At 33.3% G+C, this 144,179-nt stretch overlaps 2 protein-coding genes and 3 long non-coding RNA genes across 5 annotated transcripts; 3 read left to right on the plus strand and 2 right to left on the minus strand.

Moving 5' to 3' along the window:
• Nucleotides 1-19,661: 19,661 nt before the first annotated feature.
• On the plus strand, nucleotides 19,662-25,402 carry LOC138307856 (zinc finger protein ZIC 4-like). Its single transcript, XM_069248766.1, has 2 exons — nucleotides 19,662-20,807; nucleotides 24,187-25,402. The coding sequence occupies exons 1-2, from the start codon at nucleotides 19,964-19,966 to the stop codon at nucleotides 24,750-24,752; spliced, it is 1,410 nt and encodes a 469-aa protein (XP_069104867.1). The 5' UTR covers nucleotides 19,662-19,963; the 3' UTR covers nucleotides 24,753-25,402.
• An 8,185-nt stretch (nucleotides 25,403-33,587) lies between these two features.
• LOC138308298 (uncharacterized) lies at nucleotides 33,588-45,371 on the minus strand. The gene is made up of 3 exons (XR_011206109.1): nucleotides 45,255-45,371; nucleotides 34,387-34,532; nucleotides 33,588-33,869 (listed from the first exon to the last, which is right to left on the minus strand). It is a non-coding gene; the product is annotated as an uncharacterized lncRNA (long non-coding RNA).
• Nucleotides 45,372-58,930: 13,559 nt separating this feature from the next.
• Nucleotides 58,931-62,807, plus strand: LOC138308309 (uncharacterized). Its single transcript, XR_011206110.1, has 2 exons — nucleotides 58,931-58,996; nucleotides 62,037-62,807. It is a non-coding gene; the product is annotated as an uncharacterized lncRNA (long non-coding RNA).
• Nucleotides 62,808-80,755: 17,948 nt separating this feature from the next.
• On the plus strand, nucleotides 80,756-81,706 carry LOC138308355 (uncharacterized). Its single transcript, XR_011206120.1, has 2 exons — nucleotides 80,756-80,904; nucleotides 81,364-81,706. It is a non-coding gene; the product is annotated as an uncharacterized lncRNA (long non-coding RNA).
• Nucleotides 81,707-86,153: 4,447 nt separating this feature from the next.
• On the minus strand, nucleotides 86,154-99,708 carry LOC138307771 (zinc finger protein ZIC 4-like). Its single transcript, XM_069248648.1, has 2 exons — nucleotides 98,601-99,708; nucleotides 86,154-88,204 (listed from the first exon to the last, which is right to left on the minus strand). Exons 1-2 carry the CDS (start codon nucleotides 99,472-99,474, stop codon nucleotides 87,675-87,677), a joined length of 1,404 nt encoding a protein of 467 aa, XP_069104749.1. The 5' UTR covers nucleotides 99,475-99,708; the 3' UTR covers nucleotides 86,154-87,674.
• Nucleotides 99,709-144,179: the final 44,471 nt, after the last annotated feature.

A 144,179-nucleotide genomic window follows, 5' to 3' on the forward strand; every position in this document is an offset into this window, starting at 1 on the left:
GTAACATTTTGAATTCTCGTATTACTCTTGTACCACCACCAATTACTTTAGATATTGTAAACCATCTCTGTATAATCTTGTATATACAAATAAATTGTGTTTTGAATTTAGCTGCTGGTTTCTCATTTTCTGTTATTCTTGCTTGTAACAGCATAAGTAAAAAATTCCACTTTCAGATAATATGGTGTGTCTCAAGGGGACAGAATCTAAAGCCTTCCTGGTACGTGGGACGATCGCTTAACAGAGTCACACACGACTACACCGAAGTCTCCCGACACATGTAACACACAGCATACATGGGAGGTCGATCTTACATGACCCTGTTAATAGGACGTTAAAATAATCAAACAAACAAAATCAATCGCAACACATTGCATACATGGTTAAAGCGTTCTGTCTCCTGGCCGAGACACACCAAATTATATAAAAGTGATCGTTTCTGTTCTTGCGTAGCGCCCAGCATACAAGGAGCAGGCCTAGGACGGCAGGTTGGCCACTTGTCAGTATAATGTGACCGGGTGGGTGTGCTGCTTGGTGTCTTCGGCAGCAAATGGTTCCACTATACAAGAAGACACCATACGAATACAATGCAGTCTCAAAACATACACTACGCATTTCATACACGCAACACACCGTATACATGGGAGGCCGTCCTTACATAACCCTGACTGTTAACAGGACGTTAATAAAACCAAACAAAAACATACTGGGTATACCGTTCTTAAATGACCGTAAAATGACTGCACCTGATTCTAGCATACATCAATGAACTACTATATTGCACAAATACGGATACAAGGTTGTTTGCTGATGGTCGTATTGTATACAGACAATCCGAAAGTTGAAGAATACGGCAACACTCTGACCTTCGCAATTTCACTCTTTCTTGCGTTTAAAACGATGCGATTGTGATCAATATCTTAATACGAGTTTTCATCCAGAGAAGTATCGGGCAATCAGGATCACAAATAAACCTCAACCTCTACAAACTGCATGCGCCATGCAGAGTGGCAAGTGTCTTTGGAGATAAACATTCGGCAAAACCTACGTTGGGCGAGTACCAAACGCTATTTTTTGTTACGCTTGACTTTTACCGCGTTATCAACTTTCAAACTGGCATAGCGTAAGGAACTCGTACGGAAAAGTGATATGACATTGTTTAAACTGTAAAAGATTTTATCAAAACTGAATATTACCAGGTAATATACTTGGTTGAAGGGAATGGGTTTTGATTTCGAAGCAACATGCGAGAGTCCTCGCAAGCAACTATACATCGCAAGCTTCAAAACAATGCAAGTGACTATACAATTTTAACTGATCATCCTACAACTTCAAAATACGATTAAGTAAAATATATTGTGTCCATTAATATGTATTTATGTATTTCATATTGTTGGATTCATTTATAAACCTGTGATGGTGCTTAAAATGATGAAAGCCAGGCAGAACTCCTTAAAATATTGCAAAATATTAGGCGGGTGTCTCAATTCTTCGATAATGAACAGCAGATCAACTCACGAAAAGTGTCTGAAATATTAATGCTGATTAACCCTCAACATTTCATTAGTCAATGGTACTTCAAATTGCTATCCATTACGCCGTTTATATCTGAACATTACAACAAAAACGTATAGAATAACTAAAAATGGCAAAAATGATCCTCTATCCATTGTTTCATTTGTTTTTTTAGCAAGTGATCGAGTACCGCTATACAGACTCGCAAATACGAAATTCAAAAAATACTATACACTTCCATACACTATGCTATTGCATGATCGTAAAAGGTGATTAAAATTAGGATCTTATATTTTCTTTCTTCCTAACTTTCTTTATTCTTCCTACCATATCCCTTGATCCCACCTCACTTTTGGTCTTCGTTTGTTGAGTTTAATTTTAGGTCACCTGAGAGGAAGTCTCAAGTGACCTATTCTTATCGCCTTTTGTCCGTCGTCGTGCGTCGTGTGTCCGAAAAACAATTTACATTTTCGACTTCTTCTCCAAAACTGCTAAAGCCATTTCAATGAAATTTTCCTCAAACCTTCTGTGGCTTAAGGCCAATAAAAATTGTGAATTATATGGTCCCCTAGGGTGATGTGGGAGGGGCCAAAGGGGGTAAAATTGACTAAAAATTCCAAAATATTCTTCTCTACTCCTAGATGTGGTAGAATCAAATACTCTTCATAGATAGAAAGGTCTTAAGGTCATATACAAAATAATTGAATTATATGACTCTGGAGTCTCCCGTTTCCCCCTGGGGAGGGGGTTAAGTTTTCTATAGGTTATATACGGAAAACACATTTTTGGGCATTATTTGGTTATTTATAATCGGAAATAAGGCAAATGTTGTCAGAAATAACGGTATGAGATGGCCATAGAATCCAAGGGGCGGGGTCAAATATGCTAAAACTTCAAAATTCTTCTTCTGAAATTACGGAAATGATAGAATAAAATACTTTCATAGATGGAAAGGTGTTAAAGGTGTTAAGGTCCTTTACAAAAATTGTGAATATTATGACCCTGTGGTCTCACGTTTCCCCCTGAGGAGGGAGCCAAATTTACTAAAGTTTATATAGGGAAAACACATTTATGAGCATGTTATGGGTCAAACTTGGTTAGAATTAATAGCCCCCCCCCGGGGGGGGGGGGGCGGACCAGAGGGGCGGACCAAACATGGTCAAATAATTTTCTTCTGAGTTCACAGGTTTGATGGAAGCAAATGCTCTTCATAGATTAACTAACCGACTTCAAGGGCCAGTATAAAGTGTATATATGTCTTTGTTCCATTTTATATCCGAACCCAGGTTACCGTTAAGCCTATGGGCCTCTTGTTCATGATGTATAAGACTGACTACACGAAGGCACTAACTGAAATCCTCTTGTTACCTATTTACGTATGGAGAGATTCTTCAATGATTGCAAGTTAAATTATTACACAATTAAATATTTATAATCGAATTTGATCAAAATGAATAAACATTCATTCGGTGAGTGAATTCACGAACATATGAAACATAGAGATATTACCGTGCACCACGCTATCAATATATCAAATCTAAAATACAGCAAAGAATTCAGATTTTTATCGGTTGTGTTGGTATTGATAGAAAGTTTGCATGATCCAAACTAAAATCAAGAGAATTTCTATGATGTCGGAAAATTAAGTCTTAATTAGGCGTTAGCTTTTCTCTCTTTGTTTGACTTATCGGTATTTAGCGTGCGAGGTGACTTTTCCACATGGGTGGCAACCCGAGCAGGTAAGTCTATCTACGGTTGAGATCATTTTAATTCTAACCAAACAATACAATCAAATGATTTGGTCGGCGTAATGGTGGAGAACAACAATGGCGGACGGAATTAAGCCATCAGCGCCCTCTATAGGGGGCGCTTTTGTTTGTCATTTTTGCGATCGGGTTTGGATTTGAAGAATTAAATGTGACTTCTGCAGGTGGATGTTTGGCTGTTTAATAATATACCCGGAATTAATAATCTGTTTTGACAGCTTGTTTTAATTCTATATCCACCTTTCATTATTTGGTTCAACTCTCTAATTACTAAATGTACGTGATAATATTAATGAAATTGTAGAAACGAAACTGCACGTACAGAAACGGCATGAAAATTTAATCTCTAAAACGAAAAGATATTTGTCGTTTTGATATATTATTGTGTCCATGAGATATTAATTAAGGCAAACATTCGTATTGATCAACATTTGTAGGTGATATTGCTTGGTTTTACTATCTACGCTTAGTTTAAAGTGTATTTCATTTCAATTTATCACTTATAAAGCAAAAAAGTGCCACGGAATGATTCAGGAAAAAAATACAATGTGTATCTGTCTCCTTAGTATACAGAGGTTCTGAGCATAACTAACTAACGATGATAAATAATTGATAGGTATTTTTATTTTCGGGAAAACCGAACGGGGAGAAGATGGATGGTGGGGATAGACGAGAATGAAAAAGATGGAATATTGGCGATGACAAAAAGAAAGAAAAAAACAATGAAATAAAGACGAATGGGGAGAAGAGTACAAAGACAGAGAGAGAAATACTAAAAGGAAGAAAAGGACGAGAAGGAAACGAGAATATTTACAAAGAGAGAGAAAATCGTTTACGAGAAGGAGAATGACGATGAAAGGAGGACTTAGCTAAAGGTCGATAAGAGGAGAACGAAAGAAAGACACGGCAGGAAAACGACGGAGGAAGAGAAGGGCGAGGACATAACGGAAAGGAACGATGACATGGGAGAGGATTAGACGAAAACAAGGAAGATGAGGACTAAGGAAAGGATGACATGGGAGAGGAGTTAGACGAAAACAAGGAAGATGAGGACTAAGGAAAACGATAGAGACATGAGGGAGAGAGAGGAGTTAGACGAAAACAAGGAAATGAGGACTAAGGAAAGGAACGATGACATAGGGAGAGAAGTTAGACGAAAACAAGGAAGATGAGGACTAAGGAAAGGGGCGATGAATGGAGAAGGATCGGTAAGATGAGACGAACAATGACTAAAATGGGGAAAAGGCGAGGAGAGATATGTCGAGAAAAATGATGAAGAGAGGAAGAGAGATAAGATCGAGGACAACGAGGGAGATATGTGAAGGACGATGAAAGCACGATGACGAGGAAAAGGGCGGAGGATGGAGTAAATTGTTAGGAGGGGGATGGATAAAAAGGACGACAGCACGATTGGAAATAGGTGAATGAAGAGGGGAAAATAGCTCAAATTAATATGAACTTTGGGTTTGCAATACATATATTGACTGTATATCTTTACCGAGACTTGTGATCTCTTGCCAGCTTATGTTGTCGAAGTCCTTCGTTGATTATCAAAAGTGAGACAACTGGAGATAAAATATGTGCAATATTTTAAATTTTTGAAAATAAGAGTTAATTTCATATATTTCTCTCGTGTAGTATTACATTTAATTTTTAGAACCTCATAATCGCACTTTGTACTTAATACACTTGTCGTCTTCCACAGTTTTAGTCACTTGATGGAAAACATTACACTGTTGTTTCTGAAACGATCAATATCTTAAATAGTCTCACGTACTGAAGTATAAACTGATTTCCTTGGTCTTTGAATATATTGACAGCAAAATATGATACCATGACCGTGTTTTATCAATATTCTTTAAAGATGCTTCGCCGCTGATGATTTTTTTTCATCAAAAACAGGAGCAGACGAAATGGTATTTTTCTTCGGTTACAAAAGTCATTTACAATATTAAAAATAATTACGTTCCGAAAAAAAAATCCGTGGTATTATGTTCTATATGGAATAAAGTACTGATCGTGCATGCATCAGAAGCAAAATAAATTTTATAGACAGATATATACGAGATTAAACACCAATCATTTTGCAAATGATGGGTTTAGTTTATGCTCTGTTGGCGGTGGAGCATCTTTACTTTAGGAAAAAACGAACTTGAGTGAAATTAAAGATCCTTATCATTTGTAATGGAGAATTTTTAGTTGAGGAATTTCTTAAAGTTAATGAATGTTGGTGAAACTGTTCCCAAATTCATTGATATGCGTGTAATCTTTTCTTTAACGAACTCCAATGCCAAGCCGACATGCGATATCCGCGTTTCATAAAATAAAGGAGTTTCATTATTGTAAGAGTTATCGCTCTTTGCTCCCAGTTACGGTACCTGTGTTTGACTTGTCGACCTTGTCACATTACATTCAGTTATATATATTCTGCTGTAAACGGTAAGAAGAGAAAGTAAAATTAAAGCGAAGGCCGGAGCCGTATCGAATACTAGTATCATACAAAAGGCATAAAAGTGCAAACGAAAACCCCTTATCCGATTCTTTCTAACATTACTTTAAAGATGCTCCACTGCTGACAAATGGTATTTTTCCACTATCAAAAACAGGAGCAGACGATTAAGTATTTTCTTCGGTTACACAAATTACTACTTTACACCATTACTACCGTTGAAAAGTTTGAGCTTCTAATTTTACTTCAAGTTAAAAATATGAAAAATAATTAATTGCATCCCGAAAAAATCCGTGGCACTATATCCTATATGGAATGATGTACTGATTGCGCATGCACCAAAGGAAAATAAATTATTTTTTTGTGTTAATTAGACATATATATACACGATTAAACACCAATTATTGTTCAAATGATGAATATCATTTATGCTCTGTCGGCGGTGGAGCATCTTTAAATTATTTTTTGGGCCACAATAAGTGAATAAATAAAAAAAATCTTGTTTCAGTGTCAAGCTAGAAAGGAAAATATTATCCAAGTATCCAAGTACGCAGTTTTGGACAATCACGGAAAACAGCTCACTTAGGATTCTTTCAAACGACGCAAAAGTATTGGTATATAATACAGGAAATATAGCGAGTACAGAAAAGAACAGTGAAATCATCGAAAAAAATAATTGCTTATGAAAAACGTCAACATTCTATAGAAGCTGTTTGATGTTGTTTTGCCAGAAGTAATTAGAATCGACATAGCTCAGTATTGCCAGATGACACGACAGACCTACCGGACACACCCGACGTAATTCGTCGGCTTCCTTCACGGCATTCATTAACATATTTACATACTGACATATTTTAATTAAACTTTTTTTCATAATTCATATTTTCATTTTTTATTAATGTTTGTGCACTATGCTGGGTGTCGGTATCCAACGGACCGGCGTGCCTCCACAAGGGAGTCCCGCACGGTTTAAACGGCACCTGTGTCGGTTAAACTGGGACTCCTGCTGTCCTCAACCCCATTCAACTCACCAGACGATCCCCATTCTTTCCCCTCCCGGAGAGGAAGAGAAATAGATACATCAAATATGATAAAAACCTACCCTGTATGATAACAGAAAGGATTCATGTTATCAGCGGGCGTATGGCGATTATCTCCCTTGTCCATCATCTCGCACCGCTGGAGGAAGAAAAATACCGACACAGCCGACTCCTACCTGACAGAGACGAGAAGCATGAGCATAAATTTTCATTTTGGGCTTTACTCCTGGAAGATAATTAATATACGCCAATCTTTATCCTTGTACTAAAACATCTGTAAAATTTGTGGTAGACTTCCGGTACTTAGCCGGAAAACGGGTACTCGGTATCGTTTCAGGAAATATTTAATACAGTCTAATAAAGCGAGTAAATTTTTCAAATTTTAATATCGGATAAAACCATCAACATATCCTTAAGACGAAAGCTGTAAAATGATTATTTGATAGATTGGTATTTAACCCATACGCTATGATAATATTTGATTGACATGTCTAGAAAAACAATGTTTATTTCGTACGCGTTCGGAAGGATACAAAAAAGTCGTTAGCAGAAACTTAATACCAGCTACCAGTCATGAATAGGTTGTTAAGCCCACAGTTTTCAAATATTAGTTGTTGTTATATGACAACTGTAATATATTAGCTATGCACTCCCATTTCAATTATTTAAACAGAATCTCATTCTTAATATTTGAAGCTAATTCAAAATTCACTCTGTGCATTAGTTATGAAGACAATTTGTTATTTGAAAATCATGTTTTGAAGTTAATTTTTAGCTGATGTAGGGAACAAAAAAATGAGGCTGTACCCATTTTCATTGTTTGTTTGTTGTTTTTATTTTACGATGAAATTAGTTATATTTCCATTGCTTCGATTTCTTTTCTATATAAATACATTTTCCCATTAATAATGTAAAATATGCCTCTTTTTTTCTTTTTTTTTTTTAATTTATTGCTATCTATTTAAATCCAAAAACACTACTTCGTATTTCTCAACTACTGTACATATTATTATCGTTATTTCCTCCAAAAATGTAAGATTTCATAAACAGAATGAATTACTTCAACAATTAAATCAAACATGCAAGCATACTTTACAAAGATAAATATATTGTAACAAGACAATTCACAATTATTTACACAACTGTATAAAACAATAGCAAATTTAGACGCTATCGAGGCTTGGTGTGTGTGGTAGGTGTTGATTGACAATATACAAAAACATTTAACGAAAGTTAACAAACTACTAATTTATATAAGGAGGCCGACAGTTGCCGTTCACACCATATTACGTAGTACATGGGTGGGACACATCGCGATATCTCAGCTTTGGTTCACAGCCACTTTGTTATTGTATTATTCTAACCCTGCTACGTATTTACGGGGATTGCGAAACTTTTCACGGCTTTATTCTTCAACATATTATACAATATTAGTCAAAACATTGAACGACCCCTTCTGTTTTTCACGCCATATTTGTACCATGGCGTTAATTTAAAAGGGAGCACCTCTTTATGACCAATGATTTATATGTGAGAATACAACATGAAAAAATGTATTCTGTGTAGTCCTTATAATGACTAATTATCGATTATCGCTGTAAATAGAATAGAAATTGATTGCTTTTAGCTATAGTATGTATCGGAATATTACATAAGAAAATTAACGGCAATACAATTTGTGACTTTGATCTTATACTTTTAAACAAAACTGTTATAAAGGACGTTTAGTTACAATTATTAGCGACACTTCAGATTTTACTGTAACGAATTGGTGGTGGTACCGGAAAAGAATCATCGATCGCGAAACTACCACCCGGAAATAGAGTTGTGGATAAAATGTCAATGATATCAGGAAAATACAACTAATTATCTGATTACATTGATCATTGTTTCCATGCTAGATTCCCTGTTGTGTTTTATCTCAGAAATATGTTTCTGATTATTTATACAAATACTTTGTGCAAATATATGTATGCATATATATTGAAAATCGATAAAATATTTCAATCATTTAAAATTTGAACAGACAAAAATAAAGTGGTATAATAGTAATAATTGCTTTGTGCTCATTGAATACTGTCGAAATAAATACCATAATTCTTCAATAAGAAAATAGCATGACTGATGTTCTAGGAATACCAAGACACATTGCTGTAGATCTGCTTTACGTATCACAGATAACTACTCATTTCTAAACACGATTTTCGCAATAAGTTACTAAAATGACATTGTTGGCATTCGACCGGTTATAGGGTCAGAGAAGAACCGGATCACAGAAATGACTCGGTTATTAATAACATTGTCTGTTACGCTAGGTACACTTTATATATTTGAGTTTTTGTTAGTATTCTAAGTACACTTTCACATGTGGAACCTTGTGGAAATTTTCAGCTTGTTGAATAATTTTTATTGGTAGCCGATGATAATTCGTCCGGTGTTTTAACACATTTAGATACATATTTGGATATAAACAAAAAGATAAGCGTATTTTGTTTTAATTGCAATTATTATTTTAAGACAATTTTCAAATAAATCTATATGCGGGATACACGCGGTCACGCTCAGTATCTGGGATGAGGCAAGGGGCGCGCTTGACACCCCTTTCATAGCCTTTAAGACGGAAGAATTTCATTCTTGTTAGTTATGGTTTTTGGTGTTACGTAATCCTATAAATGTCACAGAAATTCTCGGATATGTTTATATTGAAACCATTACAATGTGCATTGCCAGAAATTATTAATTGATTTCTTTACGGCTAACATTCATTTTTACACACACTGACTCTGTGTATGCATTGAAAACACATGAAATTAATTAACCAAAAGAGGATACATGTACCATACATTGTACATGTAAATAGACATTTTAATGTTATATGAAGCCACTAATTATCCAATTAAGTTATGTCTGCTTTGGAATAAGATTATAAGACACCTACCTAACAGTAGAAATATATATACATATGTATGTATTACAAAATGTAGATCTCTGCATGTACATGTATCTATGATAAGCTGGAGATGGGCTGAGATCAGATGTCAGAAGAAAGTTAGAGGAATTATTGTAAATTGATCACATGCCTTGCGTCAGAGACAGTCTTTACTTAATATTTGATATTTGTATGTCAATGTTCTTTGTGATATTGATATAAAGTGTGTAAATTATACATTTGCTCCATTAATACCAAGAGCATAGATGAAGTTAATCATGAATGATTAATACTAATTATAATTACTAGTTTTCACTGTATCTCCCGCCTTCTTGTTTTTAATGTAATGCAATATACATTTATTTTTAATGTAGTTCTGATATGTAGTATTACATTTTGAAAGAAATCGAAATCGATTAACACTACAAAGAAATCAATTGATTGGCTTATATACTTGGAGCTTGGAATTAGGAGCCCGGGAATTAGTCATGGTAACTATGCAATGTAAACGTTTTAACTTCTCGTCTATAGCCCATAATAACATATAAAATGTTTCGGAATCAATTGAACAATATCAGAGAAAAAATTCGACTATAAACATTTCATCATGGATTGAATAGTTTATAGGTTAAAGTCAGACGTTTTTAATTAATTTGAAACCAAAATCATTATGCAGCCCCCCCCCCCCCCCCCCCCCCCCCCTCTCTCTCCTCTCGTTTTTGTTCAAACAAAACACTATCACTACGACCAAGGATTTATAAGTGATTTCTCACTTATAAATCCTTGATCACTTATATGAGTTTCCGAATAGGACATTCGTTTTTAAGTTATATATATAGGTAGCTGGCATAGAATTTTAGTAAAATTAAAAAAAAAAAAAAAAAAACACACACACAATAAGTGTTATATTTTTATTTGTTCTATCGAAGATTAGCAAACAGTTTGAGGTTGTATTTAAATTATTTGTTTTAAGACAACATGTAGGTATAACCCCGTGATTAAATCTATCGCTCTCCCGGAAACTGCTTTCCCGATCACGGAGACATCTTATCCATACTTTCTTTAGGTGTGAATAGTTAATCCGTCATTCTAAACATCACACCTGTAAATTTACCTGTTTGTTTAGCCCAAATGTTTACCTAGACGTCCACAAGGTAAACAACAGCTACCGTTACCTGTCACATCTCTGATTAGGGTATGGGGCTTAGGAAAGGGAGGGGCGAAATATATATACACACATTTAGGCAGTATAGGGGTTGGGACAGCGTGCAAATAGGAGGGGCGAATGCGCCTGATTATTCGTGTGTACTCAGGGTTGGGAGAATGAACCGGGGACGTTTTTCTCAACAAATACTATGGGGGGGGCACATTTGTACATGTAAGCTTGCTTTAAGACGGAAGATTAGAAAAAGTCTTAAAAGCTACACCCAAACCGCCATGAAAAGTAGCCCATTTTATGTAATAGTTATGACCCCCTATGTAAGACAAAGATACGTTAATCAAGGAAATATGTATAGTCAAAACACATCAATTTAACTTATTTGTTGTTTGAATCCAGAAAGAACACCCAAAGAATGATGACAGTTATCGTAAGTAAATATCGGTTAATTATGTTCCGGTCGCAAAGTTGAATCCACGTGAAGACACTCGGTAAAAATCGGCAATTCCCGTAACCCGAACGGTTACAGCGACAATAACTTTCTATCTATATACCTAGTGTACACCAAAGAAAGGTGTGTACAGGTAAATCATATACACACACTTTGACACTGATTAATCTGGTATTTAGGTAGCGATACAAGGCATGACTTCGATTAATTAACTTCCGATATACAGGTATGTTCTTTACCGGTGTAACTGATTTGACACTTAGATAAATAAACAGTAATCTCATCCCAGTCAACGACACCTGTGTATTAATTACCGTGATATTTCGGGATGGCAGGGATGGGAGGGAGGGGGAGTAGCCGGTTTCCATTTTGATATCAATTCAATTTCAATTCTTTTATATCAGATATCAGAATAGTGTTTGTGTGTAAACTGTTTCAGAAATTATGATACAGATTTGGCTTATATTTTACCGTTCTTTTGTTTGATCAAACAATACAAGTTTTTTTCTTAAACCAGAAATCAAATTGAAGTGAGAGAAAATCTGTTTTCAATTTTGCATTATTTTTAAAAGCATCATCCATCATCCTAAAGTATACAGATGTTTTGATTGTCTTTGTTCCAGGACTTTTTATCACTTTTACAAACACTTTCTAAAATAAATCAAAATTGATTTACACATTGCTGAAAGATATTTAAAGATGCTCCATCGCTGACAAATGCAATTTTTATCTTAGTAAAAACCAGGAACAGACGAATAAGTATTTTTCTTTAGTTACAAAAGTTACTTAATTTACACCATTACCACCATTGAAAAGTTTGAGCTTTTTTATTTTACTTCAAGATATAAATATTAAATATAATTTATTGCATCCGGAAAAAATTCCCTTGCACTATGTCATATATGGAATGAGGTATTGATTGCGCATGCACCAAAGCAAAATAAATTATTTTATATGAATTTTTGTGTTAATTAGATATATATATATACACCATTAAACACCAATTATTGTTTAAATGATGAATATCATTTATGCTCTTTCGGCGGTGGAGCATCTTTACCTGAATTTTTGAAAACTACTTCATTGTTTTAACAAGGATTTTATAAGTGAGATACGTCCTGTGTTTTAATTATAATCAGAAATCTGATAAATTGAGGCATTTTTGAAATCAATAGAAAACGAAAGAATTAAATTTTACTCTTCAAAATATAATTACGATCATGAACAAGTCACTTATGTTTGATAGATATATATTGAGAATACAGTGATTACAGAGAAAATGTTTGAGAGTATGAAATTACGAAATCAGCCAATTTTTATCCCGACTTTTGTTTTATAGATTATATAGGGCCACAATCGGGACAAGGTGATCAGTTCGACGAATGGGGGTATTGAGGAAGGGAAGCTATTATTGCCAAATATTTATTGTAATTTCCATACAAACATGGGTCACTAATTCCACTTAAAACGTATCAAATACCATTAAATATTTAAATTTAAACTCAAGATTATTTTGGTTTTAAAGATTTTATGTAATCAATATATCACCCTCAGAATTGAAAATTGATCAAACTGAAAGCGACCCGAAAAACTTATATTTATAACATTTATTTGTACAAAGGAAACTTGTAGAAAATAAATAATTCTTACGAGAGCGTAAACCTACATTATAAAGAAGTTTGATTGAATCAGATATTTAGACTAGTTATATGATAATTTCTAATTAGTTTAAAGATGCTCCACCGTCGACAGAGCATAAATGGTATTCATCGTTTGAACAAAAATTGGTGTTTAATAGTGTATACATATGTCTAATTAACACAAAAAAATAATATAAAATCATTTATTTCGCCATTGATTCATGCGCAATGAGTACTTAATTCCGTATAGGATATAGTGACACGGAATTTTTTCGGGATGCAATTAATTATTTTTCATATTTTTTAACTTAAAGTAAAATTAGAAGCACGAACATTTTCAATGGTTGTAATGGTGTAAAGTAAGTAACTTTCGCAACTGAAGAAAAATACTAAATCGTCCGCTTCTGTTTTTGATAGTGAAAAATACCATTTGTCGGCAGTGGAGCATCTTTAATCAAAGTTCGATATTTGATTATATTAAGACATCCTTTGTTGTTTATATGTTTTATTTATAAAATCAACAGTTCAGAACATGGGAATGTTTTATTTATTCATTTTTCAAGCAGGTATGTGATTTTTATTATATTATAAACTTCATTACTTATACAGTTGTAATATCCATGCTTTTTGAATATTTTGGTTTATCTTTTCGAATCTTAGATTAAGTTGAATTTTCAATTAGGATTTTTATATATTCCTCAATGTACATATATACTTTCTACTTGATTAATACACGTTTCACATAAAGTGATAATCTAGGTTACGTATCCCTATAATAACCATGTACCTGGATACGTAAAGCACAGGTGTGTTAGTTTTTCACCTGTAATACACATATTCAGTGACACCTATATGTATTAATTAATGTCAGGTAGCTAAAAGAAATCATCTTGATTAATTTATGGCTATGTATACTGTAAGGTTTCAATTATAACACATATCCGGACAGTGTCTGTGACATTTATTGGATTACGTAACAACAAAAACCATAACTAACAAGAATTTTGACCTTCCGCTTTAACGGAATTTGTCAGGTGTCAAGTGGACCCCCTGCCTCCCGCCAGCTACCTGAGACTGAGAACGGGAGAAGGGAGGATGGTCGTATATTTTTCCCGCCTTTTAGACATGACACATGCGACAGTTTCATTTTTGCTTTTATAGATTGATTAAAATATGCATGAAAATTATTTATGTAAATCATTGTCACGGCAAAAACATTTTGTCACAGACTATACACTTTATGACATACACACAAACATATTAATAGTTATGAAAATAATTGATAAAATTTTCTATTTCGTAATCTTTGTTTGTATGTAAAAGTCCTGCAACTGTTAAATGTAATGAGACGTTACTTCAATTAACAACATCATTAGTCCTCTTAATTAAACAATTAAGTATAATTCATTTTAAATATACAGTCAATTAAAAAACTGCATGTTGTACCAAATCAATTTCAACAGGATAGAACAGTAGGCCATGTCTATGTAAGTTCTCTCCTAGGAGAAAATAGTTAATGATTATGTGAATGAAGTATTAAAACAATTTGCACAAACAGTATTGTAATCTTGTATATTTTTATTTCTATTAGTGTATTTTCTTCTTACATTTCCGAGTATCGTTGTAATATACACATGTATATATATTCTATGAAAATATACACATGTATATTATATACTATGAAAACAGACTGATTCTTCTGAATCCTTACTTGAAATATATTATTATTACATACTCAATTTACTCAAAAAGTAACGTTTAAGCATTTTAGTGTTGTACTTTGCATCTAGAAACTTAAAGGAGGTTTAAAAACCAGAGTACGGAGTTCCAAGAGAAATACCATCGCTTCACACGTGGATCAGAATATCGCTTAATCATCCCTATAACGACAGAACATAAATCTCGTTCATATTTGTACAAATTAATAAAATATTTTCGTGACCCTTTTTAAAATCAGGATGATTTGTTAATGAACAGATCTATAAACCTTCTAATAACATATTTTTCTAACCTTACCATGTTTTCTTCATTTTTTTTTATTTCGTCATAGATCTAAATGTTGTGGCCGTGTATTCATTATCAGTACAAAGTGTGATAGAAACGGGGATAATACTATTAGCACCTTTCGAGTGTTATGGAAATGAAAGAATTAACCCCCCCCCACACACACACACACACACTCTCTCTCTCTCTCTTTATTTCACACTCTTTATTTCATTACTTTTTCTTGCAATATCTATTTTGTGTCTATCTCTCTTACTGTTTCTGTAACTCCTTGCCTTCATTTCTTTTTACTTTTTCTTTCTTTCCGTGAATGTTTTTCTCATATACAAATTTTGTATATAAATGTTTGTTACAACTTGAAACTGACATAATTTAGACATATGATTTATATTCAATACATGTATAAGTAAACTTTGACATTTTGATCAAAGAGAGTGATGTTCGAGTTGTCAACGACGAGATTTCGATAGGACTCAGGTCGACACTGAACATTACACGCGTGGATTGTATTTTGAATCGTTTACGGTCATAGTCCAGCAAATACAATTCTGATGTGATGATATCATTTTTATTTTTGTTTTGATAATGACTGTCATACAATTGTCTCTTCAATGTTTTTTCTAGTAAAGCTTGTATTTATGACATAAAGAATAAACATTAATTAAGGTTATTATAAAATACATTGTAAATATTTGATGTTTCAGGAGGACTTAATGAAGATAAATTAATAAAGCTACAGATAGAAACTAATTAAGAGAAAAATACATCGTCTTTTTTACATGTATATATATTTTCAAAAATTGAAACGAAAAAATATTGTAAGTCATTTCAAGGATTTATAAGTGAGATACGTCCTTGGTCATTCCAATGGATGAAAAATGATTCAAACATCACTTAAGCTTTATATGATAATATAAGAACCAAGGATTTAAAATGAAACATTTAAATAAGAGACATTTTGAGATTTTACATGATGAAATAACAGACTGTCAATCATTATTTCAAATATGGAATCCCATGGCTATGATTAAGATGTAATTATATAGTTTACAATTTTAGTCAAAAAGGAAAAGAATGTCATCTATTTGTTAACATTACTTAGCTATTTAAATCTGATTTTTTAAGTGTGACACTGACAAAATGCTTCAGAATTTCTTAGTACTGTTAATGCCTGACTATCAAATTTAGACAGAAGAGTTATCATAATCTGACGAGGAGTGAAATGATTTTAGATAAATATTTAAGATTATGACATGAATTGTGTTATGTAGATGAACGCCCAATCGATACTAATTCCTTCTTATGTACATATGTCATTTCTTAATGACGCAACAGGTCCGTGATATTTTCATAGGGAGAGATTAAAATATTTCTTAAGATAGATAAATGTCGTTATGAACTGCCATACGAAAACCCTTAACGATCACTGTTCTTCCTAAAGAGCTGACACGAGTCTCTTTTCACTATTCTCTACAGGGACACAAGAGCCCCCGCCCCGTCCTGGGCATATCCCTAATGCGGATTATGATTCCGATAATAATCCTGCGCCAGTCATTTTGTAAACAAACCGCATGATCACTGAAGTGTATACAGTGAAAGGAATCTTCAGTGTTTAACAATAGATAACTTTAACACATTTCGCGAAATATATCATTTCTAAATAGATAAGAAGGATCTTGTGATAATACGCGCGAGCATATGAAATTAGTGTTTACATAACGTTTAAGCCTGGTGCTAGATTATCGCTGGGAAGGGACGACACGGGGGGAGGGCAGGGATAGGGAGGGATGGGGGCAGGATATGTCACCTACTTAAAGCTGTTCACGAGCGCACGCGACTGGCATTGATTAACGTTAAGATTGTCACTAAGTCGCATCCTATGATAAGTCTAATTAAATGCAACTGTGGAAAAATCTGGGGCATGTTTGTCAAATTATCGCTCAGCCTTAATCACATATATTTTTTAAATTCTTGACACACATAAAAAAATGAGATTTCTTTACTATACACTTGAATTGATTGAAACATATTATTACTGATAATGATAAATGGGTTGGACACGCATTAAATATCAACTCATTCAATACTTTTCTTAATGATGTAAATTAATATATGATATACAAACATCACATGATGCCCACAGAATACGACAAAAATGAAATGCACGTACACATGTATATAGTTTTAAAGAAAGTGAAAACAAGGACGTATATGAGAAAACTTTAGTCACTTATAAATCCTTACAATACAAAAAATGAGAAAGGGATAAAGAAGAATTTTTGGAGAAAAAATATAGAAAATGTATAAAACTGAAATACGTTTTACCATATAACGATTTAACATATTTGAAAAATTTAATCTTCTTTATCCAATGAAGATCTCATGTCAAGTTTTAAATAGATATAATAACAGAGAGTTGGTCTTAATCTCTGATAATAGCAAAATAGATTGAACTTGAATTTTGGTTTTTGCTTATAAACTTTAACGTCATATATGTTTACAAATTGGATAATTTCTCCTCTGTGAACAAAACGTTGGGGGAGGGGGGTGAATGTCTGTATGTTTTGTGAGGCTGTGGTATATTCGTGCATTTCTCCGATGCTTTAAATGTCATATAAGATGATACGTGTATGATATATATATCGTAATTGTTTAATGATAAGAAACCTAATCAGACATCAAGTAGCGAGTTTATTCAGTATTGTGTAACACATGATTTTCAAGTTGAAAGTGGTGCCCACATTACAGGTGATATTCTAGTAATAAAATTTGAAAGGGTTCAACATTAATAGAACGAATATTCGTGCACGACCAACTATACCTTTGTTTTTACGACACCAATATTTGTCTAAAAGGCTTTTTGGCTACAATATTGCATCTATACAAGTAATAGCAAATAAAGAAGTTAAAGATTTTAAAAGTTCCCAAAGATATAGATCATCCAGCAAGTAGGTATATACCAAAATCTATTCAATTTAGATATTGAGACATTTATTTGACATTTTTGCGTCTGTGGTAATATTTGTTGATTTTGTGCTTAATTGGTGTATTTGATTAATTTGTAATAAATCAAATGAACGATCTGTTACTTTTAGATGAAATGAATATTTATATTTGAGTTTAATGATACTTATTATAATTAACAGTATTTAAGATAATTTCAATTTAAGTAGGCTTGCCTGTTATTCAATCATTTTGACAATAACATATTGTCAATAAATTAGAAAAAAAAAGATGTTGATATGAAAATGAATTCATACTATTGAACTATTTTCACTATAAATACATTTACATGTGTAAATGACCTTTTCACTGACGTAAATATAAATCCTTGGACCTTTTATAGATAAACTTTTGTGAAAAATATTTTTCTGACGGTTTCGACCTATTAACCTTAAACGTACAATGTAATAGGAATGTTAGTCAAAAAACATCGTGGATACATATTTGTTCCCGGCAAACTGGAGGTGCTTACAACATTAACAACATTAAGTGAGAGAAACATTTGAGATGATAATTCTCAGAACAGAAATTAGCCTGCTGATTCGATATCATACAGCGAAACATATTGTTGATGTTCTATGAATTACAGCATCAGGTATGATAGCAGAGACTTCACAGTTTTTCTCAACTCGTCGTTTTCCATTGAATAATATTTTCATCCGCTTGTCTGAACATCACTTAGGCTAGCTCTATGGCTCAGTTCTTGTTATTTCAATTGACCTCCCGTCAGACACTTTTCCAAAATATTGTTACTGCTGCGATTTAAAAAATAACAGTTAAGTGACAAAAACAACAACATGTTTATGAAGCAATGAATAACAAAAACGTTTATTGTAAAATGAATTTAAAAAATACACTTATTGAGAAGAACACTTAATCGCCATGACCAATGCTTACCCGATAGCAGTATCAGAGATTTCGTGTAATTTATAGATATCGTCAAGCATATTGATTTTAGTTTTAGCAACATTTTATTGAATAAGAATACAGTACTACATACATATCATAAGAGGTTAAATTAGGAAACAAGTACAATGCAATTCTTATATACATTGGTTTTAACATAAACATATATAAAATGCATTGAATGTATATATCGTTCTCAAATGTGTGTCGTTTCTTCAATATATTCATAGTCTTATACATGTATATTTGTTTATTATATACCATACCAGGTCCATGAGAGCAATTATTTCTAGGATTAAAAATTTTTTGTTAGAGAAGGACAAATTCGCTCTATTTCTTATTGGGTACAGCAAAGATTTATAAGTGATAGATCCTTGGGTACATTATTTGTAATTTTGCTAATTAAAAATAATGAATCGGATTTAATTTATTACAAACATTTTTTTTATATGAAACAAAGCTAATAATATAGATATCGACACACAATCGTTTGTTTTAGTCGAGTCGAATTGTCAAATCATTCAGAGAGCTCCAGCTAACCCGCTATGCAAACATACGGCTGTCAATTAAGTTACCACTAGGTCTGGCACCGCCCACTTTTAAGCTCCGCCCACGAATTTAAAGCCGCGCCCACCCTTTTTTCGCCGCGGCCAATGAATCCGGTGATATCACGAGGGGTGCGGTTTAGTCGAAAGATCTGGCCAATCGCTGGCATGCGACGAAGCAGAATCGTAAATTGTTGTAGTAAACAGAGATTTGGGCGACACACTGAGTAATAAATAGCAGTGTAGGCATTCATATAAACCATCGTTCAGCAGCCAACCTTCATGCTATTCAACGATATATGAAAACCAGCTGGGTTCACATTTAAGCGGAGCGGCTTTATCTTGGGAAGTTTAAAGATTCGTGCTGCTTAAAACAGCATGTTCACAGCGTTGGAATAGTGTTGTAGTATTCCCCACTACTGACGATACAACAACAAAAAAAAACTCGATGTGCATCATTGTGAAGTCAGAAAACTCTTTGACAAACTAAGTTGGAATACGGATTTTATTCGGTGTTGACATTTTGCTTTGGTGTCTGTGTTTTTATTTGGACATCATGTTGACCCCTTACGTCGACAATTCTCCTCCACACCACCTACCCCCGGGGGCCTTAAAGCTCAGCCCCTCTCATCACGAGAACAGCTTACAGCACCAGGTACCCCAGACCCCCGGGTACGGACTGCCACAGTCGCACGTTAGTAGCTACGCTGCACGCGATTTCCTTCTGCGGAGACCAGACATTGGATTGTCCGAATCCGGTACCACTGGACATACGGGTATGTTTGTTCCGTCCTCAGGAAGTTTCCATTCCACTCATCATCCGGACTCTAGTGCAAACCATGTCCTGTTTGCAGGCCTGCATGACCCTGCGGCTCATCACAACTCTAGTCACCATATCAACAGTGGCATGCGTTTTGGAGCTACAGACATGTATTCACGTGCGGACCAGTTCAATCATATGACAGGACCACGCGCGGACCATTTTGGGACCACACAGCCCTTCAACGTGAATCCTATGGGAGCCATGAACCACATGGGGCCCCACGGGCCGGGAGCGTTCTTTAGGTACATGAGACCCCAGATCAAACAAGAACATACTTGTATGTGGATAGATCCCGAGGGACCGGACCCTAAAAAACCCTGTAACAAAGTTTTCTGTACCATGCACGAGATTGTCACTCACATAACCATCGACCACGTTGGAGGACCCGAGCAGACCAACCATAGTTGTTTTTGGCAAGAATGTTCACGCGAGGGAAAGCCCTTCAAGGCCAAGTACAAACTAGTAAACCACATCCGTGTCCATACCGGAGAGAAACCCTTTCCCTGTCCGTTTCCGGGATGTGGAAAAGTGTTCGCCCGAAGTGAAAACCTCAAGATCCACAAGAGAACTCATACAGGTAAGTTTGATCTATTTTCTACAAAACAAAAACCAGTTTCACAACAAAAAATTATTTTCTATTTTAATTGATGTAAATAACGTCGAATTAATGTCCCTATCATGAACAACCATCCATCAATTAGATCGAGACTTTTTCATTCTTCTGATATTGCAGTGACGTTTCGATTCTTTTGATATTGTGAAACTGGTTTAAATTCAATTATGTTTTGAATTTAAAAACTTTTCATATAGTATTTCATACATGTAATAAACGTGTAAGAAATAAACAAATAATTGGTAACTGAAACCAGTGTAAATATTTAAAAATCAGGATGTTGTCACCTAAAAAATCAGGATGTTGTCACCTAACACGCGTAAGGAAATATTAAATAAATGATATCGTTATAATATTCATATATTTGATATGCTATTTATCTTTCTTTATTCGGGTATATGTAATAATTATAAATTGTCCTTTAGTCTATTTTTTGTCTGACTTTGTTTACAATGTACTTTAATAACATAACATACGGTTTAAGTACTCAATTGAGGATATCGGAAAATAAGTTTTGTAAAATTGCTAAACATACAAGAAATATTTGTTTTTATCACATTTTAAACTGAAAAGATATTGATAAGATAACATGTTAGCATTTAACATTTATTAAAATACCCATGACAAGATGTTAAATGGAAATAAACATTGTATTATATATTTCAAGTTTGCTAACTTCATTTTTTATTTCATCTATTTGTTTATCACTGATAATGTTTGTAAGAAATTCTTTTTCCCTACCTTGAAAAATTACACGTTTGTCCACAAATTTATATCTTACATTTTATACCATTAAATGTTTACGGTTTTCCTATTGAAGCTACAGAACTATATTTGTAATAAAAGTAAGAATTTTAGTAGAATAATTTATCAATTAAATTAAATCATTTTTTCTGAAATCTTTTTTAAAGTTAATTCCAAGTTTTTGATCTAGTAATATAACGGAAAATACACATGTTATAAGGGAATGTAGTGTTTAAAATCCAGTTCTAATTATGTAGTCCTTTGGTGAGAAATGTGTCAGATGTTATTTTTCATACATTTTATTTAAATGTTTTGCATGCATTCCTTGTAACAAAAACGCCGGGGATATTAAAAGGTATTTAGCAACGGCAGGTATGAAAACCACAAAACAACTTATTTATATACTGGTGGAGTTGTAAATAAAACGTTCAATTCACACCCATTCAAATAATTTCAAAACCGCTAGAAGCTGAAATAGAATTATGATCTTTTAAAGAATCCTTTGAATGCGACTTTCTTGATACAGTTTGACAATGAAGAGTTCGACCGAAAAAAATAAATGATTTTTGTATCATGAACTAAGGGTCTAGAGTGATTTTAGATTTAACTGGGGGTCACATGAAATATACGTACAATGATATGTATTTTATGCTAAATGTTTCACACATTTACACACATAAAAATGTAGATATTCCAATTTAGTTGTGGGATAAACAAAATTGAAAACATTTTATATTAAAGCAATTTTCAGGCATGAAACTAGATAAAAGTAAAAAAACATAGAGTTTAATCTGTAATCTGTAACTTATCTGTATAAGTTGAAATATTTACAGATAAGGGAAGAATTTGAGAATTTAAAGAAAATTAATTGATTGTTGAACACACAAGTAAATTGATAGGTCAGTTGTCATATTCAGTCCTATATTAATATGGTTTGGAAAGGTGAATTTAACCCTGGATTAAGTTGTAACTAAATTTAAACATTATTAAACGAGTACATGCAATATAACCTAACTAAGTAATTGTATCAATCAGAAGTTACATTATTTAGGCAATATATACCATATGTTTAAGGAAATTAAAGTTAATTTCTGGAGAAAATTTTACTACAACAAGTGCATTCTAAATGTATACATAGAGTGTAATGAGTTTAATATTTGTGTTTGTATAAACTGTGAAAACTATCGTTTGTAATTTACTTGTTTAGGCTAACATGACTTGCATATTATTGATGTTTATTAAAAATGTTTTGAAAAGAAAGCGATTTTTATGTTGCAATTAAAATGTAGCATAACTACATAGTTTCCTCTTAACTGGTTTTGTGTCGGTTTAAATGTTGATATTTATTTACTGAATTATCAAAATCGAATAGACGTACATCTACATTTTACATTTTATACACATTATTTAGATTGTTTGTTTGGGTTCACTGAATTTCGCTGAACTTTAGTTGATATGATTTAAGTGTACAAATTCTTGTGTAACATAATTTAAAATATTGTTTTTCATATTTTGTGAAAAAAAACATCATTTTACAAAATCATAAAACGTCAATCAAACAGCAATAAAACAAATTAATAATTAATGATGAACGGAATTTGAATGAATATTACAAATTTATTGTTATAATATTGTTGGTATGCTTGCTAATAAATAAAACAATTCTACCAAACTCGGTTGATAAATGAATAATTGAAATCACTTTTATCTACTTACAAACTACTCCAACATGTATTCATGAAGGCACTTTGGTGGTGATGATATGCTATCTGGTTTCGATTAGGCTTGGAATCGTGTAAGGTTAGGTAATACAGAGAATGAGAGGCATGTCTAATTGACAACAAGGATCCGGCCAAGGATCCGGATTCTGTTATCAGTCATAACATTAACTGACCGGAAAGGCGATAAGTTGTAAATCATTTAGATAGACTATTCACTTAGATTACAAATCCATAAAGCTCGCCGGTAATTGTAGAGATGGGATGGAGGAAAGGGTTAATCAATTGATAAATCCAAAGAATTAAACGGAATAAAATATAAAATTGATGAAAAAGATAATTGAATTTAACTAATATTTATTTTTGTATAAAAAAATCATATATGAGTTTCTTTGAAATTGTGATGAGAAATATGCCACTCTGAGTTTACTTTAATATGATAATCAAGTGTGTTTGCTAGATACATTATTGATTTCTAGTAACCTACTTATAAAACAGATCGTCTTTGTTTTCTCAGATTTGATCTGGCACAGTTACTTCCCTTGTTTTCACTCTAACATGTGTATATAGTAGAACATGGACTGATGAATGGCTAAATGGCTATTATACAGATTTTCAGAATCTTAGAATAACAATTACAAACATTATAATCAGTTCAAATACGAATATATAGCTATAGTATTTCAAACAGAAAAATAATTATTTAAAATTAAAACACTGTTAAAGACTAAAGTTTTCGCTTATTCTTTTAGCCCATTTCAAAACCAATATTAAAAAAACTTTACTGCACTGTGTCATGAGTATTGTTTAATAACGCATTTTACTTTTATTGATCAATCTTAATACTCATAATTTAAGTTCTGAATTATTATATTTTTCAGGTGAGAAGCCGTTCAAGTGCGAATTCGTGGGATGCGACCGGAGATTCGCGAACAGTTCCGACAGGAAGAAGCACAGTCACGTGCACACGAGCGACAAACCGTACTACTGCCGAGTGAGAGGATGCGACAAAAGCTACACTCACCCTAGCTCTCTTCGTAAACACCTGAAAGTCCACGGGAAGTCGTCCCCGATTCCGGAAGGATTCGACAGTGAACTGGAAGACACTAGCATGGACAGCGCCGGAAGTGAATTAGAAAATGCCGTCCCGACACCTCAACAGAAAGACATCAAGTCCGAACAACGATCGCCAGTTACCTCCCCAGACCTTTCTGAACCTCGTTCAAACGGAAGCGTTCATCAGCATCATCAAACGTCACCGGTGGTATCGAGTCCGTCACTTCCGGTTTATCCGAACGCAAGCCTACCTCATTCTCATCACACATCTAGTTTTAGTGACTGGTATATTTGTCAGAACAGTGCAGCACCAAGTACAGATCATCTGAACATGAATTCATTCGGACATCTGCAATCTCTTCATCCGCAGCCCCTACTGCAGTACACGTGACATGTTACATCATTTCCGGTTTGACTGATATTGGGAGTAATTGTGTGCAAGTTGCATTATTAATATATTGTTGTTACGTTATGACGTCAGATTTAACTTCAGTGATTTGAATGGAACAATGTAGTCGTGAAGTCAAGATCAACGTCTCTTTGAAGGACTTTGTGCAAAGTTATATTTTGCTCTTTTATACTTATTATTTGAGAACATTTCCCAGAACTTGATATATATAAAGGTATAAATGATACAAAGTCATAAAAGTTCGAAATTGCCAGTAAATGTTAAGACTGACTGTAATTCCATTTTAATGTTATGACTTGATCCAATTAGTGCAATGTTTGTTTTATATTTGTATGATGGTTTTTGCTCAATTATTGTATTTTGTTTTTAAAAATGTTATGGAAATGTTTTCCCATTTATTTGTTGTCTATATGATGTTAATGGCAATCTCACACTAGCTACATTTTTATATATGCCCAAATGTGGATATTGATTATAAGTTATGCCCATATATGGGTCGTAACACTTGGACATGCCCTAATAAGGGTTTTGTAGTGACGGACGCCCATATTTGGGCTTTTATTATGACTAACCATTTAAGGGTTCTTGCCTTTTAAAATGACTTTGATGGAAATAGATATAATTTAAACTGATTTCATTTGTTTGTTGTTTATTTCATTATGATATCATAACTTGAAAAATGATATCTGAAAATCGTCAAAAAATTATTAAAAAGGGATACTTCGCACAAATAAAAAAAAAATCATTGATACATTTCTTTGAAATTGGGTAGAATGTATATATTATGCATGTACATTATTATGATATGACTTATAAATATCTTGCCAATCTCAAGATATCTGACTGTGTTTTGAATTCTTTGCTTCTTTTACTATCATGTTTTGGTAATTTCGTTAATTATATACCGTTACTAACTCTAGTATTCTCTTAAAGAAATGAAATTTTATTTGTGCGGTACATCCCTTGACATAATTTCTCATTGACAAGAACCATTTATAATCTGTGTATGTACTTAGACGTACTGATCCATGGACACAAGAATATCCCCGAAAACGAAATGAAACTTACGGTCGTCGGCATAATAGATTAAAATTTTTAGAATATATTACGGTTCTTTTGATTACAATTTTCGTTTATGTGTAGGTTTTAACATGATCGGAAAACTATATGAATGAGGACATATAAGAAAACGATATCATGTACGCTTTATTAAAGAAAGTGCATAATTACTTACACTCGGATGTCATAAGAACAGGAAACATTAAGTCGATATCATGCATATTAAATACAATATAAGATATGTTCAGTTGAAACTATATATTCACGATATCCTGAATAAACGTTATGATATAAATATGACGCCAATAAGATATCTACACATGCGATATTGTAGAACATACATAATAAATGCACATATACATTAACTTCATGTAAATGATAAATCATACAAATAGATATGAAAAATACATAATACTGTTAGACTTTAATTCCAGACAAGAAAGCATATACCTATGCATTGTAATGCATGTGCAATATCATTCATGCTCGATACTATACATACACAATGTGATACATTCATGTCATATATACAAGGCCTCAAAAATACATTATATAATATGTACATGTACACGTTATCATTTACTCACAGTATCATATATGCACGAAATCATTATAATGATATTGTGTACATATATCATATTGTGTATATATGATATCGTGTATGCATGATATAGTGTTTTTATGATATATGATACCGTGTATTTGTAATATCGTGTATGTATTATATCGCGTATGTATTATATGGTGTATTCATATGATATCGTGTATTGATATAATATAGTGTATGTATGATATCGTGTATGCATGATATCGTGCATGTATGATATCGTGTATGCATGATATCGTGTATTCATGATGGCTGGTATGTATGATATCTTGTATGCATGATATCGTGTATGTATGATATCGTGTATGCATGATATCGTGTATGTATGATATCGTGTATGCATGATATCGTGTATGTATGATATCGTGTATGCATGATATCGTGTATGAATGATATCCTGTTTACATAATATCGTGTATGCATGATATCTTGTATTCATGATGGCTGGTATGTATGATATCTTGTATGCATGATATCGTGTATGTATGATATCGTGCATGTATGATATCGTGTTTGCATGATATCGTGTATGAATGAGATCGTGTATGTATGATATCGTGTTTCCATGATATTTTGTATGCATTATATCGTGTTTGCATGATATCTTGTATGCATGATATCGTGTATGCATGATATCGTGCATGTATGATATCGTGTTTGCATGATATCGTGTATGAATGAGATCGTGTATGCATGATATCGTGTATGAATGATATCGTGTATGCATGATATCGTGTATGCATGATATCTTGTATTCATGATGGCTGGTATTTTTTCTCTTCTTCCTAACTGACTTTATCTTTCCTAATGCCTCCCTTGGCACCGCCTCACTTTTGGCCTTGAGTTGAGCGTTCGCCCCTGTGAGGAAGGCTCTGGGTTCTGTCCCCTGGCCGAGACACACCAAAGTCTATAAAAGTGGTAGTTTCTGCTTCTGCTTAGCGTTCAGCATACAGGGAGTGGGACGACTGGTTCGCCCGTTGTCAGTATAATGTGACCGGGTGGGGTGTGTTGCTTGGTGTCTTCGGCGGCATGCTTCAGTGATATAGCACTATAAAAAGGGCAACAGTTCCACTATACAAGAAGACACAACACTAACATACCACAGTCTCCCAAAACACGCACATCACACAACATACACGCAACACACCGCATACATGGGAGGCCGTCCTTACATGACCATAGCTGTTAATAGGACGTTAATAAATCAAACAAACAAAATATGATATCGCGTGTATATGATATCGTGGTTGTATGATACAGTATTGTGTATATATGATATCGTGTATGTGTGATATCGCGTGAATATGATATCGTGTATGTGTGATATCGCGTGTATATGATATCGTGTATGTGTGATATCGCGTGTATATGATATCGTGGTTGTATGATACAGTATTGTGTACATATGATATCGTGTATGTGTGATATCGCGTGTACATGATATCGTGTATGTGTGATATCGCATGTATATGATATCGTGGTTGTATGATACAGTATTGTGTATATATGATATCGTGTATGTGTGATATCGCGTGTATATGATATCGCGCGTATATGATATCGTGGTTGTATGATACAGTATTGTGTATATATGATATCGTGTATGTATGATACCGTGTATACATACACTGATCATATCAATGCCTTACCGTAAGAACGCCATCATTAGTACTTGTTGTCATTATATTAACGTGATCTTGTATGCATAAAATATGAGCGTTATAAACTTTTGTTTATTACAATTTTATTTTACGATCCTCATACATCTATTAGAGTTATTTCCCTTTGTTTCAATCACGAAACGAAGGGAAGTAATCTAATTAATTAAAAAGAACATCGTATGACCTTGGCAACTATCGTTCCTTTGATTCCCATTTTGACCTTGACCTATAGCGTTACATTGAAAATCGTTCTCATATGCATACCCTTGACATTAATCCTTATATACTGTTGGAAAACCTGACTGTTGGCGTTTATTTGGTACTTGCCATTAAAATGATCTGAATAGAAATAAAACAAAGTCAAAACTAGTACTTCAAAAAGTCAATGTTGCGTGTACCGTATTCAATTATATTTCATGACATAAAATATCTTTAGACGATTCAATAGTGATTGAAAACTTCGTACTCAACACGACATTTTTATTGACTTTAAACCCCTACATTCAGATCTGAGACATTATCGAGTATAAAGAAAACTTGTCAAGAATTAAATACAAAATACCTCCTTATTACTAAAACCTCTGTTGACTTTCTATTAGTCCACCATTTGCAATTCACGGCCAAGTTAAATAGAACTTGTTATTAAATTTCATTTTTTATTTTATTTATCGAACGTAAAACTCACTCATAGACAGACGACATGTTTACATACGGAAAATACAATATTGAGTAGAATTCTGGGGTTCTAAAGGGGGGAATACTGACACATTATCAATTGAATCAAAGAGACAGAATTCAATGAATATCATTCTAGTTGAATCAATGCGGTATATCTCAATCGGTTTGGACATAAGCCTCCTTAACTTCAAGCGAAGATATGCGATAAGTGGGTCCAGCTTTCCAAGTGTTTTTTTCGTGATACTGAGCGAAATAACTGGTCTTTGCTGATGTTATAGTGTCGTACTGAAAGAATCCTCAAATATTACTTGAAAATAGATTTCTTCAGTGCTAGTATCATTATGTGTAAAAATATAGTAAAGCGATTAAAATGAAAATTGAAACTAATTTTAGCAAATAAATGGGAAAAAGACTATGCTAGACTTTATGTATGTAGCATGCTGGAAAGGACCGAAGACGGCCGATTTTAAACGCTCTGCGATATTTATTTCTTGCTTTGGATATAAACTTGCGCTTGCTTCGGGTTTTTTTCGGGGTTGAAAACTCCGTCTCCGTTTCAGGCATAAGGATATATATATCATGATAAACGAGTTAAAAAGTAGAAACTCCATAGTTCCACAATCTTAAATAATGCATGTTTTTGGTGATCTTAATCTTAAAATAAAATGCGAACAACCTTTTGAAGATAGTTTTAATTATTTTGAATTTTGATAATTTATCTGAAATGACATAAAGTATATCTATCAATATTGTTTTCTTTTTAACGATCCACAATCTGACGATGTTTTACCTTCGCGATGCATCGAGAGACTTAGTGGGGGAGGAGAAATAGGTTCCCATGACGTACCCCTCTTTTTTCAAAAAAATGAGCAGACGTAACGTCATTGTTATAATTTAATTTTCAGCATTTTTCTATCATATAAAAATGTGTTTATTTGCCTCTGATTGTTGTCTGGTTCTCTATCTATGCTTTGCCTCTGATTGTTGTCTGGTTCTCTATCTATGCTTTGCCTCTGATTGTTGTCTGGTTCTATATCTATGCGAATGTGTCATTTTGGCCATTTTTGATACCTGATATCCAAGATGGCCGCCATATGACCCGCATGGGACATTAGTTGTCAATGGCAACAAACATAAAATGAAACTAGACATCATATCGGTCCTAGAAAAACATGTTTCGAAAAACTGCCAGAGGGGTACATGGGAACCTATTTCTCCTTCCCCACTAACTGGGTGGTAGCCGAGATTTATCTCTGGGAGGAGACGGAATTAATACCAACTATACCCGACATCCATTCCTAACAGTAATAGCAATCTAAATGATATTAGCCCGTATTCACTGAAACCATTAAACTCACTACAAACCAATTTAAGTGCATACAAAAAACGAAATGCAGTAAAAAACAAACGAAACAGAAAAAAAACCCTCACAAACATCACTACCTGAGGTTGCTTAATATAATCGTCCATTTATTCTTTAGGAATAGTCTATTCACAGCTATAGGTACGCGTGATAAAAATCTTCGACACAATTGGCCCTTCATGCATACCTAAATCTCAATAATTCAAACACAATAACCAGAGGCTGACAGTTTCACAGTGACGTGGATATTGCGAGATAAATGCTTAGAGCTTAAATTTCACACAGGAGCTTATTAGCCGATCACAGTTTCTTTGTGAGACGTATAAGGGGCTATATAACAAAGTGTTATCTTTTGTCACAAATTATTCGCTGTGTCGTTTAAGTAATGGGATCCGCTAGTGTGGTTCTATCATTAGAGTAGAGTAGTCCGGATATAGTTGTCCTGTCCGCCTCGGTATGTTAGAACCACCCGTAAGTTTTTTTGTAATAATGTGTTTATGTTACGTGTACACGTAAACTTTGACCTAATCGTTTGTGCCGTGAAGTCATTACATGGATTAGTACTTGAATATAATGCATTGGATGGTTTTAAATTATTGGAGGAATTTGGTCTAACTATTTTGCTGAAAAAAACACGCAACACCTCTCTCGCAGAATAAGGTCGTAGAATGTCATCGAAACTTTAAAAGCAATAGCAGAAAACCATTTTTTATAAAAGAGATAGACAATCTAATAGCAATATTAACCAATAGTCGGTTGGTCGAGTTATTTTGTCAATATATTAACTCATTCACTCCCGAAATTTATTGATGGACTGATCTAGTCTTTGATTTTGAAGAGTTTAAATGTGTCATAAGGGGCGAATGAGTTAAGTAAATGGTTGAAGAGGATTCATCATATACATGTAATATTCAAACCATGACTATATCAAATAATTTCATTATTCGTTTTACATATTTACTAAGGTAGTGTTCTGTTTTGACAAATTCATTTATGCATCAATTAGCAATGCCAGTCAGTTTATATCGATGACGAATTTTCCATGTTGGTAAGATAGTTGCTTTGTCCCTATGCACATATATCTGTCAAAATGTCGAAGTCTGGTATCAAGGTCAAAGAAAACTCGGCATAAATCAAGCCAGTATCGGGTCAAGACTGAAGAAACTCTGAATACCCCTCCGAATGATCTGAACTGTTAACATCCACAATTATATCCTACAGGAATTTTAACATAACATGCTGACTAGTATGTCGTGGATGCTCGGTTATCTAGACGCTTTGTTATTAGGAGACACTGTTACAAACTCTTGACCTGATGGAATATCGTCGATGGTCTGTCCCCAATTCATTTTGTTTGCTCAATCAAAACATTCACAATTGGGAGTCGAAAAAACTCTTGCCGATACAGCCGATCTTTCCCGAACATTGCCGAAGTTTTGAGTGTGTCACAAACAATATTTAATGATCTGCTTCAAATACATGGGTGAAGTTCATTTTGTTGAACAATCCACAGAGGTGAAAAGACACCTAGAGAGTTCCACAAAGGCCCTTAACTCTATCTAATACCCATCGCCCGACAGTGATCGTACTCCCAGCGAAATTCATTGACAAACGCTACAGGATCCGCGACGGGCGACCTCTTTATCCATTGAAAGCATTCATCGCTGAAGAATCTCGATCCTAACTAAAGTTTTGACTGTGAAGCTGTATCAGTCGCTAATTGCCGACAGAATAAAGGCTTTTACATTCATTGTATTCTATTGATAGTTATGTTACATAATAAACGTTTATTCTTTATTTCTTAGGACTGTTATTGTTACCCTATTGTGATTCGTGTACGATGCCTGCTGTGAAATTTGGAGTAGTTAACAAGACTCTGCTCTCTGATTGCAAGTCAAGTCGGAGTTTGAGCACAGGAAAAGTAAATAATTGTTTGCTTAAACAAAGTGGGATTCGAGATTTTTTACGAATTACATATAGCTTCGGTTAGATCATATGGAAATATATATGAATGTATATTTACAGCTTTTACTTCTATGCATAATCAAATTATTAATGAAGCGAAAAACGATCTTTAGCGAAACGAATTCGAATTTCTTTCTTTTCAACTTTGGATTTAATTTTAGTTAGAAAGAAATAATGTTTTGGCTTCTCTTGCGAAATCACAAAATGCAAAACTACTAAATGTAATTCACCAAAAACACACTCGTGCATAAGACATAGAATAAAGAATGATCATTTGTTTGTAAAGATGACTAAATTTGGAATCAATTTTGCTGTTTAAGTTGCTCTTTTTTTCCCTCCAAAATGTCGTCCTTGTCCGCACCGTCTTAGATTTACATTCAGTTGGGAATCATCATGGTGGGTAAGACTCTCAACAGTATGGAACAATTGCAGTTACTTTTTCTAGAGTAGAACGATGCTATTTAAAATTTCCTGCTTGATGTCTGTCACATATTGTTTTAGCGGAACCAAGCAGACTCGTGACTCAGAGCTTAACATCTTCATATATCAAATCCTACATAAATCAAAATCGGTTGAGGACAGAAACGGCACGAGACGAGTCAACAGTGACCAAGTTAGCAAACTATTTTTTGAATTTATTTGGAGGGTTATACTTTTCCATATAACGGCTAAAGTTAGTTAATGACTCTAGGTGTTAATGTGACATTAACCCTGCTATCACACTGACACATACCACGAAAGACAACGAACAGCGCACCCCATCGGTCACATTTTACAGAAACATTCGTTCCACGCCGTACGTATGTTGTATGTTAAGTAGGATACTAACACTTCTATAAACTATGGCCATGTCCACATCTACACGAAGCCTTGCTCTAACCACCCACGTATGTTGTGCCAAATTTACGTCAAACATTTGTGTAAACATTGACAAGTTTGCCGTCGGAATCTGCTATTATCGCAAAGTTTGGACCAAACTTCGGTGTTGGGGTCCGCATTAATTTTTGAACTTTGCCATTTTCAGATATCATATGGTCCTGGTGATATGTACAAGCAAAATTCATTTTGTGTTTTGAATATGTGTATTTTTGTCTTGTGAAATTATCTGTAAACTGTATATACCTGCTAAATAAAATAGACAGGATTGGCGTTTGGTTATTATAAGCTGGGATAAGAAAAATGTTGTGTCACCCTTGAAACTAATAATAACATAAAGATATTATTGATAATTAATAAATGAATTATACTTTCTTCGTTTTCCATGAAGCATAATCCATATATTAAGATTATTCGTACAAACCATATAGTACTTATGTTTCATATAAAATCATTTTGAGGTACAAAATGTTTCTCAACTCCGTCTGAACCACAATAATCGTAAAACAAAACAAAACGTAAAATTGAGATTTTGTTTATCTTTATTTATTCTTATAAGTACTCTTCACTATACTGAAATACATTTATTTCTAAGGAAGATTACTAGTATAACATCATTCAGAAAGCAAATAAGGACATGCCAAGGCATTGCACGACATGATGCCAGCCTTAAGGAAGAAGATAGCTGTCATTTATACTTATCACATTAAAGAGAAAAAAAGAGAAAGACACAAATGCTATGTCTTTATCTGAACACGTAGTGCGAAAATCAGCACCCGGCACGTTACTGTTTGTCTTAGGGGCCAATAAACAGGCCATTTCTAACAGCACGGATCCCTAAGGTGTCAAGTGGCCACAGGTGTGTTACCCGAAACAGGATAAAACAATACCTGGAGAAAATAAAAATGCTAAAATGATGTACCTAAAATGAATTTACGTTGTAAATTGTCCGCTTCGAGCAGATCTATTATAAATATATCATTGAAAAGTCATGGCCGTTACGAGAGAAGCTTTCACAAGCTATAGCACGTGACTGTAGATGGATTTAGTTGAGTTTAAGTTGTTTTTGATAAATTTAAGTGAAGTGGAGATTTGTCATTATCCGACACGACCTTAGTTGTGAGGTAAAGCTCGCGGACCTGTTAACACACGTACAGTATGATGTCATCGTGTGCTGAGGACACAAGGCGGATACCTCGATATGGTGGACAAAGAAAATGTACATTTTGTTGTCTACAGCTTATTTTTTTTTTTTTTAGCTTAGTTGGGTAAGATATGAAATTTTTCGTTGTGTACATAGACTTGAAGTGTAAATAATTGACTATTAATTCATCACTTTGTCTATAATATGCTGATGAAAATGCCAATTAATTATGAAAAAGAAAGCCGTAATCTGCAGAGATATACCATTTCTATCGGAACTATTTGCAGCAATTTGAAATATACTATTGAGAATTCGTGCCATTTGATTCTCTCAAGCAGTGTCCGTCTCTCGCCACCGAAATTCAGCAATCATTATCCTTTTGGAGCACGTCTTTCTGAAGCACGTCTTTCTGAAGCAAAAAGAGGATATTTCAAGAAAAAAGCATGAAATCAACGCACACTTGATAACATAATACAAATATTGGTCTTCTTTGAGAAAGAAGAATGAACAAACCTCAAAGATAGTCTTTTATATTATACATGTAAATCAAATTAACTAGGGCAAAATGATGAAAACAATTATTTTTTATTAAGGTCTTTTGGTCAACGAAATGGCACAAATCAACTTCCTTTACCATAAGCATGGATACCCATATCTAAATTAAGTTGATAGTTGTAACATTATCCTAGTATTTCGTTAGATTATTGATGTTTTTTATCACCAGCAATGAATTTAACATCCCTTGATTTTAACTGTAATAAATACACGCCTTTACCACTGCACGTGGACATTCATACCGCACAAACATCTTGAACTGTTCTCCCTTTTTCTATCTTAACTTTCCACATAGGTGGTATATCGCTGAGAAACTGTGCTTGTTTGTTTCCATTTGAGTCTTATTTATGGTGGAAATTAATTTGTTTAGTATGGTTTGTTTGTAACAACAACGTCACATTGCAAAATATAAATGTATATATTTTTTAAAACATTGTGGGAGTCTCAGACTTCCTGACACAGGCATTGGAAGTCTCATTAAAGTCCTTTACGTATGCCAAGAATGTCATTGTACTACTTTCGTGACAAAAATAGGTATGTATGAACCTTAATTGGTAATTGAAACAACGTTTATATTTAAATTGCATATTTATAACAATCATCATTTAATTATAAAAATAAGCACATTTTAAAAAACATCATATAGTCAGAAATTAAAGTATTATCCCAATGTTAAACATACAATCGAAGACATTCACTTTCAGGAAGAATATAATACATAGCCCATAATTGTTCCGAATAGGAACGATCCTCGAAATCACGAAACCGTTTCACGGTAATGAATGGATATTTAGCAACACTCGATGTTTTAACTGAGATAAAGTCATAAATACCCAATAATTTTCTAGTGTTTATTAAAATAAATTCGCAGTAAAATATAAGGTTTTATGATGAAAATGTATGTGGAAATGTTAACCCAAGTATCATTTAGTAACAGTTTAACTCACTATTGACCAATCAGAACACAAACTTTATAGTACAAATATTGTCTTAGAGGGACAACATTTGTTTTAAACCACAAAATATAACACTAAGTACATTATTCGACGTTTTTACGTGCATTTGGTTATTGCATATTTTTTTTTTTAGAATTTAACCCCCTTTTTTGTTGAAATGAATAAGTAAGCGGGAAATAAGTGGGTTAAATAAGTATCACGATAGATTGAAATATATGTGCTGGTACCAGTAGGCCTAGTCTAGGCCCAAAGAAGAGACGTAAAATGTAACGAATAGACTATACCTTATTCTTTGATGATTAACAGTTATATTTCCTAAGGTGAGGTGGATGCTTCAATATTTTACACTCGTACTTCCTGTGTGAACCATGTCAAACATACCACCTCACTCGATGAAGTATAACTGTTAGTCACCAGGAGACAAGGGATATCATCTCTGTTTATCGTAATAAACTCGTCTCGGCAGCCCCTACTTACAGTATTCATTGAAGTGGGATTTTCATATATAGAATTTCTCAAGTTTATTCAACCTGTGATTGTTTGTTTCACTAATTATTATTTATTTCATGTCTGGAAAACAACATCGGAGACCCCACACAGGCTCCGGGTTCTTTCCCCTGTACGAAACACATCATAGTTTATTAAAAAAAGTAGTTTCTACTCCTGCTTAGCGCTCAGCATAAAGGGAGTGGGACGACTGGTTAGGACATTGTCGGTATAATGTGTCCAGGTGGGTGTATTTTTCTGTGTATTTGGTGGTAAAAGGCAACAGTTTCAAAATTACAAGGAAACTCAACATGAATTTACCGCAGCCTCCCAAAACACACACCACGCACTTCATATATGTAACACACCACATACACGGGAGCCGTCATTAAAGGACCCAGGAAGTTCATAAGACTTTAATAGTATTAGCCAACGAACCCAACTGAGTATAGATTATACAATATTCTTAATGCATTAATCACCGTAACCATTACTGAGATATATATCATTCTATTGTTTCGAAAATGCTGTAAAGTTTAGAGAAAAACAATCCATCATAATCAGAATGGTTACTTAATCTATGACAAACATAGAATGTTTTTTACGCTTGAAATGAATAACACTAGAAATGAAACACAAGTTAAAAGTAATTACAAGTTTAAAAGAAATAGGTACATTCTTATACTCCAAATTTCCTTACGTAAACATTTTTTTAATTTTATCGCACAGATTTATACCGATATTACAATTGTGTTTTGTGGTTTTTAAGCTATAATATTCTTATATAACCTTTCTAGTATAAGACATTTTAGTGCAATATCACTGAACCCTACGTGCATAAACATCTAACAGATCTTTATTTATTTAACAGGACACAAGATATATAAAACTCCCTCAATTTGTTTATGAGAAAATTATATAAAATCTCCTTCATTTCTGAAGTTCCATGTACATAGATAGATTCAATGTACAAATCCGAAGGTAAAAAAATCCCAAAGTAGTTTTCTGATGTAATAAACACAACTAGATGTTTTTCCCCAGAATTCAGGGAGGCCCGTGAAACACAAACAGACGAACTACCTTGTGGTAAGTTATCAAGGGAGAGGGGGGTCAAAGACAGGTCATTAGGGTGTTTGTATCTAACGTGTCAACTAGTGTTGTCTACCCCTTGTTACTGCTATCAACAAACAAAGAATTGATAATCAGAATCAATTGAATTGTTTGGATTCATTTATAGTTTACATCAAGTGAGGTTTTCAATATATAGAAATGTATTATATATGTCTAGTATGTTGTAAATAATAGTTTATATGCAGGAAAGCATATGTGGGACGCCAACATATTTCAGCAGTTATTATTTCTTCCATGTGTGAAACCCAGCACAGTATCTGGATTCTGCTCCCTGGTCGAGACAAATCAGCTATTTAGGTTGGTGTGACGTTACGATCATAAAAGCATGACATGCCAATAGATAACTATTACTGAGCACTGTCTCATTGCTGTAGTATTGTTTCGAAAATGTTGTAAAGTTAAGCAATAAATAACAATAATGAAAAGAAAACACCAGATAATTATAATGGTTACTATGGCAAACATATATTTTTCTCTGCTTTAGATAAATTATACTAGAAATGAGACACTGCAGAAGAGTGATCACAATTACAATAGAAAAAAGATACCTTGTTATACATCAAAATGTTCTTGCGTAACCAATTTGTATCTAAATTATTTTCTTCATTTTTATACTACATTTTGTGATTTTAATGTTTTGTTTGTTTGACTTAGCCAGGGTCATGTAAAGACGGTCTCCCGTGTATAGGGTGTGATGCGTGCATGAAATGCGTGGTGCGTGTTTTGGGAGACTGTGGTATATATATGTTGTGTCATCTTGTTTGGTGGAAATCTGGACCTTTGTATAGTGCTATGTCACTGGAGCATGCAGCCGAAGACACCAAGCAACACACCCAACCCGGTCACATTATACTGCCAACGGGCTTACCAGTCCTCCCACTCCCGGTATGCTGAGTTCTAAGCTGATAGACTATGATGAGTTCTAAGCTGATAGACTATGATGTGTCCCGGCCAGGAGAATTGTGCTTTTGAAGATATATTATTGATATGTTTTTTTCTTATGCTGACATGTGAGAGTAGTAAAGTAATTTATGGCACTATAGTACAATCTTACTTGAACCTATTTCCATAAATACCCACTAGATCTGTATTTTTTAACATGATACAATACAACTAGAACCTCCTAAGTTTATCTATGAAAAAAATCATATTAAATCTCATTCATTGTTTAACTTACATAGATAAACACATTATAAAAGTAGTTTTTAATGTTATAAACACACGTAGGTGTCCTAATCAGAATTCAGGGAGGCCCGTGAAACACAATCAGACGAAATGCCTAGTGGTAAGAAAACATGAAGTTGTTATTCTCTTAGTTGAGTCCTCAAAGACAGGTCATTAGGGTGTTTGTATCTAACGTGTCAACTAGTGTTGTTTACAGGTTGTCATTGCAACAAACAAAGAATTGATAATCAGAATCAACTAAATTGTTTGAATTAATTTATAGCTTACATCGAGGGAGGGTTTCCATATATAGAAATGCACGGTTATATACATATCTTCTATCCTTATAACAGGGACGCTTTCCAGGAAACAATATGTGGGATTCCAACATAATTCTTCAGTTATTTCTTGCATGCCTTGACAATGAATATTGGTGGAAATTTAAGAGAAAAATCTGGATTCAAGAATGCGGTAGAAGTTTTTTCACAATTATCTTCATAAAGTGTTCCAATATTGGTAGCGTAAGAACAATTATTATTTAAACCCCAGGCCTATGGAATGTAGTATGATAACATTTTTTGCTACATTTTTAGAATTGGTCGTAGAAGATCTCCTTGTATCGAAATACAATTCTATATTTGATATTTAAAATTTTGTGTCGGCTTATTACACAAAATATGAAAGATAACATGCAAAATGTGAAGCACGCGTGAATTCTACGAGTTGGAACTGCGCAAAAATATAGCAGCGCTAATAGTGATTAACAGCTTTTAATAGAACAATAATTGTGAATGCGCGAATTCATCATTGGGTTACTTTTTTAAAACCAAGTTTGCCCTAAATAGTAAAGTTTACAATATGTGTTCATTGTATAAATAGAAATTTGAATAATGACAAGAATTTGGTAAAAATTCCAGAATCATTTAATATGATCAATACCAAGTGATTTTCTTCATTTTAATATGTTGCATAATTTATTGTACTTTGCAATCTGACGATTTATATTAGCCATAGTGGGATAGAAAACCTAGTGTGACTAAAAGATATAATGGTGTTGTGATTTAAGGATTTGAGGCCTGTTACAAAATGGCTGCCTCCGTTGCAACATATTTGCGTCATATCAATATAGTAATGTAATAAAAGAATCTTGTATGATTTTTGCCCTTTTTGGATATCAAATCTGTCAAATTTTCACACTTGATATTTAGTGATTAAATTGATGAAATTCAAGTATCCCGTAACTACTTAATACAATGCGATATAATGGTTGCTTGTCATTGCAGCTACAGTTGCTATGGTAACTTTGTCTATGGCCTTAGAAAATATCACTTTTCGCAAGTGTAGTAATTCTGTAGTATTCAAAACAATATTGGTTGTATATTTTTGGAAACTTCTTGACATTATAGTGCTTTATCACCGGAATATACAAACCTTCTGTCTGCCATATTAGTCCCCATACATACGGTCGTAAAATAATTCAAAACTTAATATAAGTAATGTTTATAGCTATAAAACTTTGCGTTTTTTATCATTTCCCACCAGCAGTTTTGTTGATGTTATAAACATGTCACAGCATTGGCAAAAAAATCTTCAAGAAGAACTGTAAGAAACTTTGGGAAGTGCTTCCCGATAAATAATTTATTTGTGATAATTTGAAATCAATATTTGTATCCCCAACCCACTTGGAAGGATGAAGATAAATACGCCACTGGGGCATAACATACATGGAAACCCACCAAGATACATTCATTCAATAAACACATTACATATGAACCATTCTGACCCCTCGATCTTTTAGGATACATGTTTGCTTTTAAATCACCACGTGTTGAAACCAAATTGAGATATATTTATAATAATGATAATATGTTTGTGTATTCTTCAAAAAGTGTTATCAAACACTGCTGGAAGCATACAAACAACAAACTCTTCAGTCATTGGAACACTGGCTAAGACTGTTAGAGAAAGTGATAATTGCTCTTCGTTTTATTATTTCCCATATAAAGAGAAAATGAAAATTAAAATTAAAGAGATGTGTTTTATTTTAAATAGTATTGGTATGTTATAGAACAACATGTATTTTTTATTTTCATTATAGTGTATTTCGCTTTAGACTGGCCACCGATCTCTATAATATTGAAAACAAATCACTAACATATGGCTTGATTATTTTTATCCCTACTATATGTCTTCACTTTCAAACTAAGGGGAAACGATCTTGTGAAGAACCATGCTGAGAAAGTCTTATAAGAATAGGGTCTGGTTGCTAGTCTAATATTGCACATGTATGTTCGAATAAAGTTTCTATAATAGTTATGCACCAGGTCTAAGTTTTGTGTGGTTGGTTAAACAACGTCATATTAACAGTTTCAGTCATTTAAGTTTTAATACATTTAGGAGATGCAGGAAGTCCGATGATCACATTCGACCATTGCCAAGATGTGTTTATTGCAACATAAATAGGGAAGGTTACACAGGAAACTATATGGTAAGACTTAAAGCAAATTTATATATAAATGTTATTAGTTACACAGTTTGTTAGTGACCTAATACTGAAAAATATTGGGTCTGAAATAAAATTGTATTTGGCGAGGCAAAGCCGAGCCTGATACATGTTTATTTTAGTCCCAATATTTTCCGTATTAGGTCACTAACAAACTGTGTAACGAATTTATCCCGTCGAAGACTCTTTCAATGAAGTAACTGCGAAATGCATTATGTACGGAAACCAAAACAACTCAAACTTAAACAATTTTCTACTCATTGAAGACTCGAATGCGTTGTCATGGTCCATTTCTTTAAAATAATCCTAAATAAGTGTTGCCGATTTCGGTTTGCTTTTAAAGTGGTCATCAGCGCTATCATTCAAACATTTTGTCTCCATATCTTTTGATTGCAGTCGTCGCGAAGCGTTTCTTGACCGCCATCTTGTTGCTAATGACGTTAGGGGTAAAGAACGATAACTTATTGTCCAAACCTGATACGAATTCTACTAACCTAATACGACTATATATTGGATATCACGTGACGTCATTTTAACCAATAGGAATACAAGATTCTTGTCTGAGGCGGGATATGTATATATATATATATACGGTTGTATTTTTTAAACTGTACATGGAGCATATCGTTTTAATCGGATGTCAGATTGAAGTAGTACCTTGCACGACTATAACTTTTACTACAAGCATCATAAACATCCTATCTTATACTTCTTATAATATCCTGTATGCTCTATGATCAAAGATGTGATAAAGATCCAATCTCTTATAATAGGAACATGTATAATAATGTAGCTATAAATCAGCTCCTATTCTCATTCCTGGGTGTTATCGACAGTATGCTTCAGTGAGCCATCACTACAACATACCAAACGCTTTGGCGCTATCACAAGGAGACAATCAAATACAACATTTGATGTTAATCGCTCAATCTTTCTAAAAGGGGTGGTTGTAAATAACCAGCGACTCAAATTATTATAAAAGCATTGTTATATTTATTCTAAAAATAATTGTTCGGATATTCTAAACAAAATTGTGCAGTATTCTTGAAAACGTGTATTGTATTGTAATACCATTCTTTTCTCATTTATGCCTCGTTGATAACAATATTTAAAAAGACAAGATTATTTTTCAGGAATTTTCTCTTATGACAAAATCTAAAATCATTCAATCTCAGAAATCATTTCTGCAACAAGTTATATTAAGCTTTTAAGAAATAATTTCCAGCATTTCATATTTTTTTCACCTCACGTATAAAAGGATATCTCCAGCGACGCGTTCTATAAATAGTCATATCCCTATTCTGATTACCCATTCTAAGATTTGTCACAACAACATCAGTCATGTAAACAAAACAAATTAACAGGTAAAATGAAAACACTTCCTTTGATAATTGTCTCTGTCTTGGTTCTTCTTTTTCTCAGTTCTCCTAAGAGATGGCCAAATATCGGGTTTGTTGATTGCATCAACAAACCTGCTGGGAGACATATTACAGAAAAGCATGTTTGATATGCAATGTAACTTTATGTGGTTCTTTTTAAAAAATGCACTGTTCTCCCCAGCGATTTGATGACCTATTCGATTGTAAGAGAAATATAATAGATAAACACTTTTTCATTTAGTGTTTTAACTTACAAATACATCTAAGACAAGGAAAAAAAGGTAATTCCAAAGATACTACACCGCCGACATAGCATAAATGATACTCATCATTTGAAAATTAACTGATGTTTGATCATGTATGTAGGTGTCTAATTAAAAAAATTAAATAAGCAATAATTCATTTTGCTTGTGGTGTATGTGCAATTAGTACTTCATTCCATATAGAACATGAAGTAAAATAAGAAGCTCAAACTTTTAATGGTGTAAATTAAGTAACTTTTGTAACAGAAGAAAAATACTAATTCAATCTGATTAAAATACAGATCCTTGTTACCACTAAGTTTGATGTTTGATAAGAGGATCTGAGAAAATTCCATAAGGGGTCATGTCCAGGTGACCTTTGGTAATGGCCAATCAAATTGCTACTTGCAAAATTTTGACAGTGAATTTTAGGGACGAAATAGTTTGAAAAAACTGTCAGAATTATTTTGATTTACGTAGTCATCTCGCCTTATGAGCACAATAAAGCTAATTGTATATGTATACTGGGACGAAATGTCGTTTTCAATGGATGTGACAAGGTGTAGAAAATGTATCCGATATGAAGACCACGTGGTATAAAGGTCATCTGGACGTGACCCCCTATGGGATATTGTCAGATCCTCTATATAACGGAGTGGTTATAAGGATCTGTATTTAAATCAGATTGATACTAATTCGTCTTTTTATATAGGAAAAAAATGTCGGCTGTGGAAAATATTTAAACAGAGTGATAATCACCTAAGCGACTATTGTTTTCACGAGTGTCTTTGGTGTTGACGTCTGTTAAAATAAAATATAATTGTTTCTGTTTACGGATTGAGTCAAAACAAGCAGGCAGGGAATGAAGATTTCCAGGAACTTCCCTTTGGACAAAAGGTTACCACAAACAAATAGGCAGGGGTAAAAGATTTCCATGAGCTTCTATTTGGACAAAGCGTTACCACAAACAAATAGATAGGGGTTAAAGCTTTCCAGAAACTTCCTTTTGGACAAAGGGTTACCAACTTACGAATAGTCGGGAGGGTTACCATAAACAAATAGGGAGCCTACACATCAGGTTAGATAATTAAGCCACCGTGGGCGTTGAAGATTTTGCCCAGTGTCATTTTTTGGAGAGCATTAGAGTGAGAGAATGCGAAGTCTTTTCCTAACGTTCTCATCCGTGACAGCATTTTGGGATCCGATTATTATTTTTTGATATCAATAAACTTTTTTTCCTGCTTAATTTTACCCTATCCTCCAATAACCTCAGCTGATCCTGAACTCAGCCAAAAATTACTAAAGGGATATAGAGTATAGAGATATTTCTACACCATCGTTTGAACGCGTCTATGGGATGTTTATCTTGGTGTGGGATATATATAAATATCCCTCGAACTTTGTGATGTGTTATACAGGAAATGTCTATTATTATAATTTTGTGACATTTTGGCATAATTTTTGTTAGGCTTATAACACATACAACGTATAGTCTCAAACGAAGACACTTTACTTACGTATTCATTTCGCACTTTATAACGTCTTTAATTGAACATACCATTTGATAAAATGTTAAACAGCTATATCATCCAAAATGTGTATGTTTTATTGATAAATATCAAATCAGCTAAGTTATGTGATCTCTGTTTTACTTCGATGCGATTTTAGTGGTCTGGTCTAGTACCTTTGATACCCACAGTAATGTACTAATGTACAGAAGATACACAGAATACTGAACAATTTAATTTTAGAAAACTGTTTTGGCCTATTAAGGGCCAAAAGCACTTGCAATACGGGACGACTAACATGAAACTGGCCATAATGCTACATGGAATTGTAAATGAAACACGAATATAAAGAAAAATGAAATTATGTTATAATATCTGATTTTTCAGGAACACATTTTGAAAGATCCCTCCGTATATCCTGAACTGTAAAAGGGCTAAATACGTGATATAGCTTATATATCCCCTCAAAACAATTACAATAAAGTTATATGCTCAACTTAATCTACAACATATACTTCGATGTAAGTAAGAATATTGTATGCTTGTCCATCGGAAATTTAATAATTCCTGTTAAACAAACAATCGGGATAGGGGATAGAAAGAAACAAAAGGGGATGGAGTAGGGGGAGAATACATTGGACAAGGGGAAGCATGTGGGAGGGAAATAAAATCAAAGCGAAACAGACATAGTTGTAATTGCTGGAGGTGGGGCTTACGTGTAATTAGCTCCGGGGGAATTAAAACATCACCATAAGGTTTTATCATAAACATCATTTATTATACATTAATATTTATACAAATGGAATACCAAAGGGTATAGTACAAACGGCATATCATAAAAATCACATGACTCAACGTTTGAAATTTTGACAGATCCGAAATGATTTATCCGGCAGTCCAAGGAACATAAAGTTACATTAAATATTGCATTTAGCATATGCAACAGGGGATAAGATTCAGAAGATAGTGTTTTATGTTTCATGATAGCCGATCGTGTATCTTTGTTGGCGAAACATATGCATAACACATTTCTTTAATTATCACGAGAACAAACATCACCTAACGTGGCTTGGTAATTTTTGTGTAGTTAACTCCCACTGTGTTCACAGCTTTTTTCATATCTCAAACAACACCCTTAAGAAATCATATTTATCAATTTACATATGTTTAACCAAATCTGATCGCAGAGAAATACACACATACCCACCTGTTTATCAGGGTTCTGTCGATGTTTGACCGTCTAAAAGAATGCGTTCTTGTCAAGAGCTGAGCGTTTGATCTGCCTTAGATGAAAGCTATTACTAAACCGCTCGGTCGCTTATCGATCCGAAGGGTTGTGCATAGATGCCCCACACAACTTTACCATACACCTGTTCTATGGAAAAACACACCTTTACAGGAAAAAATATGGAGGCCCGACAAACGGACCCATTCATACCGCGATTTCCTGGATGCATTTTATAACAAAGTGAATAAAAGTATCTCATTATCGGTATTAACTGATTTTGTTCTGTCTTTAAAAGTAGAAAAATAAATAATACTACAGTTGGGAATTAGTTGATTGATTTGACTTAACGTCTTATTAATAGCTAAGGGGCAGTTGTATGTATATATAGGGCGGCTGTGGTATATGTTGTGTCTCCTTGTGATAGTGTGTTTAGGGCGGCTTTGGTATATGTTGTGTCTCCTTGTGATGGTGTGTTGTGGGATGCTGTGGTATATGTTGTGATTCCGTGTTATAATGTGTTTAGGGATGCTGTGGTATATGTTGTGTCTCCTTGTGATAGTGTGTTTAAGGATCCTGTGGTATATGTTGTGTCTCCTTGTGATAGTGTGTTTAGGGAGGCTGTGGTATATGTTATGTCTCCTTGTGATAGTGTGTTAAGGGAGGCTGTGGTATATGGTGTGTCTACTTGTGATGGCGTGTAAAGGGAGGCTGTGGTATATGTTGTGTCTCTTTGTGATAGTGTGTTTTGGAGGCTGAGATATGTAAGCGTTGTGTCTCCTTGTGATAGTGTTTTTAGGGAGGTTGTGGTATATGTTGTGTCTCCTTGTGATGGTATGTTTAGTGGGGCTGTGGTATATGTTGTGTCTCCTTGTGATAGTGTGTTTTGGAGGCTGAGGTATGTTAGCGTTGTTTCTCCTTGTGATAGTGTGTTTAGGGAGGATATGGTATATGTTGTGTCTCCTTGTGATAGTGTGGTTAGGGAGGCTGTAGTATATGTTGTGTCTCCTTGTAATAGTGTGTTTAGGAGGCTGAGTAATTTAGCGTTGTGTCTCCTTGTGATAGTGTGTTTAGGGAGGCTGTGGTATATGTTGTGTCTACTTGTGATGGTGTGTTTAGGGAGGCTGTGGTATATGTTGTGTCTCCTTGTGATAGTGTGATAAGGAGGCTGTGGTATATGTTGTGTCTCCTTGTGATGGTGTGCTTAGGGAGGCTGTGGTATATGTTGTGTCTCCTTGTGATGGTGTGTTTAGAGAGGCTGAGGTATATGTTGTGTCTCCTTGTGATAGTGTGTTTAGGGAGGCTGTGGTATATGTTGTGTCTCCTTGTGATAGTGTGTTTAGGAGGCTTAGGTATATGTTGTGTATCCTTGTGATAGTGCGTTTAGGAAGGCTGTGGTATATGTTGTCTCCATGTGATAGTGGACCTGTTGCAAGATTTTTACTGATATCTCTTTGACGGATGCTGACAAAGAATCAAACATTTCACCCGCTCTATAAAAGCTGTCCTATTGTACAAGTCATCTTATGACATTGATAATTAAAATTCGCCTGCTTATAGTTTTGTTGTTTACATTTCCCTTTGGCGTGTTAGAACGTTGTTCTCAGGAAGAAACGTTGACGTGTTGTTTTTTTATTTCATGCAAATTGACCCGTTTTAAGATATGTATGAATGTTCTCCCAAAGTTATAAGTCCTCAAACTGCAGTAACATCATTTCGGATCTTAATTGCAATTTGTCCGTATGTGATTCCTATTGATAATGCCTTACTATTGACGCCCCTTTCCTAACATCGACATAATGAAGAACATTCGGATTGTGTCCTAAGGTAGTTCATCATGGTGGTTAGCGTTCAGCAATTACGGAGTGAGACGACTGATTTTGCCCGTTGTCGGAATAATATTACCGGGTGAAGTGTATTTGTTCGATATGTGCATACTTCAGAGATGTAAAAAGGGCACGAGTTCCACCATGACCTGGTGACACAACACGAACATACCGCAGACTCCCAAAACATACAGACATTCACACACCGCAACACATTGAACACATTGCAGGCCGTCTTTAAATGGTCATAGATGGAGATAGGACGTTAATCAAATAATCAAAAGCAAACCCTTCAACTGACTTCAACTGTCGATTGAACCTGTTGTAAACGTTTAATTGTTCAGGCCCATGAATGATTTTTGAGGTTTAAAAAAACTTGAAATACGGTTAAACCTTGTTTATCACCACAGGAGTTTCGAGAATAAAACAGGATAATGGCAAATGATATAATCAATCATCAATAGCATATAAGTAGATTGACAGACAAATGCCAATTTTTTCACGCTTTTTATTTAGAACACTTCGACGAAAGTAGTAACACTTGCAAAACACCAAAGCAGAGACTTGTTGGTCACTAATATATCGTAAAACATATTCATCAGATGCGTGTACAATACATAAAACTCTTTTTTGTTAAAATTCTTGTCATATTCATGATACATTGATTAATGTTAAGAAGCAAATGTATCCAGCATCGCCTCTACGTTTTTGTTATAGAGATTGATGCATTTTAAAGCGTGACGTTTTAATCTTAGTAGTCATTGCCTAAAATATACTATCTATGCTACCTATTAGCAACAGACTTGCATGGAAAACAAGGTAGCTGGGGATCTCACAGATTTTCACTATCAAAAACAGGATCAGACGATTTAGTATTTTTCTTCAGATACAAAAGTTGCTTAATTTACACCATTACCACTATTGAAAAGTTTGAGATTCTCATTTTATTTTAAGTTAAAAATATAAAAAATAATTAATTGCATCCCGAAAAAATTCCGTGGCACTCTATCATATATGGATTGCCTATACTGATTGCCCATGCACCAAAAGGCAAAATATTTTTTTCCATTATTTTTTGTGTTAATTAGACATATTTATACATGATTAAACACCAATTATTGTTCAAATGATGGACATCATTTATGCTCTGTCGGCGGTGGAGCAACTTTAAACATTTTCTTCTCGAATATGACTAAGTATATTAAATGTGTGTATGTCATAACTGGTCAAAAAATTTGACATGTTATTTTCCCTTCAGTAATCTATTGCGAACCAATTATGTTTGATAAATGAAGCTATGAAAATCATTCAAATGAAAAGAGAAACACGTATGATGCCTTATAAACATCAGTTACAACACAAACGTTATGCGTTGTACATGTAACATACCTGCATAAATCATTTTACAATTACTAATAATATTGTGAAAGTGTGAAACAAAATTGAAGTTCACAACGTGGCTTCCTTTCCTGACCCTATTACTCATTTTGCTGCGATTTAGATGTAAATACAATAATGTTTGGGAGTACACTGTACTGTTAAAGCATATTCAACATAAAACTAAAACCTATGTATTATTACTATTGACATTCTTAATATGTTGCTGATTTTTTGTGTAATAAGTAATACAAGCTTTTTCTGATTCCCGGGTATGAAAGTTACGGCACAGATAACTTTAGGCGACAAATCATCAATAGACGGGATTTCAGATAAAGCACACATGGAGGAGGTGAGGAGGCTATGAAGTTACTTTAATACTTTGTTTAAGGTTAATTGTTATCCACATTGACCTCCTTATAGTAGCTTATATAATTGCTGTAATGTAATTATAAATGGATGAATATATTAAATGACTTAAAATAAATTCAAATTATTATCAGGATGTAACCAATTAACAATGCTTTTCTTTAAATTGTTTTCATTTTTATACGCAATTGCTGTAAAAATCTATTTTTTAGCTCCCAACATTTGCAAAAAAATAATTTTTAAAAAATCCCAATTAATTCATCACGGTTGTATTATGTGACGGAAAATATTAATGGTGGTGCTGAAACAATTCGACTTATCTGCACGAGAAATGTCCGCCTATGTTCCTTTTGTCGATCATGTGAGAGCATTCGGAAGTGTCATTATGTCTTTGTTCCTCCCATATAACATATGTATAAAATGGTACATTGTATACTTGTTTCCATGATATACCTTATAGTCGGTTATTGTCGCGGGGATGATATTTTCGCGATTTCGCGTCACATTGCTATGAACGCGAAAATGTAATCCACGAAATTTTGAAAAATGGTTGAACGATATCTACCTTTAAAATCCATATAGAGGAAAAAAATCACTAAAATTTTGATTTTCTCGTTTTTAGAATAAATGCCAAAAAAAATGATCCTCGAAAATAATCGGCTATATGGTATAATGACATTGAATTATTGAGCATTTATTAATATTAAGATTTTAGTTTTTTCGTTGGACTTCCTATTAACAGCCTTGTTCATTAAGTTAGTCCAGCCGACTAACTGGACAGACAGAAAAAATAAAACATATTCAGACCATTATGCCGAGTGATCAATGCACTTGCGAAACAATTAATAGTTTTAAACACAGTGTTTGAAAGCAAGATGATACAGAACTAATTTTTGTTTAAATTTTATTGTCTTGAACTATTTGTTAATCAATTAAATTATGTGAGAATAAATGCTTCTTACTATAATGAAATGTTTTGATCACTTCAAAGGAAAATCAATTGAATAAGTATATTCAATATTGTCAATGCAACGCTGAAAAAAAGATTTTGAAAAAAGGTATTGCAAATACTTCAATCGTGCATGGTCCCAAAGGGATTCCTTACTACACGTATAACTCCCTCCTATGGCTTGGACAAACACACAGGGTAAAGCAACTCTATGTGTTTTCTCGGAGATAAAGACATTTCCGGTTTGCTTGCTTTGATCTGTAGTACAGATGTGCATTAATTTGTTTAAAATGTATGGGCGAATCAATACAGCAAAGAATGTCTATGTTTGTTTATGTATTAAGTCTTATAGGAAAGATTATTAAATGTAATAATTTGTAATATTCAGGGCCTTTTCAATGTAAGAATTGGGTATTTCTTTAAATTAACTAACCATTTATGTCATATCATTAAATACATTTTATTTTCAATGTTTACCCATTCGCATTTCATCATTTTTACGTTATTATCTTTATTTAGCGTCATTCATATTATTGTATATATATTTGATATTATGGTTTTTTTTACTCTTTTATAACTGCTAGTGTTTTCGTATTGCATGTATATTATTTCAATACACTGATATTATGATTGAACATTACATCAAAGCTATAATGCATGGATATTGACAAGTTAATCTTGATTTTGAACAAAGAATCTAATTAGAGGATAAATTTTGCTGTTTTGTAAATTGAGGTATCAAGATGTTGGAAGATTATATTATTGTTCCATGTTGCTATTTCTTCATTTGATTGGCTTAAATCTCTATCACACGTTTTGCAATTTTATAGTGAATATCTAAAGCAGATAAAACTCAATAGTAGCAGCCATACTTTATATAAAACAAGTATACCTGGTACAGATAACTTTATTCTACTAGCTTTAGGCAGTTTAGTCATCCGAAATTTAACACCAAAATTAAAATGATATGATACATGAAAGTTAACACGATTATAATATAACGATATCGACCTGACGATACGAAATATACGATTAAAAAGGTAAATCTATCATTGATATACCAATAAAAAGTGACTAATTACTCTCGAGACGTAAGCGATAAATTATATCATGAGATGTATTTGACTTCGGTGACATTGTGACCTTTCTGTCCATGAATTTGGCTGATTTCTTGCCGATTTATTTCCCGACTACTGTAAGGTCTGGACACAAATTCCGCCTACCTCTTGTCCGCTAATACGTGCCCATTGTATCGGAGTGTCGTAACCTAAAACCACCGCTAACAATAACTCCGACAATAACTCCGACAGTTTGACTGGATATCGTTTGCTGGTTTAATTAATTCTGAATCACATAAAACGTTAACATTTAACTAGGTAATGCTATCTTGAAGATCGCACATAAAGCTTTCAATAAAAAATGTAAATTTGCCTTTTCTCCTCTTTGGTGAATGACTCGGCATGGTTCCAGTATATGATATGGTAAGCCGGTGAACTTTTTTTAAAGTTCCCGGCATGACGATAATCTAGCAGGAGTCAAATTGAGAACCAGAGGGACTTTCTAGGACAAGGATTCCACTGTGCACACACCAGGAAAGTCCACCCCTTCCTTAGCGAGGGCAGGCTCAAAATCTGTTTACAATAAACCAGCAAGCTGGAGTTTGTTATTTCGATACGTACAGGGAAAACATATCAACGGATCCTCATTATTTTCATATCAGTGTCAAATGCATTCATTGAAAGCTTTTGATAAGTTAGAATAGATTAAGACATGAAAATGGACCCGATTTTTAGGATTGTTCCATAATGTACTCCGAGGATGGTCCATAGCTGCACCTGAATCAATATAAAATTTTAAATTAATGTTTTTGTCGGCTTAGGACGACATAGGATGGAATTGTATCAACTACAGTTCTGTATATAAAAATATGGAACAATTACCTGTTATTGTTTGAATATTATTTTCATCAGAAACATTTTAAAATAATTTTTGAAATTTCCTTGTTTGATAGAAATTACGTCTTAAAGTTTTAAGAATTATTCTTTTACCTGTTTAGACGTCATAAACATTATTTTGAAATATGTTATTTTGTTCCATGCCAAATAAAATGCACTCATAATTCATTATTATACTCTACGAAAATGTATCTGACTATATGATGTAAAATATGAAATTCCTGTCCCATGAACTTCTGTGTAATTAGATTTTGGATACTTGAGTGCCTTAATATCAACAGGGCGTGTCCGTAGATAGAGTGTCGTCAGGAACTCTACGCCATCGAGGAGAGATTTATCCAAAGCGCCGACAGCATATAAGATAATTATGAATGATATACTTTAATATGAATGGCACCGCGAAGGATTGATATGGATTAGAGATAATTTCTCCCAACATCAAAGTCTGATACGGAATCTCCGGCGGATGTTCATTTCTATGAATGAAATATAAACGTATGTCTTATAGACAGCGAAATTGATGACGCTATGTAAAGTTTATGTCACTTTCCATAGCAAGAAATGTGAGTTTTTGTGAACTTATATATTTTATGTGATGATACTTTCATGTTTGTAATTATAGTCTTGTAACATAAAGCGTGAAAGCTAATTAGATAACTTTTAGACGTAATTTAATTTGAATATATTTTATAGTCCTTTATTATTTTTACAACTACAATAGATTAATGAATAGATAAATAAAAGCAACAACTATACAATCAGTATGTATCTAATAATTAAACCGAATTACCATCAATGTTAAACACAGACATAACAATTACGTTGCATTGTTATTTAAAGATGTGATACCTTTCCATGGTGTTTACCGTGACTTTAAACTTAAAAATAACACTGCATTGAGGAAAGCCTCCATGATGTGTATAGCATTTATCAAAAGCAATAAAGCTTGAAACAATGCTTTTCTATACGAGGTGTTTCATCCAATTGTTGTGACAAAGTCTTTGCTTTTTTAATTGTTTCATTTAAGCAAGAAGTATTTAATTTCCTTAGCTGTAACAACACGACCGGAAGCTCATAAATTCATTTCCACATTTAATGATGCTATATTTGGTTTATAACACACCTTTTACAGAAATGTAACATAATTCACGCGATCTACAAGTGATGATGACAATACACTATATCAAAATATCATTAAACGTAAACCGGAAATAATAAGACCTAACTAAGGATGGGAATAAACAAATTCTCAAAACGGGACAAACTTTCCGGACAGGTAGCTCTGCAACTTAATGAATTATAGCGAAATTCGCTTGTAAGAATAAATTTTATGGACAATAAACTTCAGACTAGAGAACTACTGTGTGTAATAGAAAGCCTTTTGATCCATTGAATATTTGTAAATCGAATTTCGTCTACTCGCCTTTCACTTTCCGCGTACGCCTTACCCGTTTACGGCGCCATGGCAGACTGTCTCACTCCAGAAAATGTCGATTTCTAATAAAGCATTTGATTCCTATCCAATGGCTTGAAAGACGGTTTATGGGCATTACCCAGACTTCGTTATTCATCGATGTCAATTGCGAATTTGTATGATGTTTGAAATGCAAGTCGATTAAAATGGATCTCACTTGACATGATGAGCTCTATGAAAAGAGGTAACATTGGAATTGTGTCTCAAAGTCGCATTTAAATGTAGTAATTGACTTTCGATTTAGTGAAAAATTAATACAGTATTACAAACAGAATGTGGGGTAAAGGAAGACTACCTTTTCAAATGTTGGTTGCGTTAAAAAACCCACTGAAGAAGTTAGTTTTAAATTATTGTTTGTACTGCTTTATATCACTATTTAAAAGTATATATATACACACACATGGTTAAAGCAACCTTTCATTTTTCCCGAACTATAAATACATCCATGTGTCATACATTGTGTCAAACGTGTCAACATTTAAATGATTTTGTTCAATAGGATTAAAATAATCTTGATAATTTAAATATATGAATGTATAATTTGAGTTCCGTTATTTAAATCATTAAATTGTCAAAGGAATGTTGCGATAATTTTGTCAGGAAAAGTGTTAAAGAATGAGTAAATATTAGCAACACTTTAGGCTAACTGTTAATTAAAAAACTAGAAACATCAGTGGTATTATTAATTAGAGGTGTTTTTAAATGTTCTGATATAAGACGTTATTACTTAGATTAGTCAAGACTCCATTGTGGATACTTGGGACGCAACTTAACAATAGATGCGTTTCAAATTTACAGAGAAAAGATGGAAATAACATACATTAAAAAAACACCCTACAATTGCATAGATTATAATAGAAATACTCCTGTGATACTTGTTTATCGAAGTGATGCATTTGCAATGAATTCTAAAATTTGAATAACGTCCAACTTGATTATCAAAAAATATATAATTCAGTTAGGTAGAACGTTTTTTGACATTCATTGGTGCAGCATATAGTTGAAATGAACTTTTAAAAGGCAAAGTGACCTTGCATCAGCTCTACAAGGAATAATTTTAGTTGCCAAGAAAAGTTATCGCTTTGTTTCGATTATAGTAGGACATTGACTTAATTTCAGTCACAAGACTTAATCTCAGATATGACAATGTGGCACTAAAATGGCAATGTCGTTGAAGGAAACCATGGTGGATGGTCAAATGTAAAGGCGTGGACATTCTTCCGCTACCCATTAGCCTTGCATGTTTGTAAATCGACAGGTTCTAGCTGTTTGGGTAATTTCCCTTCCGAAACTCTGTTACGGGACTTATAACTTTAAAATGTTAAATCTTTTTTTATAGATTACGTCTCTCGAGTTTTACTTCAGATCTACGTTTGTTAGTATTGTCGTCTTTTAATGTGCTTGAAAATATAGTAAACAAGAATTATGTAGACACTAAAGCCAAATGCTGTAGTATTGTTTTCTTCTACTTAATTGTCATCAATAACATCGTGTCTCGATCAGTATCACGAGATTCTAAATTCGTCCTTAGATGAACATGCAGCTCAGATGTTATTTTACAAATTTCATATATTTCCAAAAAGTAAACATTTTTCGTCAAATATGACCTAGAGTCGTTGAAATGTATCGCTTCATTAAAGAATCCCCCATCAGCTAACAGCTGATTTGCCCAAGTCACTTTAAAGTTGATTAACTCTATCCATAAAAACTGCAAACTCATCCTGAGAAATGAGTGTGAAAAATATCTGTCATAAGGGAAATTGGATAGTAAAACTAAAATATAAATTCTTTTTATCCTAGATATTTCGTTTCTCCACCTCTTGTGCGCGAATTCAATAAACGTGTATTTGTTTGTGTATGAAATTTAAATTCCTTAAAACGCCTATCCCCTGCTTTGATGAAGAAAACGTCCATCATTTCGTGTAAAGCAAAACGTATATATGTTGCAAATGTATCTATCTGATCGGTGTATTAAGGTGTAAAATCGAAAAAAAAGTTTTTCTATAGATTGGAATTTTAAATACCAAATTAACAGAGAAATGTATCGGTTTCGTTCTGATTCTACATTGATCTCAGGGCTAAACTCACCTGGTTTAGTTCAAACAAAACGGTTCCCTTGTTAAGGAGACCATATAAAATTTCGATTTACAATTAGTTTTGAATTCATACTGATAATTAATGTTAATTCATTTAATTTTGAAAACAAACAAATAATAAAATGGATATATTTTTCTCTTAGACGTGTTGTATTTGAAGCAAATATGCGTTTTAAATATATGGAAACTCTACGATCCAAACGTCATATCTTAAATAGTACATTGAGTATTAAAACAAAACATAAAAAATAACCAATGTTTTACGCTTGCCCCGAAGCTTAAATTCTTATACAAATATATGTTAAATGTCATTTAATTTAAGCCTTATAGGTATAAATACAACAGTAAGGACTATTTTTCGACGCCTCGTTATTAAAATGCATATTAAAACATCACAATAATTAAATTATGAAAATATTTAACGTCAATATTTGAGAGGTAAATAGTTTTCTGCACCTGGTTCACCAATTACAACCAGACAACTCTTTGCACAGGATAACATTTTTCAAATGCATTTTTACGAGTGTACAAATAACAGTGCCTAAATTTAATGGGTTTTTCTATTGTCATTCGGCCTACAAAATGTACACATTTATAAAATAATACTGATGTAATTATAGGATATGTAAAATAGTATTCTAGAAATGGTGTCTTCAATAATGTGTCGTTGCAGGGGGTCACTAAGAAAACTCCCCTGCTAAATGAAAATGATTCTTATGTTAATATACGGTATTTGTATATGCGGTGGATACACTCGACCGAATCCACAGCAGCCCATAAGGGCCATAGAATATAGCATTTACCTTCAAAGATCAAAAACTCATTTGTTGGAATATAGGAATCCGAATTATTGAAGATGGGAGAATTTATACGATCGCTTAAAAGATTATGAAAAGACACTAAATATAAATAATATTACAATCGTATTAAACACACACAAATATATATATATGAAATCACGGCATTTATAGATAAAATGACCTATGTTAAATGAATATTTTAAAGTACCTGCAACGACCAAAACCTTAAAGATTCAATTTAAAAATAGAATTATTTACTATAGAGAAAGTTACACCATCAATGAAAGCATAACTAAAGGGTGAGAAATGTAAAACAAATTAATAAAACAAACTTACTGCATATTGATATGAAACGACGCTATTTCTAGATAAAAGGGATTTTTATGAGAAGTTCGAAATGTATATTCTAAAGGAGAAAAGTCACCTGAAGCATTGCATTTAAAACACATTTTTTGTGATAATGTGAATTAACGAAATGCGAAATTATGGGTGACGCAAAAGAAGGAACGTATTTTAAACTTGCTAAACATCCCTATATTTTTTTCTTCTATAACCTGACATAGCCTGACGTAGAATTAGTTTTGTTTCTATTTTGATGTTGCAACTGGTACCAAACACGTGTGTGGAAAAAATGTTTGATTTATTTTTACTGAATAAAAATATAATTTCTTCGGGAAGTTTATAGGACATAGTTTAAAACGAGTTGATAGTGTTACCTTACTAATACTGTTTAATTATCAATATTAGCGGATTGTTATTACATTGAATTTGCGGATTCATTAAATTTGTCGAAATTTAATATCTCGCGAAATGGCTTAACTTATTACGGCCTTGTTGTACACTTTCAAAGACAATTTGTGAAATTAACCCCAGCGAAAAGATAACTCGCGAAAATAAACCCCGCTAAAAGGTTCCAAACAGTAAGTCGCGATATTTAATCACTATACAATACACAATTTGAATCTTACTCATTCATACCAAAACGTCGGCCACCAATCAAGTTGTTAAATTGTTCGGTGTATCAACGACTACGTTCTCTTGGTGTTGATGCAAGTGACCATATCAAAGAGCAATCTTCGCAATGGCACACGATCAATCAAAGACCAGGAACGAGGCTGCGTGACATTTTCGTCATAATTATATCAATTATGGTCGTATTGTAGTCCCGAGAGCTTCCATAGAAATTAAGGGTCAATTTTGAAAGAAGTGCCGAGTTTAAGCCTGTGACTCCCTTCATTATTCTCAGCATGTATTATGTTAAGAAAGATGTTTTAAATTATTAGTTTTGACATACGCCTCTCTTCTTACAGCATTACGGACATATTTACACATAAACATAATCATACTCTCTCCGACTTCTCACATAGGCTTAAGTAATCGCTGAATCCAGCGGTGAAATTCCTCATAAATTGGCCGTTACCGAAAACAGTACAGTTTTTGCAATTCATTATTGTTCTAAGTATTTAATATTGACTGATGTCAACTTGTAAAGTACATTTCTGTACGTTTATTTTATTTGTTTATTTCCTATTTTTTTGAAATCAATGTTAATTAATGCCGATTTTTTTAAAAGAAGTGTACTATTGCAAAGAATACTGATTAAAGATAATAGATTAAAACATTTTTCCTGACAAGTTTTAAAATCAATAATACTCGACAAGTCTACTAGCATTCATTATTCTACAACCTAAATTGTAAAATTTTAATATTTATTCCATGGTGACGGAGAAGAGTTGCGTTTTGGTCTTCCTACACGTGCATCGATTTCGCTGACCTACTTTTGAGTTAAACTACTCGTTTAAAAGATAATAATTGGTAAATTTGTTTATAAATAACTTAATTTTTATTTCATCATTTTATCAATAAAGATGGATAAAAGGAAAACAACGATCACATTTTGGCTCTTAAGGATGTACTTCTCTGAGAAGTCAAATTTTTCTTGTATTAATTTTTTTTTCATATAGATTTTTGGAAATAGGAGTTCATACCATAAAAGAAAATGGAAGAAAAAACAAATGTCCGTGTGCTCGTTTTTGAGCTATTGTCATTCAAAGATACCTAGTTGACAAAATATTGGATTTTGTGGGAATTTTGTCGTTTTGACCATATACATAAGATATTAAAGCCATGATTTCCTAATGGGATGTTTGATATGTATGGATGTTTTCAAAATGGTCGCCAAAAGGGCCATTTCTTAAAATCCCTGCAAAAAAATCTACTAAAAAATAAATGTAATTTTTTGACAAAATTTGCATCTGGCAACTTGCTACAGATACTGATAAATTGTAGTAGAAAATCTCATAATTTCTTTTATCTTTGTCGAAACGGACTGAAACTTAAGAAGAATACATTCTTAAATGACGTTAAGGAACATTTTGTTTGGGGTGATAAACATATCATTTAAACAATGATAATAGTCTTCAATTTGATTGTAATTGAGACGAATGTAAACTTGATTGACAATTATGGTACCAATCTTAAAGTTTGGGAAAATAATTGCAAAATTTCGATTTTGTTAATGGATTCATTTATGATTTATTTTCGAACCTTCAAATATTACAAACACAAGTTAATGCATGAGTCTCTAAGCAAGAAAATTGGAAGACATGTGATTTAAATTTGAAGTCCAGAGGCATCTTAACAGTATATCCGTGCTGTCCTGAATTGAAATCGCGTGTCATATTGGTATCAGGCAAATTTTAATATAAAATATAAAGATATGAAAGTATTCAAATTTAATTAGAATATTAACTTTCTTATATACCAATTACAAAATATTGATAAAGTGTGATATTCTAATTTACTTTTTTTAGAACACGTGTCATGTCATCAATGGAGTTTGTTCCACGTGACCGATTTCTTTAGCAACCTGGGACAGGTGAGTAGCAACGCGAAACCACAACAACACAATATTTAATATGCTATAGAATATATCTTACTTTTCTTTTCATCTGAAATTGCCGTATTAATCATTTTATTATTCATACGCATTCGTCTGTGGTTTCCATTGAACATATGTCATGATAGAGATGAACATTTCAATTTATATTCAACGAAACGAAATAAAGTCACTGAATCGTTAAATAAAATTCATTGAAGCGTACTTAAACAGTCCATCAATTTAAGAGATAAAAATATTATATAAATTGAAATATCTCTTCGGTGCCATTAATGTCTTTAAAATGATGTATTTTGATTTTGATATTCATTATCTGAATCCCAAAACCAATCCTCGAAAGTAGACCCCTTGCAGCGTTATTTCTATTGCCCTGTTGTTTGGGGCACGGCACTCGACACCTTAAAAATAGTCAAATCTCACTCTCGCGAGACTTGAAGAGTAACACTAAAGGAATGCAATGAGGCTATCCCTGGTCCCCATACAAGATTGATGGGGCAATGTCAGTAGTTTGATACATGATTTTAACATGATCAGTGACGCCCCCTGGTGGCATACAATGAGCGCCCTCTAGTGTTGTACAAAAGGTACCATGTCGTCTGCTATAACGAATGGTAGCGTGGCCTTTGGTTTTTTTATGATTAATTATCTCAATGAAGTAGATTATATTTCCATTTCAGAAAAACAGAGATGAATACAGTCAGTATACATCTGACTGTTCAGCGAGTAAATGAATCGTATCTATCTACATTGTATATATGTAAAAGAAAAAAAAACCCATACCCATCTATTTTATACATGACATTGACCAGATTAAAATACCATCCCATATTGTATGATGGCTACGTCTAATGACAAATTTTCTAATATTCTAATTTGCCATTGTTAATTTTCTAATATCCTACGCCATTCCCAAAAGATCAGAATACTTATATTTTTCAAACTAGATTCATTTATCAATTGTTTTGTATTTTTAATGTAAAAAGTTTAATATACACTGGCTAACTGAAACTGAAATTTATCTAGCAATTATAAATAAAGCTCAGAGAAAATTATTTTGACTTGTAGAAAAATACGTAGTTGATTTATTTTCAATACTCAATTTCACTTAACAAAATTGATACAAGCCAAATGATAACGGAAGAAAAAAAATAAAAAAGTATAATTTTATCAATTTTTTACAGATGTACTTTTTCTAACCATGTATGTGTCTCGCAAAACCTCAAAAATATAAAGTCCGCTAAAAATAATCAACTAAACGATATTTTGTTCTAAAGTAAAAAAAATGTAAAAAAAAAAGATAATACTAATAATTTTTTTTACATATATAAATAATATGCATATATTCTTAATATACTGTCAATAATTCGTTTAAGGAACTAAGGTTTAAAGATACATTTTGTCTTAATTTTGTCATCTGCTGACGGGAACTGGCACGTTCTATATAAACGCTCTCCATGGAATTCTCCTCATCGAACACCAACTTGTAAACGACAGTCATTAAGTGTCGGGTCTGTTTTTCTTCTCTGTCAGATGTGGTGCTTGTCTTTATAAAGAACCTTTGCGATAATTTGTCTCTAGAGAAAGACCACTAAATAAAGCCCTTAGGGGCTAGCCTCAGAATCCTTTTATTCCAGTCTTCTAGCTCATCGGCACACCTGTGAAGCATTTGTGTCGTTGTCAATACGATGCGAGATTTTTCTTGCATATTTTGTGCTGGTGTTCCCGCCTAGTAATTTGGACAAATGTCTCTAACGAGTCATTACTACCACTGGACAGACCTTGACCACGCCCACTGATAGGGATAAGAGATGACAAATTCTGGCTCCATATTTTTCTACAAAGAAATCTCGCTTATAACAATGTCTAACATTAAAACGACGCATTATTTTGATAAATTGATTTCTAGATTTAAAATGGTAAGAAGTCTTTTGAAACCAAAACTTATCAAAAATATTATTGTTTATCAAAAAGTTGTGAATTCCTCTGAAAATGTGATTAAGACGTCAATCCCTTAATTACAATTTTAAGGATTACATTGATAACCATCAGTCGGTCGATGATTTTTCTCTAGGTTTGCTTATTCTCAAATGTTCGGAATTCCTCATCACAGTCTTAAAATAAAATGAGATATTTGAATTATTACTTCCAGCATTAACATTACTGTGCAAAAATGTTAATTTTAGTGATTATGCGGTAGATAAGCAAGACAGTTATTTGGTATTTCAACACATTTTATTGTATGCATAAATATATTTGGCATCAGGTAAAGCCTTTATACGCCATATCCAAGATGTTTATAGTGGTGATGAGTGGAATAATATAAATAATAAGTTAACAAGTTAACTGTCTGAAACGATCTTAAAACATATCATGATATTTGAAACAAAATTTACCTTGAATGAAGTACAGAGAAGTCGAAGTGAAATGACAATATGATATGGTAATACTTGCTTAGTTGGATGCATGGCTTATTCTATGATATGGGATTTAGGCTATCATACGAGTATAATTATGGCATTATTGCAGCATGACCTTCAGAGTCGTGCAACACTGATACAGTAAGCTGATCCCACGTGTCATTTTAACATCAAAGCACAACGCTGAAGCATTTCTTGTATTATATAATTCGTTTTCCATATCACATTGGCAACACACATTATTGAGCGTAATCCAGAATAAACATCAATATTTACACAACATTGCACGCAATATTGATTTTTCTGAAGTACATTATCTTTAAAACCAGCGAAAAAGTCGATAGAATTATAACTGACTTGCTATATATCTAGTAACAAAAATTATGAATGGTTCCGGAGGTTTGGTTTCTATATTGGTCAATCTCTGTGGATGTGCATTAATCTTGGTCATGAGTGTTGGAAGTTCCTTGGTGTCTTACTGTAATTGACGAATAATCCATTACGATGAAGTAGATGAAAAAGAACGAAGAAATCAATTACAATGGGTTGGGGTTGGCATAATTACCAGCCTATTTCAATGAGTGGTTATTATCTTGTTTCAGAACACTACGAAATCAACATCACACTGTCGTTTCACATCCGGTCACGGCAGTATTGTCGGAAACCAAGAAAGGAAACATTTCAGACTGTGGAAAATTCGTCCTCTCACGACACATCTCCGGAACACGAAACAGGCTCCGTTATTAGAATACATAGAAGCGTCTAATTCGCAAACCTGACATGAACAAAATATTCCGGAAATGGTACAAAAATGAAAATAACGATGGCGTTATGTGATGTTCAAGGATGACAATTCCGTGGAGCATCGAGGAAACCCGATATGTTTAATAGTACTGGTTTTCATTGACAAGGAACAAACGAATTGGGATGTAATTAATATAACATGACAGAGAACGTATGTTTGCAGGAAGTGCGGACGGAGTAGACGAATTTTGCAAAATACAGGGCGATGACCAGTTTCAACTCTAATATCCATACAAAATGCAAAATATGAATACCATTTATTTGTTAGTTTTGCAATATGGATAATTACACTATTTTCATTGTTTCTTTTGACAGAATCATCATACTAGGTAAAGATTGAATATTGTGTTTATTAAAGAGGTCAAACAAAAAAAAAGAACAGTTGTTTGGCACCCAAAATAACAAAAGCAATTTAAAAAAAACTGTTTTAATTTTATTTGAATCCAATTGGTTTTTGGCGTAAAATGGTGAGGCAGATGGCGTACTGCTGTTCTGCTCTTTATGGAAATGCACTTTTAAACTATCTTATCATAGAACCATATTACAAATTAAAACAATACAATAGATAATGATTTTTTTTTTGTATAAAATTGCATTAGATATTTTTTTTTATCTAAACTGTGTGCATTGAGTAATTTCTCTCAAAAAGTAATGTTCAGTGATCGAAAGTTTTGATATCCCCAATCAAAGCTTATACAAACAGCAATGACCAACGTTACTTGTGAGTAAAAAAAACCTTTACCTGTGTGTGAAATAATAGGAATAACTTGTATACACTACGGTAAGATGACCACGAGGGCTAGATAGAGCGTGCCAGGGAATCGGCAGGGGGCATCACAATCGGATTAGTGTCATACTCGTCCACTGGCGGTGTCAGGCAACATCGTAAAACCAAAATGGCGACCACCAAGAAGCCCGCTGTTCCATCATATTTTAATTCTATTGGCGAACAATAGGTCAATCATTGAGAATAGCAAGAGAAGAATTCGCTGTCATAAGTAAATCGGCCCCAGAAGGGCACCTTAGAGTCGAACATTATCAATATTAAGTCTTGCTGTCTGCCACCTAAAGCTTTACCCATTCTTACTATAAATAATCCGGGAATGTTGTATACAAGCCCATGAACTCCGATTTATGATGGATATCACACGTAAATTGGATACTGTGTAACAGGACATTTTTGTGGGTATTTTATCTTGGTTTAAAGCTTTCAATTGATTTCATGTGTATAAACAATTTTAGTCAAGCATCGCGCGTACACATATTGATGGATGAGGATATTTCAGCTATGTTGCATTTCTAAATGTTTTAAACAAAAACAACACAAGACTGCCAAGATAGTAATTTTTAAAATTGCTTTTATCAACATGTTGATATATGAATAGCTTATGAGACATTAGGTATTGCTTCTCTGTTACATAACAATGAAACTCAGCATAAGTATATCATTTATCTTCTTTAATTCATCGTATAATGGTCAGTATAACTGAACACCTGGGTTTCGAACTTACAAACCAGATGTGGAGAGTTTGTGTGAGACAGCCGAATACCTTGAAATTCATCAGTCATTATGGCCCCAAATTCTGCAAAAAAATGAATGTAAACTGTACTTATGTATAAAAACATCATTAACTTATTATCAACATAAGATAACTGTTAATGATATGCATAGCCACGATTAGTTTTTTTTGTAAATATATACTTGTAGATATATATTTCAATGATAGGTCGTTATTCATCTATTCGATCCTCTTCGGATACCATATATTCGCAACATCATCGAACAAGTACTGATGAACCTTCAAAACATAAAATAATCATAAATAGAAGTTCAATGTACAGTAAAACCTGTCATTGACCTTAAAACCAGTCTTTGACCACCCAAGAACAAAAGAAAATTGTCTTTTTAGCCAGGTGTTTTATACACAGGTTGCATTGTGTTGAAATTGGCCATGTAGGACTCTAGCACTGTCTTATTATGCTGGTGGTCTTTATACAGAGGTGGTCCGTTAGGCAGATTTTAATTTAAGCATTATCAAAGACGTAAAAATAATATCATAATGATACCTGTTGATATACAAATTTCAGAGGAATCAGGAAATTAAAAATACATTTAAGAATCATCAAATGTATATTTGACCCACAATTATTCCAACAACTTAAAAGTATTTAGCGTGTAAAACATGTATTTTTACTTGATAATATTTATTCTATTATTGTTGTATTAAAATGTACTTAGGTCAATGCATAATGTGGTAGCAATATATTAACATAATTACAGATACTCTTTTGTTAAATCATGCCTAGTATGAATGTGGTTATTTTTTCGATGTATGTAAACACAATTGTAACAAAACAAACCCCACTCAGATAAGGTTTAAAGAACTGTGAGGAATAAAAGATCACTATTCGAGATTTATTTAATTTTACAGTCATACAACGATGTTAAATAAACACCAAAAGCTATTTCTTTAACATATGACTCCGCCTTTTTACATGGCAGAAGTGAGGGCGTAAAATTAATTAAAACAGGCATCAAAGACTGGAAACCTAACCTGTTCTATCCTAATACAGGACTTACCGACCCAAGGCTAAATAGTGTATGGGAATCTAGGCCTCGATCTCTTGTTCCCAAACGCAAACATTTCGTACGGTTAGTTTTACGAATCTTCATGTTGGGTCCAACAATCCGTGTTGAATGCTACAGGTCTAATGACTAATTATAGGGTCTGAATTTCCGTTATATAAATTCATGGGGAGTGTGAATTTTGTTTATATAGCGCAGGTGCAGAGGACATAGCTAGGAGCTTTATGGGAGGATAGCACAGATCAACATGCTTTCTTATAAAGTCACCCCCTTCTTTTGAATTACTCTCATAAGCATTGCTATTCACTATACAGAAATTATGGGGTAAAATATAACGTTTAACTCGTACAAATAACTTCCCGTGGAGCAATTATTCACACTTTAAATGTGATGTTACTGTCTGATTTAAACGAATATGTGATAGATTTCGTAAAAAAGTCCTTTATAAATTAGAGGTGTTGAGTTGAAGCTGTGCAAATCAATTACGCAATGTGTGTGAATGACAGTTATAATAACCAAGATTTCCATTCATTTCAATAAAAGATACAGATATTAATGTAAAAATACATTAACAATAAGGTTAAAAACTTCATGGCGTTTGTTGAGAAGCTCTAAGATTACGTTGAGTGAGTAGAAATCATTATTGGTATACAATGTATTGTATGGTGGTATTATATAATAACATTCGAAGAGAAAATATGATAACATTAATTGTATCAATACTCGGAGCAGGGTTTTTGAAAACATACGATATCATTAGTTTTACTTGAAACGTTACAACTTATGAATTAGTTTAATATTTCTAGAAGCTTAAATGACCATGGCTGTTAATAGGACATAAATCTCATAAGTCAAACTAAAGGAAGAGGCGCCTAGTTGCTTGCTATTGTTTTAATATGTTCATTATTTGTACATATTTGCGTAAGTTTATCTTATTGATATAAAGTAAGACTAGCCTAGTGCCAACCTTTAGATAAAACGACCCCCTACTTCATATGATCATTTTCGGGCGTCCCCAATATTTCTGACTAATGATAAAGATCGGTTTTCCTTTGTTATAACATAAGGGTTAAAAAGGGAAGGAATCGCACTTCAAAGCGGTAAAACATAAATAAGTAGGAATACTTTTGCAAATGTTTAGATATGCTCTACGACCAACTTATTCTAAGTTATATTTTGACTGATTCAAATATTTCCTTTCAACAAGAAACCAGTCCCAAGCACGATGGCTAGCTAGTGTGTAAAGATACAAAACACACGTTCTGCGGCATATCTGTTTCAGTAAGATAACACCATTTTACAGAAAATAGATGTGTTCTGAAGAAGAAGCACACAAAAACACAACCACCGTCTCTAAAACCATAAAGCAAGAGTGAAATTCGGCTAGATGTTTATTGTCATTTCATACAATGAATCTACACAATGTTTTGAAACGATTTGAACGCCAATACACGAATAGTTTTGTAATTCCAGATATCACTACATATTTTTAACTATATGGTAATCCTGAACCTTTTTACGTCCGATTAAAAATCTTATATTTAACTGGCAAATAGAAATTGACAAAAGTAATAAAGCATACACACATCCATCCTTGATACTCCAGTGGTTACTATCACTGTAGATATATCCACCCTAGACTGTCTCATAGTATAACTGAAGGCAGTTCAGGAGAAAACACTGACAAATTATACACCGGCATTACTTTTGAATAGTAAAGAAAAAGCGATTCCCAACTTCAAATCCACACATGCTATGATATATTCTAGGGGTGCATATGACGACAGTGATAGAAACCCCTGGAATATTGAGGATGATGCACACTGGAACCATGTACGACTTAATCGCGAATTTAAATCACTGTCAAAAATAGTTAGGCCTGAGATCGCGAACGTTTCCAAGAAAACGAGTTGCTTTGCAGTATGAGACAATTACTGTTGGCTCAAATCCGAAGGTAATCGACAATATATTCATATTGCTGCTTTTATCAGAAAATACGACGCATTTCAAATATTAATGCAAACGACAGGATCAAAGTTCATAGAAATATAATAATTGTTCCACAGGGAAAGGCGGTAGCAGCAAAACAAATACGAACAAAAATATTATCGAATGAATATCATAGTTCAATTAATATACAAATCATTGGAATAAGACATAATGAGTCAATAAATATGGATACGTTTTCCGAAAAATAATCAGTATTATTGATCTATATTGTTTAATTAAGTTAAGTTCACGCTGTAATCTGTAAAAGATGTATCCATAAATCATGGTAATATCCATTGTTCTCTATTGATTTATTTGGTGACGTCACCAATAACAACATAATTAAGTATTTAATACAGCTAGTAATCAGCATCGACTACAATTACAAGGACCGCGTTACTCCGGTATCACTTTAAAGCTGGTTTGGTCTCACAGTTGGCGGTGACATGGCCAAATCATCATCCTTATAATATAATCTACATATAAGTATCATAAGTTTATATCATAAAATAAAAATAGATAATTATAAATTACTTTCAATTCGATTCGAACAAAAAGTAAATAACTGAAATAAAATAGAGAGTGAAAAACATCTCAAGGATACTGTAAAGCAACTTGCTTTTGTGGTGACGTTTTTATACGTAAAGACGTTTTCGAGGAGATTAATTTTCGGCGGGATCCAGACTTCTGGAGTCCTACTTTACCCCTATTTGATACAGTTTCGCTGATATTTATTTTCACGATTTCTTATTGCCCGCAAAATGCGTGAAAAAACTCAAAAATGCGTTGGTTTACAGTTCAACTTTTTGTTCAATTGCATGAGATACTGAAAAAAAGCATGAACTATTCGTTGTTATTCGTTGGTTGTTTTCATAAATGCTCATAAACCACGAAAATACATTTTATACGTGATTAAAAGCGCTGTGACAGCATCAAACTACGACTATTTCTATTGAGAAAAGAAAACCGATAGAACTCAGTACCCATGAATATTTCAAGTTCCGTAGTATATGCTATGGTTGAAGATTGAAAACGTTTCCTTTTTGTTTAGTACACATAATTTTGTATTTACAATATTGTTGCTATGATTACGTTCTTAAACGTCTGTTTTAGTTAAATCGATTGATTGCGTGTGTTTAATGATATATATTGAAGTGAAGCTCAAATTCATCTTGTGTGATTCCTGACTTTGAACGAGGGAGAAACTTCATTTGACATTAAATAAAACACGTGAATAACAATACAATGATGACGTCATTTTAACGTCGATGACTCGCAGTCGTTATTAGTAAAACATTCTTTGCAAGCAACTTCATAAGCGATCAAAATAGTGCCATACTATTTTCATTGAAAACAAGTTTTCAATTTGAAAGACATATTATACGCTTTTTCAAATATAAGCTATAGTGGAATCAACAATTTATTCAGTACAAGTAAGTGAACTGAGGAAAACACACAATGAAGTTCATTGTTGCATGTAGTTCAGCCACATTCTATTGTGAGCTCGTCAACAAACTCTTGGAAAGCTTTGATCGTGCAAATGTTTTTTTCTGTTTGCAAAATACGTGTAGGTCTTATTGTACTTGTGAATATGTATACGTTTAACAATCGCTTAGATTGTGTCAGCTTAGTATAGTTGAGCTGGTACCAGCATTATTGTATTTTATGAAAGCATTGCCAAAGACCTCGAACAGAACACCATAGTAGATCATATTATACTAACTAACAACATAGTGTTATCTTACTGTAAATGACTGTGCAAGGAAAAGTTTGGTTTGGTTATTTTTACAGCATGTAAAACAAACAGGGTCATTTAAGGATGTGCCGTGTAGGGGTGGTGGAGGAAAACTGAATACCCGGAGAAAAACAACCGAACAGCGTTCAGTAATTGACAACTGCCCCATTAGCGATTTGGGGAGCTTATGGAAATATGTTGGGATATCTTAAATAATCGGCTTTCACGGCATCTGCAAAACAAGAAACAGGAAACCTTTCTAGGTCACATCGGATTATTGGAAACAAGGGATTTAGGACTGTCTAAAAGTAAAATGCGGTTAATAATTTTACACGGATAAAATCATAACATTTCCGAAACGGATTACAATAACCTGTATATTTATTGTGATAAAACTTGATCCTCATCATGATCTCTGCTTTCGTTGTGGGTGAGCACAATCTGCTGCATGATTTGAATATGAGGATTAACATGATGAAATTATCATAAGCTTCTTTATCATGTTATTATTAGTTACTAATATATAACAAAACAATTTGTTAAAGATGCTCCATCGCCGACAGAGCATAAATGATATTTATCATTTGAACAATAATTATGTTTAATCATGTATATGTATGGGCCTAATTAACACAAAAGTAACATAAAATAAATTGTTTTGCCTTTGGTGCATGAACAATCCGTACTTCATTCCATATAAGACATAGTGCCACGGATTTTTTTCGGGATGCAATTAATTTTTTTTTTATATTTTCAACCTGATGTAAAATTAGAAGCTCAAACTTTTCAATGGCGGTAATGGTGTAAATTAAGTAACTTTTGTAAGTGAAGAAAAATACTAAATCGTCTGCTCCTGTTTTTAATAGTGAAAGAATACCATTCGTCAGCGGTGGAGCATCTTTAAAGGGAAGTAGCAGAGTTTAATGAAATACATAATATCAAAATGAAAATATTTCTTTGCAAGTATAGAGAGTAAAGAGATCTAGATACCTAATATAGGGCATATATACCTAAAACTTTGAATATAAACCTTTTTGTTTGAAAAAGTGTCTTAATAACTATCCACAGTGACATTTGTTTATGAATGAAACCACTATCATCAATCCTTTCCTGTTAAATCTTAGTATTTCACTCATACACTGACACCTTGTTATCTTTATAAACCCTCAGCTTAATGTCAGAACATAGGGAGAGTTACTGCTACTTGTTCTAAAGTAGTCTTACAGATACTTAGATCATCCTAAATATATTTCATAACCAAATTATATTCGATATATAAACAACATTTACCAAATAATCGTTATTTCTCATCTATATAATAATTTATGATTTTCCTTGACGCGGTTAAAACTGTTGCCATTGTTTCACATAGATGACAAATGTAGAGAAATTTGTTTTCATCCTTTAGCTAACAAGGCTTTTAATGTTACATGTAAGCGGATTTAAATAGATTTGTTAAGACTGAATTTAAAGGACCTTTTATACGAAATCTAATTTAAAGAAAATTGTATGAAAGGGCAAGTACAGTAGCGTAAAATGACAAAGTTTACGACAGTATAGTGAGAGATAATGGTGAAAAATCTCCCATACGCCCCGCCGTGGCATAAACAACATTGTCCCGAAAACCTGCCTATTCATAACCCGGCATATTCGGGCGGTTGTTCGATATGTATTCTTGGTAAAAGATTAACCTAATAGAAGTGTCATTCTATTAATAGGAGGGACTGAGGGACGTCATTAGTGCGTCCATCATGTGATGAACCCTGTTTTGTGACTAGTGTGATCCTAGAACTGCCCGCAGAACATGACAGACGCGCTGAACATGGACAGGACAAAACACCCGGCCGGATTAAAGGTCAGGTTGGACGCGAAAGGTCCTTGTTCGCCAGTGCAAGGTAGTCGAGCAGATTTGTACTTCTTTTGTACCCTTGGAAACCTGAACAGACTTCGCTTGTAATACAAGCATGGCAATAAGACGAAGTTTGATTTCAATATTCGACATCAATTTGTCAGAGCATAAAGGAGACATTATTCGGTCATGGAAGAACATCCTATATAGTTTGCATGGTTGACGACTGCAGTATTCCCAGACAGCGCACGGGTAGATGATACAAGATAAACACAGAATACACTTCATTGAAGTTTGATAAAGTTATTACAATGTAGTCGTTTATTTTCGAGATTTTACGGAGCATTAATATTGCCGCAACAATCTGCCGGCAAACTAATAAAATAACTGGGTCAAATATGTATATTCCTGAAGCATTTTTTTTTTTTTTTTGTGTGTGTGTGTGTGTGTGTGTGTGAATTTTTCTTTTTTTAATTAAGATGAATATTTAGTATGCATCCTCCCCTCGGAACTTAATTACTTTGATAGACTGATAGAATGATAATCTTAAATCTTTCACTAACTTATAGATTTTGAAATTGGGAACGGACGGTGAATAGGCTCTCCGCTTCCGCATTATGTATTAAGGGATTAGAAATACCGTTCTCTTCCTAGTTGAAGTCAGGTACCTGCAATGGGTCGGCGATTTATCTTTTGGAAATCTGGATTTTCTTGATCACCAAACTTCTGTCTTGCTTTTTAATAACCATAACCGCTAATAGATGTAAATAAAATCTGAAATAAATCTTTTGAAAGTGTATTGATAATGAATTCCTTACGAAAATAAGGAATCGGAAGTAATATAGTATGTTTGGCGTATATTTTGTAACATTATTTTAAATGGATATATTGATTTGAAACATTTCTAAACAGAGATACATGTTCCTGTGACTGTATAATATAGAGGTAGATAAACCTTTCATTCTTCTGTGGCCCATCAGTCAGGATAATTTCTAGTTCTGACCACAAGTAAAGGGGCTGGCCAGGTCAAATGTATGATTGATCTTAACAATGGAGCGGATTTGAAAGATGATGACTCAAGTTAGTCCCCAATTTGCCTTAAGGGGTAAGGTGACCAATGCATATTGTCTATTGGACAGAGGGAGGAACAAATCTATTTCGCCATTTGTATGACTCCGGTGAAAAATATGTAGTGATTTCAACCGTTTTGTACTCCCCTACAAAAGCGTATTCTTTAGGCGCAGGTGATTAGAAGAAACTGACATCTTTTTTTGCTGGAGAGACAAATTTAATTATAGGGATAGTTATATGTCAAAATGTTCACCAGATGAATCAATCTCCCAATACATCGGATGACCCAGACTGTCTCTCCAGAAACGTTATCCCTAACCGATGTGGGGATCGAATTTAAACCATTTGTCACCCAAATAGTACACTATGATAATTGATTTTTTTCTGTGATAGTTAAAAGATAAAATGAAATATATACAAAAGTTGGGGACAAAATAAAAATGGATACCTCAAGGTTTGATTTTTTACTTAAAATTGTGATTTTAGACAATTACATTAAAATGTTACCAAATAGATAAATAATGTATAATTATTTTCTCATCTTTACCATCGAGATTGAAGAAGTCTACAATGTTTCTTATGTCAAGAAATGTACTGTACAGCAATACTTTCTCTTTACAAATATTGATGAATACAAAAGACACATGTTTGTGAGAACAAATTATGATATGTCAAATTTCAAAGTACAGAACAGGTGCCTAACCCGCCTCCTAGTCGAGGTAAATGGATTGAATGGCATATCTACTTTAAACGATTTTACCTGGGGATACGCCCAGGTGAGAGAGAGAGACTTAGACACCCAGGTATGTCTACACAGATAATGTATTATACTTTGCATGGGTCATCATACACGTGTTCTCCCATTTAACGATAGGTGTGAGAAATTAAATATGATATCGAAAATTATATTTTTTATAGAAAGCCAGAGACTGTCAAACAAAAAAAGGCAAATAATTCATCGATATTGGACATAAAAATAAATAGATAATTTTGACATAGAATATATAAATACTTATAGAACATGTAAGTAAACATCACAAAATGTATTATGTTTATTTAAAAGGGAACATCAGTGCATACTATGGTATGGGGTGCACTTCTTAAACCGCCACCATTGAATAAGGATGCATAACTAGACATTGCTACAATGTATTAGGTTTTATAATATTCAAAATTAAATAGCCCTATTCAACAACCTATATATGATCAATATAAATTGAATGCTATAATTTAACGGCTCAGGATAACAAAACTGATGAATTCACTAACTGAACAAATCAAATAATAACTATAAATCACAATGATATATTTGCAGGTCAGCATTTATCTTAAAATAGCAATAAAGAATAAACATAACCTATCAATCATTATGATATCTATTATAACGTAGTGTCTGAAATATCCAATATGACATCCTTGATCAATCCAATATTCATGAATACATGATCGGTTCAACATCAGTATTTGAATAATAATTAAATTCAACAATGCATTAGGTGTGTTATTTCTAAACAATGTCTACATTCTTCAATAAAACATATGAGTTTAATTACAAAACAATTCAACATTCAATCATTTTATATTCAATAATTGATGTAATCAAGCAATTGTGTAAAAGGGATATCTCAACAATTGAATATTCATCGTTACCTAATGAATAGTCATTTGATATCACTGTTATTAGAAATCAGTGTAACCAACAACAAAAGGCAAAAAGGTATTATCGATATGACACAATTTTTTTTTTAAGTTTTTCCTTTCATACTTCTATTATCAATTAAAATAGGTCGACGTTGTTGTGCTGTCTTGATTAACCACAGTACTAGATTAAAAAGTAAGAATTCACTTCTTTTAATAGAGATCATCTTAGCGAACTGCAGAAACCGTTTTAATTCTACTACACATAATCTCCTCGTTGTGAAATACTATACATGAAAAAGCCATTCGTGATAGTACACAGTTCCGAGTTTTTTTTCAAACAAAAATATGAATGGAAGTGTTTCAACTGAGTGAGTGTCTGCTATTGAACACAGGGTGGTCGCGCAGTGAAGATAGGATTATTTACGGAACGCTCCCTCAACGTGCAAGTGAAATTGACATCGGCTCTCGTCAGGCCGTCAATCACAGCGCGCTTTTCCGTGACGTGATTGTAAACAAACATCGCAAGCCCAGTGAAGAAAGATAATCCAATCTCGGATAAGCGGGCGCGAAAAATCTGCTTCGGAATCAAATAAACGTCCAATCGACCGATAATGAGATCATACAAGCCCAGAGTTTATTTATACTCAGCCACTGTATTAAGTGTGGATGATACAGGTTGTAACACGATGCACGCCAGAAGAGGTACCACCGATGTGAACACTTGATGTACAAGCTTTCATGTGGAAATGCTTACTTCTGTCAAGTGTGAAGGGATCTGTCTTCTAATTAAAACCAAAAGTCTTTGTATATAACGATATACATTCTTGTATATATCATACTGCATGTGCATTTTCATGGGAAAAGTGGTTGTTTTATTTCACATGGAATAAGTTTATAGTCATTGAAAAAATCTTTTAATTTCATATTTATTATTGCGATTTTGCTTTGTGATTGTTCATGTAAAACTTTTCACATGTTGTAAGGAAAAGGTGATGAACTGAGATTTAACAATGCGGCTAATGAATTAAAAGGGATTGAAATTTACATGGTATTTAGCAGTTTTTTCCAGCGTGTTAACAACTTTGAAATAAAAATGTTCAGCCGTAAAGCGCCCACGATGTGACTGGTTCTCCAGTTGTTAAATTCCCAAATCTTTTATTGTGATAATATAACTTATCAAAATTTTTAATGCTTGACATAATTTTGTTGCTTGAGTAATTTTGACATATTTCATGGTTATGTGATTTACATTTTATGTCATAAATTATTGTAATGAATCGGGTATCAAATTATACAAAAGTTTAACGTTTTAGTGCCCTTATTTACACATATACAGTAAAACCTGCTTTAAAGACCACCTGTGTATAAAAAACACCTGCTTAACACGGTTACTCTGCAGTGGCTTTAAATGAAACATTTCTACAATATTTGACCTGTATTTTAAGACCACTGGGTAATAAAGATTTTTTTATGTCACGTTTGACTGGTTTTCATGTGGGTCAAAACTTTTTTCATTCTGGAAGCATTACTATCATTTTTTACTCTAATTCATTGTCATATTCTTTTATTGTTAAACAGACATTGTTATACAGATGATTTCATAAAAAGAAAAGCGGGTGAATCGATGCGAACAGAAATCTTTATCGAATCATATGAGAGAGGGGGCTAGAGCACGAGGGGCAATGTGACCTTCACCTTGGTGTCAGGTGACCCAATAATAAACAGTCACGTGTCAAAAGGGATGTTTCCGACAGTGTGAGTTTTCTCGCTTTGTTTTGACACTGAAATGCCAACGGCAGCTTATGCCAAAAGCGGTTCAAGTAGTAAACGCTTAATAATATTTACCCAAGATGCATATCACCATGGGAGTTTGATATAACGGAATCATTGTAAATGGTGATAGTGTTGGTTTTTCCTCTACTGAATTTTTTTTTCATTCTTCGTTGGTGAAAACGATTGATATTTCATATATCGGAGCATTTATCAAATCAATTTTCAGACTTGAGTATTCTTTACACATTGTGACCTTTATTGTTTAAACAAGTGGTAAGGAAATAGGACTCTCGTATTGCATTGATATGAATAATTTATTATTTTATGCTATGATAAACTTTTTTATTCTATACCATTTTCCGTTCGTTGTGTCGTTTTCTTCATGATATCCACTGCCAATAAAAGTGTATACGCAGTATAAATGTCTGCGAACACCTTCATATTTTCCATCCTTATCCGATACTCACTGCCATGGAAGCAAATTAACTTTCCATCACATCACATCAATATTTAATGTTGATCCAATTGATTAAGTAATCAATTAAATAATATAACTACAACATTATATATTATACTTGGTTGCTCCCTAGCCTTTGATTATCAGTTTACGTATCGATACAAAAATGATTGACAATATCTTTCCGACATTAAACAGTTTGCGTGTTACAATCTAATGACTTTTTGTACTATTTCGAACAATTCTCATCAACGATGAATAATGGACATTGTGTTTGGCGACAATGCTTTCAGGTAAATGTGCCACCAGTATTAATTAACTAAATTATTCTCATCTGAACGACGATAGAAAGGTTGCGATAAATCGGCTTTGCCACGAATAGTTAACAATATTCCACAATTGTTATCTGTTCCGGATAACGCGATTATTCTCCTTATTTCAACCTTCTGTTATTTTCTATGGAAAAAAGCATCCCATTCGTTTCGTGAATATTATTCCGGAATAAAGCAACACACCGTTTATTAGACAGAAAACAATGGAAGAGGATAACAATACCCATAATTAAGGCAGGATGGTTTAATTATCCTAGTTTTATTTTCAATTGATGTTTCTGATAAATGAGCAGTGCGATTTATATTTTCGTACTGTTTCAATATCCCATATGTGATAAAATAACACATCATCAAATTTAAAAAAGGAAGCAATTATTTACAAAATATGTGAAAGTATGAACAACATGTGAAACGTATAAATAAACAACACGTGAAAGTTGTGAAACCTGACAACACGTTTTTGAGAATACATTTTCGCATCGACTTCATTGTTCATTTTTATGCTTATCGCATGCTACTAATCTCGGCTCCATCAAACAATTAAAGATCTACTATTAATATATGCACGCTGATTTTTCACAAGGTTGTATCGTTCATGAAATACGTAACTTTTAATTGCACGCGTAAGCACCAGTTTGTTAGTGTTTTCTTCATTAATGACGTCAAATTCAATCTTGTAAAATCCGGGAAATGTTACATTTAAAAAATGGTAATCAATATCTGATCATGTGCAATACAAATGTCTGAAGCTACAGAGCTGTTGAATGATCTATTTATTAATGTGAACTTGGTTTTAAACCAAAGCACGAATATGTGGTAGAGAATTAGATGGAACTTTTCGGACTAGACAATGCAATCGTCTTCTCATCTTAATAGTTTTAGCTTTGCTGTTAATTTCCCTACATTCTAATCATTTATTATGACTGTTTCTATCCCGTCTCATGCTTAGTGATCACAGGTTACCGTATAACCGGTTGTTTTCGCGGGGATATGTTCATGATTTCGCGGGACATTGCTATGATCCCGAAAATTTTATTCGTAATATATATATATATATTGATCAATGGTTTAATAACATATTCCCTTCAGACCAGATCGCGAAAATGTAAAACCACTAAAATGTGATTTTCTCATTTTTAATTAAAATCGCGAAATTTTTCAGCCGCGAAAAGAGCCGGCTATACAGTATTTGGATTGTGTTAACATGTAGTACATTGTAGTGTTACCTTACTGCAAGATACTGTAAAATATGCAAAATAGAAAACCAATATGTTCTGTGAATAAAATGATATATACAGTACAATGGCCACTCCGATGTTATTTCAAGTAATTCTGTGTTCCCAGAGATGCATAATTTATATAAGGTGTATTTGTTTGAGTTTTACGGCCCATCGACTAAGGTCATTTAGGGCCGAAATAAGGTATAAGCCCCAGAATGATGAAGAATAAATAATGATGATAAACTTGCCGTAGTTTATAGTTTTTCCAAAATATATTATCAGGGTATGACATTGCGTTTAACTGTGCTTTCATGCCTGTATCGCAGATGTAAGTCAAACAATGACTAATTATCTGACCCAGCATCCTAAAATTTAAAATGTAGGTAACAATTCAAGACAATGGTTTATAAAAATGGATACTATTCTTTCAAGCATTGAGCAATACTAATAGACAGAAAAAAGTTATTTCGTGTTTTTCCGCTTTCAAATAATAGTGGAAAGCTACCAATAATCGTATCATAATCGATGATCCAGTTTGGTGCTGTGTAATTGTTAAGGTTAGCTAATACAAAAAAATGATACACTATTGAAAGAGAAACAGAAATACCATGATCGGCACATTCAATACACATAATATCAGTATAAGCTAATATTTCAATCCGGAAAATTACACAATATAATCAGTTAATGGAAAATGCAATCTGAGCATCATTTTCAGAAATTGAAATGAAACTACCTCAATCATACAGTTTTATACTGTGGAACAAAAACATTAAGCATCTCATAAGAGTTGAATAACAAAAAAGAGGATTAAAAAAACGGCAAAAATAACAGTTTAGAGATTAGATGAATTATTAATATGATACAGAGAATAAACACTAGAACGAAATTCATTGGCCGATAAATCACATTTTCTGTCATCTAAATTCCCTTTGATGAGCCCAGTTTCCTTTTTTCTGTGAAACTATAATGCATATACCACAATAGCTTTAGGACGAGAGCGGTACCATGTGTGGATGAGCTATCCATTGGACCTGGCGGATTCATCACCGGACGACGAAATTGAAATAACAGTCACGCAGCAAAGCTTACTTCCTGTTTGGTGCGGGACTTAATAGTCGTCTTTCATCATTTATCACCATTGGTCTGCAGTGTTTTATCACAAAATGAGAACAATATCATGATAGATGGCTTATTAATTATATTTCCGAAACTATTTAATTTAAGTTATATTCATTGTGGAATCCATATTTTTTTTTTTTCAATTTTTTTTTTTGTGTAATTTGCTTTTTATTTTGTGTCATACAGTTAAATGTTTTATTTCGTATTTGGTCAGTGATAATGATAACATTGATGTATACGTTAGCAGTGATATTGAAAATAATGCATAAATGATACAGTCTATACACTAAAGTCTTCCTCACTTTGAAAATTTTTGATAGAAATAATATCATATTTTACGTATTGATGTTATCTGTGTGTATGACGATCATTTTGCATTTTTAAAATCAGTTTAAAAGAGATGTACAGCAAGACCGATTTGATTTTTGCTTGAATGTGTTTACATATAATCATATCTCTAATTATTAAGGAGATATCGTCTTTTGATAATGAAATTTAACCACATGCATCGGCAAAATAACTATAGGTAGGAATACGCAATACGATCATTTTATGAATCAATATATACAGTAAAACTCCTCTAACTCGAACCCGGATTCCTCCAATACCCCCTATTCGTCGAAATGAATTAATATATACATGTACATTAACTAATAATTATATGTGTATGTTACAGGTGGCTGTCATTCTTTTGATTACGAAAGATCATAATAAAGACATCTTACAAAATAAATGTCTATGTTTATTTATCTACGTTGTATGCATTCTGAGAGACAGTTATTTATTCAAGAACATAAAGAATCGAAAATAAAAACTTAAGCAATTATGTCTTTTGAAAATGATACAAATCCCACAGAATGTCTTCAAAGACAACACAAAACAATATCTAAGAAAAATGATATACATATATATGTACTAATAAACATTATGATTTATGCATGAATATCTTTTATCTAGATTTGCATATAAATATTATTTATTTGCTGTTAGTGTGATCGAGATCTACGTGATGTACCTGTTGTTCTTATGCGCATGGGATCTCAGTATATCTCGTTCAGGTCAGCGATGATAACTTAAAATAGAACGATCTGATGTGATATGTGTCTTATATAAATGTCATTGATCTGTGGTTCAGACTTCGTATGACAAATACCACAAATATGTGTATTATGTGAGCATAATGACAGATAATATCGAAATACAACGTTTTATTACATTACTGTCATAACAATGAAACAATTACATAAATCCACAAAAGGATATAAAATATTAAGTATGGCTGATACTGTTAGATCTTAGAATTAGTTATTAAAGATTAAAAAATCCTTGATGTACAATCGGTGAGTTATTTCCATAAGTTACTGTATTCGTGGAGTCTTATAGTTCTCAAAAACGAAGTTGGACGACTTATTAGTTTTACTCGTTTGTTCATTGTTTTTTTTTTACTCAGAGGTTTTAACCCTCAATTTTCCGACCGGCGAACAAAATAGTACTAGTAATTAAAAAACACCTGTTGAAATGGTAATGGAAATATCTTCAAAATCAAAATCCTGTCTGAAAGATGCTATACACAGTGTTGTACCACTTTTGGGAATGTAAATTAGTATTTACTTTAGGATTTTTGAGGGTCGAATGCAGTAGTATGATTGAGGGAGGGGGGGGGGGGGGGGGGGGGGGGGGGGGGGTCAGATTCTGTAATGGTCACCCATCAGAATCAGTATATGTTAAAAATTACAAGTTAATAATGTAGAAATGTTATACTTCTTTCCATAACTTTAGATAATTGAAAAAAAATACTTTCTACGTAATGAAATAGTGCGAACTAATATGTCTTATGCAATGAACTTATCTACATATTTAAGTTACGGAATACTTAACTCACGAAACAAAAGCTGCCTACGCGTGTAATAAATAACACGAGTAAGGTGACAACGTGTCGTTAGAAAATGCACACAGTTATCGTCGTTTTACTACAATTATTAACAATACGGTTCATCTATTGCATTGTGTATTTCAGTCGTTGAAATATATATTTGAAAATCATACATGTGTAAGAAGATGTTTTTTTCTTTCGGATTTCCAAACAAAAACTTCGTAGATTAGATATGCATCCATAACAGGCATTACTATTAATGTGCAGTTATATTTGATTAATTGGGTATTTTTTTCTTGGCATTCATTCAGGATATTCACGTTAATCTAGCTTCTAGTCACGCCCATCCATGACATACATAGATTTTTCATACTAAGGGGCTGATATTTCATAACTGGTATATTTCAGTGAGAAAGCATGAATGGGTTTCAGCTATCGCAATAAAACACAAAATGAATATACTGCAGCCTCCCAAAAACACACAACCACCCACACACAATACATGGCATACAAGGGAGTCCGTCCTCAAATGACCTCAGCTATTGATAGGATGTTAAACACAAATTAACCAACCCAACTTTTCCTAACGGGACCACCATGGATGATATCGCAACAGTTGCAGTAATACATAATTACACTTCTTCGAAAAAGGTAATTCCGCAATCAAATCAAATCCAGAACAGTAAATATGTATTTGACATACTAAAAACGTGGATATATTCGCGAGTATTTCATTTTGCGATATCTGATTTTTTATGAACAACGCGCTCGCGAAATTAGCGAAAATTTCGTTCTCACCTATATATTCATGTTGACAGTAATCATAGGTTCAACTACAGTAACATATTATGTCCGTGATGCCCTACCAACACGGACTTTGGACCTGTGTGTTGTTTGCACACCCATATACGTTATGATAAACGATAAAACGAGGAGAACCCAAGTGGCCACTGTGATAAACCGATGGCCTCATCATGATCACTGGATTGTGGACGTGGAGCTGCGTAAACACTCATGGTACAACTACACATTGTAATTCCAAATAATCCTCGCAAATGATGCAATTCACCGAGCGATTATTATATGAAAAATACATTTAACTAAGATGCTTTGGGTACAAGAATAGAAAGGTTGGCGTAGTAAAAATCAGCTTGCGTACTATATTAAGTAAGCCTACTACTTTAAGTAAAAGGCGACGATGTGAGATCGAAAAATGCCCTGCAAGAATTAACCTAATACCATAAATCGATTTTGATGTATTCACAATTTGCAAAAAACAAAAATTACATAGAATTAAGGTAAAGTATATTCCGAGTTGAAATCTTATTTGAGATGCAACATTAAAAATATGATATCGTTAATTCCGTTATTTATGTAAATTCTGAAGAAACAACTGACAATAGAACAAAAACAACAATATGGTTCATGTTTTTGACCCATTAACGATTTGAATGCTATCCTGCCTTTAAATTTTAGGACTATCATCATCACCACCTCTGACACGGGACCACCAGGAACCACACTCACTTACAACACCAAACAAGGCAAATCATACTGGAAACCCACTGAGTGTGCCGCTGAGTCTTTCTGCAATTTCAAATCTTCCCGGTGTTAAAATAACACGACTGCATCTCATGGAAGGTATTAGGAGCAATGTGTTCGCCGGTAGAGCGGCAGGGACCCCATTTAACGCTGACTGGAACGTGTTGAGGTAGTGACATTTCATGTGACGTTGCCGCTATATGCTTAGCCATGATGACAAGATGTCTGAGCTTTGTCAGTGATTAAATTTTTCTGAAATAAATTCCTTTGAAAGTGGTTTCCGTGTGTTTGTCTCTGGATGTCCATTTCTCGGTCACGTGATAGTGCGGCGTTGTCAGTTGCAGTCTCGTGATGTCAACTCTTGATCTGACGGAAGGAAGCTGTCACTCGGTGGAAACATCTCCGAGAATGTTGCACGCCCTTTTGATAAAGCGACCGATAACACCCGTACAGACTCGGACGCTGATACCAGGTCGCCTTTCCGCTGATTTGTAATCAACATGCGAAATCGATAGCATAAACAATGAAATGTATATTACACAAACAGATTTAATGTCGAGGTGAGAAAATCATAAGTAGATTCATAACACATTGTTACTGTATAAAGAAGTATTATACAATAATATTTATCATTTTATAATTAATATTATATCATACTGGTGAACGGAAAGTGTGTCTTTATAAAAGTGTTAGGTCAATTAGAATTTAGTAAATATCACAATTATAGTTAATATACACAAAGAACACGTCAATAAAACTCTTTGAGAGTACAAACGAAGTTTGATTTTGATACCGCAATGCCATCATCACATAAATGACTTTGATGCAAAATGTTTTGTCCGTTTCAGAGGAAAAATGTTTACATAATACACAATTATGAAAATCTCTGAACAGATTACGGGATTTATTGTAAACCAACTTATATTCATGGCGACCTAATTTCGCGTTTTCATATTTAACGACTCTTTCATTGCGATTTATTTCGCGTTTTCATATTCAACCACTTTTTTATGGCAACTTACTTTCGCGTTTTCATATCTAACGACCTTTTTATGGTGACGTAATTTCGCGTTTTCATATTTTACGACTTTTTCGTGCCGACTTAATTTCGCGTTTTCATATATAACGACTTTTTCGCGATTTTGACTCATATTGAACTACAGTACATATGTTTGAAACATTTTCGCGGAGATTTATCTTCGCGATTGCTACCTATTTATGAAATACGCGAAATTCAACCGCACGTGAAAATGTATTGGTTTTCAGAATGCTTCATCCAATTTTAAGTAAAATACAAATACAATTTCGTATACATAGGATATTGTCTTTAAATAATCTCAGTTGCTTCAAAAAATCTTTAATGAATTGGGTTTTTTCCACAATTTCTGTAAATAATGACTAACTGCAAGTTTCTGGTTATTATAATGATATATCATATAGCGGCTGAATTCAATGTCTAAAGAAGGACACGATCATAAACTATCTACGTGGTTACGTGTGCGTGAAATACCCATATGAAATGACCTTCATATTATCTCGGTTAATATCAGGTTCATATAGTCTAAAAAAACAAGTTTACATACAGTAACGTCTATATTGGTAATGTTGAAATAATTTATACAATCATATTATATAATGTTCAAAAATGTATCATACGAGCAGCTGATTTATAAACGACATTTCTGAATGTACCAAAAAGATTTGTTGTGTCATTTGTAACTGAGTCATCAAGGCCAAAGTATCCGATAATAAACGTGTCATCAAATACCCGTTACTAGTCCAGATGTTCGTTATCACAAAATCGCAATATGGATGACAAGTTTATCTGTAGAAGATAACCTGAAGAACGATGTGAAATGTGTACTATATTTCCGTATAGAATAATTATTTATAGTTTTTCAGAATTGTTAGCTTCCAACAAAAGTAACATACTAGGATAATTGAATTAAGAATGGTCCAAAAACAATTTTTCTTCATTTCTATATACATACACGCCAGGGATGCTACCGTGATTTATATGAAAGTTATCATACATTAATGTATGTTTTAAAACAAACACGTGACGCCTCGACAATATTCAGAATGGTATTTCAATTTGAGGCTATCAGACTTTAAAACAAATGAAGTACACTCATAACTGAAGTATTCAATCATATAAAAAGTAAATAACCTCTTGTTTATGTCATAATTATCTCCCTTTGAAATTTGACATTCTGGAAATGTGTCCTCTCGACGCTATTATTATCGGGGTTTGGGGAAACATGATATGGACAATCTCAGAATATATCATTCGATAAATATGTCATTGACATGGAATTGCATAATGACATTTTTTCATAAATAATTTTGATAAATGAGTTCTTCGCTAGTATTTTATTGTATTCGAGTTTTGATTTGATGATAGTTAAAATAAAACCCTAATGGTTTACGACGAAATAATCGTGATAATACTTGTGGGCAAAGAATCCGTAAGCAATCAGCTTTAAGTCTGTAAGTGTACTCATTATTATTATAACTGTGCTATTGTTATAATGTAGGTGTTAATTAAAACAATGTTATGAAATAATAAATTAAATCATTATTTCACAATCTCTTTCAAAGCGTCATTTCATGGTCACTTTAAAATTACTTCATATCAGAAAGTGTAAATATTAATAGATGTAACTGTTGTTATCCTCGGTTGTCATGCACACGTCATGACAACCGAGGTAGGCAAAATACTTACCACAAAAAGATAGCATTTTGTGAGGAAGAAAATAATTTGTTAAAGTTGTGGGCAAGAACATATTCGGCTTTATGTCAAATTATGATAAGCATAAAAAAATGTTCTGCGGATTAACTACTGATTCCATTTATCCGTAAGATCATTGAACGCATAAAAGAAGTTGGTATGCAGTCACGTTAAATGTTTCGGGTTTGGTCGCCTTCAAGTATCACTGTCGAGCGAAAGGCAAAATAGCTGTATGGTGCTGATGAAATGCATTCGCAATACTCCATGTAATACTATTTCTGTCGTTATATCCACATCTAAACTCCAGTGATAGATAGTTGATTATTCCATAGTAAAACTGGAGGCAATTCCAGAGGAAAAAAACTGACCAGTCACAGGCCTGCAGAGATTTCCATTGATTACAGAGAGAGAGCAACGCCCAACCTCAAAGTAACACAGGCAACCACGTGTACAGTGTACCGCAGGGGTGGTTATAATGTTAGTGATAGTAATCCCTACAGCATCGTGGATGAATGGAATTATGAGAATCTATAACTTATCATCCTCTGTGATAACTGTTGGCGGACTGTCAGATACAGGGTGTACCGTAAGATTATTATCAATTTTAAATCAATACAGATGTAAAGACTATTGCAAACAACCTATTAAAATGTTACGAGCTTTTTTAGATTTTGTGTACGCTTTCAAATTACCATGGTATTAGCTTTATTCAAACATTTCTATACTTCGAGTTATAAATATCACGAATGATTATGTTTTGCTATCAGTTCAACAATAATGTAAGAAGCCAAACAAATCTGTGTTTGATATGTTTTGGCTTACATTTTCAAATAACAAAACCGAGATACAAAATGACAGAAATACACGGGTAACAATTGCGATTAAGAATCTGCAACACTTGTTAAACATCGGTATTTTTGTGTTGCATTAAACAAGTAAACTAATCCATTGTGTTATTTATGTTTTAATGAAGGGGTAGGTTGTCTTAACGAATTTATTTTGTACATGATTTAGGGACTTCGTCTTTCCACATTGGTATATAACAACATTGTACTTTATAAATGAAATGCCGATTTTAAGTGTATATCAATTATGAAAAAAATGAAAAGGTTCATCAATAGATGAAATCAACTTTGACTTGTATGGGTTTTTGAATAGTTTGAAACTTCGAGAAAATGATACACTGACGTTCAATGCAAAATTTATGTTTCAACTGCGGCGGTGGATAACATAAGTTAAAGAATACACCCAATGCAAAATATGTACAAATCCTACTTGATATTTTTCATATAGCATTCATTTCATACATTTAATTACGGAAACGTTTTAATGATGCTATCATTTTATTAAATCACAGGATTAGACTTTAAATGAAACTAATTTAAAAATCAGTTTAAAATGAATTTTTAATTAGAGTTGAGAGAATTTGCACCAAGACTGCACCTAGTCTAAACAAAGACCCTTTTAGAAAATGAAATCAAAGCACTAAATGGTCGTCTGAAAAACATCAGCATCTAATTAATGTTTCAGCTAATTAACCACAAGGTCAAACATCAAACGGACTCTGATGAAAGTGTAACTGTTTTCATAAGTATAATATATTGTTATAGTTTGATATGATCCCGTTTTTGATAATATCACCCTCCTTGATAATGAAACTTTTGATTTATGAATATGCAATCCATGTTTATAAAACCTTAATAATCAAATGATACCCCTACGCCACTTAGAAGATGTTGGTAATTTTCATAACATGCCTCTTCATTAAAAGTATGTGATCATGTTGCAGTTCTTCATGTCACATATGTTATGATTTACATACTTTAATTGCAAGGAAGACCACTATGTTACTGTAATTCAAAGCATCTCCTAAATTATTTATGATATCAAAATTCTGACATTATATGCATTGCATATAAATTTTAGAACAATATATTCTTATCTTGATAAACATATGAATTTCTAAAGAAAAAAAACAACAACAAAATATAAATGTTATCGTAAAACGATTATGGAGTGCATTAAAGATGGTTTAATGATTCATCCAGAAAACGCTTAAGCAAACTGTACACAAAACACTTAATTATCGAATTGAGGAAAGTTTTTAAAGATCGGGCGAAACATAATTTCACTTTGCCATGTTCATATATTAACATCAATCAATGTATTAACATATAATGATCAGAAGCCTTGAACATAATAGAGCATAGAATATAATAGGTAGACTGGTACCTAAACTTATGGCTTCAGTATTTTAAGTCTATGGTCCCAGACTGTTAATGACATCATTACATATTGTGCCGAAGAAATAATTCATGTAAATATCTATTTCACTTTGTTATAATTCTAAATTAACTATAGATGTTTAAGCTACAGTAAGGCGAGATGGAAAGTGACTCTTGATCTCCTTTTCATTTAAATACCACAGTTTTAACAGTCTATGGAAACTACATCTATCACATTAGAAAATTTAATACTGGATCGTCACGTATTATTATGGATCCTACTGTAAGATACCTAATGTCAGCTGGGTTAAAACACTTTCTACCACAAGATCACAATCTTTTAACTGAAGTAAAACAAGCTAGTAATGTTTGTAATGTTACGATTGTTGTAATCATATACCAATGAAGGTCATTAATTGATAATATGAAAATAGTTTAAAATATTTAAGCAGTAACACTTATATGCAATGCACCCAAATGCTCTATGTACGGGGATCCTTCGATATAACTATAACATGAACCCATATAAGGACGCTATTAAGAAAAGTGATTTGCCACTGAAGATGTTCAATAGTTGCCATGACAAGTACATTTCGGACAAGTTTCTTTTCAACCTTGAAACTTGTATTTCAAAAGACGTATATTCCAAATTTGTAATCAAGGTCTTTATTTTTTACATAAATGTAATTATGATGTCTTTTCTGACTTTTTTATACAGTAAACCAACTGATTTTCACGTGCGATTTCATTTCGAGTATTTCGCGAACAATAGAAAATCGTGAACATTAATCATCGTAAAACTCAATAACAAAAAAACCCATCCGACTGTGTAGTACATATCAAAGAGAATCGTATGACATCGCAAATTCAAATCACTGTGAAAACGATAACAGGAAAATAATTCGCCACGAAAACAAGTTGTTTTACAGTATTGCATAACCTAGCAGATGTTATGGACTAAATAAGGCTCCAACATTGATGTTGATTTCAGTTGTGTGTAACAAATATATGCACTTCTATAAGGAAGAAGCCATATTTAATAAAATAAAACAATAACTAAAACTTTACATTTAAGACATTGATATTTTAATATTTTATATAATATATGAATGTCTATGTATATATATAGAATATTTATATACGAAATTTTGCAGTTTATGTATAGGCTACAGCTTACGTTCTTCACTATGAAGACTATTCATAACTTTCACGACTTTGACACAATGAATAACACATTTCTTCAGATCATTAAGACAGGTGCACAATGAATCACATGACGTTACTTCCTGTTACGAATATTGCATGATGGGCATTGGATGAAATGACGATAAAGGCGCTATAGAAGGGAATGATGTATGCTCTTTAGAAGGAGCAGAAGTCATTGTCCGCGGGTGACAAACAAACCAGTCATTCAATTTAGGCACTTCCGGTACGGATATTCCATTATTCTGGTCCATGTGTGACGTGTGTGACGTAACAGATGACGTCAAAATGGGTTTGGTGTCCGTTACACTTTCTGTCGAAGGCGGTGATTGGTGCGAATGCATGGTGACGTCATTGGAAGGCGTCGTCCTTGTCAAAGACTCACTGCTTTCCGAGTGATCCTCCGAGTCCGATTTCTCCATATCCGGGGATATATCACCATGTATTTTCATGTGCTTCCTTAAGGAGCTGGGGTGAGTATAGCTTTTGTCACAGCCCCTCACGCGGCAATTGTATGGCTTGTCACTTGTGTGCACGTGACTGTGCTTCTTCCGGTCGGAACTGTTCGCAAATCTCCGGTCACAGCCGTCAAAATCACATTTGAAGGGTTTTTCACCTGCAATATATCAATAGAAAAATATATGAACAAATCTATTAAAAGCATTTGTTATGATAATGAAGTGCTTAATTGTGTCATCCAAATCAAACAAAGATAGTTCATGCGATAGAGCTTCTACAATGTCTCCTTGTGATAAAGGAATTGTTACTATACTTAAAGTGTTATCTCAGTAAAATACACTGTCGAATATAATGACAAATTACCTAGGTAATTGTATATCGTCATTAGGTTAACGCAAGTCGGCCCATTCATATAGAGCTGAACCCCAAGTAGGATCAGAAACTACAATTGTTTTAGACTTATTATCCCCTTCAAACTTCGAAAACACCATGTAAAATATATTTCAAAGATTAGAACACTTCTTCACACAAGCGAACGCTCATCGAAGACTGAAAAAATGAAACGTTGTCTCGGGTGACATAGGCAGGTCTGACACCTTTGTAGGAAGGCAATACGTAATGGTGTTTTAAATTGACATATAATGCTTTGGAACTGGAAGACATATTTATCAATATTAATCCCTATCAAAGATTTTCTGACAAAAGAACCACCACGTTGTTGGTTTTACCCCGAAAGACAACCTGTAAGAATTCCATGTGCGTACGTATAATCTCTTGACCTTGAAAGTGACATCACAAATTATGGAATGCCAGTAGAATGGGGCCTTTCGGACACACATTCAACACTGGATGGAAAGTGGTCTACTTTACAACAAATTGATCTCTGAAGAGAGCCTGTTCGACCTGTGTATGGGACAAGGCCTGGGTATTCAGGATCACATAATAGTCTCATCGACTTAGCGCTGTGAAGCTGAAAGAACATTTGACAAATAAGGTCCTCGACTTTGAAAAAGAAAAAATGTCACCCTTTGTTTGACAAGAACACTAGCGTGTCTGTTCCGCATTTAAGCGACTAGTATTTCCTTCAAACGGGTTATATATTTTTAGTTTGGGCTTTGGTCGAGTGAGTATTATTATGGTTGCAGAAAGTAATATCTTAATTTTATGATTCATTGTTTATTTTTTTCACCGCAGATAATATAAGTACAAAATTGCGTCAATTTGAAAGCATCTGAAACTTTTCAAAATCGATATTTTAGCTCACAGATACATTGAGCTGTTTTTTAAATGAATTGTTTACATTTAATATCAGTATAAGATACTACATAAAAGATACGAAAACAAATTTACAATTTCAAGTTGTTTTTTCTTCATGTTTGAGTTGATTTCTCTATCTTGGATCTCGTTGTCACTTCTACTCCCAATTATGAAATATGCAAAAATGTTCAATTCTAAAAAAATGATTATAGAACCGTTCCTAACCTTTGCTTCCTTCTTGTAACAGTCAGCTGTTAGTATTAGTTCTCAATGTGTAAAAATTCAGAAGGAATGTAATGAAATTTGTAACGCCAGGAAATAAATGTTAGAACACAATATAAAGCATAACTTAATAAATCACCATAAAGTCAGCGAGATGAGCAGATATCTTATAAAATGTACACAGCATGACGAGTCAGCAAAAAAGCAGGGAGAAAAAAAATAATACGACAGACGAATATATACTACTAAATGTCAGGGAAAGATATATTGAGTATATCTGGATACTTACCCAATACCACAAACGGAATATGGTGATCTATAATACAACAGACCAAAAGTCTTGGCCCATACCACTAACTCAAATGTATTAGCTCCATACCACATACCTTATAGGCTTGGCCCATACCACAAACCTTATAGGCCTGGCCCATACCACAATCATAAAAAACCTGACCCATTCCACAAATTGAATATACATAGCCCATACCACATACCTAAAGTCTTGGCCTATACCAGAAACATAAAAACCTGGCCCATTCCACAAAACGAATATATATAGCCCATACCACATACCTTACGTCTTGGCCCATACCACAATCATAAAAAACCTGGTCCATTCCACAAATCGAATAGATATAGCCCATACCACATATCTAAAGTCTTTGCCCTAACCAGAAACATAATAAACCTGGTTCAAACCTTAAATCTAGAAGATCTAACCCATACCACAAATCGAATATACTTGGCCCATACCATAACCTAATGGACCTGTCCCGTACCATAAACTTAATAGACTTAACCTGTACCACAAACTTAATAGACCTAGCCCATACCAAAACTTAATAGACCTAGCCCATACAAACACTTTGCCAATACCACAAAACTATTAGATCTAGCCCTTACCAACACTTTGTCAATATCACAAAACTAATAGACCTAGCCCATACCATCACTTTGCCAATACCACAAAACTAATAGACCTAGTCCGTACCACAAGTATAAACACCCTGGCCCATACCACAAATCGAATTTACCTAGTCTATACCACATACCTAAAGTCTTGGTCCATACCACAATCATAAAAACTCTTGTCCCTACCACATACCTAATAGAACTAGCCCATACCACAAACCTAATAGGGGTAGACAGTACCAAAATCGTAATAGTCCTGGCCCATACAACAAAATACACGAATCTGCCAAGCTAAACACCTACTGTAGAAAACCCATTATTTCTTATTATCTCTAGCAGTGACACCCAAGCCCCGCCCACTTTCGTTTACAGCTGTATATATGAGACATGAGCGAGATAAAATGTTACCCAACGCCTGTCAACAAGTCAATGTTTTGGGTTTATTTTAATGATTGTTCCGCAAAAAGATTCTGGAATGTTATTCCACTTTCAGTTTTGAAATAATAGGAGAGTCAAAATATATTATCCAATAGATGTCGAAAATTACTGTGTATGTCTATTTTTTGCGTTATATTTTTATTTATTATTTATCTTTTTATCATTAGTTGCTTTCTATTTACGATCTGTTTTGAAAAAAAAAATCACTAAAACATCTCATCATCAGTAGAATACACGGAATCATTAACCTGTTATGCAATAGTTGTCACAAATTACATTTCTTCTTATTTGTAATTGTTTAAGTTGTTATTTTTATTATCAATCTCTAACTAAGATCAGGTTTGAAAACATATATATTTCGAATGTCATTCAAAATCATATGATGACTGTAACGTGTTATAAAAAATTCTCATAAGAATACAGATTCAGTTTGCTTATTTTATTTTTTATATTCCCTTGTTCATTATTTTTGCTTTGCGTTTGATATTAAAATCAAGATAAAAAACTATTTTGTATTTCCAAATTGGATAATAGTCAACTAATCTTGTGCATTATGCTTGAAATTAGTGTCATTTCTAAAAGTTTTGAACACACGTGTAATATGTCGTCTTCAATTATAGTTTACTTTGCTTTACCATAACTTAAGAGAGTTATATTTTCCTTATCTATTTTACTAAACATGATCATATCATAATTATCAATGACAAGCTATAGAATGTCTTGTTGTAGACACTTTACCCCATAATATTGATTATAATGTACTTTGCTTTATCATAACATTATTCGCCTTACTAAAGTATTTTAATAAATCATATGATTAATAACAAGTGATAGATCAACTTAATGTAGTAATATATTCCATACCAATACTGTTGATTTCAAACAACAAACAAGTGATATGAGAGTTGTTCTGCTAAATGGCATGGTCTGGTTAGCTATGGTTGAAGTACCCCAGTAGGATGTCTATGCCGCGTTATGTCTGTGTCCCCCTCCCATCTCAGTAGACGTAACACCGCCTGGGCGGATTAATTTCCCTCCCCAAAACAACCTGTTTCCCAGCCGGGCTTCAACCATGTTACACAACCCCGGCTCTATGATTTTCTCATCAGGAGCCCCCGTCGACCAATAATCCAGTTGTTTTCAATCACCCAGGGATTATTTCTCCAGATAATTAGGGCGGCGCGTTCGAGTCGTGTAATTGATCAATGATATACGAAAAGAGCATTTCTTATCATTAAGTTCCCGTAAGCAAAGTTGGAACCACCGTCATCATGTCATGGCAGGGTAATCAATATGCACTATGTGTTTAAATCACGGAATTTTCCGGTGATAAATTTAGACCTAAATGGCTCCACAATGTGGTCAGCCTTTCTTAGATCTATAAACCGAACGAGTTTCTTAACACGATGGAAACGTTTTAACTAGTTTTTCTTGACAGAAACAAAGTTTATTGCAACAAAGAAAGGAATAGTGTGTATTTTTTATACTATGACTTTACATAATTACGAAAAGTTAGTGTCCATATCATCTTCATTCTTCAGTTAGCTTTTCACAGAACAGTTCAGCAAAGTGAAATGTATCGTTATGTTATTCTTAAAGATAAGAAATTATCATCAAAAGTTGATTCTAATTGTGCTTTTTCCAAGATTATAGAAAAAATTATAAATATCAAATACCAATTTTAAATAATAAACGTTTATATATAAATTTGTTTGTTCATGGAGAGCTTTTAACACAAATTCAAATAATGACTTGTAAGGATTTGTTGAATATGTCCATGGTGATGAAAAAAAAGTTTTTGAATACGGATAATAGGTATGCTGTATCACGCATATTACTATGTCTAACAATGATACACCCCTCTCTTGGATTACAATCAATTACCAACACAATGTAAGGTTTTACATAATGCTAATTGAGAGACATAATGCCCCAGTTTTCCTCTAGTGTTACTTGATATTTTCATTACACGGCGGGAAGAGCAAGCCTATTATTGTTCATTACACAAACGACTACTGGTAAATTTGTACGTTGTGTCCGGATAATTATAACAGAAATTCAATCTTTCTTATTATATTTCTCTGGAGTATACAGGTATATCATTTTTCAATTTTAATTCAGAGAGTTCTTACAACGCTATTATGTTTGTCTAGATGATAAGACTTGCATAAGTTGAATTGGTCAACACAAATAGGGTCTGTTTATAACCTTGATCATAAAGTCTGGGAGTGGTACCCAGGGAATATATGGGATTAATTTATTCTGCAATGTAGAGAACCCCCATATCCCACAACGATAAGGGTATATTGCATTGCAACATAAATAAGCTATATGATATCATGTAAATCTCAAATCGATTTTCTTCATTTTATCCACATATTTGAATTTACAAATATCCTACATATATTATATTGCCAACAGTAGATTATTGCAACATAATCAATAGATGAAAATGTGGTATTCATATGATATTTCATGATTACGTTTCTATATATATATTATTTGACAAGAAACTGATTGTCATATACTGTTCAATTTTTCCTACTTTACATATCTTAACATTTTCATAAAACATGATTGTATAATATCTGTATTCAAAATAATTTTTGTCGAATTGAAAAATCATGACTTTTGACGTTTGTTTGCATATATTTCTATCATGTTATGGTTTAAAATTTTCTTCTGCGATACTAAAATGCAAGTAATTTATATATTATATTTAAGATATGTACTTAAAATTATGATTAGTTAGGTAAATAAGCTTATGTTATTTAACATTTCTTAACTTCCAGCTTTTTTTCTCTTTTCATAATTCCAGTTTGAGCAACAGACAGCTCCAGTGACAAGAAGTTGAGGACATCATGAGGCAAAAATGTTCATTAAGAGGAAAGAAGATCTGACAAATCAGGTACCTGTAAATTGTTCATTTATTTTATTATCTCATTTATCTTGCCACTCTGGTTTTTTTTAATTTAGATAACCTGTTTTCTTTAACATTCGTTGTTATCCCTAACCCCTTTGTTTGATTTCAAGACGTAGTACACTTCGCGCTAGAGCTTTATGAAATACATTTGTTGGATTAATGTAAATAATCGATCTTTGTTTCAGACAGGACCACATTATAATGTATTTGTTTCGACATTTACTAAGTCAGAGGTGATTTATTGTAACACAAGTAGTTAAAAAGTAAATTTGAGGAAAATAATTACTTTTAAGCAAACGTAATTTAATGAAACTGTGTATTTCTTAACAATTACTTAATCGAAATTGGATTTATTGTAAACATATATACTGAAGTATATAATTTGAGCAATATTGATCCTAAAAAGCGATATATGAAGCCAATGATTTGAAAATGTGTAACTCATATTCGAATCGTTAGTTAAATCCATCACATTATAAATGTTCTAGTTTTTATTTCATCGGGTCAATTTGATATGATAAATTTGGATTGGTTTAGATAGCAATCAAAATGTTAGTTCAAATTTCCTACGATGTTTTTCCAAAAGTTCAATTGTTTCATAATATAGGAAATCGATTATCTAAAATATCTCAAAAGATAAATATAGAACTTCGGGTTATGCTTCGGTCACAACCCCTTCGATTAGGCTTAGGGCGTACTCCCGGCATAGGTTTTAGTCATTTTGGTCTGGATTCCGGCCGGACACCAGACATGGCCGGCCGGTGGCCGAGGCTTTCATACATAACCGGGCAGGTGCCCGAAGAATTTTAACTCGTAGTTAAAATCTCTCCGGTGTCCCGTAGATTTTTCATGATCGGCAACATATCCTTCACGCATTATTGAGTATCGTCCGATATTCGGCCGGGAATCGAGCGGCAATCACACCGCCCGACATTCGATTCGGGCCTGATACAACTATCGTTCGTTGTCCGTAAGATATTCGGGCGATATTTGTACGATGTCCGGCGAGAAGGCCGTTTATCGCCCGGACGTCATATGATAATCGGCCGATTAGCATTATGTGTTCGGTCGATATTCCCTGCCTCACCGGTCCCAAAAAAATTCTCTTTCGAAACAGACGCCGTGCGATTACCGCACGGCCTCCTTTTTATGCAAATGATGTGTGACACATTTTTGATCTGTGTTGTCCGATGTCAGAAAAAAGGCAAAACCACCGGTGTACTCCCTATTACCCTATATCCCCGGATACCGGCCGATCATTGTGATCCACAATAGTTTCGAATGAATAACATAACGTCCACGGAGAACAAAACGTAAAGTAAAACGATAAAAAACCCTTTAAAGACAACAATTCCTTTATGGTTACATAATATAAATGAAAATGCAACAGTTGTAATTTTGGTCATCAACCATAACGTATCACGAAAGATATCAAGTACGGTGCTAATTTCGTTAATAAAATTGTTGTCATTTATTTACAAAGATGCAGCTGTTTACGTTAAGAAACAAAACAATACTCTAGGAACAGTATCGAAATTACTTTGTTATTTTGGCATAATTTTATGTCGAAATAGCAGTTTTCTTTAATGACGTCTGAAAACGGATTTTAATAATTCAACTTAATCCATACTGAAAAGCCTTAATATGATGTTTATAAATATCTGTTAAGATTAATTCAGGTAAAACTATTATCAAGGACCTTATAATTAGTTTGTTTAAAATTATAGTCATAATATATGAAACTTTAATAAAAAAAACACGAACATACAATGAAGTGACATTACAAAGCATTTCAGCAATCTTTAAACTTTTAAATCTTAAGCATACATAATTGCATCCATAAAATGAAAATGCGATACCGTCCTATTTTTGGGGATGGTAATTATAAATGGTTAAGTTTATCTAGCTAGACAACTTTACATTGTCTAGGTCATTTGGTGTCTTTCTAGCTACCAGCGCGTCTTGAACAGTAAACAGTCCGACCCACTTTAATGATTTAATGGGATCAACATTAGACAATCAATTGGGCGCGATACAGTCCATGCCCATTATCAGTTAATATCTGTTTACATAATTACCATATCAGAACAGAAACCATAAGTAGTTTCGGAGGATTAGCGTTTGTAAACTTATTCATTACCACTTATGTTCATATTTCCATATATGACTTTGTTTACAAGCTTATGAAGTTTCACTAATTATAATTAACATCAAATATAAAATTGGAATCGATAAAATCTCATTCAACACGTACGTATGTTGACATTTGATATTTCAATACATGCCTTTCTTTACATGCTAAGGGATTTTCACTAATTATAATCAAAATATAATTTGAAAAGAAAATCTATGAAATATATTATTGTTTATGCTTGTATTATTTGGTCGTTTAAAGAAGTGTTATAAATTTGTATTTACTTTTGTAAATTAGATAACTCTTGTTTATTAATTTAACCGCAGCGTAAATAATTGTACATTCAGATGTTCACACTGTTGAGTAAGCTTAAACATACCAACATCAAAAAACTTTCAAATTAAGAGACATTTGTGCGTTATTATTTCTGTTTGCTTTTCTGACTTAATTAACAGATACAACCCTAAATATTTACCTTCATCGCTTCCCATAAACTTCACCAACACACGTGAATGATAGATTCACGAGAATTTTACTATAAGCATTAGACACACATTCTGTATACTAAATGCTCTCGCTTCTTTAACGGTTCACGAAGGAAAATGAATCTAATATTTAATATAAAATACCGTTACATCAATTATACCGTCATTAATTACTTTTCCTTTGATGTATACCGCCTTTTAGGCTTTCTCTGCGTTGATGAGGAAGACAGCACAAGCCGATACATATAGTAGCGTAATTACTCCATACACTTCAAACGCCCAAGCCATATTTTCCGTTTCCCGATTCTAACCATAGCTTAAAAGCAGCAAAAATGGAGAATATGTGACCGCGGAGTATTTCTAGCAAACTAGATCAAAGTTGAGGGCATTTCTGTCGAAATAATCATAACGTTTTTTATATGTGTTTTGCCATCTACAATGCTGGACTTTTCATATGCGTGAAAGAGTCGTTTTTCATACGATCTGCGTCCGTTAAAGATATATGTTTTCAATATATATATCGAGAGTTGATAATGACGATAGTATGCTCACAGGGAAAATCCACGAACTCAATTTCTCACGGGGGACCGCAAAAGATTTTGGTGGAAATAACATCTGCCTTTTGAGGTTCAGAGTGAACTTACGTATAGTGTATATTAGACTATATATACTCGCCAATCTTAGACGTCACAAAACCTATACAGCCTGAACCAAGCTAACACCAAGACAAATCGAGGCTGGTGGGAATTGGTAAATATTTATAACGACTACTTGACGATGTTTTCTACTACTATTAGGACACGGTAGTGATTTTTGTACGGGTCCACAGGGATATTTGGTAACATGACAAATGCTTGCCCCCACATGGAAAACAGATTTTAAGATGCGGTTTAGCACTAAAAGACTTTTTAACAGCTGATAGAAATTCAAGTTTTCTGCAACCTGAAGTCCTGAACCCAAGCAAGGTTCTCAGAGTAAGTTTATTATTTTGACACAAGTATAAATAATGTTTTAGGGGTGTGAGTGGTGTTTCGGCAATGTATAGTTCCCAAATGCGCTGTACCCATAGACCCAAAATATTTAAAGATGGAAAAGAATGATTGTTCTATACATGTAACATTGACAAAAATATCACATTCATATTTATTTTGAATGTCAACTGTCGTTGTCCTTATATAATATATTCTAACAGCTACTTTATCGTATTATCATGTATAATCTGAGAATAAAAATATGATCATAACAAAATTAGTGAAAGAATGACAAAAAGCGACGTTTACTCTACAAATAAATTTTATGTTAAAGGTAAGAAAACCTGTCTTAATTCTAATCAATTTTGTTTATAGAATTTGAATTTCAAAATTGATAATCATTTAAAGAATCAAATGGCTCAGATCAGACGTCGATGTTGGAAAATTTGCGTAATGCATTAAAACTATATACTATTTAAGATATGAAAATAGTTTTAATTCTTTATACCGATTACGCAACTTGATTCGTTATAATGTTTCAAATTTTATTACCTTGTATCATCTTCACATGAAGTGGGTCCTTAAAAAACGAAGTCAGTTAAATGCTACAGACTTAATGACGATTGCTTCTCATTAAAATCTTGAGCATACAAATTAAGACAAAGTGGACAAATTACTGATGTACATGAGAGGGTGAATTCGGCCCTGACGCTAATTTCATTAACCAGAATTTTAAAAATGTGTAAAGTAAACTAGTAATTATATCACTCAGAAATTTAATTATTAATTAGATCTTCCAAGTCTTCGGTTAATAAAACCAATTTCATTTTCCTGTATCTAATTATATTCGAATTTTTGTGGTAAATTTTTGAAATGACATAATGGAAAATGCTAAATAAATTTTATTTATTTAAGATTTTGGATATATTAGTCAAATTATGAATTTTTTCTTTGACATTTTGTCAAATAATCTTTAGCTTAATGAAGTTTTACATAAGGTTAACAACCTCGGCTGTGTACTGATTCTGTAACATTTTTGTCTTTAACCAAACTTTCAAACTAAAGAATTTACAACACCTTGATATTTTTCATATGTAGAATTTTGATATCCGAACCTTGAAAGTTAGTCTATTTACCATGTCATTTGCAATCATGTGATCAAATAAAATAAACAGGAAAAAATTAAAAACTTCATTAATATGAAAACCTACCCGTATGTATTCGTTTATGAATCTTGAGGTTCTCACTTCGGGCGAACACTTTTCCACATCCCGGAAACGGACAAGGAAAAGGTTTCTCTCCGGTATGGACACGGATGTGGTTTACTAGTTTGTATTTGGCCTTGAAGGGCTTTCCCTCTCTCGGACACTCCTGCCAAAAACAGGTATGGTTGGCCTGTTCCGGCCCTCCAACATGGTCAATCGTAATATGATTCACAATTTCGTGCATGGTAAAAAATACTTTATTACAAGGCTTTTTAGGTTCCGGTTGGTCCGGGTCGATCCACATGCACGTGCGTTCCTGCTTTATTGGGGGCCGCATATATCTGAAAAAGGGACCAGTCCCATTCTGTAACATGTTAATAGGGTTCATAAAGGGTTGATTCTCGTGACCATATTGTTCTGGTCTCGACGCCGGATTTAGTCCCATTTGGTCGTTCCTGGAAATATATTCCGAGCTATGTCCCGACATGTAGTACCCTGGTTGTCCATGCATGTGCTGCCTCGGGTTATGATATGACGTTACGTCATGTAGTCCCTGAAGAAGGACGTGCGGACTCACATCCTGGTGGTGTTGGGAGTGAAAGCCACTGGACGGCGGAGGAAATAACATCCCTGGACGAGAGGACACGTTACTGGACACTTCACTACCGGACAGTCCGAACTCCGCCGTCCGTCGGAGAAATAATTCCCGAGAGTTGAGATTTCCTACATTGCTATATGGTACACCGTACCCACTGGCTTGTCCATTGTAGTAACCGTATTGTTGATTTTGCACCATGGCGCTACCCTCGGGGTGACCGTATCCCACCCCCGGGGATGACAGATGCTGGGGGTCGCTTCGCTCCACAAAAGTGCCGATCATCGTTGAGCACACATTGAGCGAAAAATGCAATTGTCAACAAAATGTTTTCTCAATATACCACTTTGTCACCCTTTAAGTTAAAAATGATTTGTTTGTATGGCGAATTCAAACACTGATATCCGGCTAAATTTAGTCCATGACTATGTATGTATAGACTTATCGGGTGTTTAAAAGTAGACAAAACTATCAGCAGTAGTAGTAATATAAACACACCATCGATTCCTACAGAGACACGCCGACAAACTGTGAACTGTGGTGGAATGTTTCAGTCCAAGTTGTTTGCACTGCAGGCTGCTTAATCTTAAGCCACGCCCCTCGCAGTCGGTGATTGGCGGTAGGCCGGATTGATTGTCAGATTGTCGGCCACCCCTTTATGTTTCACAAGTTCACAAGGACTTCTAAACGTTTTTAATCCGGAATACCATTTTCAAATTTCGATGATATTTTCTAAACACTATTTCATATAGTTTCATATGGGGATGTTCATTTTTTATCGTCCCACAATACTGCAGGTAAATAGATAAAATCTAATTTGATAAACAATATAATATCAATCATATTTTTTTTTTCTTGAAGTCATTCTAATTTCATTTTTTTCTATACAAAATATTGAATACAAAATGTGTAATTTTAACAATCGCAGTTTAGATTTTATAAAAACAGAGACATATCCTAATGAACAATCCAATGTTCTTATTTTCCGTTTGCTCTTCTTTGTTTTCCAAAGAATGTTAACATATTTATCTAAATATTTTGATCGAAATTTGAATATGAAAGCAATCAAAAATCGTATTAATAATATATGATAAAAACACTAACACAGCTTTATCTTTTGATTGAGTTAAACCCATCATCGCAAAATACATTGAAATTACTAACTATCAAAGCCTAAATGTGTTGTAATACATTGTATGATTATTTTCTCGTGTATTTTGTAATAAACAATATTGGTTAAATTATTCATGTCTAAATATTTTCACAAATAATATTATTCGGTATATGAAATGATTGAATTAACTTTAAAAATATATAATCGTAAAGTCAGAAGCTGAAGAGAACCAAAGCTGAAGAGAACAGATAATGTGCAATTGGTGCTTAAAGATGCTCCACCGTCGACAGAGCATAAATGCCATTCATCATTTGAACAATAGTTAGTGTTAAATCATGTATACATATTCCTTATTAACACAAAAAATAATATAAAATAATTAATTTTGCCTTTGGGTCATGGGCAATAAGTACTTCATTCCATATAGGATATAGTGCCACGGATTTTTTTTGGGATGCAATTAATTATTTTTCATATTTTTAACTTGAAGGAAAATTAGAAGCTCAAACTTTTCAATGATGGTAATGGTGTAAAGTAAGTAACTTTTGTAACTAGAGAAAAATACTAAATCGTCTGCTCCTGTTTTTGATAATGAAAACATACAATTTGTCAGCTGTGGAGCATCTTTAATATGTCTGATTTCACCAAATCTTACTATACATGTATGTTATTTGATTTGTGTCGCAGCGATTACTAGACATGCGTTCGCACCTTCACCATAGTTATCCCCCTTAGACTAGCGTTATCTCCCTTGAAAGATGAGTCACTATATATACACACTGTTTAGTTATTTTGGCATTAATTGTCCACGTTATTTCCATTCGTATTTTATGCAGCATCATGTTACTGTGTAACATTAATTTCTATGTAATCACAATTTATGTAACTACAAGATCAGATGAATAGTATCTAAACGCACACGACATGCAGTATTATTTTAGTGGAAATCTGCTTTGAAAGTAGATCCAAAAGTATGAACTTCACGAAGACAGCCTAATCTGTTAATGTTTTTTCAACATATCCTTGTCCTGCTGTCATGTCTCAATGTTTAAATAACTCTTCCCTTGATAACTCTTTCTTTCTTTTTTTACAGAGAAATACGTATTCTTACGCAACGGCAACTTATGCAACTAGTACTACACGTTAAGATGGGTAGTTTGATTTCAAGATTTCAATATTTTATACATTCACTCAGACACACAATATAGTGTGTAACAAGAGGTCATACAATTTTAAACAGAATTAATGCTTGACAGGGAAAATGTAACATGATATGCAAAGAAAATACGGAAAAATACATACATATTAACATTTCATAATTGTAGTTATAAATAAACTTACCTACTACATAATCACAATGCTGGGTGATAAAAATGTGTTACAATAACTTGGCTATTTTTTTGATGAATAAACTGACATTTATATATAATTATGTTATACAAATCTAAAGATTGCTAACATTGTAACAACACACTAAATATCACAATGTTCTATAGAGTTTTATACCGTGTACATTACGTATCCATCTTGTCATGCTTATGTCTTTGTATACCATAATGTCCTCATGTAACACATTTTTATGTGTCTAAATGAAAAACTATTAAAATATTGAAAAATCTTGAAAATCCTTTTATAGAAATCTCCTTTGAAAGAAGATTCATAGATAGAAGTTGGTCACTTAATGCGTTTCACGTATTCATAAAATGCTGTCAGACTTTCTTGCTTTGAGTAACTCTTCCCTAGAAATGTTCTTTCTTTCTTTTTGTCAAATATATGAAGATATCTAAAAAGAAATAACTAGGAAAAGCTGTATCTCACTTATATACGACCTTCGCTTGAGTATGTGTGTGAAGTATGGAACAACTGTGTTGTAAATAATTCTTTAAAACTAAAAATATTCAGTTAGAAGCGGCAAGGATTGTTACAGGGCTTCCAATTTTTACTAAAACTGAGTTTTTATACCGTGAAACCGGTTGGCTGCCACTTTCTAAGAGACGAGAAGCTCGTAAACTTTCGATGTTATATTCAATAGTCCATGGTATGGCACCAAGTTTCCTCATAGATATATTGCCTGATGATATTGGTAATTTAACACCTTATAACTTACGAAATGCATATCAATTAAGAGAACACTACTATCGTTTACAATTATCTAAAAGTTCATTTTTCCTTCTACTATACATCTTAGCATTAGAAATTCTCCTTCCATAGATTCTTTTAAACTCAATATAATGAAATCCATGAAAACAAATACAAACTTTAATTTTCCTTTTGCAACATATGGACCAAGAAAACCTAATATCCTCCATTGTCGTCTAAGAAACCGAGCAAGTTCCCTAAATTATGACTTTTTAGAGAAAATCTTACCGATTCTGCATATTGTCTGTATGGACATCTCTGTGGGGATAGCTATCACTTCTTTATTGTTTGCCCTCTGTATGCCAATCATCCAGCAATTCTCAACACTGATTTATCATGGTACGAAGGCTCCATTAACGTTGATATTCTATGCAAAGGTGATCTTAACATTTCAATCATCAATAACATGAAAATTGCAAAAGCTGTACAGCAATTCTCTGTCACACTTTCTCTCTTCCCCTCTCTCTCTCTCTTTCGCTCTCTTTCTTATTTCCTATATCATTACAAGTTGTCAAGATTTTTTTCCACATTTTTCATAGCTTGTTTTATATATTATAATGGTATCACACGAATACTAAGAGTACAAATCAATTTCTTAACCCAATGAATGGGAATAATCTCTATCTTTCTCCCTCTCTCTTACTAGTTTAATGTTCTTGGTGTTTTATGTGAATTCATGCTATTTTGTTCCATGTAATCACGTGACTATTCATTTATATATGTTTATATTTTCTATATTTCAGGAGAAGTCACATATAAGTTGGAAAAACTTTTAATGACTTACCCTTTTGTCATTTTTTGTCAATAAAATATGTTTAAACTAATCAATAAATTGACAGTCTATCTTTCTCAGCTAATTTATTTTATCATCTTCCATACCTCCACATTGTCAATGTCGCCACCCAAATACAAAAGAATTTGATTAAGCATACTTTTAAGCATCGTTTTGTTAGGTAAAGCGTTTTGCAAGGCCAATGGCCGCATTTAGACTGTTTTTCTTTATCCGACCATCACTTTAATTACAAGTCCATGCATTTAGTATATGTGATATTTTTTTTTAAAGTTTCTACCTTTATTTCGTCTCATTCTTTTAAGAATCATCCTTAAGGTAAAGTTGTTTATTTGAAATTGGCATCAAATCTTAGAATGTAAAAACACATTGAGGATGTTTTTCATCATACGTCAAGTTCTTAAATTTGAAAACAAAATACTTTCAATAAAAATATTTTCCTTAAATCACACTGACCTACAAACAGATTTGTTTTCATTTCAAAGATACTGATGTTATCGTCGCTGTATGGTTTTTCACACATGCTGTTTTCATTTAGCGCCTTTCATCGGTGTAGGCTGTTGTTCACAATTGTTATATACCATAAAATCGACTACAGTTATAAATATCTGTTAAAATGACAATAAATTGCATAAAAATACACCCATGAAAAACACAAAAGATCCAACAGAAATGTTTATCGTTAAATTCAATTCAGACAACTTTTTGTACAAAATATTATTCGTATCGCTATAAACACAAAAACACACAACGCAATGCGAACAGGGGAAGTCGTCCTTACATGACCCTGGTTTGTTATTTGGACATTTAGTTCCCTAAATTATGACTTTTTAGAGAAAATCTTACCGATTCTGCATATTGTCTGTATGGACATCTCTGTGGGGATAGCTATCACTTCTTTATTGTTTGCCCTCTGTATGCCAATCATCCAGCAATTCTCAACACTGATTTATCATGGTACGAAGGCTCCATTAACGTTGATATTCTATGCAAAGGTGATCTTAACATTTCAATCATCAATAACATGAAAATTGCAAAAGCTGTGTACAGCAATTCTCTGTCACACTTTCTCTCTCTCTCCCTCTCTCTCTCTTTCTCTCTCTCTCTTTTTTCCTTATTTCCTATATCATTACAGGTTGTCAAGATTTTTTTCCCATTTTTCATAGCTTGTTTTATATATTATAATGGTATCACACGAATACTAAGAGTACAAATCAATTTCTTAACCCAATGAATGGGATTAATCTCTATCTTTCTCCCTCTCTCTTACTAGTTTAATGTTCTTGGTGTTTTATGTGAATTCATACTATTTTGTTCCATATAATCACGTGACTATTCATTTATGTATGTTTATATTTTCTATATTTCAGGAGAAGTCACATATAAGTTGGAAAAACTTTTAATGACTTACCCTTTTGTCATTTTTTGTCAATAAAATATGTTTAAACTAATCAATAAATTGACAGTCTATCTTTCTTAGCTAATTTATTTTATCTTCTTCCATATCTCCATATTGTCAAGAAGTAAAACTCATTGTCAATGTCGCCACCCAAATACAAAAGACTTTGATTAAGCATACTTTTAAGCATCGTTTTGTTAGGTAAAACGTTTTGCAAGGCCAATGGCCGCATTTAGACTGTTTTTCTTTATCCGACCATCACTTTAATTACAAGTCCATGCATTTAGTAGATGTGATATTTTTTTTTAAAGTTTCTACCTTTATTTCGTCTCATTCTTTTAAGAATCACCCTTAAGGTAAAGTTGTTTATTTGAAATTGGCATCAAATCTTAGAATGTAAAAACACATTGAGGATGTTTTTCATCATACGTCAAGTTCTTAAATTTGAAAACAAAATACTTTCAATAAAAATATATTTTCCTTAAATCACACTGACCTACAAACAGATTTGTTTTCATTTCAAAGATACTGATGTTATCGTCGCTGTATGGTTTTTCACACATGCTGTTTTTCATTTAGCGCCTTTCATCGGTGTAGGCTGTTGTTCACAATTGTTATATACCATAAAATCGACTACAGTTATAAATATCTGTTAAAATGACAATAAATTGCATAAAAATACACCCATGAAAAACACAAAAGATCCAACAGAAATGTTTATCGTTAAATTCAATTCAGACAACTTTTTGTACAAAATATTATTCGTATCGCTATAAACACAAAAACACACAACGCAATGCGAACAGGGGAAGTCGTCCTTACATGACCCTGGTTTGTTATTTGGACATTTAGTTCCCTAAATTATGACTTTTTAGAGAAAATCTTACCGATTCTGCATATTGTCTGTATGGACATCTCTGTGGGGATAGCTATCACTTCTTTATTGTTTGCCCTCTGTATGCCAATCATCCAGCAATTCTCAACACTGATTTATCATGGTACGAAGGCTCCATTAACGTTGATATTCTATGCAAAGGTGATCTTAACATTTCAATCATCAATAACATGAAAATTGCAGCAGATTCGATTGATGGACTCTCTCTCTCTCTCTCCCTCTGTCACACTTTCTCTCTTCCCCCCTCTCTCTCTCTTTCGCTCTCTTTCTTATTTCCTATATCATTACAGGTTGTCAAGATTTTTTTCCCATTTTTCATAGCTTGTTTTATATATTATAATGGTATCACACGAATACTAAGAGTACAAATCAATTTCTTAACCCAATGAATGGGAATAATCTCTATCTTTCTCCCTCTCTCTTACTAGTTTAATGTTCTTGGTGTTTTATGTGAATTCATGCTATTTTGTTCCATGTAATCACGTGACTATTCATTTATATATGTTTATATTTTCTATATTTCAGGAGAAGTCACATATAAGTTGGAAAAACTTTTAATGACTTACCCTTTTGTCATTTTTTGTCAATAAAATATGTTTAAACTAATCAATAAATTGACAGTCTATCTTTCTTAGCTAATTTATTTTATCTTCTTCCATATCTCCATATTGTCAAGAAGTAAAACTCATTGTCAATGTCGCCACCCAAATACAAAAGACTTTGATTAAGCATACTTTTAAGCATCGTTTTGTTAGGTAAAACGTTTTGCAAGGCCAATGGCCGCATTTAGACTGTTTTTCTTTATCCGACCATCACTTTAATTACAAGTCCATGCATTTAGTATATGTGATATTTTTTTTAAAGTTTCTACCTTTATTTCGTCTCATTCTTTTAATAATCACCCTTAAGGTAAAGTTGTTTATTTGAAATTGGCATCAAATCTTAGAATGTAAAAACACATTGAAGATGTTTTTCATCATACGTCAAGTTCTTAAATTTGAAAACAAAATACTTTCAATAAAAATATTTTCCTTAAATCACACTGACCTACAAACAGATTTGTTTTCATTTCAAAGATACTGATGTTATCGTCGCTGTATGGTTTTTCACACATGCTGTTTTCATTTAGCGCCTTTCATCGGTGTAGGCTGTTGTTCACAATTGTTATATACCATAAAATCGACTACAGTTATAAATATCTGTTAAAATGACAATAAATTGCATAAAAATACACCCATGAAAAACACAAAAGATCCAACAGAAATGTTTATCGTTAAATTCAATTCAGACAACTTTTTGTACAAAATATTATTCGTATCGCTATAAACACAAAAACACACAACGCAATGCGAACAGGGGAAGTCGTCCTTACATGACCCTGGTTTGTTATTTGGACATTATTGCATAAACTAACAAGCAAATATACTGAAACCATGCATTTCTAACAGATCAGTTTCATAGAAAATGTTAAAATGTTATGAACAAGCATATGGTCTGCACAACCAGGAAACACGTGCTCAATTTTAAATTAAATGTTTTTATCCAATTAAAAAAGAAAATAACTAATTTTCTGGTTCTTGACGTCAAACTGTGTTAATTAAAATAGGAGGTATGTTTGGATAAATCCCTATGCTTAGTTGATTTTAAATAATTAACAAGAAAATAAAGATAAATTTCCACGTGGCCCGTTACTTAGCAACGCTTGCACGCGCCAGAAAGATACTAATACGTTTTCTGGAAGTCTATCTTTATAATTAGATTAGAATTTGTATATGTACGTTTAAATACACGTGCGTGATTTGAATATTACAAACGGTACGAAGTGAAATGTAGACGAGGTTACTAGCTTGCGATGTTTTCTATCAGCATCCAAAAACCTTAAATGTCAAAAGTTGACCCCGGGATTCCTGCCTACCATTTCGCCCCCGGCTCGCCTCTCACTTGTGTAGCTACCATTCATCCTCACAATAAACTTGCCATAGTGCTTACTTTTTTTTAATTCATGTAGTGCAAATTATGTTATTGATTTATGTCGTCCAAATGTTTAACGAAGGCATAACGATGGTACTGATACGTAGATTAAAACAATGCCAATGTGTGTTTTTTGTTATTTATTTTGTTGAATATCATCCGTTTCATTTTAGTTAGGTTTCATTAGTTTAACGTCCGATGAACAGCCAGGGTTATTTCATGACGTGTCAGGTTTGTCGGAGGAGGAAAGTCGGTGTACCCGGAGAAAATCCACCGACAAGCGGTCAATGCATGGCAACTACTCCAACATGGCTTTCGAACTTCCAACCCAGAGATGGATGGCTTGTGGTAATATATCTGAACATCTTAGCCACTCGGCCATCGCGGCCCCATAACATGATGCAAAAATGATTCGTCTACTACATGTACATGTAATATAACATATGTTAGTAGATAATAGGTATACAAAAGAATATATTATAAGGAACAATATCACGTAAAATCAACGAGAGATGTCCACATCTTTCTACGCTGAAAATGGCGCGAGATTGTGATTTCGGCATCGCTTTGGTTTTTTCCTGATAAACAATATGGTCCAAAATGTAACAAAAACTGAACTGGTTATTAGTTTAAAATTGTTAGCTTATGGTGACCCGACTCAAGCTTACTGCATCACATGCTATGATAGAGAATCCATGGCGAAGCTAAAGGGTGCAGACTGAGTAAATGGTAAACATTACATTAATGATGTAATTTCCGATTAATGACGTAACTGCACGTGATTAAAGATGGCAGAGAGACCTGACCACAGACGCTCTAACACGTGGTTTGAGTTAGGCGTAAACAGTGCAGTATTGTTTATATGACCATACGGAACAAGCTTGACCAGCGTGACGTAATATTACAGACCAGAAACCGATCGCGCGATACTGGACATTATAAACATGACCATGTGCTGAATAAGTTAGAAATAAATGATGATATAGAGTTACTGGGATTTAGAATACGAGAACATTGCTTTTCGTGAAACTTGATCAAGGGAGGCGATTATGTAATGTAAAGCCGATGTATCATATACAGTATTATTAATCAGTATCAGTAAAGGTCGATAACATGTTTCGTCACAATAAATGCATCTATATTAAACACAATTGAGCACATTGTAATAGAATCACAAATGCCCTTACTTAATCAAAATTAATACATGCGCGAACTAACTAAATGCTTAAAAAATATAAGAAAATGTTTCCCAAAAATACAAAAGCACGTGAAACCCTTGCTTTCGTGGTTTAATTAATTTCGTGATTTGCACCGAAGTACTACTTTATTTGTGATTCGTTGAAACCCACAAATTGATTGTCAAGAATTTTATTAATGAACCACGATATACGTGAAATCAATCATACACAAAAATAACTTGGACTGCAGTATAATATAAATACTGTACCTATTTTTTATTACAAGTTAAACCTTTTACTACCAACTCATTCACCCCTGGTAATACATTTGGACTCTTCGAAATCAAAGGTTGGAACAGTTCATTATAAATTTTCAAGGGTGAATGGCTTAAGAGGCAATAAATAAAGAAATATTTATTATAAAATTATTGTTTACTTTTAAAGAAATACGATAGATTTTTTTTTTTTTTTGATTTTTTTCTTAAAGATGCTCAACCGCCGACAGAGCATAAATGATACTCATCATTTGAACAACAGTGGATGTTTAATCGTGTATATATATGTCTAATCAACACAAAAAATAACATAAAATAATTTATTTTGCTTTTGGTGCATATATAGAACATAGTGCCACGGATTTTTTTCGGGATGCAATTAATTATTTCTAATATTTTTATCTTGACGTAAAATTAGAAGCTCAAACTTTCCAGTGGTGGTAATGGTGTTAAGTAAGTAATTTTTGTAACCGAAGAAAAATACCAAATCGTCTGATCCTTTTTTGACAGTGAAAAAATACCATTTGTCAGCGGTGAAGCATCTTTAAAAATCAGTAGTGATTTTTTTTTTGTGAAACATGTTTAAGATTTTTTTTATATATCATATTGCATTGATGACTATATCCATTTGGTATTCACTCAAAATTAATATATTGATCGATTTCAAAATGACCAATTATTCCAATCAATATGTGGCATTTATCCTATGGGTTGTTTTGTATTAAAGTGACACGAGTGACATCTTATAGACTTAAGTGATATGTATATTAAAAGTCTTTAAAGTCCCTCTTATCCTCGACTTCTCGGAATCCCCAAATCTAGGCAGTGGTATTTTTAGTCATTAAAATCTGAGTCAGGGTTCATTTAAACTAATACCCGGTTTATGAATTTTAATACTTGGAGTCCCGCGATGTTGACTCAATCTTAATGAATAAATATTTTCTAGATAATTTGGAATACGTTATAAAATTTGCCTCGCTGTACCTACTATTGTAAATATGAGAGTTAAAGTTAATTCTGTGATCAAAATTTCCAGTTTATATAAGTCTATGGCTAATATTCCGGTCAAACAGAAAAGTTATTTTAATCTTCGTATAGTAACGATGTATTGAGAACGGAATGGGTAGCACTATAATACGGATACCTGTCAGAAATTATGACGGATTTGACATGATATCATAGGTAAATATAGATGTATACTCTTACCTCAAGTTCGCAGGTGTGAATATGGGGAGGTCTCCAGAATTAATTCCAATATATCTACGAATCTTTTAAGATGCCAGACTTAACATTCCATTTGTATTATCATAAGAAAGGTATTCAAACAATTACTTATTAAGTACTTATTGATTATGAATTATATACGTGTATCATAGACCGGTTCGAATTCCCTATACGGCATTAAATGGATAAGGGCACATGACTGCCCCTTGTAGCATTCCGGCTGCCACCCCACGTTAGACCCATTGCTTGATTTCATCGCCGTAAAAAAATGATAATATATTATCATACAAAAGGTTTTCAAACAATTAGATCTAATTATTTATTATGAATAAAATAGTGTATACTCCTCTCTGTTGTTAAAGTCTTCAAACCATGGGTCCCTATCATAGGTCATTTCGAATTCCCTATACAACATACATTAAATGTACAAATGTATCAGGGCACATGACCGCCCCTTGTACAACCCCGATCTCCATCCCCTTATTAAACTCATTGCTTGATTGCATCGCCACAAAAAAGTCTGATAATACATTATCATACGATGACAATGTTTTAGAACTGTGGGTATTTACAGCAGAGCGGTTGTTCAAATCACTAACATGCTTCAAACAAGTTGTATATTTTGTGCCCAATCTCATTGCTTCTAATGGTGATAAATTATGTTAAAATAAAAACATTAAACGTAAAAGGCCACATAACCGCCCCTTGTAGTACTCCGGTTCCATCCACTTTAAACTTCTCGCATGATTCTTAAAAAAAGTGATATTAAGTTCTCTAATTACTAAAATAATTATAAAGACAACACGGAGACACCATGCATTTCTGTTGTGACTACTTGGAGGAGAACGCCAAATTAAAGCATTTAAGGACTGGCTTTTCAGCAAAATATTTTAATATTTTTTCCTATTGCTTCTACAACTTTATATTAAACTATTGTACTGACACTAGCATCGGTTGTTTTATTAATATTTCACAAATATCTTCATTCCAAAAATAAGTTTGAAAGCCCGGAGAAAACAACAAAATTCCAGACTCTGATACATTTTGACCACAGCGAGAGGTTTAGGACCAGGGGTATAATGTCAGACATTGCAATAGTTGTAACAGACATCATATCATTTGTGGAATACTTGGGTCTCCCATTCTGAAGAGCAAGCAGACCTAATTTTTCCTTCCAAGAAGGAGATGACAGGATTCTGGAGCCACACCGACTAGCTATTAGTGAAATGTCACACTTGTTGTACCAATATTTATCATCTTTGATGTCTTAAATGGTCGAAGTCAACGCACAAAAATAGACATATATATATGGCCAGCTCACTATGACGCGTGTTTCGACCACGGATATCTAACTAAACTTTTTGAGACTTTGCTATAAAACTATCAATATGCTTGAATTATTTGAAGAAAAAAGCTTTTGAATAATGTTTTTTCATTGAGACTTTCATTGGTTTCGATACAAACACTGGTGAACTTAAGACATGCCGACAGGCATAGTGACTATTGAACAATGCAGCATTGATGTGTTCAGTTTAGTTGCAAATACCAACAAATTAAGTAAAAGTTATTTCAACTGTGTTGGTGACATCATAATTGTCTATGGAACAGACTGTATCTGTTTTTATAACAATTGTCTTGTGTATAACGACCGGAAGTTCATATTACAACAGTCGGCAGCCACCAATAAACGATCGAGTTGACCGGAAAGTGATAGGTAATAAAAAGTCGGGTAGCGATGATCAATAAATCCGGCTAGCACAGACCATACAATGGCAATAAAAACGACTGTACTCACTGATTGTAAAAAGAAGGATAAAATGGAGGGCTGGCGTGAGTCGGTTAATATCCTCTGTTTCACGTTTGTTTATTTATTGTTCACGGGTATTACTGAGGGAGGTAATATTTTCTCTCTTATTAAGGCGATAAAGTGGTAGAGGGTTGATGGGTTTGTTTTTAATACCTATGAATTGGCGAGAAGTGTTTAGTTAATTATCGTATTCAGTGTCTGGTTTTACCGAGCTTTTATGATAAACAGATCAGTGACGTTATGTTTTCGTGCCGTCTACAGAATACAAATCAATGCAAAAAATAGAAATACACATCTAAACGAAAAGTAAGAAAGAAATAAGCAAATGAGAGCAATAAAAAGGAAAAGAAGAAAATTTAAAGGGAAAAAGATAGAAAGAAAGAAGAAGGAAAAAAAGAAAGAAAGAAAGAAAAAAGGAAAGAAAGAAAGAAAGAAAGAAAGAAAGGAAAGAAAGAAAGAAAGAAAGAAAGAAAAGAAAGAAAGAAAGAAAGTAAGAAAGAGGAGGTCACCAACTGATGCTGTTTTATTTTTCCATTTACATAAAATCGGCTTCTTTTTAGTTCCATAAAATTGGAAAGTTCGAAAACCCGAGAATTCGATGCAAATCCACCGATCTACAGTTATTTCAGATACCCCACTTGGATATTGAAATGAAGATCTTTCAAACAAATCATCCCCTCAAATATATCTTTTCAAAGAAATACAAATCAGTTTTTTTTCATAATTTCACATATGAAAACACCAAAAAAAACTGCGGTTCCTTAAGTGGTACTCCTCTAAGCCGAGTCGAAGGGTTAAAGATATCTGGCCTTTGTACTACAGAAAATCGTATACAAACATGGTCTCCGCAGATAAAAAGTATGGAGACTATCAGCATATACGGGACATTTTAAGATTAATTGCTCTCTCATGTCAGTTCAACGCGAATTAGCCCCAAAATACAGATACAAAAACAATCATTCGTTTTTCTTGAACGAGCTTGTTTGTCTCTTAGCTGATCGGAATAGTTTTTTTCGAGGTTCGAATCTGGGAGCCGGAGTGGCCGAATGGAATGCACTTGGGTCCGATCCGATAAAGGGCCGATTTAGACAAACATTGTGGTATTCTGTGGTCTCATTACCCTTCTTATCGCCAAGATATGGCTCATATTTTGACAATCTTGCTGTTTGCCTGTAAAACTATTGCCACCGCTGCCGGCGATGTTTGTTTTGAATTTTGAGTGGGTCCCCTACACAATAGTTCACACCCGGCGTAAGGTCGGTGACCAAATCGTAACAGAATGGTCGGAATTTCTGTTGAAGAGGCATTCTTTAAATCACATTTGAATTACTCGCTACTTAATGCCTATTGTTTATTCCACGATTTATTATTGAGTGTGTTTAATCCAATATGATTACCTCAAATAATACTCCTTGTAAAGGCTACCTGACAACGCTAGGTCTTGAAGGCCGAAACGATGATATAAGTGATTTCAGGTCCAAACCCATCTTCACCCTGTCCCGTTAGCGGGGTATATCGTAACTCCATCCATCTTTGAGATAATCTTGTTCGTAGCTATACCTATCCATTATACAATTTCTGTAGTTTTGCGTTGTTTTATATTGCACGCTAAGTGTCCTAACAAACGCATGAACGTCTTGCGTTGTGTTGTAGGTGGACTGACTAGCAGTCTCTTGAAATGTTGAGAGAAAAAATCACTTAAATACTGCTTGATTGTTTTTGTCCCTACTACATGTCTGAGTCTATACTAAGTTTCAAACTAGGGGGAGATAATCTAGTGACGAACGTCTTATCAACAACTGAGAGTCTGGTGGCCAGTCTATGTTATTAGGTAGCGAGTGGATGTGTCTTATAAACAATGGCTTGATGCTTTCTCACTTTTTAAGCATACAGCTGTACGCTCTGGAGACCTTTAACACCGGTCCCGCAAAAAGCATATGGATATATTCTGAAGGCCGACAAGGATTCAAAATCGATGACAGTCATAATTAGTATTTCGTCATCAATCTATGAATATGAAACAACTATGGTAGATGATGTTTATATGGTTATAAAATTATCACTATATTTTGTGATGTTATGGCCGTTTTGAACTCAAAGACAAGTATTTTTTTCGTGGAACTTAGTTTCTTAACCAAATACGTAGAATTCCAATGTTAATTAGGCGGATCTCCATGACCATTTTAGAATCTTCATGTTGTTGAAATGAGCATTCTACGAGACAAGGAAGTGGATCATTTTCATATGACCCCTGTCTCCGAGCCAGAAATGAATCTCCCGTACTCATTTGCACACTATTTCCTCTGTAGATTTCCATGTCGCCAAGCTGTGAAAATTAAGGTATCTTATAAAAGACCGGTGCGGCTCTCATGGTATTACACAGAATCGTCACGCGAGGCACCATAGGTTGTATTTTCCTACCGCTAGGGGGTGCTGGCTAATTATTTCCCGTTTCTCGGCAGCTGTGAACGTGCGATAACAAAACATCTGCCATGAGGCTCAGGCATCCCGTGGTGACCCCGAAAATTAAACGATACAAATGCGTAGAAACTTGAAATATTGTAAAGTATTTGGGTACGAAGGGCGTGACTTTTCACCACGATTTGACTCGTGTTGAAGTTCTGCCCAACAAAACACGATATCGTTATAAATGCAGTATATCCGTCAAGAAAATAAATTTTAGGTGTCATGTTCGTAATTATTACAGGTTTTTTTCTTTGTCGATTATTTCTAAAATTACACTTTCGCCAATCGGTTTTATTGGATGACAATGAAAACGAGTCTTTTCTCGATAAAAAACACACCAAAAATGAGAAATAATGTTTCCTGCCAACTTTGTATAATGAAAAAGGAAAAGTGGCGAACGATTTTAAAACACAAAAGAGAAAGAAGGCAATTCTGTTGTTGTTTTGTTCCATTGAATGTATTAATGGAGAATCAATGACTCTGGTGTTCGGTAGACTATCAAATAACAGTTTTAGAAGCACACGTTCTTGACTAATGGCTATTTTATAGTATTTGCTGTGACGACGATACAATGGATACTTAGATAAGTAAAGGTGGACGTTGATCAGGGTTGTTTACGACAAAAGATGGAGGCGGGACACCCAAGGGGGTCATATGATTTAATACGGTAACATATGGAGTCACAATTTTATCAAGAACCCTTAATAGAGTGAACACAATAACGTATGTGTTGTAAACAAATATTAATAGATTTTTCATAAACGTTTTTTTGTTCGTAATTTTGTTCCAACCGGAAGTGAATCATTGTCACGTGGACGCTTGAAAATTGCGCATTTGAGCCGATGTGTTGCGGATTGATTTGTTATTCGCATGAGCTACATGTATTGTATAAAAAGAAACCTATCAGAAATTTCTTCTTGAAATCTTTCGTATCATTTAACTTATTGTTGTAATTTTAGAAACCATCTGTTTACAACACATTTTACAGTAATCTGATATTTTCTAGACCGTTTTAATGTCTATTTCCTTTCATCAACTATTGTCACCTAATTTTGAAAACACATTTTGTCAAAAAGAAAATGCGTTTTGACTGTTAATCAATATATTACAATGAAATAATATTAACATATACCATTACCTTGACGTTTCATATCAACAAAATGTTATTTATAAAGTAGAATTACTAGGTAATATTAGGTTCTCAGTGGTAAGTAATTATAAATATCAATTATTCACCGATTTTATACTGTATAACTTCATATTTGTTGTAGCTTAAAAAAAAATTTAAAAAAAAAAATAAAAATGAAAAAAAAAAAAAAATAGAGAAAAAAAATTAAAAGGTAAATACACCGAAATTTTAAACAGTGTAGATGTAATTATACTGAAAAGTTTCAGTCCTTTCGGTTTCCTTTTGATATGCCATAAGTTCACACATCAGCATGGTAGCGCGGATATTTCTAATTCATTAATACGATATAAACAATTTTTCGGAAATCCAACTCTGCTCTATAGGATGTGACCCCGCTCCCCGGGAATCACAGCATCACTGGGCCTTAAATCCCCACCCAGGGTCGCGTTTCAAATTAGAGTCATGTATAAGATCGATATTTCAATCTAGGTATCACAGACGCTTCTTCACACTCTCGATTCTTAATTGAGGTATCAAACTTCAAAGCGTTTTATGTGACTGCGACTATGACTATGCAATGATATGGCGGACACGGCGGAAAGTTGTAGTGTACAATAATAATGATACGGAGTTAGTAAGGCATTGCGAGTGCCACAACAACACCTATATTATTACTATACAATTCAGCTTACAACCACCAATCTACTATTTCCGATTTTAATTGATTTTTATATCCTATTTCAAATACCATAAAACCGGCACTCGCATTGAACCCAGCGGTGTTATAGGTACCAAGGGAGAAGTCATTGTTTGGATGTTATATATAATATCACTATATTCTCATATGTCATTTTCCATCATCCTTCTACACAATGACTTCTCCACAGGAACCTCACAATGTCTCCGTTTACCAACAGTGAGAAGCATATAAACTGAAATCATGGTCTATGGATGATATCAAAACAAAACCCAAATAACTTTAGTATAGTTAGCTTGTCAATGAAAATTATAAAAAAATCTAATTATCAATTCTTAACTTTGACAATTATTCCTAGTTTTTGTTGTTGTAAATTCTCTTCATTTGGTCGGGTTATATTTTTCTGTACGCAAAAACATTTAAAAACGTAAAATCTTTTGAAATATTTAAAAAGACTATCACATACAATATGATCACATAAAGTTGTTTGATCTGTTACAGATTTATAATTTTATGTATTGAATGGATAAATATGAATATTGGAATCATTCTATTACTTAAGATTCCCCAATAACCATTTAGACATAATCTGAATTTCCCCCAAAAAGACGTGGAGATGTAGATCGTACATAGACAGAGGGATGATGGATAGGAATGCATATGACCTTTGACACCAAACACAGCATGACGTCATCAGTAATGGGCCAATCCTTGAAAAGAACGAAGGGGCGTAAATTTCAATTTTATGACTTTATATTGATGAATTGCTCAATGTACTTTTAAAAATACATTTAGGTGATAATGTGAGTATTCCCTTAAGTCTTCTCGCTGTTATAAAGATACATGCATATCACTACATTGCACTTTCTCAATACTTATGATATAGTTTTGTAACCAAGATGCTTAATATCCAAGTCACGTGTACTTTCTCAGCTAATTTGGACATGTGCCAACGTTTTTGACAAGAGTGTTGAAGATCAATGTATCAACTAATTACAACATACATGTATAGTACTCAGTAGTTATTACTTGTCCGAAAATATTCATTTCCAATATTATAGATGAAATACAACTTAACTTCAAATAACATGTTTTGTAGCATTTCATCACCATTTTCATGAAAAGAATCCACGATTTATTTGTTTGTATTATTGTATATAAAATTAACCGTTAGATCTAGACTTCTGTTTGTATTTTCAGTTTTTCTGAAGTGTGATCAAAACTGAAAAATCTATCAATGATTAAGACAACAATTGGATAGAATTTAATATCAAGTTTTGGGTTTCTTTCAACATGTATATATCAACTAACTAGACCGTGAAATGTCTAACAGATAGTTGTAAATGTCGATTAGATACTAGGGGAGATTCGAGTATTATAGTAGTTATGCCAGCGGTGACATTTTTGATATTTCATTCTCAGGTCTATGCGCATATATCTAAAATAATATTTTCTCTCGGTAGTTCATTTTGAAATGTCTACCTTGAGAGTTAAAAACCTATAGCTACAAAAAGAAGTTCAATGTGCTAACATATTTGCTTAGCGTGAAGTTAAATGTAAAACATGAAAGAAATATGTATTCTTATGGAATATTTTGTATACCTGTTCAGTATTTTCAATTTTTGAAGTTTCTAGTTTGCGTTTTCTTACCTGTTTTCCCTTTAAATTGTAAGCTAATATTCTCCCTTGGGCATTTCTTTCTGATATTTTTATAACATATAATATGAAAACTACACTAACACATAATTCATTAAATATATATCTTTAAGAGTACGACAACTATATCAGTTTTCGTGTGAAGTATGGATATATCATTCTCTGCGGAACTTGTGTTACATTAATGATACCGCACCAAAATCACTGCGGACCTGCTGTTGGGATTAATGAGGCGAGTTATCTCCCTTGGCGTCCATCCTTTACAATTTTATATCTGTAGCAGATGTTAAAATGTATTCTGCAGTAAATTTAAAAACCCTACGACAGATCAAACAAACTAGAAACCCTGCAATCAGCTCCACAGTCCCTCATTAGCACGTGAGGTGCACGCGCATCTGTGGTCACGTAGGAGATCACATGCAACACGTGAAAATAGAACTTGCGAAATTAATCATACAAAATACGGAAATATCATTTAGACTTTTTTTAATCTGACTGTCTATTGTCAATACACGACGGTTAATTATGTAATTTATTTTCAAAGACATATTTACTATGGTTTTCATATCAGAAATTCGCTGTCGAAATTTAAGGTAGGCAAAAATGTGCCATCTCAAATATATTAATTTTTAGATTAAAAAGGGGGTCTTTAGCGGAACCGTTTGTTTATCTGAAACTCTGTAAATCTAACATACTGGCTAAATATATAAATTTAATTTCTGCTGAATTCAAGGACCACGAAAGTAGTTTTAAGACATTAATTCTTTGATTATAACCACGTATACGACTTTTCAAGATAACTTTGATGATAATCCTATGATAAATCTACCAAAGCTTAAAATAATAAATGCGCATGCGTACACATGCACGCGTGGCGTAAATGGACCGTGGCTATCAGACCCATGCTCAATCATTATGACCACAGGGACCTGATATCAAGCAAGCGGAAGATATACGACTTTTTTGTCAGACGAAATCTCGCGAGATTGTCCTCCACATCGGCACCAACGTTTCAACGTAAACTTCGCCTATGCAACTTAATGCCAAATATGTGGAATAGACTTATAGTTGAATCTCGTTTATTTGATTCAAAGTGAGTATATTTTGTTATTCTGTACATTCTACGTAGAATCCCTGATACATATTTATTATGTATTTTAACTTTAAATTAAAGCACACATAGAGCTTTGATAAAAATTAAGATTTCAAGCTTACTGCTTCGAAATCTGTAGAGACTGACGCTGAACGTCTCTGTTTAAAGTTTCGTCTGGGTAGGCAGCTGACTGTGTCAATTTTCATAATTTTGAGAAATGGCCCTCGTTAAAATTTCTGGCAACCTGATAGCGAAGTGTTGACTTAAATGTGCAATAAGGAGTTCTCGATGATAGCTCTATAAACTTAGAGTCTTTAGTTTATCGCTGGTTCAACAGTATCGGATGTCACAGGAAGCATGTGCTAGTAAGAAGAATCCGAGTGAAAATATTTCTCTGCTATAGACTGTTGTTATCAAACAGTTTATCTCATCTCTTTAAAATTGTAGTTTTAATTGTAGTTGGAGTTCTAGTAAGAGAGCATCACACTATCTTAATATTTCTCATTTACATGTATGTATTGTGTGGAAGTTGGTGTTTATTGGTAAATTTAATGTTGATTATTTTTTTAAATTTTGATTAATGTTTTTAAAATATTACATTATCAGGATGTTGATTTATTTTGAATTTGCATTTTATTTTACGTAATTATGTCGCTTTGTGTTGCAGAAAAACAGCAAAATCAGAACTATTTCAAAACCATTTCAAAGCAAAGATGACTAGAATTAGTAGTAATCAATATTTTTATTATAAGTTATGTATTACAAAAATCATATGTTTATCATATCGTTTTCGCGTGAGCAATCGCGATACCTTTATTTACAACATATTGCAAATACAAATATTCGCGATCAAAGGGCTCTTGATGTAGATGATAACCGCGCATTCTTAATCCCTTGTTATTCGCAAAAGTATTTTAATTCGCGTAGAGCTTTCGCGAAATTTTGCGAAAAAATGTATTCCGCAAAAATAATGTGGTTCACTACCATATTATTGGTCATCCATTGTGAATGATTGTATTATCATTACTTCTATAAATGTTTTTTTATATTACCGTTTAAATAATGATGAATAATGTATAATAATGCTAAATAATACATGATAATTGCAAATATATTGGTTGTTTTAATAAAATTTGAAAATGAATGAACTTAAGTTTTGTTAACTATTTCTAGACATACGCGCTTTCGTGTGATGTATCGAAGTATGGACAGATCTCAAGTCAATCTTATTGAAGGTCAAAACAACTAAACGGCGTATGGTGTCAGTGTTTGTCTCCATTGGTACATTTGTTAGACAGACAGTGCCAGTGATACCGATAAATGCTTATCTTATTCTTAATGCTGTAAGTATAACTGAAATACATTTCTTACTTAATAATTTTGTAACTTTCGTATTCCATATCTATTTTATCTTATATATTTAAATTGTATTGAATTGGGGTCAAAGAAGTAATATCAACAGCCTTATACGAACCCCACAGGTAGACTCTGCAATAAATACACGAGAGCCAAGCATAAATCGTGTTCGTTTTGTTTGTCTTGATAAAGGGGCAGATCGCCTCGAACATTTGACAATTTTGTTTTGTCCACACGGTTGGAATTACTTCCTTGTCCCAATTGTATTCAATTAAAACATATGTTTCGTTAGTAATGTAATTAACAAAAATATTGGTAACGTTCGGTGGTGATTAACATTCTCCGTGTTTCGTAAGTGTGAAATCATGTCATTCATAAAACCATAGACGAAAAAGGTATATCTTAAAAAGAAACATGCATTTAATTTACGAATATTTTATTTCATTTTCAGCATCGGGACTTTTTGACTTGTGCTGAATGGGAATGAAACAAGATTAGCACCCATGTCAATTAGACATAATTAATGATATGAAATATCTCGATAAATCACATACCCAGTTAATGAAGTGCTGAAATGTTTCTAATGAGGTTAGAATATTTTGATTGAAATTATCCAAAACAAACAATGTCGTTACAACTCTCGTGAGACGTCGTTGTCTCGCGCTAGGCACGCGCGATGGTATTACAATCTAATTAGTGTCCACGGTCTGCAGACATTTCGGCAAGTGGTCAAACATATACTGACCTCTTCAACAGCAAGTGTGTGAGTAACTACTATAGATTTATTTTGATTCATTGGTTAGTGCTCATAAATAAGAAATAATTGCTGTTGTAAAGATGCATAATGCACATGGAATTATCACTTTAGGTGATAATCTGAGCAACATTAGAATAATATAGTTTGATATGATAGAATCTGACAAAAACAAAAATATATCAAAATATTGCAATATCCAATGCATTATCATATGGATATATTAATATCATATGGATGGGACCTTTCAAGAAATTCAATTATATCAAATACCTTGTCGGAAGTATTTTAATTATTAATATAATATGCCTTATACGAACCCCATTGGTAGACCCTGCAAGAAGTAGCCAAGCACACAAGAGACACACATCAGATAAATATGGGTCAACGTCAACCGCAAAATTTAGGAGTCCACAAGTTGCAATAAACACGTGGTTTGAAAGGGATGTGCTTTATTACAGTTATTTAGGGCATATAACTTTAGGTAATATATCTAACTTTAAACAGAAGATTCTTGATTGCGCAAAATAAATGTATGAATGCGCGAACTCAATGCATGAAGTATACAATGCCATACATAGAGCAGGACACAGAAGAGAGTAATAACTTTGAACTGGAAAAAAAAAGTAAAAAACCGCATAATCTGATAGGTTGGCTTGAATATGCTGACAAAACCTTGAATATGACGTACCTATACAAATGGGCATTGTGAAAATATGCTGATGAAGGGATACTATTTAAAACAATGGTACGATTATAGTCGAACAGGTGCAAGGAAATCACGACAATTTCTAAGTGGGAGATAATGTCAGTGGTATTATTATTTGACAAGTTTGTTCGTCACATATCCGGCCTGTCTTATTTATACAGACACAATTTTCGTTTCTCTTCCAACAAAGCAGTATGTATTTTACAAAGGAAGACTCCTGTATGCTTTATATTATTAACCTTTTTGAGCTGATATAGGTTTTGCACTGCCGATCAAAACACAAATGTTCGAAGAATACAACAGTAATATGAAATTGAAAATATTATATATATATCACCACATGTGTAGATCGCCGTTTGATTTGAATTATTATATATATTATTATGTAAAATAATGTATAAGAATTATATCTAACAAAACAACTAACCTGGCCTTAAGTTTGATAAACATTCTGATCACCTGATTGATAACTCATCCTGTGTATGTGGTGCTCCCAGTGAAGATTTAGTTCATTTTTTCTTTCAATGTCCATTGTATAATGATTCAAGGCACCACATTTTATCCATCTATAATTTATTAGGTTATGTAAATCTACAATGCCTACTGTGTGGCATCCGTAATGTACATGTACCTGATCAAATAAATACACTTATTCTTTCTCATGTAAATTTATATATTAAATCCTCAAAACGTTTTTCTATGTACAAATAATTTGAAGTATATGCAATACTAAGTAGTAGTAATTCAGTTACTTACATTTACTTACTATGATATTATAGCAATTAAGTCATTATTATACTATAATAAATTTATATAACATTCTAGTATGAATGGAAAGGAATGAATGAGCGTGAATGAGTAGTTCTATATAAAAAAATATTGAAACGTATATTTCTTCATTTAAGGCTTGTTGGAAATGTGTTTTGCATTCACTCTATTAATTACATGTATCAACTTCGTTTGCTTGCTAAGATTTTTTTTTTTTTTTTTTTTTTTTGAGTAGAAATTATCCTTTTAATTATAATGCATAGTCCATTTAATTACACGATGAACATAAATCCCTTTTTCCTGAGTTCAATACCAAACACTTAATGCCATGTTTTTGTGATAGAGTGAAACATACCATATTTCTTTCAAGCCTAACCGGAAGTAACAGAAGAAGACTAATATAGGCAATATGCCTGTTGTCTTATTCTTTTGACAATATAATGTATATGTATACTCTGTATTTATGTATATTTGTATTGTTAATAGAATATTTCTGAAATGAAATGAAATCTAACGGTGGTCGATATTTATCGGTTTGCATAAGCTTTATTTGCGAAAGTTGACAAGCACTCGAATCGACATGTTAGACAAAACATCCACTAGGTTATCTTACGTTTACGTTTTGAAAAAGGATGCAGGTCAAAGGTCAAGATTTGCTTTTGACAAACAGCTTAACAATAATCCCACCATTCAGGATATTTTTGTCTTTGTAATAATGGACAAATCCCGGGGCATTAGAACCCCCAAAAAGGTAAACAAAATCGGAATATTAATTTGTGTCGTTGAACAATGAAGATAAGATAAAAAAAAAAACGGATTATATAACAAGTTGCTGTGAACCGTTATATTTTTTGCGAACACCATATTTCGCGGTTTCAGCATTTGCAAGATATTCGCATGTACATACATACATTCGCGATCAAGATCTATCGTATAAATGATTTCGTAGGAAATGCCGCTCATCATGCAAGTTGAGCGCAAATACGCAGGACAAAAATAATATTTAACTTATCCATTTAAAGAAAGTATCACAGAAGTATAAGAAAATGTTTCATAAAATAAGATGTTTCTCTGAATTATGGAAGCTTAAGTTGAGTAAATTCCTTAACTTAAAGACTTTAAAAAATAGAGCCTGTTGTTTTTAATCAATTTCTGTTTTCAAAATGTTCTTTCTTATTTTTATTCCTCGACAAAATACCGACATGTATACGTAGAGCTATATTCTTTCTTTTTATTCTAATTCCATAATATTGCATTAAAGCGAGTAAATCTACCTATATTTGTGTGTTCATTTTATTACCTATTCGGAATTGGTTTGTGTGCGAGTACACAATTAGTTTGACACTAAACATTAATAACAGATACATCATTTATTCTTAAAAGAAAAAAGGCACAGACATAATGACCGACCCCAAATGATGGACTCTACCCTTTCATCAGGACCCCTCACTGCGAACCAACCTACAGAATCCGTCCAAGGTGATTATAATATAAGAAACGGAATGACGGAAACAGTCATCTGCTGAGATTCCGGCTTTGATAAAGGATAATTATTTTTGACGGCACAAATTGGCGATAGGTCTTTAGTAAAAGTTTGCGATATTATCAGTAGTCACGAAATAGGAAAAAAAACAAATTATCTATATTGACAAACATAACGTTAGGTTATTGTGATATTTTCATGAACATCAAACTCAGTGCTGGATTTAGGTGACAATCAAATGACCAAGAAGTTCTCTCATATTCAAATTAATCAAACTAATTCAATAATAACTTAACATTAAAATTCAATGATAATTGATAATTATATGGAAGAACATATCACTTATAATAACATAATTATAAAATGTTATTTACCAGAGTGTATATTGCAATAAACAATAAACAATAATTTAAAAGTTATGTACATTGTGGTATAAACTATTTTTCGCTGATACGGTTATTTATATACGTTGCTTTATTGTAACCATAGTAACCATGGACGCATCGTTTACAAAACTATGAAACTGTTTGATTTTAAGTAAATATATAATGAAATCTTAATCTATTCAAAGAATAAAATTCGCTTTCTATTTTGTTTGTGCATTCAATTTTACTTTCGTCTGAACAAATATAGACTAACGTAATGGGACGATATTATTATTTAAATGATAATGATAACGCTTTGATCATACTGGTTCATCTGCATCATTCTGTTTGACGGAAAAGTAAAAAAAAATATGATAAAGAAAATAACTTAGGTTTAATAACGAAAGCATAACTATTACATATATTGAAGGTTTTAGATAAAAAGGTCCATTTGCTTAATTTTAATTATGTTTTGAAAATAATAAACGAAGAAAACAAAGTCTTTTTTCTTCCCTAATGTAACGTATACTTAGTATTGAATTATCCAATTTTTGTTAAATCATTTCAACATTAAATCTTCAAAACATATCATTTGTGAACTGTATGTGTTTCACCTATTATGTAAAACGTCGTTTCTCATGATTTACAGGGTAAGTACAACGTTTTATATTATAAATATTATTAATAAGTATCAATATTTATATCATTGTTCCTCCCATTGCATTTGAAACAAAGTTCAACTTAAAAGATATCGAAATCGAGCGGACTTTAACAAAGGTTTATACTTACTTTTGTGAAAGAATTGACTCATTTTGTCAACATAAACATCCTGCATTTTTGACTAGTTTTGGAATCAACAAAATACATAAAAACCACAAAATAATGCCAATTTGAGTTGTTGTTTTTTTGTGTCTTTATTTCAAAGACTGTTATCATTATTATATGAACTTTTAACGAATCGTGACTCTTTAAAATAAAGCCAAACATGATTGATACGAAAAACCCCGAGATGTTTCGGCAAAGAAGGTGACACCTCGCAGTTATTCATGTCTCTCCTCGTGTGGTATGCCTTACAACGTGGTGGGTAGCCGTCACCAAAATCGGCTAATTTTCTATTGAAGTTCTGGTTTCACGCTAAGATTCGCAGATTACGACTGTTGATTGAATAACCTGGAGCGTGCGGGAGAACCGTGAAGATGCTCAGAGACATGCATTATTAGCGCATAGCAGTATATTTTCCCCTGCTTTCAGACCCGTTCCTTCCCTGGGTTTTTCTTTTCACGTCCTCGTGGACTCCCCACCTCCAAGCCTATTTGTATGCATTAGGGTGTTGCGTTAATCCCCTGTGTAGACTCACAGTCTCAGCGACAGGGGAATTGGATATCAAAATCACTTATGGTGATCAATGAGAAACTATGTTGTCAATATAAGTTTAAAAATCCGTGAAGAAGGTTCCATATATCAGACGGCATGGTTTGCAACTTGAATGAATTTTACACTAAAACTACATTAATCCATAATTGAAGTTTAAATCTGAATCGGTCCTTTCTGATTCCATTGTATATAGGGAATGATATCAGTCTTCCGAGTTTAAAGACTAGTCAGCTTTTCCTGAAAATGTATTTTGCATATGATAGACGAACTAATGTATATATATACACTTTTTTATTCTGAAAACAAATGATAAGAAACGTCAACAACATTTATTTCAAGTTGGTTTTAATTTGCTAAAAAGATATAAAAAATAACGTAGGTTATGATTATATCAAAACAGATGCAATAATTATAACATAACATAATACAAAAAATATACAAAAACTTGACTTTGATTCAAAATAACGAAGAAAAGCATCATCCTATTCAAGTAATCATGTTTATTCCTCGTCATATCGTTAGGCTATAAGTGGTTTTAGGGTCCTTTAAGATTTTTTTTCTCCGACGTTTGTGTTCACTATGCACGCAAGTTATTTCAATATGAAATATATTTTGGTTTAAGAAATACAAATTACTATATACATGTACACTATAATTTAATCATATAAATGCATTCGCTTTTCATACAAAACGCGAATTTGATCCTAAGAAAATCATAATTACAACTGAGCCGTTTTTCGATTAACTATTCTATTATCATATATTTTTATTTTTCATTCAGTATATAATACAATTTGAATTTGTTGAATTGAAAGAAACCTTTCGCTAGTTTTAAAGTCATTTTGCATTTGAAGCCAACTTCTTTACAGTTGTCGTCACGAATAAAGAAATAATCTAATTATGACATTCATTTTGTTAATAAGAAATTAAACGAGATAATTGCATATTATTTCGCGTGCCACACATATGCTACGTTGATGTCGCCACCATCAATAAGTACACGGAAGGATTTATGGATGTTTTGTGGCATATCTTAATGATAACAAGTATTTGCAGCTCGATGTTTTCATTTGTTTATATACCAAACTTTAATATATAAAACTGTTTTCAACCATGTTTCTAACAATGCTTCAGCAATATACTCAGAGTTGACCCTTTTTGACAATATTAATATTCTACATTAAATAAGTTTATTGTCATCGATAAAAGCAATTTGGACGAAACAACATAAAAGGATTGAAAGTTCTAAATTATTCATATATTGATAAAAGATAAATAAATACTAAATACAACAAAAACATATACTTAATGACAGTTTCAATACAGCTTAGAAATGCCTTTGTGAAAATCGGTCTAAGGAATTTGTCGTTAAAATTAAAGATTTGTCATTTGGGGTGTTAAACCCCAAAAGTGGCGGACATCGAACATGCATGAAGAAAAACAAGATATTTGGTATTATTTTTAGAAAAATAATTCCAAATTATTAAGTAGATGGCAAAATGGGAAGATACCCCACACAAAAACATATAAAACTCTGTAATAGTTTTCAGCTGAAGAAAAGAAAATAATAAGCATATCTTCAACATGTTGTTTTATGAAAATGTGCCCAAACTGTAACAGAGTTGCAAAGGTTCTGCTTAAGCTTATTCTGCTTTAGCTTATTGTCGGTTTTAATTCTACCTATACATTATAACTATTGGACAGCTGACTGTAAATTTTTGCTGCTAAGTAATTTTTAAGGATTACCAGCATGTTCCTATTTGGTAAAAAATATATCTCAAATATCAAATTCTTCACATATCTGATGATTTGCTGACTTGTACAATATATTTTGCATATATGAAGTGTGGTATATGACCTGCAATGTTTCTCTGTTTCTGGGTGTGGGATTTAATGTAACCTGACGGTGTAAAAAATGACGTGACGCCAGGGAATGATGCACGTGGCACCTGGATTCCACGAGGACGTGAAAAATGACTGTCAAACAGTTTTGTATCATCTCTTGTCCTTGAAATCATCAAGAATGTTGTTTCTGTAGTTATGAAATGAAAATCGTCTGCAATTCGTATTCACATTATTGTAAAGTTTATGATACTCGTATCACCTTAGTTTCATTTTTACACGCCAAGACAAGAAAAAAATTACTTCAGAGACGAGTTTCATGAAATCTCGTATGAATGCAACATCTTATTTGCTATCAATAAAATCATTAAAAATGCTGGTAAGCATTTGGAATCAAATAGTTGGTATTTTGTAATATACATTATTATAATTATCTTAAATGTACCTGCAATAAATTAAGAGAGAGAAAGAAAAGGTCATTTAATTATACCAGATACATTCTGATATTTCATTACTTATATTCGGTTTCAGAAGGAATCATTTTGACATCAATAGCAAATTTGAAAATAAATACAAAATATGAAATTTGCACGAAATGTTTGATAGGAATCGTAAGGAAGAGTCTGGCAGATTCCTTCGAATGGTGCACCTGTTTACTACGTAATGCTCTACACTGTACGTGGCTTACGCAAAATTAAATTTTGAAGACCTAGATTCAAACGAATCTGGAGACCTTTGGTGAATTGTATAGGAACAACACTCCACTGTGGTGAGAAATAATGTTTTATTTTTACGCTTGAATGTACTTGTCTGTTGCGTATTTCATTCTTTATCTCCCAAGAAAACGCATATCTTATGCATCAGCACAAAATATTATTACTGTAAGTCATACCATTTCAAACATTGTAGCACATTTCTCTACCTATCGCACATCATAAGCAGCTGCATAATCGATTTGGTCTGATTTATCAGGAATTAAAATATGTATTTAAATCACATTAAAAGCCATTTTCGCACGTTCAAAGGAAAAGTTGCCTTTAATAAAGAACATATCTATGTAGCGAATCTGTGTAAGCATTGCCTAAAATGATGGTCAACAGGCTTTTCTGATATCCGGAAAAAATATTTCGTCATCTTCTGTTTGATCATTAGATCTTCGCCGCTGATACGTAACAGCTCGTATATAAAGTTACGGCGTTTCAGAACATGTGTTAATTTTAGTATGATAATTGCAAACAGCTTCGCCTCACTGTATCAAAATGATGCGTGCATTTTATATTCTTTGAATTGATAGGAATGACAATCTGCCCCTCTCTTCCACTTCTATAGACATTTAACATATAATTAAAGTATAGGCAGTCATGAAAGATCTACGCCACGAGGCACATACAGCATTGTCAAATATTGTTTTTATACCGATATGGTATGAACCATATAGCCGATTATTTTTGTTCGCTTTAATAGGCAGGTACTGACCGCTGGTCGGTGGTTTCTCTCCGGGTACTGTGGCATTCCTCAACCAACAAACCTGGCACGTCCTTACATGACCCTGGCTGTTAATAGGACTTTAAACTAATGAAATCAACATGCTTTTAATATCGCAAAGGTTATAAATAATTCATGAAAAATAATATATGTACAGTATGATTGGCCTATTTATGTTTTTTCGCGAATGAAGTTTCCTGTCCATACCAATATCCCACAAAATAGCGAAAATGCCAACCATATGAAAATAACCTGCTATACAGTATGTTTTATGTTTGATAATGTTATCTTAAAGTTAAAGTTAAAGCCGTTTACTCGTAAAGAGGATGGCGTGGAGACGTATACTCTCCATATATTTTAGGTTTATTATCATAGTGTTGCATGCGTCGTGGATTAAGTTCATATGTCGTTATATTGTCTAAATTGTAAAATAAGCCCTATACTCATTGCATAAACTTACAACACTGTATCTCTGATTTGTTCGTTACTACCATCAGCCAATTTTATTTCATGATGTTATAAGAAATACGATAATGCTACATTGTACATCGACTAATCCATTGCATTTTACTATGCTACTACATCTCAGATAATGAAGCAAATTCCGTTTTTAGCTTAGTGTATTTAGTTCTGATATTACATAAAAGATAAAAACATGATGCCCACTAATACAACCTCAGTGTTTTTCCCTTATGTTTCTAAGATGTGAAGATGTTCCCGTGGTATACAAGCGTGGTGCATTCGTCTCGTTTGATTTACTGGCTGACAACGTAGGTTATATAACTTAATCCTACTACTAATTTCCTCCCTCGGGGGTGAATAGCTGTCCCACGCCCATTTGTTTTACCCCCTCCCGCCCTTAAAAGATATGGCCCTATTAAACTTATGTTATGCATAACAAACTACGTGTCAAAGCCAAAGGCAGTTTACCTATCGCAACCATCTGCTCTTTGAACAAACACTTTTGACTTTAAGTCAAATTAATAAATCCTGATTTTATTTTACTATCAAAATACTGACTCATTGAATCCTGTTGTGAGTTTAACACATTTTGCTTGTCTTACAAGCCTATTTGTGATTGTTTACGCACTCACAAGGTTTAATTCCGATCCTCTATGACGGCATTGTATTACTGACAAATCCTCTACCACTGCGCAACTCTGCACGAGCACAGCACGCGCAACACGGGGAGCGCGGAAGAATCTCTTGGAACAAGATGTGTTAGGCAGATAACGTTCACTGCACTTCTAACTCCGCGGGTAACTTGACAATATCCGTGTATTTCCACCTGCTTCTAAAATCTAGTCTATATTTTATATGTCACAACTTCAAACAGGAACTCTTCAGAGCACTCTACACGAAAACAATAACTCGCCCGCCCGAACAGATGCAGTATGTTGTTGGCTAGCACAAACCGGTTGATACATACTTTATAATAGGTTTAAATATGCGCGTGTTTTTTGCTTCAAAAGTGCTTATATATTTGATTATCAGGTTTATAATTGAAGTATGCATCTGTTGTATACGCTATCGTTGTATACGTAGTACGGTGCAGTATCTTTATGAGATATATACCTCTATGATCCCTAGCAAGTCTAAGTGTTTTATGTTATAACATAAAAATTATCAACGTATTAATATTACACAAAATATTTGAGAGATATCGACTTTAGAGCACTTTATGTTTAAACACAGCAAAGCTAAACATTTGTCATGACTTGCGCTGCAGTTTGATACGAGATAATTTACAAAACTTTAAAAAAAACAGCTTACGGCATTTACATTACATATACATATGCATATATACATGCATTTTGTCCTTTGAAATATATCATCCTTTGCACCAACATATATTAGATTACATAAATGTTGACTGTTTCAGATGTAAACTACGTGTTATTACGAAAGTAGTATTCTTGGGGTTTTAAGTGCATTTACTCATCCTAGATACCTTATCAACAACGGACACAACCAAGAGGATCATAAAATCATTTTTACGATTTCTTGGGAAATCATGTTGGTCGCGAGATCTTGATGGTTAAAACATGGTTGAAACATATAAAAAGATCCTTTTTTGCTCTTTGAATTTTTCCAAAATCTCGAAAATTTGATTAGCAAAACTAACTATCAATACAGTACAATGTATTATCTTTGTTTCATTTCTTTTCCAATACCTGCGATGCATTGATACTTATACATTAAATATGAGCAATGGTAAAATAATGCAACCATGTCAAATGTTTTATTTGCAAAGCATGGTGTGTTCTTTATCTCCTAGATAAAGCTTTCATTCATAAATTTATTTTGTAAGTTAAATGGCCTTTTGCCGATTACAATCTTTTATAAATGTTTGAAAATTGTCATTCACTCTTTTACGTTTTCGCCGTATCGCTTCAGAAATGATCTCCAGTGATTTATAGCCTAGCTTGAACTTTCATTCCCGAATTTTATTCCAAATTTCTCAAAGATGGCGTAATCGAACTTTTTTGTTTCATAAAGAACACAAGTCAAATATGAACATTTTTTATTGATAATGGCGACAATTATAAGTCAATACAAGTCGATGATAGGGGATGATAAATCGAACGCCGGCAGGAACGTCCGAGCAGGAAAACCAACAATCAAAACACCCTTCACTAATCACAACATCTTATTCGCCATCTTTGATTAAGTGTAACCCAATATGGCGAAGTTTGTTGTATCTCGTCAAGGCGGTGCTGGGCCCTTCACTCTCGCACACGTGTTTATGTCGAAGTCTAATTATAAATTACGGCGATCATTAAAGATTTATTCGTTAACTATATACGGCTGTAAATTTAGATGAAAATAATGGGGTTCGTTGCCATGTTAATGAATCGGGTTCCAAGCAGTTTCGACACACTCTATCAAAGGGAATGATCGACTAGTAGTTAGCTTGGATTGTTAAAGGTAATTTGACTAACTCGTTTCTCAAATTGAAAATTCTGATCAGTAATGTGCACCCGGAGAATTATCACTATTTTCTTTCAGTGAAATTTGTTTCAATTCCTAGCCAACAATAGAATGGGTACCATTTATTCTTGTCACAGCAGGGATACCGCAGACGACACACATACGCACGTGCAGCCTCGCTTTGAGGTGTCGTCTGCCTCTCGTCCCGGTCCCTACCTGTCTCGATTTGATGTATTGGTCTTCTGAACAAAAAGACGGTCTTTTTGTATATCATGGTAAAAAGAACTTAGTAAAATTTCTAAGCTCTAAATAAAAATATAGAATAAAGTTTAGATAGCATCTATTTATAAAGAAATTCCGAAATGGACGGAAAAAAAGTTTTGATGTTGGTGTGATAGTAACAACTAAACCGAACGGAATTAATTATGATATTAACACAATTTTTTTTTAAAACGACATCATCTTATGACTCAAGACTTGTATGGTTTTAAACATTTTAAATGTTTAGTAAACCTCAAATAAACTACATTTTTGAATGGAAGTGTGGATAGTGCGGTGAATGAAAAGCTTGACGTCTACTTTAGATAAGTAAAAAACAAAATTGTATTATTTTTTACGGAAGCGTATTAAGCTCATATAGAAAAAAACATTTTTTAGAATAACCGAAATGTTTTATTTTGGTACCGCCAAAAAATATCCACCATATAATTTTAATTTCTGGCGGCCGCAAGATAATGATATGCTGGCCGCCACTTAATTATCTGACGACCGCCAGAGAAATTAAGTGGCGGCCACCAGATAACTAAATGGCGGCCGCCAGATAATTAAATGGCGGCCGCCAGATAATTATTTGGCGGCCGCCAAATAAAACATTTTCGTTATCCTAAAAAATATTTTCCTATGTGAGCCTAATACGCTTCCGTAATTTTGTGGTACAAAGATATGTTGTTCCATTCTTGAATGGGACTATTGAGTATAATAGAGGTTTGTTAAATGATGTCAGGTTGGTTACACTAGAAAGGATCATTATCATAAGCATTCTGTTTTTACATGCAGATGGAAAAATAACGCGTAGGTTTGTCGTAAATTAGACTGGCTACCAGTCTCTCGAATATAAAGATTGTCAATAAATTTTGCTTGTTAATGATTAGTTTTTTCCTTGTTTCTAATTCTAAAGTTTCAAACTAGAAGATAATCTAGTGATAAACTTCTGCTCCGAATTTCCTATACACAACTGATTGTCAATCTAATTATATATAAATAAGAATATTTGATATAATTTCTTCTTTGATTATAGTTGTGTGTCATTGCCGTAGCAATATACAGGTACATGTATATACACAGGACGTGTTTTCACCAAACCGATTGGAATAGAAATAAAATAAAATGTTAAAAACTAAAAGATAAGAAAATTGCTTCTTTGAATATTAAGACACCTCTAATTATATTTTAAATTAATATTCAAGTTTATATAATCAGGGTCAATAGACGACCGAGAGAAAATTAACTGCGGGATAGATCACGTGACAGAAATTCGAGTCGCAGAAACGCTTAACGACATGGTTAATGCACTTCCAGATTATTTTGAAGATTTCATAAAGAAAATACCGTGTTGGAAAATATTAATATACAAACAATATCACATATAATATTAACAGATGTTTGCTATTAAGTGAACCCAGCGCTACATATCCGATGAATCAAAAAGAAAACGTAGACGATTGCTTCATCAACTAAGCTATCCTTGGCAGCTGTTCTATCAACGTTATTTTCAAGATTAGATTTTCTTTATCGCTGAGAATCAACTATTATGGTAAAGACTGATAAGAAAAGTAAAAGCTGTATGGTTTTAAGATTTTATGTCAGTATCGTTTGAGGTAAGAAGAGTAGAGTTGTATACCGAATGATTTTATCGTCGGTTATTTTCAAAAGAACATTTCTAAATATGATATGTCCGTAAGATATGCTAGTGTTACTATGAAATTCGGTATGTGTTTACTATACAACCGTTTTCTTTGAACACGTATAAAGAAATGAGAAAAAAAAATCTGGTAGTTCGGTTTAAGTATATATAATGTTGGTTTAGTATCTCTGACATATATTGTTTATGACGGACAAGCGTGAAGTTCAGCCGGTGTTAAAAATGTTGGACTGGAAGAGAGATTAAAACAAATTTTGAGTACAGATGTTTAAAAACGACAACTTGTTTGAAGCGGTTTTTATGAGACAGATGATATTTAACGACTCCGTGTGTTTAACCATTTACAATTTTTTGCTAACGTTAACACAGAAATGGTAAATAGTTGTCAAACGCGGTTTTACTTTTACCGAAAGATCATAACAAAATAAATTATTGAAATAATAATGTTTCAAATTACTCTTCACTCTATTAGCCAGTCTCTATATAAACATATTTATTAATTTAAAAGAATAGAATTATATCTTTCAATCAAGATATAGTATGTTAAAAAATAGTCCAAAACATTTCAAATGTGTTTTTTCGATAATATGATAAAATGATTCTATAAAAAGTATAGCAATGTGAATATACACAATAAATAATGGATAATGATGCAGCACAATACACACACAATGTGTCAAAAGCTATTGGATTCGGAAACAAGTACAATGTACTTAATATATTAATCCGTCCCTATATAAATGACATAATTAATTGAACATTACTTAATATATATTCATACAGTCAAACTTGTATTAACTGCCACCACTGAATACAGACCCATTGCATAGTAACACCACTTTATCGGGGTCCCCAATGATAAATTTTATCACAGTTTACCATGTGTATAATGACCACTTTGCTATAATGACAGTTTTTCGTGGTCTCTAGGGTGGTCATTATAGACAGGTTTGACTGTTGGTCTCTAGGGTGGTCATTATAGACAGGTTTGACTGTTGGTCTCTAGGGTGGTCATTATAGACAGGTTTGACTGTTGGTCTCTAGGCTGGTCATTATTATAGACAGGTTTGACTGTTGGTCTCTAGGGTGGTCATTATAGACAGGTTTGACTGTTGGTCTCTAGGGTGGTCATTATAGACAGGTTTGACTGTTGGTCTCTAGGGTGGTCATTATAGACAGGGTTGACTGTTGGTCTCTAGGGTGGTCATTATAGACAGGTTTGACTGTTGGTCTCTAGGGTGGTCATTATAGACAGGTTTGACTGTTGGTCTCTAGGGTGGTCATTATAGACATGGTTGACTGTTGGTCTCTAGGGTGGTCATTATAGACAGGTTTGACTGTTGGTCTCTAGGGTGGTCATTATAGACAGGTTTGACTGTTGGTCTCTAGGGTGGTCATTATAGACAGGTTTGACTGTTGGTCTCTAGGGTGGTCATTATAGACAGGTTTGACTGTAGTGCTAATGTACTGGGGAAGGTTTAAGAGATAATGCAGTGGTTGAGCAAATGGAGCTTGTTTTTGTTTCACCATATAAGTATTAAGATAGGTTGGGAAGTCGAAATTGGCTGTAGATTGATAAATCACCGTATCCGCCTGAAAGTAGGTCAATAATTGTATAGTAACCAATATACGATACAGGGACAACGAATATTAACATCGACCGTAGAGAAAACGTCCTGATGGATAAACATTGATATATATATTCCTGTATACGTTGTTCATTTAAATGCTTATTACTATATCAACAGGCTATAATATGCTATGATATATATATTCCTGTATACGTTGTTCATTTAAATGCTTATTACTATATCAACAGGCTATAATATGTTGCGACAATAGGTCACTCAAGGATAATTTTTCCTTGAGTTTTTTTACCCATTTTTTATGGGAACATCAGTCAATATGAACCTTAACAAGCGAAAGTGTGTTAAATTGCAAATAGATTTATTTGCATCATTTGATGTAACATTTTATTTACAGCCCTGAATACAGGTCATTGATGATGTATTCCAAACCTATCAAACTGATTAACACTGTCGGCAATAATTTTACTTATAATGGCTTAAATTTTACATCAATATTTTTTCATGTTTCAAAAACATTTTTTTAAATCTCATGGACATTCGCTCCATCATTCTAGCATAAAGCAGAAGATTTTCAAAACTATGTTCATTAAATTAGTTGTATCATTGTATAACTTTGTAGATAAATAAATAAAAAAATATACCCTTGTAGCGTCCTATTTACTTGTAACATCCCGTTACTCACTTAAGAGTCAATTTACTGTCCAGACAAAGATATACAGATTGTTACTATTAGATACTATAGACACAGAGGTCGTTGCGCCAAAGACTTGAACAGGCCATTCGCTCGGCCTTTATCCTTCAAGACAGTGACGTCATCAAGCTCACCCTATGCTCTTATCTTAATTCATTTATGAAGTTTATAAACCCCTGTTCCACTTCATCGGCGAGATTATCGCGGGACGAGATCTTGATCAGCATCAGTTATCGTACAAAACATTATTCATTTAAATATCCAAAACGAAATGTACGTTTTTATATCCCTATCAGCGCCGGATATCTGTTGTCGTATTCCGTCATTTGGCCGCGAAAGATTTTAACTATAAAACCCGATTTCCTGTCCCAGAAATTTGAGAGCCAGCATTTGTCTTATCAGTTATCTTCGTATTTATTTCTTTTAATCCAAGATGGGTGTCTTCCATATACATTTTCTAAAAAAAAAATGAAAAAATAAACAAATGCATTTAATCTATATCGTTTCTAAATTGTTATAAATTTTGTACTTTTGTCTATAAGAAATGGTCATATCTTCATAATAGTACTCTTTTATATGATTACAAATTGTTTTATCTTCGTACGCTACTCCAGCGTCATTATAACGGCATAGTTATATAAAAGGCGGACTAGCAAAAAATCAGAAACAAGAGAAAAAATGACAGTTTATATCATACGGTGTACATAAAACATACAATTGGCATTACAATACCGTCTTGAATGTTTTATTTTAAAAGCTTATGGTTAGAAAACTCACAAACATATCAACGTATTCAACGTAAACGTTCATCTGACAATTTTTTATGATACCGTATCATAACGATATAGATAAATATATAAAAGTACACTTTTAGATTGAATGCACGTAAACTTGTTGTATTGTTTCATCAATTCCATGAAAAACGTATTTCATATGTCCAGATATACAGAACGATAAGGAATTTTGTCTCCAAAACTGAGGTCGTTATTTAAACCAAAATATATACAAAATGCAAAATACTAACGAAGAAACATTTTCTATTGACAATTTTGGTAAAAATACTTTGAAACTCAATATCTGGATTTAAGTGAAAGCGCTTTAAATGCAAAAAAGGTACGCTTATACAAAAATTCAAAACCTGTCTAATATTGCTAAAGAACCATGTTGAATTGAGAGTATGGTGTTTGGAAAGAGAAAGCGTCTAAATAAGGCATCATTTTGTTATTACTGCAGTTTTATTATCTTATATCACCCAATAATAGGATAAATAATTTAGAAAGCACTGCGGCTGATGAATCTGATATGTATGTTCTTTATGATTCCCTTAGACTTATGGAATCTAACAAAGTTGATATTTTAAGTTGTTTTAATGTTAGATATTACTTTTAATATTTCAGCGATATTAATCAGAGATCCGGTTATGAAACAAAGGGGAGATAAACGTCCTCTTATCCTGTAGTTCCACAATAATATACAGGAGCTAGCTAGATGGCATGCCCAATGTGTTATCGAATACAGAAAATGCAGACAAAAAGGATAAAAAGACGACAATGCCAGATTTAACACACGTGCAGTCCAATCCACACGTGCTTTCTAAAATAGCAACATCGCACGTGACACATTCACTACTGCCGCGTAGTAAGCGGAATACAATGATACCCACACGCATAGTATCCATCCGCCATTCAAGATCCTGTACCGTCACATTACAGGAAAACGCTCTCGGCCTATATGCATTTGTGTTGAATAAATGTCATTCACAGTTTCTCTTTCGAAACACCGATCCGGAGCCTTTAAATCGATGTAAGCAGAAACTGCAGTCTATAAAACGCTAACTCACTCCAAATAAATTGACGCGTTCATCTCGCTCCATTACCGCCATTCATATCGCCGGCAGTCCTTAGTGCCGTAATGCTTCATTTATGTATGAGAGGCGACGTTCTGCCTGGATGGTTTTTAAGGCGAAGATGAGATTATTTACGGATGAGTGACTGGGGAAAAATAGACTTTATTCGTTGCCTAATGAGACTTCAGAAACGATTGATATGAAGAGCTTTCGATAGAAGAGTTCTGTCTATTTACGACATCCGTGCTGGAGTTATGTTTGCGTTTTCACACGACGCTTCAAATGTTTGGGGCATTTTAAACAACTCATACAATGTGCTGAGCCAGCCTCTGCTTTTCTTAAGCATTTACATAACACGATTTTCATATTCATGCTCGCGAAATGATTATTCCTCATATAAATAAAACGATAGTAAATTGTGACTTTTGTGAGAGTTTTATCATGACCTATTGCCTACTTCCGGTTGTTGATCCAGATCTTGCAGACGCTTCAGTGATTCATGTTAGGAACAAAATGAATTCTGAAGTTGAAGGTGCCGATGGGACATAAATTGTTTAATTGTATCGAGAAAAGTCAACATAGGGTCGTTTTCGTAAGCCTGGCGCTATTGTGAATGGTAAGTGACACTTGTGACAAAATAGGCTTTGTCGAATTTGTCTTCTTTTAAGACTAGTGTTAGACCAACATAAACCGCATAACAAGTGCCGCGATGAATGGACAATACGTAAAAGTTGATGCGGTGTCTCGTAACGTTAGACTGTAAAGAACGGGACAGCCACTTGAGAACCAAGGTGAAAAAAGAAGATAGGGTGTTAAAGGGACGCTCCAACGACGAACTATTTCTAATGCAACGACTTATCACAAATAGTACAATGTTTTATTGATTTCAATGAAGGTACACTACATGTCCATGTTTATTTTTGCCGCTATATAATGTAAAAATTGTGAAAAGTGTTTTTTTTTGAGGTTTTGAATAAAATATCCAAATGTAACAGAATTCAATCAGGCTAAAGTTAAATATACTCCATTGCCGACAGAGAATAAACGATAGTCATCATTTAAACAAATATTTGTTTTTAATCATGTTTAATTAACACAAAAACAATAAAAAAATAATTTACTTTGTTTTAGCGCATGCTGAATCAGTACTTCATACCACATAGGACAAAGTGCCACGGATTTTTTGACGAGACACAATTAATTATTTTTAATGTTTCTATCTTGAAGTAAAATTAGAAACTCAAACTGTTCAGTGGTGGTAATGGTGTAATTAAGTAATTATTGTATTTGAGGAAAATATTGCATGTGCTCCTGTTTCTTTATTGAGAAATAAATGTTATTTGCCAGCGGTGGAACATCTTTATACAAATATTGATATATAAGCAATCAAATTTGATTTAAATGAAACCCACAGTAATTTTATGATATCGACTTATGTATAAAGTTTTCTGCGAAGAAACCTTCAAATGATAAACCAGATAGACTATCAACGTATTCCGATTCTTTACCAATCATACTTTGTTTGCCAGTAGAGACCACATCTTAAAGTGTTTAGATTATATTTACAAATAAAAAAAAATTCAACCGTGACAAAGCGAAAGATATTAGAGTTATATTATTAGAGTGAAATATTTTCCCCTGTGCTTCGGAATGTATTAATTAGTAAAGTCTTGAATCAGGTAAGATATCGTGAAGTAAGATATTGATTTAAAGCACTTGAAAAAAATACTTCTCAAATTCATTACCTTCTGTGGAATTTTCAAATGTTTTCTGCTATTCACAAATTTGTAACTGTGACCCAAAACCTATTAGAAAATGGTAAGTGATTAAACAAAATTGAAATTCTTTTGTCCTCTTTACGAAATGAACGAATAAAACCGCGTCTAAATCAAACATTGGACCCTTTTTTCCGTATTTAACCTGCGAACGATTAATATTTAAAATTACAAAACGATTGCCATCAGTGTCAATAAAGCGCTTGATTTTAACACGCAATTGAAAAGCTTGTAAACTGTTACAAAATGTGTACCGAAAGCATCAATAGACTTGGTCGTCAGGGGGCGTGGTAAGTATCTCCCATCTTAAAAAGGAATCCTTAAAGTACAATAAATAGGATTGGTTTTGTTGTCTGAGTTTGCAAGACATTTTTTTCTATTCGGGGATTTAACAGTCTAAAAAAGGGAGAAACTGCACTTTGTGAATATCTTTATCGCCCTTGTAGGCCAAATTTTTTTCACATTTCATATTATGTTTCGTAATTTTAAATCACCATTTCTAATTCATTACCATTCAATAAAATAGTTCTGTGTCAGTTTGATAGATAAGGTGAAATCCGAGATTTATTGTTAAACTTGCATCTTCTCTTAGAGAGAAATTAAAATTCAGTTCAATTAGTAATTTCCAATCGTGCTACATGTAAAATACTACTAGAGTGATTCACGTATTTACCCATTCAGTATTTTAGGTATAATGGGATTTTACATTTTTGCACAGTCGGTTATTTTTGTGGGGGTGGCGTTTCGGCGTTTTTCTTCTCCCTGATCTGCATGGTAATATCACGTGATAAATTTGACCGCCAATTTGTTCTCGTTTCAGACTAGTCTCGTTAAATATATACAGTATTGACCCGATTAACTCTAGATAAACAAAACATTCTGCCGATATTTTCGTAACTCCATCTCGACATAGCGGGTATCTTGTAACGATTTCGTCATACTTTGAGTTCATCTTATCAATCATTCTATCCTAAAAATGTTTGGTTTATTACGTAATATACCCGTTTTATGTAATTATCAAACAATTGTATAATTTCACATATTTAATTTTATCCATCTTATTACCGTTTATATGTATTCGTATGGCTATAAACATGCTTCAATTAACGAATGTATTCTTTTTGGTTATTGTTCAACATCGATTGTTACATGTATATACATGTATGGTTCTTTTTTACTCATGTATTGAGACATATTTCTTTTTTATGACAGCGGAATATTACACTCAATTGAAAACAATACGACGTCGAACCAAGAAGAGAAAAATGCAAGTGCCTTATACCTAATTGTAATTACTTGTCTTTATATAGAAACTAATTCATGAAAAAGATGACCTATTAATCAAATGAATAATTGAATTATCTATCTTACTTCGCTGATTTTCACAGCCGGTGCTTGTCCGGTCTCTTCGAAACTATCACACACCTATGGGTAGCCATCTCGATATCATTGTTGATGCGAGGTTAGGGATATGTTAACCCCCCTACGCCGAAAATGATATACTGCAATATAAACAAAAGATGTCTAGTTTTGTTATGCCTTGAGATTCCATTGCTGTTCAGCTAATCTTCATTGAGATTGTAGTAATTTTATGATATATATAATTTATATCTGTATCGCTGATGTCGATGATGCAACGCTTATTCTTCTGAAACGCCTGGATTTGTTTATATCCTTGCCATTATTACGTTTTTATATTATTACTTATGTTGCTTATTTTATACTTGTTTGATTTATATTTGTTCAAATCATATTTTTGTTTTATGTAGATAACCCTTTGTTGTTTTTGTTTATTATCAAGTCCACATAGCGATTCAGCAATATCTCTAGGTAGTTGCTGTGTCTTTAATGTATTTTGAAAATATGTGTTCAACTCTTCTTTTGTTTGTCGGATTGAAACCGTCTATCACTTTTCTTGTGGTATTCATTTGACTTGAAGAGTTGTTTAATAGTTTCTGGTGACTCTTTTTCTGTTGGTTGTATATTGGAAAGTTGTTTCATAGCTTCCGGTGACTCTTTTTCTGTTAATTGTATACTGGAAAGCTTGTTTCATAGTTTTTAATTTTTTTTTAAGATCTGAAAATGAAGTACATTTATGTTTACCAAGTATGCGTTTCTTTTTAACCTTGAGGACCCCTTCTGACTGGCTACAACCAACCATAAATTAGGTTTTAATTTTGTTATAAAACTACGCTACTTTTTTTTAACACTAAAAATCATAACAGCAAAATGGCATTTTAATTTATCTTATGGATATCGAAGCAGTTTTATGCTAAGCTCAAAAGTCATATTGTCAGTGCAACAACTCAGAATGTTCTTTCAAATTCCAGAGTAAGTCTTCAGTATTTCAAATATTGGCACGTGTAATTTAATGTACACGTTAATACGTAAGTTTCTACATTGATGACGTCATGTAATTGTTAACATCTGGCGAGATTACGTTAGTGTGAACGAATGGGTCTCTCATTGCCAGGAAAAATGCGCAATTTAGATGTCTTAGTTTTTGACGTCGTTATTTATGACTCGTAAGTACTTGTTAATATGTCCTGTAATGGGCTTCATGGACACAAGCATGTTCAACTATGTATTGTTAGCTTCAAAAACAATTTTATATCTTTTTATTATATAGTTATTTTAGAACGTAATACGTTTTTATCATTCTGACTATTTTCAAAAAAGAAAGGAAAAAACCCATTATTAATTACTATAATTACTAAAATAAAATCTCAAAGAAATAAAATAAGGTATTATTTAAGGGATGATATACATTTGACAATGCATTCAAAGCTAACCAGTCTTTTCAGAAAAATCCCCAGATGTACCATTTTGTCCTTAATAGCCGAGATCCATCAAAATCCAAAATCATTTCAGTGTCAGATGTTCTCATATTTTAATCATGAAAATAATGCAAAACTGTCGTTGTACATAAGAAAATAGTTTCATAAAAGAAAATATGCCATGTGTACATGTTAAGCACGTGTGCCTATTTATAGATGTGGGGGAGGTACACTTCTACATAATTTGTTCGGTTTTTTTTCCCCAAAGATCGTCACTCGGTAGGGAAATAACCCGATTTCGTTAATATTCTAATGTAAGATAAAAATCCTTTTTAAATGTATAATACGTATGAAATTTTGATATTGTGTACATTTCTCATGAAACCACTTTAGGTTTGAAAACAAACCCAAAAAAGACTCTGTTTCCATCAAAATAATTTGATGATAAGTATATGGAATATACAAAAAAAACCACTTAAAATGTTTATTCTAAATTCTGACTCATTTCAGAAAAACAGGGAAATTTATTGTAGCGGAAGTAAATGTTTTAATGCATATCCTTCAAAAACATATTTTTTTAAAGTTAGAACACGTATGTTTGTAGTCAAGCTACATTGTATACCGTTCATTTTCCCATGGTGAAAGAGTATCGATAACTGTTCATTCAACATTTATAATAACAAAAATACAAAACTGATATACCGGTATCTTAATTTAATGGAATTGTAATCCGCTCCACCTGTATGGAATAAAAAGAAAAAATCGAACTTACGAAATTGACACCCCATCCATCATCTGGCGTGAAACCGACACCCTCGTGATTATTAACCTCCACGATGAAGAGCTCCCTCGCACCCAGCTGGGATCGAAAAGCTTATCAGAGCGCCCCTGGGCAGCAGTAATACCCGGTGGACTAGCAAAACATACCCAGTCGAAATTGGCTCGCTAAATATGAACGATAAAGCACGGAAGGACTCTGTGAAGTTAATCCAAAAATATCCCGAAACCCAGCGAAAACCTACACAAGGGTTAAGACAGGGTCGTAAGATCTCTCACCGATTGTTAAATTAAACTTCAAAGTGCCACCATTCCCGGCGCGATATGTATTTTAAACATATAGATATGATATTTAATTTAATTTGCTGAGAGGAAGTGTCAAGATTTCAATGTGATAGGTATCAAATGTCATCAGAAATATTCACATTCGGAAATACGAAAAATCTTTATGTTATATGTCCCTGTACAATTTATGAGTCTCTCTCTGTTTCAATCAGTTAGGTAAAATTACGTATAATTCTCGTTAAATATGAAAACTATGAAGTATTGATCGATAGCAAATTGACGTTTTGTACCTTTTCTTTAACGTAAAATTAAAATAAATGATTTAACTTTAAAATATTGTCTTGATTTAGTGGATTTAACTATATAATTCATTCTTTTAAGATCTAACCTTCATATGAAATTTCATTCATTTTGTTCGATACGTCAAAA

Source organism: Argopecten irradians, chromosome 14 (genome assembly GCF_041381155.1).
Source record: "Argopecten irradians isolate NY chromosome 14, Ai_NY, whole genome shotgun sequence".
In the NCBI taxonomy this organism is placed as follows: Eukaryota; Metazoa; Mollusca; class Bivalvia; order Pectinida; family Pectinidae; genus Argopecten; species Argopecten irradians.

Coding starts and splice junctions, on each gene's coding strand:
- LOC138307771 (XM_069248648.1), bottom strand. CDS start 99,474: ATGATCGGCACTTTTGTGGAGCGAAGCGACCCCCAGCATCTGTCATCC. Junction 88,205..98,600: donor TCATAAACGAATACATACGG/GTAGGTTTTCAT, acceptor GATATATTGCAG/GTGAAAAACCCTTCAAATGT.
- LOC138307856 (XM_069248766.1), top strand. CDS start 19,964: ATGTTGACCCCTTACGTCGACAATTCTCCTCCACACCACCTACCCCCG. Junction 20,808..24,186: donor CCACAAGAGAACTCATACAG/GTAAGTTTGATC, acceptor TATATTTTTCAG/GTGAGAAGCCGTTCAAGTGC.